Here is a 144,179-nt window from a genome sequence, read left to right as displayed (position 1 = left end):
CGTTCACCTTCACACTCCTGGGCCAGACTACACTCAATCATATGACCCACTGAAGAGATGAGTCTTCAGTAAAGACTTAAAGGTTGAGACCGAGTCTGCGTCTCTCACATGGGTAGGCAGACCATTCCATAAAAATGGAGCTCTATAGAAGAAAGCCCTGCCTCCAGCTGTTTGCTTAGAAATTCTAGGGACAATTAGGAGGCCTGCGTCTTGTGACCGTAGCGCACGTGTAGGTATGTACCGCAGGACCAAATCGGAAAGATAGGTAGGAGCAAGCCCATGTAATGCTTTGTAGGTTAGCAGTAAAACCTTGAAATCAGTCCTTGCCTTAAAACATCTAATGACTCCCCATCCCGCATGAGGGAGCGTAATCATCACCTGACACTAATTAGCATAACGCAACGGACATAAATATTCCTAGAAAATATTCCTATTCATGAAAATCACAAATGAAATATATTGAGACACAGCTTAGCCTTTTGTTAATCACCCTGTCATCTCAGATTTTCAAAATATGCTTTACAGCCAAAGCTAGACAAGCATTTGTGTAAGTTTATCGATAGCCTAGCATAGGATTTTGTCCAGCTAGCAGCAGGTAACTTGGTCACGGAAATCAGAAAAGCAATCAAATTAAATCGTTTACCTTTGATGAGCTTCAGATGTTTTCACTCAGGAGTCTCCCAGTTAGATAGCAAATGTTCCTTTTTTCCCAAAAATATTATTTTTGTAGGCGAAATAGCTCCGTTTGTTCTTCACGTTTGGCTGAGAAATCGCCCGGAAATGCAGTCACGAAAACGGCAAAAAATCTTCCAAATTAGCTCCATAATATCGACAGAAACATGGCAAACGTTGTTTATAGTCAATCCTCAAGGTGTTTTTCAAATATCTATTCGATAATATATCCATCGGGACAATTCGTTTTTCAGTAGGACCGATTGAAGTAATGGCTACCTCTGTATTTTACGCGAGAATCTCTCTGGGAGCATCAGATGACCACTTGCGCAATGTAGCCGCTTACGGTTATTCTTCAACATAAATGCGTAAAACTACGTCACAATGCTGTAGACACCTTCGGGAATACGGAGAAAGAGTAATCTGGTTCATAGCCCGTTCACTGCTCAATAGGGACTCATTGGAACGCAGCGCTTTCAAAACATGAGGCACTACCGGATTGGATTTTTCTCAGGCTTTCGCCTGCAACATCAGTTCTGTTATACTCACAGACAATATTTTTACAGTTTTGGAAACTTTAGAGTGTTTTCTATCCTAAGCTGTCAATTATATGCATATTCTAGCATCTTGTCCTGACACAATATCCCGTTTTTTTCTTCCAAAAATGAAAATACTGCCCTCTAGTCACAACAGGTTTTAATAGAGATCGGCGGGACAGTTGTAAATCATGCAGTGCCTTGTGTCATGATCACATATTTTAGAGAAACAACAAATGTCCGTACATAGTGTCTTATATCAGCTGAAAGCTTAAATTCTTGTTAATATAACTGCACTGTCCAATTTCTAGTAGCTATTACTGCGAAAAAATGCCATGCTATTGTTTGAGGAGAGCTCCTAACAATACACTTTTTTTTCACCGCGATAGGTTTAATTAATTCACCTTTTGCGACAGCATGCCTTTTCCTTCTGGACAAAAATTATAAGAATATTCAGAGTTATGAGTTGTTTTGCAAATGTTGAACATATAATATGGCTACTAATACTGGAAAAGCTAAATCAAAGTCCAAGTATACAAATCTTATGATATTCCTGCAGAAAAATGTAATATGAATGCAAATGTATCGCAGAGCCCTCACTGCTGCTCGATCATCCTATTTTTCCAACTTAATTGAGGAAAATAAGAACAATCCTACATTTATTTTTGATACTTTCGCAAAGCTAACTAAAAAGCAGCATTCCCCAAGAGAGAGTGGCTTTCACTTCAGCAGTAATAAATTCATGATCTTCTTTGAGGAAAAGATCATGATCATTAGAAAGCACATTACGGACTCCTCTTTAAATCTATGTATTCCTCCTAAGCTCAGTTGTCCTGAGTCTGCACAACTCTGCCAGGACCTAGGATCAAGAGAGACACTCAAGTGTTTTAGTACTATATCTCTTGACGCAATGATGAAAATAATCATGGCCTCTAAACCTTCAAGCTGCATACTGGACCCTATTCCAACTAAACTACTGAAAGAGCTGCTTCCTGTGCTTGGCCCTCCTATGTTGAACATAATAAATGGCTCTCTATCCACCGGATTTGTACCAAACTCACTAAAAGTGGCAGTAAAAAAGCCTCTCTTGAAAAAGACAAACCTTGACCCAGAAAATATAAAAAACTATCGGCCTATATCAAATCTTCCATTCCTCTCAAAAAGTTTAGAAAAAGCTGTTGCGCAGCAACTCACTGCCTTCCTGAAGACAATGTATACGAAATGCTTCAGTCTGGTTTTTAGACCCCATCATAGCACCGAGACTGCACTTGTGAAGGTGGTAAATTACCTTTTAATGCCGTCAGACCGAGGCTCTGCATCTGTCCTCGTGCTGCTTTTGATACCATCTTTCACCACATTATTTTGGAGAGATTGGAAGCCCAAATTCTGACCTGGTTTAGATCTTATCTGTCGGAAATATAACAGTTTGTCTCTGTGAATGGTTTGTCCTCTGACAAATCAACTGTAAATTTTGGTGTTCCTCAAGGTTCCGTTTTAGGACCACTATTGTTTTCACTATATATTTTACCTCTTGGGGATGTCATTCGAAAACATAATGTTAACTTTCACTGCTATGCGGATGACACACAGCTGTACATTTCAATTAAACATGGTGAAGCCCCAAAATTGCCCTCGCTAGAAGCCTGTGTTTCAGACATAAGGAAGTGGATGGCTGCAAACTTTCTACTTTTAAACTTGGACAAAACAGAGATGTTTGTTCTAGTTCCAAAGAAACAAAGAGATCTTCTGTTGAATCTGACAATCTTGATGGTTGTACAGTCGTTTCAAATAAAACTGTGAAGGACCTCGGCGTTACTCTGGACCCTGATCTCTCTTTTGACGAACATATCAAGACTGTTTCAAGGGCAGATTTTTTCCATCTATGTAACATTGTTACTTCTAGGTTAGACTACTGCAATGTTCTAATTTCCGGCTACCTGGATAAAGCACTAAATAAACTTCAGTTAGTGCTAAATACGGCTGCTAGAATCCTGACTAGAACCAAAAAATGTGATCATATTACTACAGTGCTAGCCTCCCTACACTAGCTTCCTGTTAACCTCTTAAGTCGACCCCCTACTTTTTCGAACATTCTGTAAAAAATGGTGCAACATTTCAGCGCCCTGCTACTCATGCCAGGAATATAGTATATGCATATGATTAGTATGTGTGGATAGAAAACACTCAGACGGTTATAAAACTGGTTAAATCACGGCTGTGACTATAACAGAACGTGCGTTTCATCGAAAAGTGCAGGAAAATCTGATCACTGAAAATGGGAAAATATATCCATGCGCCACCTCAATCCATTGTTAAACGTGAACCACATTAAATGGGGCCCGAGGTTGCAATACCTACAGCTTCCACACGATGTCAACAGTCTTGTCATTTGCCTACGATTTGTTTCTTGGTCAAACGGACACGAGGCAGCGTATTTCTTCCGGTCTCCGACCGGATATTTTGGTTGAGATTTACCCGGACATTATTTCCAGACGTACAGCTATAGAATATACATCGCCTCGTGATCAATTTGATCGCTTATTAACGTTTACTAATACCTAAAGTTGCATTACAAAAGTATTTCGAAGTGTTTTGTGAAAGTTTATCGTTTAAAAAAATTACGTTACGTTATAAAACACTATTTTTTTCCTTGATCACACAGTCTTCATAGATCGATATCTAGGCTATATATGGACCGATTTAATCGAAAAAAAAGACCCAATAGTGATGTTTATGGGACATCTAGGAGTGCCAACAAAGAAGATGGTCAAAGGTAATGAATGTTTTATATTTTATTTGTGCGTTTTGTGTAGCGCCGACTATGCTAATTATTTTGTTTACGTCCCCTGCGGGTCTTTTGGGGTGTAACATGCTATCAGATAATAGCTTCTCATGCTTTCGCCGAAAAGCATTTTAAAAATCTGACTTGTTGCCTGGATTCACAACGAGTGTAGCTTTAATTCAGTACCCTGCATGTGTATTTTAATGAACGTTTGAGTTTTAATGAGTGCTATTAGCATTTAGCGTAGCACATTTGCATTTCCAGAGGTTAAAGGCTGATATAAATCCATGTGATATTACATTCATAGCTCGTCACATGTTATTGTGATACCCACCTACTGGAGGTGTCAGGTCAGTGAGAATGACAGATTAGCTACAGTTACCCACTTACAACTAGTTGATAGACACTGAAATGTAATGTTCCCTTTCTGTGAATCAGCTGCCATTAAGAATTCAGAAGAAGCACAGAAATCTCCTGTCAGTGCAGCTCTTGATTTTCAAAAAAACAAAAAAAAAACATTTGTAAAAACATTTAAACCATTTAAAAATGGTACAACATTTCCATTGATGGTTGGCACAAATACAATATATTTTAGACCATGCCCCCAAATATGCTAATGAGCCACCAGCACATTGCTCCCACCTACATTTCAAAGTGCAGCAATGATTGTACCTAGTCCTACATTCGTAACCAAGTGCAATGTGGGAATTTAACACATACGCCTGGGAAAAATCCACTTGATCGGCCCTCCAACCGATAATTACTAGTGGGAAATACGTCTATTATCCCTGAGCACCGACTTCTGACATTACCTAATAAGGAAATTACCTCGATAATAGCATTTGGCAGTTAAATGTAACAAAACATTATTTATAAAAAGCTATCTATTAATATGGTTTTTGAACTCTAAACTTTGTTTACAAGCATGATAGTTGTACTTGTTTGACGCAGCTTGTTGGCCAATTGGCGTTTTTCAATTACTTCAAAGCACATGAATGCTCTCAACTGGGTTTTACGACTTCACAAGTGGTAAATTCCCACCTCCCACAATATATATTGAATATATTGGGTCATAAAATGTACCCTTATACTAGATTAGTACAATGTGAGTTCCTACATGTACCTCTGAAGGTACCTTATGTGTACCTTATACCTTTTTATACACGAGGGAATAAATCTGTACTGTAACCATACTCTTATTTGAGATTTTGTGGATATACAGAAACTATACACGCCCCTTTAGATTTGAGTCTGTATGTTGGCAGCAGCCTCTCAATATTAGTGATGGCTGTTTAACAGTCTGATGGCCTTGAGATAAAAGCTGTTTTTCAGTCTCTCACTTCCAGCTTTAATGCACCTGTACTGACCTCACCTTCTGATGATAGCGGGGTGAACAGGCAGTGGCTCGGGAGGTTGTTGTCCTTGATGATCTTTTTGTCCTTCCTGTGACATCGGGTGGTGTAGGTGTCCTGGAGGGCAGGTAGTTTGCCCCCGGTGATGCGTTGTGCAGACCTCACTACCCTCTGGAGAGACTTACGGTTGTGGGATGAGAAGTTTCCGTACCAGGCAGTGATACAGCCCGACAGGATGCTCTCGATTGTGCATCTGTAAAAGTTTGTGAGTGTTTTTGGTGACAAGCCAAATTTCTTCAGCCTCCTGAGGTTGAAGAAGCGCTGCTGCGCCTTCTTCACCACGCTGTCTGTGTGGGTGGACCAATTCAGTTTGTCCGTGATGTGTGATATGAGAAAAATGAAGATGGATCAACAACATTGTAGTTACTCCACAATACTAACCTAAATGAAAGAGTGAAAAGAAGTAAGTCTGTACAGAATAAAAAATATTTCAAAACATGCATTCTGTTTGCAACAAGGCACTTAAGTAATACTGCAAAAAAATGTGGCAAAGAAATAAACTTTTAAGTCCTGAATACAAAGTGTTATATTTGGGGAAAATCCAACACAACACATCACTGAGTAAGCACTCTTCAAATTTTCAAGCACGGTGGTGGCTGCATCATACTATTTTTATAAAACAAAATGGAATACAGCTAAACATAGGCAAAATACAAAAGGAAAACCTGGTTCAGTCTTCTTTCCAATCAGCCTGGTCTAATAGATTAGACATTAGACATAATATAGTACATGTAAATCCGGGACACTCAAATTAGTTTTATATGTTGTTTGATATGGTTACATAAGACAGATGGTTACTTAAAGGAAAAACTCTTTCGGTATTTGTTTCATTAGTCCAAAATCCAAAATCCTATGATGCTGCGTTTTGCCTCATATGTAGCCAAATGCACCATAAGGTGATGATTTTTTAATTTGCTTTAAGGAAAATGCAAAGGTAGAATGTTTAGTCAGGCTGGATGGGTTAGCATATAACGCCAACGTCTAGCAGCCCAGCAGTTGCGAGTTCAAATCCCATCACTGACTAATTAGCAACTTTTCAACTACTTAGAATGTTAGCTAATCATTCCCCTAACCTTAATCATTTAACCTAATTCCTAAATTTAGCCCCTAATTCAGTTAGCTAATGTTAGTTACCTAGCTACCTAGCAAGAATTCATAACATATACTACATTTTGCAAATACGTAATATATTGTATATTTTTCTAATTTGTAACATATTGTACATTTGGCAAATTTGTAACATATAATACGAATTGTAGTGCAAATCAAATCAAATTTTATTTGTCACATACACATGGTTAGCAGATGTTAATGTGAGTGTAGCGAAATGCTTGTGCTTGTAGTTCCGACAATGCAGTAATAACCAACGAGTAATCTAACCTAACAATTCCACAACTACTACCTTATACACACAAGTGTAAAGGGATAAAGAATATGAACATAAAGATATATGAATGAGTGATGGTACAGAACGGCATAGGCAAGATGCAGTAGATGGTATCAAGTACAGTATTTAGATGTGAGATGAGTAATGTAGGGTATGTAAACATTATATTAAGTGGCATAGTTTAAAGTGGCAAGTGATACATGTATTACATAATGATGGCAAGATGCAGTAGATGATATAGAGTACAGTATATACATATGAGATGAATAATGTAGGGTATGTAAACATTATATTAAGTGGCATTGTTTAAAGTGGCTAGTGATACATTTTTTCCATCAATTTCCATAAATTTCCATTATTGAAGTGAGCTGGAGTTGAGTCAGTATGTTGGCAGCAGCCACTCAATGTTAGTGGTGGCTGTTTAACTGTCTGATTGCCTTGAGATAGAAGCTGTTTTTCAGCCTCTCGGTCCCTGTTTTGATGCACCTGTACTGACCTTGCCTTCTGGATGATAGCGGGGTGAACAGGCAGTGGCTCGGGTGGTTGTTGTCCTTAATGATCATAACATATAATACAAAATTGGTGATGAACATCCACAAATTAATACATACCCAATGAAATGTTATCAAATCAAATCAAATTAATTTACATAGCCCTACGTACATCAGCTGATATCTCAAAGTGCTGTACAGGTACCCAGCCTAAAACCCCAAATATCAAGCAATGCAGGTGTAGAAGCACAGTGGCTAGGAAAAACTCCCTAGAAAGGCCAAAACCTAGGAAGAAACCTAGAGAGGAACCAGGCTATGTGGGGTGGCCGTTCCTCTTCTGGCTGTGCCAGGTGGAGATTATAACAGAACATGGCCAAGATGTTCAAATGTTCATAAATGACCCGCATGGTCCAATAATAATAAGGCAGAACAGTTGAAACTGGAGCAGCAGCACGGCCAGGTGGACTGGGGACAGCAAGGAGTCATCATGTCAGGTAGTCCTAAGGCATGGTCCTAGGGCTCAGGTCCTCCGAGAGAGAGAAAGAAAGAGAGAAAGAGAGAATTAGAGAGAACACACTTAAATTCACACAGGACACTGAATAGGACAGGAGAAGTACTCCAGATATAACAAACTGACCCTAGCCCCCCGACACATAAACGACTGCAGCATAAATACTGGAGGCTGAGACAGGAGGGTTTATATCATCTCTAATGATCTCAGAATAATACAAAATGCTATGAGACCAGATTGTTCCAACAGACTGTTGTGTGCAAGACGTGGAAATGTCACACGTGAAATCATGTGGTTTTCCACATGTGAAATCATGTGGTTTTTTGTAAGGATGGGCAGGGTTTGCAACATTTGGGACATGTCTATTGGTTCCATTGCAAGAGGCAAGTTCAATCAGGCACAGCTAAAGTATTTGAAATAGTCCAAATAGTGTTTGAACCCAGGTCTGGACCAAACGCTAGACTATAGCCTGGGGAATAGGACTACTGTTATAATAACAATCTTTAATTTAGATCTCCAGATACTCTACTATGTATGAATAAATGGACCATCTACCATCTATTTAAAGTTGCATGTGTGCTCTGTTCCTCAATAGGGTGTGCATCCAGGGCCCATAGGGCTCTACTGCAAAAGTAGTGCACTATATAGGGAATTGGGTGCCATTTGGGATACAGCCTGTGTTTTTCCTCCCTCAATAGGTCAATCTGTCATCGTACCTCATTATGAAGAAATGCAAACAAACTGTGAGCTTGCTCTGATGTTTGGACCTTTTACACCACAGATTTCAGTGCTCCGTTGCATGCAAAGTGACATAACGGTTGACAGCACATGCTCTTGTGTTATTGTGTGTGTGTGGATGGAGGGGAGAAGATTACACTAACTTTCCATGCTGCTCATCTCCTCTGATGTACTAGGTCGACTTTGCTTTGTTTTAGAAGACAGGTGGTATGGATGGCCTAAACCAAGCCAATTTACAGTACCTAAAGTGCCCACAAAAAAACACAAAGTCGGTGAGATGTACATTATACCTGGAGTGTATCTAATTCTAAAAGGTCTCTACACGCATCTGGCAGTGAGGTGAGTGTTTTAGTGACAACAACAACAAAACACAAACACACACACACTCGCGCACACACACAGACAGCCTACACAGAGGGGTTGGGTTAAATGCGGAAGACACATTTCAGTTGAATGCATTCAGTTCTACAATTGACCTTTTCACAGTAAGGGGACAAGAGTGTTTTAGCGACAACAGAGAACAAACATGGGACAACTACTAACAACCCTGCAACTAATTTAGAGCTGCCAAGGAAACATTGTGCCTTTCATTAAGGTGATTGGCTCATAATCATGCTTCATAATTTTCCTTAGAGTACAAGAGGCAGCGCAGGATTTGGGTAAGGATGCTTAATTCATCTCCACGGGAAGTTAGTTTGGGATGTGAACCCGTAGAACCTCCAGGAGACTCTGAATCAAATAAACTATTCAGATGTCATGCTGAACATGGAAGAAGTGGTGAAACAGCCCGTGGTGAAAGTAAGACCTGGGTTCAAATACAATTTGATATAATTTCAAATATTTTAGTTGGGCTTGATTGAGCTTGTCTGGTAGAATGGAACCAAATTAAAAGTTGCAGAAGTGCAAACCACTGTCCATCAGGCAGGCTAGAAAAAACACAACGTATTTGAAAGACTTCAAATACTATTTGAAAGACTTCAAATACTATTTGAACTCAGGTCTGGTGATGTTGACAACAGAAGGAGTGGTGAAGCCATAGAAATAGAGTTGTAGGGGGAAGCAGTGGTGAGTATAGGCCCGAGACCTCCTTCCTGTCCAAACTTAAATACACAGGAAATGTAGAAAGCACCTGAAGTATCACTGAATCATGTAGCGCTACAGTAATATGACACTTTTATGTTCGCATTGAGGTTGCATCACATCCGGCTGTGATTGGAAGTCTCATAGGGCGACGCACAATTGGCCCAGCGTCGTTCGGGTTTGGCCAGGGTAGGCAGTCATTGTAAATAAGAATTTGTTCTTAACTGACATGCCTAGTTAAATAAAGGTTACATTTATTTATATTTTTAAAAATGTCTATCAGATGCTTGCATTGCATTTTCTTTCCTAACACTGTTTTTATTCGATTAAACTTCCTGACTTTCCAAAAGTTCCCCACTAACCTCAGTCTGGTATTTACACACACTTTTCTATTGTCCTTCTCTTTGGCCTGCTTCCGGTTTCTGTCGCGACTTTTCCCCCCTCCACCAAGTCAGTGTTGAAAAACAGGGGTTGCGTCCCAAATGGCACCCTTTTCCCTATATAGTGCAATTGTTTCAGGCCCTCGTCAAACGTAATGCACTATACAGGGAATAGGGTGCCATTTGGGACATACACAGGAAGTAAATGGTGAGCAGCAGGTTATCCTGTGGGGAGGTAGATAGACAAGAATAATTAGGGGGTTGCATTCCTCCCGGTTCTATAAATACACTCTACGTTTCCTCTCCTCCTGTCTGCGATTCTCATTAAAGCCTTGCTGGAAAATCAGCCGGCTGCCTTCGGGGTGATGGTGGGACTGGGACTGTGTCCCAAATTGCACACTATTACTCTCCTAGGACAGGGCATGCATGTAGGCCTATCAAGTGGCAGGGGAGTATAACCTTCAGTAAGGTACTGTTGTTTTGGTTACTAATGCAGTATTCCTGTCAGTGCGATGGACACCTCCACAATGGAACTCTCCCTAAGAGGGGACAGTAATGATGCAGTAACAGGAAGAAATAGATAAACATAGAACTGACTCCCGGGATCATTACGTTGAATGTATCTGTGAATCCCCTGTGGTTTAACTCACCTTGGTTCGTTCCATTTTCCCTTGTGTAAGCTATCAGCTCAGTTCATATGGGTCTAAATGTGGGGGAGATGTGTGTGTGTGATGTTAGTGTTGGTTAGTCGTGTATAGGCTAAGCGATGCAGAATTATAATTGTGAAAACACTTTCTATTTTATTCTGTTTTATTGTTTTCCTCTCTCAGGAAGATTATGGTTGAGACAGCTTTAAAACACAGATTTCCATTATGTTTTAATAAGTGATTTGATAAATACAGTATATTATTTCCTCTAGACCCATTAGTGAGACACAGGCCTACAGGAAAGACAGCCAACAACAATTCCACTTTATATGTTTCAGTAATTGGTAAAGAGGGAGAGAAGCAATGTAGAATGCCATGTTTTAATAAACTAGAAGTGTTCATGAGTCTACAAATGTGTGTCTGATTGGGGATATATATAACTTTATTGATCCCCAAGGAGATAATTAAGATGTCTTAGGCTTACAAGAGCACAACATGGCGGGTAGAAGCAGGTAGCCTATTGGTTAAGAGAGTTGGGCCAGTAACCAAAAAGTTGCTGGTTTGAATTCCTGAGCTGACTAGGTGAGAAATCTGTCGATGTATCCTTGAGCAAGGCACTTAACCCTAATTGCTCTGGATAAGAGCGTTGCCTAAATTACTAACGTGTAACAAAGTGCATTTTTTTGTATCACGCAAAACTCAGCCAATATCAGTCACATGGACACGGAAGCATGAGACAGCAAATATCATGTGTATCCATATCAAGAAGTCCTGGTGAACTGTAACACGTCACTGAATAGTAGAAGATGGGATGATGATAATGATGAGATGGTGAGAGATGTACACAAAACATTAAGAACGCTTGCTTTTTCCATGATGCAGAATGATCAGGTGAATCCAGGTGAAAGCTATGATCCCTTATTGCTGTCACTTGTTAAATCCATTTGAATCAGTGTAGATGAAGGGGAGGAGACAGGCTAAAGAAGGATGTTTAAGCCTTGAGACAATTGAGACTGAGATTGTGTATGTGTGCCATTCAGAGGGTGAATAGGAAAAACTAAATATTCAAGTACCTTTGAACGGGGTATGGAAGTAGGTGCCAGGCACACTGGTTTGTCAAGAACTGCAATACTGCTGGATTTTACACGCTCAACAGTTTCCTTTGAGCATGAAGAATGGTCAAACACCCAAAGGACATCCAGCCAACTTGACACAACTGTGGGAGGCATTGGAGTCAACATGGGCCAGCATCGCTGTGGAACACTTTTCGACATCTTGTAAAGTCCATGCCCGGACGAATTGAGGCTGTTCTGAGGGAAAAAGGGAGGGGTGCATCTCAATATTAGGAAGGTGTTCCTAATGTTCTGTACACTCAGTGTATAGTAATCCACTTTACTGACTGCTGATAGACGTGGTTCAGTGCTTGCAGCTCTGACGTCAGACAAAAAGAGAAAGAAAGAGAAGAGTGAGGAGAGAAGGAGAAGAGAGAGAGAGAGAGAGGAAAGGCTGAGTTTTATTGATGCTCTACAGGTTCTGTGGTTAGGTTACGTGAGGAGGATGTCGTACAGTCTACACGCAGCTACAGGAAAGAAAGCTTATAGCAGTGTGTCCCAAATGGCATCCTATTTACCATATAGTGCACTACTTTTGACCAGGACCCATAGGACTCTACTACAAAAGTAATGCACTATATAGGTAATAGGATGCCATTTGAGATTTAACCAGTGATTGTTGTTACTCCGCTTCTGGTAATCGTCTCTCCAGCCGAGCTGGGCTGAACTCTATTGAACCTTTTGCTGCTTTGGATATTGAAGTCAAGAATTATAGTAACTGAACTGTATACTGTGCCACCACGTAGGGTGAATTTTTCAATTAAAACTGAAACTCTGTTCCGATATTAAAGCACTTTGGTTTGAGAGTCTCAGATTCCAGAATCTGAGGGTTCTAGTAAAAACAACATTCTTTCCATATCTTACACATAATTCCTAAAGCTCTCGTCCTTTCACACATTATTTCCATTAACAGGCCTGCTTCATTAGCAGACAGTGAACAGCTAAGGTCTCGCTCACCCAGGGTCCAGGGACCACACTGCCTGGTGCCTGCTACACTGCTGGAACCTCTGAAGCTGAGCCCACCTGTTACCGCTGCTACCATGAGGACTCGAGCAGATGCCCCCCGAGGAGGAAATTACATCACACGGTTGTTGTGTCCACCCTGGACAGGCAGCAGTGTTCAAGGGTTTAAAGTGAAGCAACCTGGGTGAGAGAGGAGTCACAGACACAAACAAAAGCACACACACACGCACACATACAGACACACACACGCACCCACCCACACACACATAAACAAATAGACAGACACACAGACAGACAGACATACAGAAAGAGACACACACACGCGCTCAGATGCAGACAGACAGACAGAGACACGCTCAGACACAGAGAAACACACACACACAGACAGACAGACACACCGCCCACACATGCACACTCACACAGCCCCATGGGTGAAAGATTGAGCATGGTAACCAGACCCGGCAGAGTGATCATGCGTCCAGGCCGGGCCGGCGGCGGCCACACAAAATAATATTTTAGACTTCCAATCTCGAGAAATAATTTAAGTGTGTGGACTGGGACCATGCCGGTGGAGGCTATAGTGGTGGCAAGGGACAGAAAGATGTATTCACATTAATGCATAACGTAATGAATAGAATACACTGCTAAAAACAAATAGGCTTGCTTGAATGCTTAAATGGAGTGGGTTCATCAGCCCACGCACGCTAAACCCCACCCGTCCCACCCAAGTATGAATCCATAAATAACTTAGTCGCTTGGAAGATACTCAACTTTCTGGAGAATAAACTTCTCCAACTTGGGGCTCAGTCCTCACAGTCATTGACTCAAAACTTAGCTCACATCCAAGCTTCCCATTTTGAAGAGGTGTAGATTGACTAATACTAATTCTAGTTATAGTTAATTGAATAATGGGTCATCAGAGTGTAGACTTAACCTCTCCGAGCAGAAACAGAATGCATTATTTAATCACCAACCAGTTTGTATTGTGTGGACGTAGGCCAAAGCATGAATGGCAATGGCACCACAACACATCATGACTCCCTCATTAAGTATGACTGCAGCCCACAAGTGTCAACACCAGCCGAGAGAACGGCTGATCGAAATGAAGCAATGACCTCAAAACATCTGCTCTTTACAACAACAGTCAGAGTCAGAGAGCGAAGCCTCGTACTCATCCACTAAAACGTGATATTTAAAAATAAAAATAAATTAAACCTGCGACAAAATCTACACAGCAGTAACCAAGGCAGATAAAGACATTGGTAACAGGGGTTCATTTTGGAGTGATTTCTCTCTCTACATCTTCCCAACCAGCCTCAACACCCCTCACTGCCCTCCACTCCCTGTCCTCTCTCCCATCCACGCCATCAACGCCCTTCCCTCCCCTCTCCACTACCCTCCACTCCACGTCCTCCCCTCTCCACTACCCTCCCTCCCCCTCATCCCCTCTCCACTACCCTCCCTCCCCCACACTCTCTCCACTACCCTCCCTCCCCCTCCACTCCCCGTCCTCCCCTCTCCACTACCCTCCCTCCCCCTCCACTCCCCGTCCTCCCCTCTCCACTACCCTCCCTCCCCCTCCACTCCCCGTCCTCCCCTCTCCACTATCCTCCCTCCCCCTCCACTCCCCGTCCTTCCCTCTCCACTACCCTCCCTCCCCCCACACTCTCTCCACTACCCTCCCTCCCCCTCCACTCCCCGTCCTCCCCTCTCCACTACCCTCCCTCCCCCTCCACTCCCCGTCCTCCCCTCTCCACTACCCTCCCTCCCCTCCACTCCCCGTCCTCCCCTCTCCACTACCCTCCCTCCCCCACACTCTCTCCACTACCCTCCCTCCCCTCCACTCCCCGTCCTCCCCTCTCCACTACCCTCCCTCCCCCTCCACTCCCCGTCCTCCCCTCTCCACTACCCTCCCTCCCCTCCACTCCCCGTCCTCCCCTCTCCACTACCCTCCCTCCCCCTCCACTCCCCGTCCTCCCCTCTCCACTACCCTCCCTCCCCCCACACTCTCTCCACTACCCTCCCTCCCCTCCACTCCCCGTCCTCCCCTCTCCACTACCCTCCCTCCCCCTCAAATCCCCGTCCTCCCCTCTCCACTACCCTCCCTCCCCCTCCACTCCCCGTCCTCCCCTCTCCACTACCCTCCCTCCCCTCCACTCCCCGTCCTCCCCTCTCCACTACCCTCCCTCCCCCTCCACTCCCCGTCCTCCCCTCTCCACTATCCTCCCTCCCCCTCCACTCCCCGTCCTCCCCTTCCACTCCCCCCACACTCTCTCCACTCCCCTCCCCTCCTCCACTCCCCCCTCCCACCCTCTCTCTGATAGTCACACACGTTATAAAAAGCGTGCACTTTTAATATGCGCGTGTGTCCAGCGGATAACGTCATCGCTTTGGGAGAACGGCTCAAGGAGTGTTTCATTATAAACCAGTACCATTAAAAACTTGCTGGCTGGATCTGGCTTTTGGCTTAGACGTCCTTCTGAAGGCTTTTTATGAGACTATTTTTGATCCTAAATCGATGCGGGAGAAAGAAAAGGGGATGGAGGAGACAGCCTGGGGTAGGTAAGGGGTAGTGGCATGACCTCACCAATAAAAGGTAGTGTGGGTGAATGTAGTGGTTGTTTGCACACCATCAGATTTCATATTGCTCAAATGAACGGTTCAGGACTGACTTCAGTATCTGTCTGTCTGGCATACTCAGATGACCAAACCAGGATCACATTCATCATAGTCACCAAACGGAAGAAAACAGACTGAAACAGGGTGTATCTACAAAGACTTGTCCAACAAGAAACAACATTTTTAGTTCTCCACTGTATGCCCTAATGAACATACCGAGGGGATAAGTGGCTGTGTGCGTGCAGGTGCTTCAGGTAATTGTGGGGGGGCAGAAGAAGAAATCACAATCACGCAAGCTGCTGCATGTGGTTTAGTTCTCCTTGCCAATACCTCTCACACTCCCCTTCCCAGACTTTCTCCCAGGGCTATCCAGTCCCCCCACCATCTCCTCTCAACTGTCTGCACCCCTGCGTCCCCTTAACCCTCCGCCCCTCACTCCTGACCGCACACAAATGGTTTGAATAAGAGACCTGCATGACTGGGCCATGGGCTGCAGATGAAATCCCGAAGAGTGATAGTTTACTTAGCCTAAATACCCCCGATTAGACAAAATGAAACATTGTTGTTATGCGGTGGAAACTCAAGGACCTATTGGCCGAGCCTGTTCACCCTGTTCCGGAAAGGCTGTGCTGCAGACTTTTGTCATGCGAAAACTGTAAGATCTGGCATGGTTGGAAATGAAGCCAAATAAAGTCTCCCCTAAAACAAAACAGTGAAACAGAATATGAAAATCATCAAACACAGATTTACAGAGCGAAGGAGGCGGCACACGCGAGTCAGGCTTCCGTAACTACTGAAAAACACATCAGACCACAAACGTTCTGTCCTGCCTTATGGAATGCTTCATGATGTCACATTTTCCCCTTCACACGTACAGCCTCTCCATGACTTCTAGTTCTAGGCTACTACTGTAGGCTCTAGAGCTAGGCTACTACTACTCACAGTCAATACTTCAAGTGTGTCACTGTGCTTATTGCAAAATAGGTAAAGGAAGGGCTGCTCACATTATATGATTCAAGTCAAATTCAATGCAACTTTATTTGTCATCTTGGGAAATTATTTTGGAAATCCATTATGAATATTTCCCACCAACTGAATATTTAGGCTTGAACTCCAAGAGCAGAGGTAAAAATGAACAGGACTCCTGTTCAATGTCACCAGAAGTTAGATCAGTCTGACTGTCTCCCTTAACCATTCTCACCAGTACTACTCAATCATAAGTCAATAAAGAGGTAATTCACTTGTCACACCCTGATCTGGTTCACCTGTCCTTGTGATTGTCTACACCCCCCCCCCCCCAGGTGTCTCTTATTATCCCTGGTGTATATATCCCTGTGTTTCCTGTCCCTCTGTGCCAGTTCGTCTTGTTTGCGAAGTCAACCAGCGATTTTCCTTGCACCTATTTTTCCCCGATCTCTGTTTCTAGTCCTCCTCGTTTCGACCCTTGCTTGTCCTGGCTCCGAGCCCGCCTGCCTCACCACCAGTCTGCCTATCCCCTTGTACTGTTTTGGACTTGGATCTGGTTTCTGATCCCTGCCTGGCCTGACCTCGAGACTGCCTATCTACTGTTTGGACTCTGACCTGGTTTATGAACTCTCGCCTGTCCCCAACCTGCCTTTTCCCACTCCCTTTGTTATAATAAATATCGGAGCTCTACCATCTGCCTCCTGTGTCTGCATTTGGGTCTCGCCTTGTGCCCTTATATTACTGTTCCTATGCCTACTTTAACATGTGCAGAACACACACACACACCGACTGACTGACACACTGTAACAATATAACAAGATTAGACAGAGATCCAGATGAGGAATAAATCAGCAGTGGAGACTCATAAAAAGGAACAGCAGCTAAGAGAGCAGTGAGGCCTGTGCCCCACAGTAGCCATACTACTGGTGAATCCCACACCACAGAAACACTCCTGTTCATTTTTTTTATTTATTTAACCAGTCAAGTCAGGATCCGACCCTTTTTTCAATTTTCTCTTAAAATGACATACCCAAATCTAACTGCATATAACTCAGGCCATGAAGCAAGGATGTGCATATTCTTGGTAGCATTTGAATTTTAGACTGATCCAATGAACCATTGCATTTATATCAAACATGTTCTCTCAAGACTGCCCAAATGTGCCTAATTTGTTTATGAATAACTTGTCATGTTCAAAACTGTGCACTCTCCTCAAACAATAACATGGTATTATTTCACTGTAATAGCTACTGTAAATTGAACAGTGGATTTAGATTAACAAGACTAAGATTTCTGCCAAAATCAGATATGCCCATGTCCTGGGAAATGTTCTTGTTACTTACAACCTCATGCTAAACGCATTAGCCTACGTTAGCTCAACCGTCCCGTGGACACCGATCCCGAAGAAGTTAAGAACAAATTCTAATTTACAATGACGGCCTACCCCAACCAAACGTGGACGACACTGGGCCAAATGTGCACCGCCCTAATGGGCTCCCAATCACGGCCAGAAGTAATGAAGCCTGGATTCAAACCAGGGACTACAGTGACACCTCTTGCACTGAGATGCAGTGCTTTAGACCGCTGCACACCTCGGGAGTACATCCAGCTCTGTAATGCACAGGCTATATGCCATTTTGCAAATACTTATATCCAAAGCCACGTAATATCATGCATGTATACGTTTCACATACAGGTCCCAGGAATCTAATCCACTATCCTGGTGTTGCAAGCACCATACACTCCCAACTGAGCTGCAGAGGACCAACATCAATCCACCTGAATGTGATGACTACTGCCAGTGTGTTTCATGTCTCTCACCACCAAACTAGTCAAGCTACAGTACATACAATATAATTGTATTCAGAGATGGGCAGTATTTCTGTAATATGTAGCTATTTGAAATACGTACTTCAATTCCTTTTTAACATTTTGTCATTTGTATTCTGGCCTGAACAACAATCCAATGTATTTTGTAACAAGATACTTTCATGACCTGTAATTTGTATTTTCAACAGAAAATGCACTTTTCTATGTATGGCTCAGTTGGTAGAGCATGGCATTTGCAACGCCAAGGATGTGAGTTTGATTCCCACAGGGGGCCCGTATAAAAACATTATCAAACTGTATGCTTTCCTACTGTAAGTCACTCTGGATAAGAGTGTCTGCTAAAATGGAACTCATTTATAGCAGTTCACAATTTTGTAGCCCCATTTCACCCTGCATTGGTATAAGATTATGGTGTGATGCAAGCGTCAGCTAAATCTGGGTTTCCCAAACTCGGTCCTGGGGCCTACCCTGGGTGTATGTTTTGCTGTTTTCTCTAGCACTACACAGCTGATTCAAATAATCAAAATGTGGTAATGAGTTGGTTATTTGAATCAGCTGTGTAGTGCTAGGGAAAAATGTGCACTTAGGGGGAGGGGCCGAGGACCGAGTTTAGGAACCCCCGAGTTAAATGACCAAAATGTCAATGGACAAATGAATACCTGCAAATCACGCTGGGTATTATTTGAATGAGCTCCATCCCAGAAACAAGGCCAATAATAATATCCAGTTTGCTTTGCAATTGTTCATTTTTACATTTAGGTTATTTAGCAAATACTTTTTGTCCCAGCACAATTAAGGTAGATAAACATCACTACAACAACAATCTCAGTAACGGTAACTTAAAAGGTTTTAACTTCGATTTTTTGGCAGGGACAAATACAGAATTCTACCCTAAACAACATAACCTTCACTCCAAATAAAATTAAAATAAATGAGAATGACACATATATTAATTTTCACAAAGTTTGCTGCTACAGTGTCTTTAGATATTGTTGTCAGATGTTACTATGGAATACTGACGTATAATTACAATTACAAGGCTTTTATTGACAATTACATGAAGTTGATGCAAAGAGTCAATATTTGCAGATTAAGGTCTGGAGACTGGCTAGGCCACTCCAGGACTTTAATGTGCTTCTTCTTGAGCCACTCCTTTGTTGCCTTGGTCATGTGTTTTGGGTCATTGTAATGCTGGAATACCCATCCACGACCCATTTTCAATGCACTGGCTGAGGGAAGGAGACCCAAGATTTGACGGTACATGGCCCCGTCTATCGTCCCTTTGATGTGGTGAAGTTGTCCTGTCCCCTTAGCAGAAAAACACCCCCAAAGCATAATGTTTCCACCTCCATGTTTGACAGTGGGGATGGTGTTCTTAAATCATAGGCAGCATTCCTCCTCCTCCAAACACGGCGAGGTGAGTTGTTGCCAAAGAGCTCCATTTTGGTCTCATCTGACCACAACACTTTCACCCAGTTGTCCTCTGAATCATTCAGATGTTCATTGGCAAACTTCAGACGATCATGTATATGTGCTTTCTTGAGCAGGGGGACCTTGCGGGCGCTGCAGGATTTCAGTCCTTCACGGCGTAGTGTGTTACCAATTTTTTTCTTGGTGACTATGGTCCCAGCTGCCTTGAGATCATTGACAAGATCCTCCCGTGTAGTTCTGGGCTGATTCCTCACCGTTCTCATGATCATTGCAACTCCACGAGGTGAGATCTTGCATGGAGCCCCAGGCCGAGGGAGATTGACAGTTCTCTTGTGTTTCTTTCATTTGCGAATAATCGTGGAATACCTGGAATGCTTCCTACACCCAAGGATTATTATTCACAAACTATACAGCAAATGCTATGGGAAACAAACAGAAACCTGAAAACACCATCCAACCTAGAATTGAGTCAGTAATGCTTAGTCTGGACCAATTTTTTACTTTCAAAATCTAAGAAAAAGACATTACAATGATATCTTTTACTTTATAAGGACTGGATGCTAAGGCTACCAAGCTTACTAGGACAAAGAGATACAACTTCAATTAGCACTGCCGTGTGAAGCAAGAGGTGTTGAAGCCCTTGAGCACAACAAACAGCAGGCTAGCCCACCCAAACCCAGAGGCCGTGAAACCCCCTTTGCAGTTCAGAGACTGGCATTTTCTACAAGTAATCTGCCTCCAGAAATAAAAGCTTCTCCCAAGTGGGTGTGACACCTACTCCCGTTGCCTGCTGTTTGGATTCCACCTGGCGATCTGTTGACCGTCTGCCCTGGTTGTCTAACCCCCCTTCCACTCTCCCGAGCTTTTACCCGCCTCCAGCACACACGCACTGTTGGGGCGAATGACTCTGAACTTACAGTGGCTAGCCCCAAGTCGTTATATATTTTATTTTGTTCTTGTGCATTTTGATATTTCGATATTTGCCTCATGACTCCTGCATGCTTTGTTGACTACAAACTTTCTTTACCCAACTGTGGGACACACTCGGCACTCTGACTCTCTATTGGTTACACCAACTTTTGGCCTCCCATCCCATTCTAACCACCTCTCGCCGGCTTTGTATTCATGTTACCTGATGAAATTGCTGTACAATATGATCTTGTTGCCATCTGATGCACATTCAGATGTCATAAATCAGTGAGTCCTATGCCGTGCCTTAGTTGTATTACTGTTGATGATATCTGGAAATGTGCATGTACACCCTGGCCCATCTACAGTTGATAGCCCCAATTCTGACTTGTGCTCTGATATCTACTTCACTGATTTCTGCTCTCCTAAAAGCCTGGGTTTTCTGCACGTTAACACTAGAAGCTTATTACCTAAAATGCATAAATTTAAATGTTTTTGGTTCACAGCTCCAATCCAGATGTGTTGTTCATTACTGAGACATGGTTAAGGAAGAGTGTTTTGAATACTGACATTAACCTTTCTGGTTATAACCTTTTTCGGAAAGATAGATCTTCCAAAGGTGTGGGACTGGCAATATTTACCAGGGATCACCTTCAGTGCTCGGTTGTCTACACCAAGTCTGTCCCCAAACAATTTTATTTGCTGGTTTTAAGTATTAAACTTTCAAAAAGCTCTTTGTTGACTGTTGATGGGTGCTATCGTCCTCCATCACCACCGGCCTGTACACTACCTGCCCTGCCCTAAGCTCTCTCCTGGCCCCTGACACTAAGTCTGAATTTGTCCTGCTAGGTGACCTAAACTGGGATATGCTTAAACCACCTGAACAAGTCCTAAAGCAATGGGACTCCCTACATCTTTCTCAGATTATTACCAATCCCACAAGATATGACTCCAAACACCCAGAAAAGGCAACTCTTCTTCATGTTTTCCTCACAAATAATCCTGATAGGTGTCAGTCTGCTGTTTTCTGTACTGACCTTAGTGATCACTGTTTTACAGCCTATGTTCGTAATGGCTGCTCAGTGAAACGACCTGTCCTGATTTGTCATAGACGCTTGCTAAAAAACTTTAATGAGCAAGCCTTCCTTCTTGAACTGGCCTCTGTAAAATGGTATAGAATCAGCTTGATCCCTTCTGTCGAAGACAGAAGAATTGCATTTGGCGAAAGGCTCGGCAGACGCATACTCATGCTGACTGGCTCTCATTCAGGCAAATTAGAAATAAGTGCACTCAGGCTATCCAGAAGGACATAGTTAGTTACTTTAAGGAGCATTTCTCTCTTTGCGGGTCTAACCCCAAGAAGTTCTGGAAAACGGTTAAAGACCTGGAAAATAAATCCTCCTCCTCACAGCTGCACATGTCCCTTAATGTTGATGATGTGGTTGTTACTGACAAGAAGCACATGGCTGAGATCCTATTTGACTCATCCATGCCTCCTTGCCCGTCCAACATTTCCTCATCTCCCACCCATTCTAATGTGACTATCCCCGATGCTTCTAACCTCTTTTTGCCCTGCCCCGCTACAAAGTTTCTCCCTGCAGGCAGTCACTGATTCCGAGCTGCTAATGTGCTCCTGAAACTTTCTTCTTTAAGGTTGCTGCCCCTATCATCGCCAAGTCTATCTCCGACGTTTTTAACCTGTCTCTCCTTTCTGGGTAGGTTCCCATTGCTTGGAAGGCAGCCACAGTTCGTCCTTTATTTAAAGGGGGAGATCAAGCTTATCCTAACTGTTATAGGCCTATTTGGAAAAACTTGTCAATAATCAACTAACTGGCTTTCTTGACGTCTAAAGTATACTCTCTGGTATGCAATCTGGTTTCCGCTCAGGTTATGAATGTGTCACTGCAACCTTAAAGGTCCTCAATGATGTCACCATTGCCCTCGATTCTAAGCAATATTGTGCTGCTATTTTTATTGACTTGGTCAAAGGTTTTGACACGGTAGACCATTCCATTCCATTCCTGTAGGCCGGCTAAGGAGTATTGGTGTCTCAGAGGGGTCTTTGGCCTGGTTTGCTAACTACCACTCTCAAAGAGTGCAGTGTAAAAAGTCTGAAAATTTGCTGTCTCAGCCACTGCCTGTCACCAAGGGAGTACCCCAAGTCTCAATCCTAGGCCCCATGCTCTTCTCATTTTACATCAACAACATAGCTCAGGCAGTAGGAAGCTCTCTCATCCATTTATATGCAGATGATACAGTGTTATACTCAGCTGACTCCTCCCCGGATTTTTGTTAAATGCTCTACAATAAAGCTTTCTTATTGTCCAACATGCTTTCTCTACCCTTAACCTTGTTCTGATCACCTCCAAAACAAAGGTCACGTGGTTTGGTAAGAAGAATGCCTCTCTCCCCACAGGTGTGATTACTACCTCTGAGGGTTTAGAGCTTGAGGTCATACAATTACTTGGGAATATGGCTAGACGGTACACTGTCCTTCTCTCAGCACATGTCAAACCTGCAGGCTAAAGTTAAATCTAGACTTGATTTCCTCTATCGTAAATCTCCTCTTTCACCACAGCTGCCAAACTAATCCTGATTCAGATGACCATCCTACCCATGCTAGATTACGGCGACATCATTTATAGATCGGCAGGTAAGGGTGCTCTCAAGCGGTGAGATATTCTTTACCATTCGGCCATCAGATTTGCCACCAATGCTCCTTATAGGACACATCACTGCACTCTATATACCTCTGTAAACCCATCGCAAGACCTACTGGTTGATGCTTATTTATAAAACCCTCTTAGGCCTCACTCCCTCCTATTTGAGATATCTACTGCAGCCCTCATCCTCCACATACAGCACCCGTTTTGCCAGTCACATTCTGTTAAAGGTCCACAGAACATACACATCCCTGTGTCGCTTCTCTTTTCAGTTCGCTGCAACTAGCGACTGGAACGAGCTGCAACAAACACTCAAACTGGACAGTTTTATCTCAATCTCTTCATTCAAAGACTCAATCATGGACACTCTTACTGACAGTCGTGGCTGCTTTGCGTGATGCATTGTTGTCTCTACCTTCTTGCCCTTTGTGCTGTTGTCTGTGCCCAATAATGTTTGTACCATGTTGTGTTTCTACCATGTTGTTGTCATGTTGTGTTGCTGACATGCTGTGTTGTCATTTGTTGCTGCCTTGCTGTGTTGTCGTCTTAGGTCTCTCTTTATCTGGTGTGGTGTTGTCTCTCTTGTCGTGATGTGTGTTTTGTACTTATATATATATATATATAGAGAGAGATTATTATTTTTTATCCCAGCCCTCGTCCCCACAGGAGGTCTTCTGCCTTTTGGTAGGCCGTCATTGTAAATAAATATTTGTTCTTAACTGACTTGCCTCGTTAAATAAAGGTGAAATTTAAAATTTTAAAATAAAGGATGTTGTATTTGTAACAAGATACACTTTGATGTATATTTGACCCATCTCTGATAGTATGTAGCTATGTGATCAACAATTAAGCCTTGTTTACACTGCAGAAAACAATGCTCAAATCAGTTTTGTTTTTCAAATCCATGTTGGATTATTGACTGTCCAAACAGCAAGTTACAAGTGACCAAATCAGATGTGTGTGTGTGTTCAGACAGCAGTCATTTGCTGGCATGGCCATGCTAGTTGTCATAGTAACAACAGGTGAGTGCGCAGTGGTGTAGGCTGATTGGTTGTGGTTATTGTGCTTCCTATCACTTTTGTCACAAGCTAAGGTCAGCAATGCCTGCCGCGGACGTTTCCCAGTTGTTTTGAATGTTCAAAATCATAGTGTAAGAAATACTTTCAAGCCTCAAAGGATAAGATGATCCTATTTTCAAAACGAGTCCTTTCTGGCTAACCACAACAGCCAACTAGCTACTGTATGTAGCTGTTTAGGTTTCTAGCACATTCACTAATTTGTTTATAAACAATTAACAAGCTAGTTAGCTGCCACCTGTTATTGTCTACCTGTCAACTGAGTAGCAGGCAACAAGATATGCCAAATAACAGTCTAAAAACCACTTGAGTGAAATAAAAAAAACACTTAAGGGTGACTTGTGTTCAAACACAAGTCAACTGGCCAATAAACATATTTGTATCTGATTTCAAGCCACCTACGAAGCTGGTTTGAAATGTGGCTTCAAATATCCGACATGTGATTTTTGGCTGTTCAGACTGCAGGAGAAAGTACAGATTCGAATTGGATATGCCCCAAAAATTGGATTTGAGTCACTTCAAACTGCCAATGTGAACAAGGCTTTAGTGCTCCTGCTCCTATCCCAAAGTGATTTGGCTCCAGGTTACCATCAGAAGACCCTGTCCGTCCCTCCGTCTGAACAGCTGCACATTGCTCAGACAAGAACCCATTTTCTCCCCAATCAAGGTGATTGGAGCTCCATTTCCAGTCTGTCTGTCCTTTGAACTCGGGATGCCATGGCCTGAGGGTGTGGGAGGAGGGGGTTATGGGGGGATCGGGGTGGTGCTTGGCAGGCACTTACTATGTTATACAAATGCTTGCTTGCACGGATATGGCAGCAAAGCACCCCACTCCCAAGATCTACACCACACCACTGCATCTCATCCATGGTTGTGATGTTGATGCACACCTGCACACGTCTTCAAAACCTGGAAAGGCTCAATTGCACGACAGGCCTTTTTGTTCATTAACTACCCTTATTCCAAGCTCCTCACACACACACACACACAAAATGGTTTAAAATAGTACCAGATTGGAGTTACCTGGCTTGTAATTATAGATTAACCCTTATTGGTGCTCTATAGAACCCTTTTTTGAAGGTTCCATAAAGAACCATGCTCATTAGGTTCCAAATGAAAAAAGGTTCTATTTAGCACCAAAAAAGGATTCCGCTGTGGTTATAACCCTTTTTGGGCCAATATAGAACCCTTTTCTTTGGTTCTTTATAACACCTTTATGAAGAATTGTTCTATAAACAACCTTTCATAATTTACTTTTTACTGTGTCAGCCATATTATATTGTAAAAATTATATAGGTGTTATTTTTGTGTTGTATAAGTGTTATTATCAATTTGGTTCCACATTGAACAGAGGCATTATTGTGCCTTCTTCACGACTGTGTTGGTGTGTTTGGACCATGTTAACTCCTTAGTGATGTGGACACCGGGGAACTTGAAGCTCTTTACTCGCTCCACTACAGCCCCATCGATGTGGAAGTGGGTGTGCTCGGCCCTCTGTTTACTATAGTCCATGATCAGATTATTGGTCTTGATGACATTGAGGGAGAGGTTGTTGTCCTGGCACCACACTGCCGACACTGTAATTGGGCCTAAATCAAGGCAGTGCAGTTGCAGCTTTCCTGAAGTCTCCCAGAGGTGTGTTGATTGTTAACCTAACGTAGCAGGCATAAAAGAAACTACTGAGCAGTGTTTCTTTATTTCTGGTCCTGATTAGGGGGAAAAAAAACTGTTGGGGGAGGTTCTCTTCTGCACTGTTCAACAAATCCATTAAATGTGGAGGAGTTAAGATGGAGTGTTGCCATATTAATGTCCAAAAGCGGAAGTTGTGTCACAGGCTCACTTTCCATTTCCCCTGAAAACCAGATGCCATCCGACCCCACAGTGGGCGGTTGACTGTTGACTTCAACAGGGGGTGTGTAGAGAGAGGTGACGTGCTGACTGGCTGGGTGCGTGTGTATGTGCTGTATGTGTGTGTGTGTACGAAACCGCCGGTGCCCCTCAGGCACCCTCGGGTGGAAGAGCAGCATTCTCACGCTAAGGTGATGCTAACCGTACTACTCATTATCATACCTCTTACATTGATCACTTCCAGGGGATCCCAGAATCCAGACATTGGATGAAAGTGCAGGGCAGTTCCCTCTCATTGACTTTATGTTTCTGACCTGTGGAAAAGAGAAGATTGCTGGAAAACTCAAGTCTGTTGCCATTGCATTTGTCCACAGTCACACAAAAAATAACGGAGGTTTTAATCAGGCAACATAATCAAACCATATACACACACAAACAAACACAGATATACATACACACACACTTAAATATAATTGATTCTCTGGTCTCAATCACAAGCCATACTAAGTGTTTCAGTGGAGCCCACATCGATGGTCATTTTCACAAGTGGCAATATTGACACATAAGATACACACATGAAGCACAATGGACTTTTCCATTACAGTGTTAAAGCAGACTATGCATTTTAGCCTTTCCACAACCAGTTGCCTACATTACCATCCTGTTTCTAAACATATAAAGACAGATGGTGGGCTCTGGACAGCCCAGCTCCACCTGTGGATGATCCTGAGGTATTCCCAGAAGACCCACCAATGAGCAGCAGATAATGGTTGCACCCCACATACCACCCTATTTCCTATATACTGCACTTATTTTGTACAGGGCCCATTTAGGGAATAGGGTGCCATTTGGGATGAAGCTAATGTGTCAGTACAGACTGCAGAGGCACACACAAAACATAGGTTGTATTCACTATGGTGTTGCTGCCCTCTGCTGGTATGTATACATTTCAGCTCTTCAAAGGTGCCTAATCAAATCAAACAAATGGGACCCTATTCACTACATAGTGCACTACTTTTGACCAGAGCCCTATGGGCCTGGCACTTCCGCCCTGGATACCCTAACCCCTATTTTGCTAAACAAGTAGAAATCAGGAGGGAGGCAATGAGATAGAGCACCCATTGAAATATAAATCTATATATAACTAAGTAGCCATGTGCTTTGTTGCACTTACACATGTGTAAGACCCTAGAAGTGTCATCGCCTGTACTTTAGGTAGCCCTTACTGCACATTTATACACTTTTTATGTCAAATGAACATGTTTCAAAAAGTATTAATAATACCAACAATCTTTTGACAAACAATCAAAGTTGATTCGGTCTACACATTTCAACATCGGTTTGGTGTTTGTAGCTCAAGAGCAGGTGCGAATCTAGCTCTGGTCAGGGGCTTCATTGCAGCTAACGTTAGTGAGCTTGCTAACGCTAAACCTTTGTTCATCAACGCTGAAACTCTTGACTGGTTTAGTGGCTTGATTTAATATTATTTTGTTACTCACCAGCACCACTTGTAATTTCTCCTGCATGCGCATCCAACGCTAATGACGTATACTATTTCACATTTGAAACAAAGAGATTGGATTGGTTGAAATCGGGAACGTCATGAATCGGGGAATATTAGAAGAAGGAAAAAATGGTAGAAAATCACATTTGGAATCTTCAGCTGAGGACAGAGGAACAAGCTGGATGAAGCACTCAGGGCTCCCGAGTGGCACAGTGGTCTGAGCCACTGCATCTCAGTGCTAGAGGTGTCACTACAGAACCTGTTGATTTTATTTTATTTTATTTCACCTTTATTTAACCAGGTAGGCAAGTTGAGAACAATTTCTCATTTACTGCGACCTTTATTGCGACCTGGCCAAGATAAAGCAAAGCAGTTCGACACACAACTACAGAGTTACACATGGAGTAAAACAAACATACAGTCAATAATACAATAGAAAAATAAGTCCATATACAATGTGAGCAAAATGAGGCGAGATAAGGGAGGTAAAGGCAAAAAAAGAAGGCCATGGTGGTGAAGTGAATACAATATCGAAAGTAAAACACTTGAATGGTAGATTTGCAGTGTAAGAATGTGCAAAGTAGAAATAATGGGGTGCAAAGGAGCAAAATAAATAAATACAGTAGGGGAAGAGGTAGTTGTTTGGGCTAAATTATAGATGGACTATGTACAGGTGCAGTAATCTGTGAGCTGTTCTGACAGCTGGTGCTTAAATCTAGTGAGGAAGATAAGTGTATCCAGTTTCAGAGATTTTTGTAGTTCGTTCCAGTCATTGGCAGCAGAGAACTGGAAGGAGAGGCGGCCAAATAGGAATTGGTTTTGGGGGTGACCAGAGAGATATACCTGCTGGAGCGCGTGCTACAGGTGGGTGCTGCTATGGTGACCAGCGAGCTGAGATAAGGGGGGACTTTACCTAGCAGGGTCTTGTAGATGACCTGGAGCCAGTGGGTTTGGCAACGAGTATGAAGTGAGGGTCAGCCAACTGTTTCGATTCCAGTCTGTATCACAACTGGCTATGATTGGGTTTCCCATAGGGCGGCACACAATTGGCCCAGCATCGTCCGGTTTAGGGTTTGGCTGGGTTAGGCCGTCATTGTAAATAAAAATGCGTTCTTAACTGACATGCCTAGTTAAATAAAAAAATTAAGTGGTGTTGGAAGATGTTGATATCCCTCTGTAGGTGGGTGGTGTGCTTTGACAGGTGATTGTTAATTTACTTTACGGCCTCGAGCTAAGAATTTCACTCGAGAAGAGATAACAAATAAATCAGATTGTAAAACAGCTTTTCTTTTTAGTCATCATATGGCTAACGGCAACATACTTTCTGAATGTGATACTACTGGCCAACTTAGAAAGAAAACACAATATAGCTAGCTAGTTAATAGCTAAACTTCCAGCAGCCTTTTCTAGCCTAGGCCCATCTGTTTTCTAGCTAGCTAACTAAGTTTTGTCTAGCTAGCTAGCACCTTCCTTACAAACAATTCTATATTAAACTGATTGTCTTGTAGATGGAAAGAACAGGCTGTTGTGGCCTCCCAACTGGTCAATGCATTGGCCAACCTGAGTCACCTGGGCCTGTAGCTAACTGACTGGGCATTCCTAACTTACTGTTCCTAACTCTGGTAAGGTTGGGGCCTGGGTCGATGTACAGAGGCCTCCTCAGCTGCTCCTTCAAGTAGGTGAACGTGCTTTCAACTCTCCTTATCTCTGTTACTTGCTTTACTTGTTTGCAATCTTTTCTCCTCATTTTCTCCCTCTGCTCCTTGAAGTTTATTTGTGTGATGATTGTGTTCCAATGTATAGGATGTGTAGAGGATGTATAGGATGTTTAGTCATTACGCAGACGCTCTTATCCAGAGCGACTTACAGGTAGTGCATTCATCTTAAGGTAGCTGGGTGAGATGACCACCCGTTTTAATATTAAAGTGGAATAATGTTGTCTTCCTCAGATTCTCCTTGGTACATACCTAAATTAATACTTTGATGAGACGGCCCCCAAGTAGATGATGAAGTACTTGCAGGCAGTTGTCCTTCCCCAGCCAGTCAATCATGTAGAGGATTACCAAGCTTCCACTGCCCTATAACTACCTGAACCCTGCTGAGATGGAGAATAGTGTGACCATATGAGATCTATGGTTCCACAGAGAATGTTTATCACAATGTACCCAGGTTGCACCCAGAGCTATGCAATTAATAATAGTAGTAATAATAATAGCAATAATAGTAATAGTAATAATAATAATAATAGTAGTAATAATATTAATAATAATAGTAATACTAATAATAGTAGAAGTTGTAATAATAGCAATAATGACCTTTTTGGAGAGATAAGGCATCTAAATTGACACAATTTTGCCATCTTGCCATGGCTTCAGTAATACCTATGACCATGTTTTCTTGCCCTTCCTCTCATGCTGAAATGAAGGAGAGAAGTAGAAGGTTCTCAACCAAAGTGAGACAAGGTGCAACCAAAAACTCATGACTGTTTTTTTATGACACACACTTCTGCAAATGTTTGTCTGATTCAATGACCACAATAAGCAGTGTCTATCCTCAGTAATTGTTTTATTAAATGTATGTAAAGTTGTCTCCGGTTGGAGCAGCATAAAATCTGTATTTTAATGGAAAATAAATTCAATAAAGCTTTATTGTTATGAGAAAATAAGAAACACCAGACAACATCCACAGAAAGAGCTGGATGAAAACAAGAAAGGCATATGGCTCTGGTAAAAAGTAATGGACTAAATAGTTTGGGAAACAGCCATAAATCTACATCCTTTTGATAGTAACCCCATAATGTACTGTACATGGGCAGATAAAATATATATATACTCTAGGAATTACACAGAAGATGGGAAGGATGTGAATGTGGCTTGATATTGATAATACGCAGGAGTGAAAATGTAAGACGGTGAAAAGAGATGTTATCGTTGGTGGTGTGTGACAGAGAGAGAAAGAGAAAGGACACCCCTCCTAGCCCAGCCAGAGACAGAAAACACTATCCCCCTTTTGTCCGAGATAGGAGGACTAGACTAGACAGGGGGTGGATGCTTAAACTTTCCACCTCTTTGAACAACCAAGTATTTCTCGATGCTTAGAACATGTGCGCGTTACGCAGCATCTGAAAATTAACAATGCGTTTATGAGATTCACTAAATAAAGGATTTAAAATACAGAAACTTCAGATTTATGAAGGAGTTTAATAGAAAATTACAATGAATAACTCTGTGCAGAACCAAACTGTTGCGAACTGGAGAACGGAATCAGTTATAATTTCTCTGGTCTTCTCGCTCATCTTCTTCATCGGTACCTTGGGGAACGGATTGGTCCTCACTGTCCTCCTCTGGAACGGACAGATGAACACCAAAACAACAAACCTATTTATTCTGAACCTCGGCGTGGCAGACGTGTGCTTTATAGTGTTCTGCGTACCTTTTCAAGCCACTATCTACACTATGGATGAATGGGTATTTGGACCGGTCTTGTGCAAAGTCGTACACTTTATCATCTACCTTACCATGTATGCCAGCATCTTTACGCTCACCGCTGTGTCGTTGGACAGGTGCGTTTCACTTACCGTTAACAACTGTTTTATATGTTTTATATATTGTCAATATACATTTTTGCTGAAAAATATATATAAATATTTATATTTAAAATCATTAAACTCCAACTATATATATATAGTTGAAATGGGTTATGATAGTTGAAATGGGTCGTATGTTGTGAAAGATAACATTTTAAGTAGTTTAATGATTTTATTGTTGTATTGTCAATATACATTTTTGCTGAAAAACACTTACCCCATTTATATACAGTACTGTCATGGTATGAAGATGGTCTATAGGCAAATAGCCTACAGGGTGAAAGTGAGAAAGGGTGCATGTTAATCATTCTGGATAATTTTGTTCAGGGACACTCTCTGACCAATTAAAACATTTGAAAGAACACTCTGAGTTCCTTAAAATTATGAAAAAAATTGGAGGTGTTGGCTCCACACAGCCAAAGATTATATTGACAAGCTGCTCTAAGGATGGAAATACATGTCCATAAAAAGATGGAAGGCAGACGAGAGGATGCGAGATCAGGTGGGAACATTGTAGCCAATGAGCGGGCAGATACGCGTGTGAGCAACAGGCACAACTCCGATATAACATATACAAGTTGCCGAAATGCAACGTCTTCCACTTAGTCAAAAGTTTGGAAAAAAGTTTCTTTATTTTACTATTTTCTACATTGTATAATTACAGTGAAGACATCAAAACGATGAAATAACACATATGGAATCATGTAGTAACCAAAAAAGTGTTCAACAAATCAAAATACACTACCGTGTAAAATAACATCAAATTGGTCAGAAATACAGTGTAGACATTGTTAATTTTGTAAATGACTATTGTAGCTGGAAACGGCTGTTTTTTATTGAATATCTATATAGGTGCGCAGAGGCCTATTATCAGCAACCATCACACCTGCGTTCCAATGGCACGTTGTTTTAGCTAATCCAAGTTTAGCATTTTTAAAGGCTAATTGATCATTAGAAAATCATTTTGCAATTATGTTAGCACAGCTGAAAACTGTTGTCCTGATTAAAGAAGCAATAAAAATGGCCTTCTTTAGACTAGTTGGGTATCTGGAGCATCAGCATTTGTGGGTTCAAAATGGCTAAAAACAAAGAACTCTCTTATGAAACTCATCAGTCTATTCTTGTTCTGAGAAATGAAAGCTATTACATGTGAGAAATTGCCAAGAAACTGAAGATCTCGAACAATGCTGTGTACCACTCCTACCACTCACTAACATATTGTGCCATTGGAACACAGGAGTGATAATTGCTGATAATGGGCCTATGTACGCCTATGTAGATATTCCATTATAAATAGCTGTTTCCAGCTACAATAGTCATTTACAACATTATCAATGTCTACACTGTATTTCTGATCAATTTGATGTTATTTTAATAGATAAAAAATGTGCTTTTCTTTAAAAAACAAGGACATTTCTATGTGACTCCAAACTTTTGAACCGTAGTGTATATTTTATATTCTAGATTCTTCAAAGTAGCCACCCTTTGCCTTGATAACAGCTTTGCAAAAACTTTGCATTCTCTCAACCAGCTTAACCTGGAATGCTTTTCCAACAGTGTTGAAAGAGTTCTCACATATGCTGAGCACTTGTTGGCTGCTTTTCCTTCACTACGCGGTCCAACTCATCCCAAACCATGGGTTGAAATCGGGTGATTGTGGAGGCCAAGTCATCTGATGCAGCACTCCATCAATCTCCTTCTTGGTCAAATAGCCTTTACACAGCCTGGAGATGTTATTGTCCTGTTGAAAAATAAATGATTGTCCCACTAAACGCAAAACAGATGGGATGGCATATCACTGCAGAATGCTGTGGTAGCCATGCTGGTTAAGTGTGCCTTTGAATTCTAAGTATATCACTGACAATGTCACCAGAAAAGCACCCCCACACCACAAAACCTCCTCCTCCATGCTTCACGGTGGGAACCACACATGGAGAGATCATCCGTTCACCTACTCTGTGTCTCACAAAGACACGGCGGTTTGAACCAAAAATCTCAAATTTGGACTCATCAGACCGAAGGACAGTTTACACATGTCTAATGTCTATTGCTTGTGCTTCTTGGCCCAGCAAGTCTCTTCTTATTATTGGTGTCCTTTGGTAGTGGTTTCTTTGAATCAATTCGACCATGAAGGCCTGATTCACGCAGTCCCCTCTGAACAGTTGATGTTGAGATGTGTCTGTTACTTTAACTCTGTGAAGCATTTATTTGGGCTGCAATTTCTGAGGCTTGTAACTCTAAGTAACTTATCAGAGGTAACTCTGGGTCTTCCTTTCCTGTGGTGGACCTCATGAGAGCCAGTTTCAACATAGAGCTTGATGGTTTTTGCGACTGCACTTAAAGAATCTTTCAAAGTTCTTAATGTTCCGTATTGCCTGACCTTCATGTCTCTTAAGGATCTGACCCCCCTTTTTTTGCCTAAATGTCATACCCAAATCTAATTGCCTGTTGCTCAGGACTTGAAGCAAGGATATGCATATTCTGATACCATCTGAAAGGAAACACTTTGAAGTTTGTGGAAATGTGAAATTAATGAGAATATGAAACATTAGGTCTGGTAAAAGATATACAAACAATAAAACATGTTTTCAAAAAACAATTGTTCCGTCATCTTTGAAATGCAAGAGAAAGGCCATAATAAAATATTGCATTTTAGGCGCAATTTAGATTTTGGCCACTAGGTTTTAGATTAACTGTCTTCAAAGTAATGACTCGGGACGTCGGGTTTGATATGAAAGCTTCTTTTAGTAATAATACTTGTTCACGTTACAATTAACAACTTTAGATTCTACAGAGCAATGCAAACAAGATGCTAGTGAAAAAGTCAGCTTAATCACTTTGCACCTGCACGTAACTGGCGCATTATCTCTCTCATTCCTGTCGCAAGGCATTCTGGAACTTGCAGTCAAAAGCGTAATTCAATACTAACCAATACAATTACATGTGTAAATAACTGTAAAGAAATATCTTTAGATACAGCTCAATTAATTAACTTAAACATTAACTCTGTAACACATTAAAGTTACAACACTAGGTGACAGAGGTGTCTGTGCAACGTTTCAGATTGATCCAGTGAAGCGTTGCAATACTAGACAATATTTTTTTATCAAGTCCGCCCAAATGTGCCGAATTGGTCAATTGATACAGTTCAAGTACATAACTATAGAGAACATATACAAATGATATGGTAATACAAAATGTAAGTTTACACACTCCCAGGAATGTCATACATGAGGGATCATTAGCTTATTGACTAACTTTCACACATCTAGATGGCCGGGCGGGGTGGGTGTGGAGCCAGAGACAGCAGGGGTTCAAACTGTGGAGCCCAGTTCCTACATTTGAATATTAAGATGGATTTTCTCAAACAAACTATGCTACATTTTATCTCTGGGACCCTCAGGATGACAAAGCAGAGCAAGATTACTGAATGTAAGTACATTATTTCACTTCAGAGGTGAATGTAACCAGTTGCCGGGAGTTTCTGGTTGTTGTGCACTCTCAAACAATAGCATGGTATGTTTTCACTGTAATAGCTACTGTAAATTGGACAGTGCAGTTCGATTAACAATAATGTAATCTTTCTGCCTATATAAGACATGTCTATGTCCTGGAAAGTTTGATGTTACTTACAACGCCATGCTAATCACATTAGCGCACGTTAGCTCAACCATCCCGGTATAGGGACACCGATCCCGTAGAGGTTTTAAGTAATGATGGACTGTCATTTCGCTTTCCTTATTTGAGCTGTTCTTGCCATAATATGGACTTGGTCTTTAACCAAATAGGGCTATCTTCTGTATACAACCCTTACCTAATCACTACACAAACGATTGTCTCAAATGCATTAAGAAGGAATGAAATTCCGCAAATTAAATGTTTTCTTGAAATGCATTTCAGGTGACTATTCTCTCGTGGTTGAGAGAATGCCAAGAGTGTGCAAAGCTGTCATCGAGGCAAAGTATGGCTACTTTGAAGAATCTCAAATATAACACTTTTTTGGTTACTACATGATTCCATATGTGTTATTTCATAGTTTTGATGTCTTCACTCATATTCTACAATGTAGAAAATTGTGAAAATAAAGGAAAACCCTTGAATGAGTAAGTGTGGTACTGTATATCACTGCATTGGTTACAACCTGACCATTAGGAAACTTCGAGCATCAGTTGTTCTGGACGGCTGTGTGATAACGCTCTCGGTAGCTGATGTGCGCAAGACCTTTAAACAGGTCAACGTTCACAAAGCCGCGGGGCCAGGCGGATTACCAGGGCGTGTACTCCAAGCATGCGCGAATAAACTGGCAAGTGTCTTCACTGACATTTTAATTCTCTCCCTGACCAAGACTGTACTACCTGCATGTTTTTTGCAGACCACCAAGGAAGCGAAGGTAACCTGCCTAAATTATTATCGCCCCGTAGCACTCATGTCGGTAGCCATGAAGTGCTTTGAAAGGCTGGTCATGGCTCACATCAACAGCATCCTCCCGGATACCCTAGACCCACACTGCCCTCTCCCACCTAGACAAAAGGAACACCTATGAAAGAATGCTGTTCAAAAAACATCATAGTGCCCACATACCTCATCTCTAAGCAAAGGGCCCTGGGCCTAAACACCTCCCTCTGCTACTGGATCCTGGACTTATTGATGGGCCACCCCCAGGTGGTAAGGGTAAGCAACAACATGTCTGCTACGCTGATCATCAACACTGGGGCCCCTCAGCCGTGTGTGCTTAGTCCCCTCTTGTACTCCCTGTTCACCCACTACTGCATGGCCACTCCAACACCATCATTAAGTATGATGACACAACAGTGATATGCCTGATCACTGACAACGATGAGACAGCCGGTATCGGAGCAAAAGGCTCCTTAACAGCTTCTACCACCAATCCATAAGACTGCTGAACAATTAATAAAATGGCCACCATATTATTTACATTGACACCCCCTCCATTTGTTTTTTACACTGCTGCTACTTCCTGTTTATTATCTATGCACAATCACGTCACCCCTACCTACATGTAAAAATTACCTTGACTAACCTGTACCCCTGCACATTGACTCGGTACTAGTACCCCCTGTATATAGAGCCTCATTAGTGTTATTTTATTGTGTTACTTTTTTATTGTTTTTTACTTTAGTTTATTTGGTAAATATTTCCTTAACTCTTTCTTGAACTGCGCTGTTGGTTAAGGGCTTGTAAGTAAGCATTTCATGGTAAGGTCTACACATGTATTCGGCGCAGGTGACAAATAAAGATTGCTTTGATTAGATAAGCCTCAAATCAGCAATTTTTTGTTGACCAAATTCAATACTCTCTCGTTGATCTCCATACAAAAATACCGCACTTTGTGGTCTTGTTTTGGTGGACAGATTTCGGGCAGAGTAAACCCTTTCTTCCTCTCCAATACAGTCTAACGTCAGTGTTTAGGGTACAATCAGGGCAGGGCAAAGACCTTTTGAGGGGCAGGTGCTCAAAGTGAAAAGAAATAGGGATTATAAAGGTCATTGTGTGACATCACAAAATCTCAAATTTGAATACACCAATGGTAACACCTTATTCTTATTGGGGTGGCCGGTAGCCTAGTGGTTACAGCATTGGGCCAGTAACCAAAAGATTGCTAGATTGAATCCCTGAGCTGACAAGGTAAAAATAATATGTTGTTCTGCCCCTGAACAAGGCAATTAACCCACTGTTCCTAGGCTGTCATTTTAAATAAGAATTTGTTCTTAACTGACTTGCCTAGTTTAATAAAGGTAAAAAAAAATATCTTGTCTAATTAAAATATATACCACAGAAGTCGTGTTCAGAGGGGTGTGGTTTACATAACTAGGTAATGTCAAAACTTTACTGCAGCGTGTCAGCAAATATAATTTGAGATTCAAGGCAAAGATACTTATAGATTTCCGCTTTCATTTGTGTCTGGTGCTAGCTAGTAATTGAGCGGATTCAATTATGCTGACCCGAGGGAAACCGGGCAAAGGCCTGTTAATGTGATCTGGTGAAAACGTGGAGGGAGAAGCATGAGTGCCCTTCTCAAATCATGACAGTAATCTATACAGAGTCATTTTTGTCAACAAGGCAGCAGGGTGCATCATTCAGAAACATACATCTCTTTTCCATAATATCTATTTTTAAATGTTCTCACTTGTTTTCATTGGGATGGCAGATAAAGCTCAAAAGCAATCCCTGTTGCATGTGAAAACACAGAATCCTACTCATTACTCCACATGCTCCTTTTTTCATTTAACTAGGCAAGTCAGTTAAGAACAAATTGCTATTTTACAATGACGGCCTACGCTGGCCAAACCCGGACAACACTGGGCCAATTGTGAGCCACCCTATGGGACTCCTGATCACAGCCAATTGACATACAGCCCAGGATCAAATCAGGGTCTGTAGTGACGCCTCTAGCACTGAGATGCATTGCTGTAGACTGCTGCGCCACTCAGGATCCCTCCTATGTCACTTTGCTTTGAGCTGACTTTGCGTGGGCTTCGAAAGGGGCACTGGATCAGGCTTCGGAGGCAGCCCGGACCCAAAAGGAATGCAATCAACTTTCACCTGGTGCACAACACGCCTACAAGATTAATCGAACCCCCCCACTGGCTAGCTAGGTCTTCAGACAGCATGGAACAAAATGGGAGGAAGGGTTACCCAAAACTCTTACGCAGTTGTCAAGTCATTACATCAAGAGACATGCCAAAACAGAAAATCAACACAGATGTCTTGACATCATTGATACTCATGATACTAAATATGAATATCAGACAGTCAATATACTATATATTCAATCAAAAGTTTAAGCAGAAATTGTCCAAGGTGAACTAGCTTGTCAGTGCTGACAGTTCCATTTGGGCTAGTTAGCAAAATTATACAGCTAAAATGTTGTCTATATTAATGCTGTTAACCAAACAGTTGGATAAGCAAATAACTTTTGAAACCATGATGTAATGTATGACATGATTGGATGTTGCATGCATATCAATGCTGTTTGAGTTGCTTTGTGTATCAGTGTAACAGTATTGCTTCTGTTCCTCTCCTCACCCCACTGCACACATAGACAACAGCAACCCTCGAAGCATCGTTACCCATCGCTCCTCAAAAGCCGCAGCCCTTGCAGAGCAAGGAGAACAACTACTTCAATGTCTCAGAGCGAGTGACGTCACCAATTGAAACGCTATTAGCGCGCACCCCACTAACTAGCTAGCCATTTCACATCGGTTACATCCGCAAATTTGCTTGAGATAATATCACTACAACACTGCTCACTGAGTCCATGGTGCTTGACATAGGCATTTTCAAAGAACCGTCAGTCAAAGTCAGCTCCCCACCCACTTATCCTAATAGCTCCCCGCCCCACGTAGTCTGCCTTTTTAAACTTCCTGGTAGTTTGACGTGAATAAAACTGACATTTTTCTCTTTTTTTTTGCATTTTTATTGTGAAAGATTATTATGGGAGATGTTTTAGTCACGCTAAAGCAGTGGTTCTTAACCTGGGTTCGATCGAACCCCAGGGGTTCGGTGAGTCAGTCTCAGGGGTTCGGCGGAGGTCAAGACAAACATCCGATTCATATGATTCGTGATGACACGCTCCGCTTGGCCATCATTGGCTGCAGGTGATCACGCTACATCGCTTGGCCTATCTGTGCTGCAGGGAATTTGGTGCACTCAGTTTGTGACTGTGGTGATGGTACGTCTTGTGATTTCTTTCTTAATATTTTAATCCCTTCATACTTACTATGTCGAGCAAAAAAAGAAAGTGGTCGGACGAATATGTAAAATATGGATTTACATGTATAACCGAACGTGATGGGAGTCAGTGTCCTAACTGCATGATTTGCAATGCCAAGTTGAGCAATTCTAGTCTAGCACCAGCAAAACTAAGAGAACACTTCCTTAAGCTGCATGGAGATGGAAAATACAAGAACACAACGCTCGCTGAATTCAAGGTGAAGAGAGCCAGATTCGATGAAAAGGCTACTCTGCCTGTTCTCGGCTTTGTACCCATCAACAATCCGATCCTCACAGCATCGTACGAAGTTTCTTACCTGATCGCAAACCAGGGCAAACCACACACCATTGGTGAAACTCATAAAACCAGCTGTGTTGAAGATGGCGAATATCATGCTGGGAAAAGAGGCCGAAGTTAAGTTATCCCAAATTCCTCTTTCAAATGACACCATCAGCGACAGAATAGAGGACATGAGCAAAGACATCTTGGCTCAAGTAGTTGCAGATCTGATTTCAAGCCCGGCAAAATTCAGCCTTCAACTCGACGAGACCACAGACGTTTCCAATCTAAGCCAGCTTGCTGTATTCGTGCACTACGTGAAAGACGACGTGATAAAGGAATAATTTTTATTTTGTAAGCCTCTTACAACAACAACTAAGGCAGCCGATGTGAAGAAACTTGTGGATGACTTCTTCAAAGACAACAATCATTCATGGGATATGGTTTCTGCAGTTTGTCGGACGGAGCTCCAGTCATGCTGGGAAGAAAGTCTGGTTTTGGTGCGCTAGTGAAAGCCGATGCACCACACATCATTGTTACGCATTGTATTCTGCACAGGCATGCGTTGGCAACAAAAACCTTGCTTCCAAAACTGGCAGAAGTATTAAAAATTGTAGTGGAATGCGTGAACTATGTGCGAACTAGTGCTCTGCAGTGAGCTGTGTAAAGAAATGGGCTCTGAATTCGAGGTACTTCTGTACTATTCTAACGTTAGGTGGTTATCCCGGGGACAGGTGCTGAATCGTGTTTTTGCCGTGCGTGTGGAATTAGCCCTGTTTTTGCAAGAGCACCAACATTGTCATGCAGATTGCTTCAAAAATTCTGAGTTCATTCTCATTTTAGCGTACATGGCTGATATCTTCGCAGCTCTCAATCATCTCAATCAAAAGATGCAGGGCGGTGGAGTCAACATCATTGAAGCGGAGGAAAACCTGAAGGCTTTTCAAAAAAAGCTACCGTTATGGAAATGACGAACAGAGAACAATAACTTCGCAAACTTTCCCCTGCTGGACGACTGTGTAAGTAAGATCGAAGATGTATCTGGAATCGGAGACATTTCTGTACCCGCTGAACTGAAGCAAGCAATTGCCACGCACTTGGATGAACTTGCAAAGTCTCTCGACGGATACTTCCCTACAAGAGAGTCATATCCAGCATGGGTGAGACAGCCGTTCACGTTTAGTGTTGAGACAACAGATGTCAATGATGAATACCTCGATGAAATCATTGAAATTCAGCAGAGCCAGGTTCAACAGCAACTCTTCAGAACAACAACGCTTTCAACGTTTTGGTGTCAAATGGTAACGTACCCTGTTATTGCTAAGAAACCTCTGGAGATGTTCATACCGTTTGTTACAACATATCTTTGCGAGCAATCCTTTTCGAGGATGCTGGACATAAAAACGAAGAAAAGGAACAGACTTTGTTGCGAAAATGACATGAGAGTGGCACTTGCCAAGGTGAAGCCGCGCATTTCTGAACTGGTCTCTGAAAGGCAACAGCAGAAGTCACACTGATTTGCAGTAAATATTCATTATTATGTTTTTGTTTTTGTGTGAAAATGATCATCTGTGTGAAAATGTTTTGATGATTTTGTTCTTTGAACACAGTGATGTTGATGCACGGTTCATTTTGTGCACCAGTCAAATATATACCTATGTTTTGAATTAGATTTTTTTTTCCAATTAAGAAGGGTTCGGTGAATGCGCATATGAAACTGTTGGGGTTCAGTACCTCCAACAAGGTTAAGAACCACTGCGCTAAAGGCTATTCTATATGGGAATCAGAATGACTGTTTGGGACCTTTAAAATATGTTTCTTTCCATTTGTCAAATGGCAGATGCACAGAGCAGAATTTGTCTGCTGGAATTAATTTGTGTGTGGACGAACCTGCACAGAGCAATCAGATGAAAACATTGTGACTGGTTGTTTTTATGCCACATTAAAAGGTAATACATTTTTCTTAAGTTAATTTACATGTGTTCTACTAGGCCTACACATCTTATGAAATTAAAAGGGATTCTATATGTAATTCTAAGATTAGGCCCATAGTGCACACAAGCACAAAAAAAAACAGTGGTTCTCAATAGTAACAAATAGGGGTTATTTGGCTTGTAACCATAGCAGAAACCTTTTTGTTGTTACATAGAACCCTTTTTTGAAGGTTCTACAAATAACCATGCACATAATGTTTTAAAAGGAACCTGTATGGTGCTATAAAGAACCATTTTCTAAGGTCTGCCTCATGCAACGCGACACATCCCCTTTGCATAGAATTGATCAGGCTGTTGATTGTGGCCTGTGGAATGTTGTCCCCCTCTTCAATGGCTATGCGAAGTTGCTGGATATTGGTGGGAACTGGAACACACTGTCGTACACGTCGATCCAGAGCATCCCAAGCGTGCTTAATGGCTGAAATATCATGGAGGCCATGAAAGAATGGGACATTTTCAGCTTCCAGGAATTGTGTACAGATCCTTGCAACATAGGTCCGTACATTATCATGCTGAAACATAAGGTGATGGCGGCGGATGAATGGAAAGACAACGGGCCTTAGGTTCTCGTCATGGTATCTATGTGTACTGAAATTGCCATCGATAAAATGCAATTGTGTACGTTGTCCGTAGCTTATGCCTCCCAACATTGAAATCAGAAAACCACTTGGCCACACAACGCCAAACGTCTGCCCGGTACTGTTGAAACCCGGGATTCATTCGTGAAGAGCACACTTCTCCAGTGTGCCAGCAGCAATTGCAAGTGATAATTTGCCCACTGAAGTCCGTTACAACGTCGGATTGCAGTCAGGTCAAGACCCTGGGGAGGATGACGAACACACAGATGAGCTTCCGTGAGACGGTTTCTGACAGTTGTGCATAAATTCTTCGGTTGTGCAATCCCACATTTTCAGCAGCTGTCCGTGTGGCTGGTCTCAGATGATCTCGCAAGTAAAGAAGCCAGACCACATAGTTACACATGTTCTGCGGTTGTGAGGCCGGTTGGACGTAGTGTCAAATTCTCTCAAATTATTTTGGGAGGCGGCTTTTGGTAGAGAAATTAACATTAAATTCTCTGTCAAAAGCTCTGGTGGACATTCCTGCAGTCAGCATGCCAATTGCACACTCCCTCAAAACTTGAGACATCTGTGACATTGTGTTGTGTGACAAAACTGCATATTTTAAAGTGGCCTTTCATTGTCCAGAGCACAGGGTGTACCTGTGTAATGATCATGCTGTTTAATCAGATTCTTGATATGCCGCACCTGTCACGTGGATGGATTATCTTGGCAAAGGAGAAATGCTCACTAACAAAGATGTAAACAAATTTGTTCATAAAACTTGAGAGAAATAAACTTAATGCGCATCTAAAAAATTGGGGGATCTTTTATTTTAGCTCATTTAATATAATTATATAACACGACATATTAAAGAAACTGGAATTAACACTCTCACTCACGGTTGCACAAAAAGACCTGGGTGCAAACCATGCCCTAAAATATTGTAATGCACCGCCCCTACATTTGAATGATCACTAAAAGAGCAAAGAACCATTTTGAGAACTGGGTTCTCATCCTTCTCTAAGAAGCCTTGAGGAAACCTCATTTGTTGTCTGTGTAGGAGGTCCCGTTGTCTGTGTAGGAGGTTGCCGTGTCTGAATCCTGGCTCAGGAAGGCCACCAAAAATTCAGAGATTTCCATACCCAACTATAACATCTTCCGTCAAGATAGAACTGCCAAAGGGGGAGGAGTCGCAGTCTACTGCAGAGATAGCCTGCAAAGTAATGTCATACTTTCCAGGTCCATACCCAAACAGTTCGAACTACTAATTTTGAATATTACTCTCTCCAGAAATAAGTCTCTCACTGTTGCCGCCTGCTACCGACCCCCCTCAGCCCCCAGGTCTGCCCTGGACACCATTTGGGAATTGATCGCCCCCCATCTAGCTTCAGAGTTTGTTCTGTTAGGTGACCTAAACTGGGATATGCTTAACACCCCGGCAGTCCTACAATCTAAGCTAGATGCCCTCAATCTCACACAAATCATCAAGGAACCCACCAGGTACAACCCTAACTCTGTAAACAAGGGCACCCTCATAGACGTCATCCTGACCAACTGGCCCTCCAAATACACCTCCGCTGTCTTCAACCAGGATCTCAGCGATCACTGCCTCATTGCCTGTATCCGCTACGGAGCCGCAGTCAAATGACCACCCCTCATCACTGTCAAACGCTCCCTAAAACACTTCTGTGAGCAGGCCTTTCTAATCGACCTGGCCCGGGTATCCTGGAAGGACATTGACCTCATCCCGTCAGTTGAGGATGCCTGGTCATTCTTTAAAAGTAACTTCCTCACCATTTTAGATAAGCATGCTCCATTCAAAAAATGCAGAACTAAGAACAGATATAGCCCTTGGTTCACTCCAGACCTGACTGCCCTCGACCAGCACAAAAACATCCTGTGGCGGACTGCAATAGCATCGAATAGTCCCCGCGATATGCAACTGTTCAGGGAAGTCAGGAACCAATACACGCAGTCAAATCAAATCAAATCAAATCAAAGTCAGTCAGGAAAGCTAAGGCCAGCTTCTTCAGGCAGAAGTTTGCATCCTGTAGCTCCAACTCCAAAAGGTTCTGGGACACTGTGAAGTCCATGGAGAACAAGAGCACCTCCTCCCAGCTGCCCACTGCACTGAGGCTAGGTAACACGGTCACCACCGATAAATCCATGATTATCGAAAACTTCAATAAGCATTTCTCAACGGCTGGCCATGCCTTCCGCCTGGCTACTCCAACCTCGGCCAACAGCTCCGCCCCCCCGCAGCTCCTCGCCCAAGCCTCTCCAGGTTCTCCTTTACCCAAATCCAGATAGCAGATGTTCTGAAAGAGCTGCAAAACCTGGACCCGTACAAATCAGCTGGGCTTGACAATCTGGACCCTCTATTTCTGAAACTATCCGCCGCCATTGTCGCAACCCCTATTACCAGCCTGTTCAACCTCTCTTTCATATCGTCTGAGATCCCCAAGGATTGGAGAGCTGCCGCAGTCATCCCCCTCTTCAAAGGGGGAGACACCCTGGACCCAAACTGTTACAGACCTATATCCATCCTGCCCTGCCTATCTAAGGTCTTCAAAAGCCAAGTCAACAAACAGGTCACTGACCATCTCGAATCCCACCGTACCTTCTCCGCTGTGCAATCTGGTTTCCGAGCCGGTCACGGGTGCACCTCAGCCACACTCAAGGTACTAAACGATATCATAACCGCCATCGATAAAAGACAGTACTGTGCAGCCGTCTTCATCAACCTTGCCAAGGCTTTCGACTCTGTCAATCACCATATTCTTATCGGCAGACTCAGTAGCCTCGGTTTTTCGGATGACTGCCTTGCCTGGTTTACCAATTACTTTGCAGACAGAGTTCAGTGTGTCAAATCGGAGGGCATGCTGTCCGGTCCTCTGGCAGTCTCTATGGGGGTGCCACAGGGTTCAATTCTCGGGCCGACTCTTTTCTCTGTATATATCAATGATGTTGCTCTTGCTGCGGGCGATTCCCTAATCCACCTCTACGCAGGCGACACCATTCTATATACTTTCGGCCCGTCATTGGACACTGTGCTGTCTAACCTCCAAACGAGCTTCAATGCCATACAACACTCCTTCCGTGGCCTCCAACTGCTCTTAAACGCTAGTAAAACCAAATGCATGCTTTTCAACCGATCGCTGCCTGCACTCGCATGCCCGACTAGCATCACCACCCTGGATGGTTCCGACCTTGAATATGTGGACATCTATAAGTACCTAGGTGTCTGGCTAGACTGCAAACTCTCCTTCCAGACTCATATCAAACATCTCCAATCGAAAATCAAATCAAGAGTCGGCTTTCTATTCCGCAACAAAGCCTCCTTCACTCACGCCGCCAAGCTTACCCTAGTAAAACTGACTATCCTACCGATCCTCGACTTCGGCGATGTCATCTACAAAATGGCTTCCAACACTCTACTCAGCAAACTGGATGCAGTCTATCACAGTGCCATCCGTTTTGTCACTAAAGCACCTTATACCACCCACCACTGCGACTTGTATGCTCTAGTCGGCTGGCCCTCGCTACATATTCGTCGCCAGACCCACTGGCTCCAGGTCATCTACAAGTCCATGCTAGGTAAAGCTCCGCCTTATCTCAGTTCACTGGTCACGATGGCAACACCCATCCGTAGCACGCGCTCCAGCAGGTGTATCTCACTGATCATCCCTAAAGCCAACACCTCATTTGGCCGCCTTTCGTTCCAGTACTCTGCTGCCTGTGACTGGAACGAACTGCAAAAATCGCTGAAGTTGGAGACTTTTATCTCCCTCACCAACTTCAAACATCAGCTATCTGAGCAGCTAACCGATCGCTGCAGCTGTACATAGTCTATTGGTAAATAGCCCACCCATTTTCACCTACCTCATTCCCATACTGTTTTTATTTATTTACTTTTCTGCTCTTTTGCACACCAATATCTCTACCTGTACATGACCATCTGATCATTTATCACTCCAGTGTTAATCTGCAAAATTGTAATTATTCGCCTACCTCCTCATGCCTTTTGCACACATTGTATATAGACTCCCCCTTTTTTTTCTACTGTGTTATTGACTTGTTAATTGTTTACTCCATGTGTAACTCTGTGTTGTCTGTTCACACTGCTATGCTTTATCTTGGCCAGGTCGCAGTTGCAAATGAGAACTTGTTCTCAACTAGCCTACCTGGTTAAATAAAGGTGAAATAAAAATATATTTAAAAAAAAACATCTACTTTCAACCCTGCTTATAACATTTCTACAGCTAGGCGCTGGTAACTTCTGCTTGTGCAGCAACAGGCAGACGACTGCAGTGCACGCTCGCGTGGAGGCAGAGTAGCGGGGAGAGGTGATTTTCCAAGATTCAAAATGAGAAATTAGCAAGTTTGATGGACAATTCTTTACCGGACAGGATAAAATAAAAAAATGCATTCATAAGAAAATGCTACCAATCTGACAGGGCACTTTTTTCTTATAGGAGGACATACCTGGGTATTATATTATGTATCACTAAGTCCTGTCTGTCCAACTATCTGAGTCCACCTCTTCTTCCTATTGTTGACCCCCAAGGTATCTGGCCATCCGCTACCCTCTCCGTTCCAGGGAGATGAGGACCCATCGTAACGCCCTGACGTCCATCTGTGTGGTGTGGGGTTTGTCCCTGGTCTTCTCTGGCCCGTACCTGAGCTACTACCGACAGATGGACCTGGACGGCACCGTGGTTTGCATCCCCGCCTGGCAGTTCCAGGACAGGCGCCTTATGGACGTCTGCACCTTCTTCTTCGGCTACCTCATCCCTGTCCTCATCCTCAGCCTGACCTACGCCAGAACCATCCGCTACCTGTGGACCACAGTGGACCCCATGAAGGACATGTCTGAGTCCAGGAGAGCAAAGAGGAAAGTCACCAAGATGATTATTATCGTAGCGGTGCTCTTCTGCCTCTGCTGGCTTCCCCATCACCTGGTTATACTGTGTATGTGGTTTGGTCATTTTCCGCTAAACCACACCACCTATATACTCCGTATTCTCTCTCACCTGGTGGCCTATGCTAACTCCTGCCTCAACCCTATAGTGTATGCCTTGGTGTCCAAACACTTCCGGAAGGGATTCCGGAAGGTCTTTGACTGTGTGTTGAGTAAGAGGGTGGTGAACCAGGTGCATGTGTTTCAGGCTGCGCATGTGGTCAGCACGGTGGAGGTGGGGTCCAGTGAGACGTCCAATCAGAGCCTGGGGTCACAGCGTGGAGATAGTGTCGGACTGACCACATCTGGGGCCCTGGGCAAGAAGAATTTGGAGGCCCCGCTCATGGCAGTGGAGAGATTTTCTTTTTAAGCTAACTTCCTGCAATTCCAACCTGGACTCAGGGGTAGACATAACATAGTAAATCTGTCTCCCTTAATATAGCATGATATGTTAAGATTCGTATGGAATTTATTAATTTGTGGATGTCCATTACCCATTTTGTATGATATATTACGAATTGCAATTCGTATGATATGTCACAAATTAAACACTTTTGTGGCTAATGTTAGCTAGGTGACTAGTTGGCTAATTTAAGCTAGGCTAGGGGTTAGGGGTTAGGGGAAGGGTTAGCTAATGTACTAAGTAGTTGCAAATTAATAAATAGTTGCCCATGATGTGAACACTCAACGTTTGCATTGCTAGATGTTTGTGTTATATGCCCACCCATCATCCCGACCAACTTCCCACCTTTTGTTTTTAGCTTAGTAACCTTATGTCTTATTTAACCATACCAAATGTAACACATCATACTAATTAGAGTGTCACAGATTTACTTCTACTATGTTATGTCTAGTCTTTGAGGCCAGGCTAACAATTCTAAACATTTTTCCAAAGGGCAGAGAGAAAAATATGCTGTTTATAGCAAATTTCCTGCAATTCTACACTTTTTGCCATGGGGCGGAGGGAAAATGTTGCCGTTTTAAATTCGATTTCCTACTATTCCACAAATTTTGCTATGGGGCTGAGAGATGATTTTTGAGTTTTAAAGCATATTTCTTCCTATTCTATACAGTACATTTTGTCATTGGGCTGAGAGAAAATGTTCCCGATTTAAAGCTAATTTCTCTTACACCTTATGTTATCTGATCAGGGCAGGCTCTAGCCTTTTGGGGGCACTAAGTAAGTTTTGATTGGAGAATAATAATAATAATAATAATAATAATAATAAATAAGACACTGTCCATGAAACAAACTGTCAGTGAACAGTCACCTGCTGAGGATTATGCTACTGAACCACAAAATGTTTGCAATACTAAATTCAACATGTAAATACTTAAGGGACAGTTCAAAATTGACAAACATTTTCACCTTGTACTGTAAAAATACACACCCTCCTCCCTCATAGAATTAACTTAAAACAATGTTTACGACCACACCATAAAGAACAACAACATGGATATCAACTTTTCCACTTTAGTGTGCTTTTGTGGCACAGTCGATGCCATCCAGAGCTGCGGCCCAAAAGGTTGAGGGTTTGCTGACCATCATAGATGAGCTAACTCTCCCTGCCTGTTTCAATAGAACTGCACTATGATCAAAGCTGGCTGCAGACAATTATCAGCTAGGTGAAAATCACATTTTACATTTTGATGCTATATTCATAAATATATCAAATATATGCAACTAATTTTCCATCAACAGATTCTAAGCCACTGTTTGCATAGTTTGGATGCTAGAAAAATATTTTGGTGAACGTGCGCAGGTAGACTACAGGAGGTTTTAATGTAGCCTAATCAGATTAAAACATTGTGACTGGTTGTGTTTATGCCACACATAAAATGACATACATTTTAAAAGTGAAATAACAAATATTTTGTCCATATTGAAGCATTAGGTGCGCAAGTAATAGGATGGTAAGCAGAGTTAAGCTTTTCTGAATAACTGGGCCTGCTGGGAGCATATTATTATAAAACAACTAATCGAAATGGAATTAAATATGCCATTTACAGAATATAGTAGAATTGTGTGCACACTTGAATTTTTTTTTGCAATTAATTATTCATTTCAATGTGGTGTTGTAGGCTAGTCTAGGTAGCCTTGTGCATCAACAAGAAGAATTGAAGAAGAAAATCATCCTTAGAATGGAATCAAAATTTAATTGGAATTTAGACTGCCTGAATTGGAATTGAATTGGAAAATAAAAACATTGGAATGGAATTTGAATAAAACATTCTAATTGTGCAAATTCCATTTACTGGATTTAATGCATTTAGCATTGAAATTGAATGCAGATGTTGTTTTAAATCAAATAATTATAAGTATTACTGTTTATAAATATTTTTTTATTTTGGTCCAATTAAAGTGATAGTTCAGCCAAATGACATATTGGTTTCTTTACCCTTAAGCAGTCTATGAACTATGTCATTTTGTTGATGCATTTTATATGGAGGCAGAATTTGAATTCTACTAATATATTGTTTACTCAATTATTGCATCTACAACATATACATCTATAACATATGCCATTTAGCAGAAACCTTTATGAGAAGCAACTTACAGTGAAGTACGCATACATGTTCTACCTAAGGGTGTTCCCGGGTATTGGGAATACCCTTAGGTGTTTGTCCCCATGTGCAGTTGCAAACCGTAGTCTGGCTTTTTTATGGCTGTTTTGGAGCAGTGGCTTCTTCCTTGCTGAGCGGCCTTTCAGGTTATGTCGATATTGAATTCGTTTTACTGTTTTTGAAAGTCTACTATAATCTACTATAATCTGTTAGTGGTTCGATTTTTTTGCACCCGTTATTGAGATGGTGGAACCAGTTAATATGGTTTGGGTTGTTTGGAAACAATATGTTCCCAACCTTGTCAAAATGTATAAAGTTGGTGATGCAGTATTCTAAACTTGACAATTCGCTAGATTTCAGTGGGAATTAAACATCACCCTGAAGATCATCGAAATTTTATGAAATCTGTTGTATAAACAATACAGTTGGAGTCAGACGTTTACATACACCTTAGACAAATAAGTTTAAACTCAGTTTATCACAATTCTTGACATTGAATCTTTGTAAAAATTCCCTGTCTTAGGTCAGTTAGGAACAAGACTTTATGAATGATTGATTTCAGCTTTTATTTCTTTCATCATATTCCCAGTGGGCCAGAAGTTTACATACACTCAATTAGTATTTGGTAGCATTGCCTTTAAATTGTTCAACTTGGATCAAATGTTTCGGGTAGCCTTCCACAAGCTTCCCACAATAAGTTGGGTGAATTTTGGCCATTCCTCCTGACAGAGCTGGTGTAACTGAGTCAGGTTTGTAGGCCTCCTTGCTCACACATGCTTTTTCAGTTCTGCCCACAAATGTTCTATAGGATTGAGGTCAGGGCTTTGTGATGGCCACTCCAATACCTTGACCTTGTTATCCTTGAGCCATTTTGCCACAACTTTGGAAGTATGCTTGGGGTCATTGTCCCTTTGGAAGACCCATTTGCGACCAAGCTTTAACTTCCTGACAGATCTCTTGAGATGTTGCTTCAATATATCCACATAATTTTCCTCCCTCATAATACCATCTATTTTGTGAAGTGCACCAGTCCCTCCTGCAGCAAAGCACCCCCACAACATGATGCTGCCACACCTGTGCTTCATGGTTGGGATGGTGTTCTTCGACTTGCAAGCCTCCCCCTTCTTGCTCCAAACACAATAATGGTCATTATGGCCAAACAGTTCTATTTTTGTTTCATCAGACCAGAGGACATTTCTCCAAAAAGTACAATCTTTGTCCCCATGTGCAGTTACAAACTGTAGTCTGGCTTTTTTATGTCTGTTTTGGAGCAGTGGCTTCTTCCTTGCTGAGTGGCCTTTCAGGTTATGTCGATATTGAACTTGTTTTACTGTACATATAGATACTTTTGTACCTGATTCCTACAGCATCTACACAATGTCCTTTACTGCTGTTCTGGGATTCATTGGCCCTTTTCGCACCAAAGTACGTTCATCTCTAGAGGACAGAACACGTCTCCTTCCTGAGCGGTATGATGGTTGCGTCGTCCCATGTTATTTTTACTTGCGTACTATTGTTTGGTACAGATGAACATGGTACCTTCAGGCATTTGGAAATTTCTCCCAAGGATGAACAGGCTTGTGGAGGTCAACATTTTTTTTTCTGAGGTCTTGGTTGATTTATTTTGATTTTCCCATGATATCAAGCAAAAAGGCACTGAGTATGAAGGTAGGCCTTGAAATACATCCACAGGTACACCTCCAATTGACTCAAATGATGTCAATTAGCCTATCAGAAGCTTTTAAAGCCAAGACATGATTTTCTGGAATGTTCCAAGCTGATTAAAGGCACAGTCAACTTAGTGTATGTAAACTTCTGACCCACTGGAATTGTAATACAGTGAATGATAAGTGAAATTATCTGTCTGTAAACAATTGTTGGACAATATACTTGTGTCATGCACAAAGTAGATGCCCTAACTGACTTGCCAAAACTATAGTTTGTTAACAAGATATTTGTGGAGTTGTTGAAAAACGAGTTTTGATGACTCCAACCTAAGTGTATGTAAACTTCCGACTTCAACTGTACATCATTTTTCTGTGCAAAGGAGTGAACAGGCAATCAACAATGGACAGTCTGGTATTTTAACAACATTTTGATACACAAAAATGTGAACTCTTAATCAACCGCAACCTGCATTTAGAATAACTGCAAGCATTTGGAGCAGGGAGACTACCTACTGTACATCTTTTAAACTGGAACAACCATCTCAGTTACGGGTGCAATAAGTCCAACTACTAACATATTTAATTAGCTTGGTAATAAGATAATTCTGGGAAATTTGATGGGCATGGTTTTGACTAAGTGTTTTACTACAGAGTAAAAATGACACAATCACACTCAACTCTGGTTATTAACACCAACAGGTTATTTTACAAACTGAGTGTTAATTTAACTCCTGAATAAATAAACATCTCATTAATTTTATGGAGAGTGGAGTTCCACTGTACTTTTAGTATTTTTCTTTATTTAGACAGATACATAGCATGAAAGAAGGAGATGGGAATAACATACATATGTAACATTTACAAATGTTGTCAAGTGCTTAAATGCATAGTTCGAAAGAACATTCATGATAGAAATGAGAGGATCGTCCAGAGCCGTGGGCGTGTGGGCAACACTCCCAGCAACACACTAATGTGTGCTTCCCCACCGGAGACCAAGGTTCAATTGAAGGATATGTTACATAAAGGGGTTTGTTTGAATATAAAAAAATGTATGATCTTTTTTTTTAGGTGTTTCCCAATCTCATTAAATCTCACATTTTTTGTTTGTTGAGCATTGGGCTTTGTTCCACAGTGTGCCAAACAAATTGGGGGAAAAACTGTATAATGTAATATTGAATAATACAGTAGCCACTACCGAATGGAATAGAGTATTTACCATTTTCGGCATTATTTAATGCTGTTCCTTTTAAACAGCTTTAACTTATCAATGATATTCACTAATTGGATGGGCTATATTTAGGACAATGTTTTACATCTTTATGGTTGTATGTTTAAATTTGAAAAGCATCTTATTGTGTTATTTAATATATTTAGCATGTTAAGCTTCCTGAAACTTTTCAGAATTAAGGGGACATTTTGAGGTTTACCAGGAATATTTCCTCTTAGTTCGTGAAGGGGTTAATTGATGTCATTTATAGGGAGAGGGAATTGAATTTGACCCCAACCCTGCTGGAGTTTTGACTTTAATTGACAGAATTTATAGGGAGAGATAATTGCATTGGAATTTAATTTGTGGAATTGACCCCAATCCTGCAACCCTCCCCTAATTTGGACCCACACTCCAGTAAGTTTCTAACTGTCCCTAAATTCAAAATTGCACCTTGAGAATTGTACTATTCAAACTCTCAACCGTAAGTTGAAAGCCCAACTGTTTTCCTAGAGCTCGAGGCCCCAGGACACGTGCCATGCGTCCCCCATCAGTAATCAGGCCCTAATTGGAAGGCCCAGAGCTAAGGATAAGCTCTGGGCCAAGACAAGGAATGACAATAGTACCAAGAGAAAGAGCCTACTGAACAATGGCTAAATTAACTTCAGTGTGACAAACTCTTGAACACACACTCGCACCTGTGTGGTTGAATAAAAATAGCATTGGGCAAACTCTGACCTAAACATTGGCGCATGTCGTAAGCATGTGGTCTCTGTAGCTGCAGACAGTCACTACAACGTAGCAAGGTGTACGTACACTGATTACATTCTACACATACTCTGTCATTGACTTATGAGGATAGTTGGCTGGTGTCTCCTGAAGTATCTTCTTGGAAACTACACTTATTCAGTTTCACTTGTAAATATCTGTTACTGTCTGTAGTTATTTGTTTTGCATGTGTGATTTCAACTAGCTCTCAACTAGCTCTCACAGTCTCATATCAGAATTAGATGTTCATCCATGTTTCTTAAAAATGTCAAAGTTGTTGCAAACGTGTTTAAGGTTAAGTTTAGAAATTAACTCCACATTTTTAAGGTGAGGGTTAAGTTTAGGCATTAACTCTGAAATCTTAAGGTTTGGCATTAACTCTGAATGCTTATGGTAAGGGTTAAGGTTTGGGATAGGGTTAAAAAAACTCTCAAAAGCAACTTTGTATTGCTGGATTTGAACTCACAACCTTTGGAATCAGAGGCTGATGTTCCCATCCACCATCCCTGTCCACAATGCCCTAGCAAAACTCAAATCTACTTGAAGGTAACAGCGCCCACTGTTGCCCCTAGTGGCTGGTTTCCACGTCATCCCCCGACATCCTCAGATATGGATGGACGTTGAATACTGACTTGTATCAAGGGTGACCTGGTTGGTATGTATTGTGTTGCTGCAAAATGAATTGCCTCATTGAGGACTTAAAGTTTTCAGTTTCTGAATCTGAAACACAGCACCACTGGCCTGAATGGAATTTACTGTAGAAACAAGGACCCAGAGATCACAAGTTTTGACACACACATACACACTGTTAAGATTCTGTCTTGTAATATAAACATATAAGGGCTCAATTCAACCCTTATAGTGGAAGATCCTCTGTATAGGGCGATTTGAATTTAAAGTCCCACTCCAGCTATTTTTGTACTTCTCCTGTTAAAAAACGATATTCCAGGTATAAATACATATTTTGAGCAAAATTGTGTTTATCACTTTTGTGATAAGGTCGGAATCATGCCCTAAACCTTTGAAGTTATGTTTGGTTTTAATTTGGACCATATTTCACATCCCATCCTGTACAGAGAGGCACAAGAGGATCTTAACTTAATGTAAGCAAATGTGGGTGTCTTTGAACTTCAGTTCTAACCCAACCATTATGCAATGTGCATGCCAACAAAATGTACTCTTACTCCTGTTTTTACTTGTAGTAGGCATAGTACCTTCTGGTCTGCCTTGAGAGCTCTCACGTCACTTTGGAAGTTACTAAAGTAATACATTGTGTGAGCCAAACCAAGATGTACTCTTAAATTACCGCTGTATGTACTTCTAGTAGTACTCACTGATCCGCCATGACAGCTCTCATACATGTCTCTGTACGAGACCAAGCTGTTGCCTACCTGTTGCCTGCTGTCAGGGGCCATTAAAACGATGAGCTGGGTGATCTTGTGCTGTCAGTGGAAAAAAGTGTGTTGCACGCTCATCTGTGGTGCTTCAGCGTTGTGTAGGTGAGTGTGACAGTGCCATTGTAACAGCTTGTGTCACAGAGTCGTGTGGTGGGGTTTTCTCTATCATGGTTGCTGCATATTTAAAGTAATGTCCTCTGTTGTTCAAAATCATTGTGCACTGTATGAAAATACCACTTTAATTGAAATATATCTGTTTGATATGCATTGAATAGTATCATGCTTGCCGTGTGTCGTGTTTTACACTGCATCTCAACTGTTTTGAAAATAAATGAATGTGGTTGTTCAATAACCCAGGTTGTGAATTAATATGTTTGACAGAGTTTCACAGCACAGCAGGATTAACAGGTATTTTATGAATGCAGGCATAGCAAGCATTTTATTCCTGTTACATAGATCCATAACTTTACTAAAAACATGTAACAGTTTAGGATGCGTGAGATATTTATATTTTCACTAATGAATGGCTCATCAGTCCATTGGGACTTCCTTTATATCCCTCCGTCACCATGAATATTATCTTGAGCAAGTGAGTCTCTCTATACATCACATAGTGACCCTACAATTTACAAAAAAATTGGGCCCAAGTTATTCAGCACAAATGCAGACAAAAATGTATGAGCACTGCAAAATCAAATCAAATCAATTGTTATTTAAATCAAATCCAATTTCAATTGCAGATGTTAATACGAGTGGAGAGAAATGCTTGTGCTTCTAGTTCCGACTGTGCAGTAATATCTAACAAGTAATCTAATTTCACAACAACTACCTTATACACACAAGTGTAAAGGAATGAATAAGAATATGTACATAAAAATACATGGATGAGCGATGGCGGAACGGCATAGGCAAGATGCAGTAGATGGTATAGAGTACAGAATATACATATGAGATGAGTCATGTAGGGTATGTAAACATTATATAAAGTGGCATTGTTTAAAGTGCCTAGTGATACATTTATTACATCCCATTTTTAATTATTAAAGTAGCTAGAGATTTGAGTCAGTATGTTGGCAGCAGTCACTCAATGTTAGTGATGGCTGTTAACAGTCTGATGGCCTTGAGATAGAAGCTGTTTTTCAGTCTCCCGGTACAAGCTTTGATGCACCTGTACTGACCTCGCCTTCTGCAAGCGGGGTGAACAGGCAGTGGCTCGGGTGGTTGTTGTCCTTGATTATCTTATTGGCCTTCCTGTGACATCGGGAGGTGTAGGTGTCCTGGAGGGCAGGTAGTCTGCCCCCATAGTGAAGTGTTGTGCAGACCTCACTACCCTCTGGAGAGACTTACGGTTGTGGGCGGAGCAGTTGCCGTATCAGGCAGTGATACAGCTCGACAGGATGCTCTCGATTGTGTATCTGTAAAAGTGTTTTTGGTGACAAGCCAAATTTCTTCAGCCTCCTGAGGTTGAAGAGGCGCTGCTGCGCCTTCTTCACCAAGCTGTCTGTGTGGGTGGACCATTTCAGTTTTTCCATGATGTGTACGCAGAGGAACTTAAAACTTTCCACCTTCTTCACTACTGTCCCGTCGATGTGGATAGGGGGCTGCTCCCTCTGCTGTTTCCTGAAGTCCCCGATAACCTCCTTTGTTTTGTTGACATTGAGTGTGAGGTTATTTTCCTGATACCACACTCTGAGGGCCCTCACCTCCTCCCTGTAGGCCGTCTCATCGTTGTTGGTAATCAAGCCTAACACTGTAATGTCGTCTGCAAACTTGATGATTGAGTTGGAGGCGTGCATGGCCACGCAGTCATGGGTAAACAGGGAGTACAGGAGAGAGCTGAGCACGCACCCTTGTTGGGCCCCAGTGTTGAGGATCAGCGGGGTGGAGATGTTGTTTCCTACCCTCACCACCTGGGGGCCGCCCGTCAGGTAGTCCAGGACCCAGTTGCACAGGGCGGGGTCAAGACCCAGGGTCTCAAGCTTAATGAAGAGTTTGGAGGGTACTATGGTGTTAAATGCGGAGCTGTAGTCGATGAACAGCATTCTTACATAGGTATTCCTCTTGTCCAGATGGGTTAGGGCAGTGTGCAGTGTGATTGCGATTGCGCCGTCTGTGGACCTATTGGGGTGGTAAGCAAATTGGAGTGGGTCTAGGGTGTCAGGTAGGGTGGAGGTTGTATGGTCCTTGACTAGTCTCTCAAAGCACTTCATGATGACGGAAGTGAGTCATTTAGCTAATAGTCATTTAGCTCAGTTACCTTAGCTTTCTTGGAAACAGAAACAATGGTGGCCCTCCTGAAGCATGTGGGAACAGCAGACTGGGATAAGGATTGATTGAATATGTCCATAAACACACCAGCCAGCTGGTCTGCGCATGCTCTGAGGACGTGGCTAGGGATGCCGTCTAGGCCGGCAGCCTTGCGAGGGTTAACACGTTTAAATGTTTTACTCACGTTGGCTGCAGTGAAGGAGAGCTACCAGGTTTTGGTACTGTATTGTTCTCAAAGCAAGCGAATAAGTTGTTTAGTTTGTCTGGGAGCAAGACATCGTGCTCCGCAACGGGGCTGGTTTTCTTTTTGTAGTCCGTGATTGACTGTAGACCCTGCCACATACCTCTCGTGTCTGAGCCGTTGAATTGCGACTCTACTTTGTCTCTATACTGAAGCTTAGCTTGTTTGATTGCCTTGCGGAGGGAATAGCTACACTGTTTGTATTCGGTCATGTTTCCGGTTGCCTTGCCCTGATTAAAAGCAGTGGTTCGCACTTTCAGTTTTGCGCGAATGCTGCCATCAATCCACGGTTTCTGGCTGGGGAAGGTTTCAATAGTCGCTGTGGGTACAACATCACCGATGCACTTGCCAATAAACTCGATCACCGAATCAGCGTATTCATCAATGTTATTATCCGACACTATGCGGAACATATCCCAGTCCACGTGATCGAAGCAATCTTGAAGCATGGAATCCGATTGGTCGGACCAGCGTTGAACAGACCTGAGCACGGGCGTTTCCTGTTTTAGTTTCTGTCTATAGGCTGGGAGAAACAAAATGGAGTAGTGGTCAGATTTTCCAAAAGGAGGGCGGGGGAGGGCTTTGTATGCGTCGAGGAAGTTAGAATAACAATGATCCAGAGTTTTGCCAGCCCGGGTCGCGCATTCGATATGCTGATAACATTTAGGGAGCCTTGTTTTCAGATTAGCCTTGTTAAAATCCCCAGCTACAATAAATGCAGCCTCAGGATATGTGGTTTCCAGTTTACATAGAGTTCAATGAAGTTCTTTCAGGGCCATCGATGTGTCTCCTTGGGGGGGATATACACGACTGTGATTATAATCGAAGAGAATTCTCTCGGTAGATAATGCGGTCGGCATTTGATTGTAAGGAATTCTAGGTCAGGTGAACAAAAGAACTTGAGTTCCTGTATGTTGTTATGATCACACTACGTCTCGTTAATCATAAGTCATACACCCTCGCCCTTCTTTTTACCAGAGAGATGTTTGTTTCTGTCGGCGCAATGCATGAAGAAACCAGGTGGCTGTACCGACTCTGATAACATATCCCGAGTGAGCCATGTTTCCATGAAACAAAGAATGTTACAATCTCTGATGTCTCTCTGGAAGGCAACCCTTGCTCGGATTTCGTCTACCTTGTTGTCAAGAGACTGGACATTGGCGAGTAGTATACTCGGGAGCGGTACGCGGTGTGCCCGTCTACGGAGCCTGACCAGAAGACCTCTCCGTCTGCCCCTTCTGCGGCGCCATTGTTTTGGGTCGCTGGGATTCGCTGGGATCCGATCCATTGTCCTGGGTGGTGGAACAAACAGAGGATCCGCTTCGGGAAAGTCGTATTCCTGTTCGTAATGTTGGTAAGTTGATGTTGCTCTTATATTCAATAGTTCCTCCCGGCTGTATGTAATAAAACTTAAGATTTCCTGGAGTAACAACGTAAGAAATAATACATAAAAAAACAAAATTGTTTCCTAGGAACGCAAAGCAAGGCAGATTGTCAGAATTGTGCTGAAGGTGTTCTAAAGGAGGATACTTGGCTATATATATATTTCTCCTGATGAGCTGTGTGTGAGGGAAGAAGAGTATAAACAAGAATGCTGTTACCAGAGGGGAATCAAAAAAGGTGATATCAACCATATTGAACAGAGGCCTACAAAATACTCAGTAATGTCTATATTTATTCATATAGATAGTATCCTTTGACATCCTTCAAAGCGATACAAATGCCGTATTTACACAGGCAGCCCAATTCTGATCATTTGCAACTAATTGGTCTTTTGACTAATCAGATTCAATATTTTGTAATTAATTGGGAAAAATATCAGAATTGGGCTGTCTATGTAAACGCAGCCATGGTCTCACACATATGCCGCCATACAGTGCCTTTGGAAAGTATTCAGAGCCATTGACTTTTTCCACATTTTGTTACGTTACGGCCTTATTCTAAAATGGATTAAAAAAACATTTTTAAATCCTCAGCAATCTACACACAATACTTCAGAATGACAAAGCAAAAACAGGCTTTTAAGAAAAAAAATGTGCTACTTTATTAAAAATAAAAACCAGATATACATTTTGTACATGAGTATTCAGACCCTTTGCTATGAGACACCCAAATTTTCTCAGGTCCTGTTTCCATTGATCATCCTTGATATGTTTCTACAACTTGATTGAAATCCACCTGTGGTAAATTCAATTGATTGGACATGATTTGGAAGGCACACACCTGTCTATATAAGATCCCACAGCTGACAGTGCATGTCAGAGTAAAAACAAAGCCATGAGGTCGAAGGAATTGTCCATAGAGCACAGAGACAGGATTGTGTTGAGACACAAATCTTAAGATGGGTACCAAAACATTTATGCAGCATTGAATGTCCCCAAGAACACAGTGGCCTCCATCATTCTTAAACAGAAGAAGTTTAGAACCACCAATACTCTTCCTGGAGCTGGCTGCCCAGCCAAACTGAGAAATTGGGGGTGGGATACCCAATGGCCACTCTGACAGAGCTCCAGAGTTCCTCTGTGGGAGAACCTTCCAGAAGGACAACCATCTCTGCAGCACTCCACCAATCAGGCCTTTATGGTAGAGTGGCCAGACGGAAGCCACTCCTCCTGAGTATGCCAATAGGCACCTAAAGACTCTCAGACCATGAGAAACAAGATCCTCTGGTCACATGAAACCAAGATTGAACTCTTTGGCCTGAATGCCAAGCATCAAGTCTTGAGGAAACCTGGCACCATCCCTACGGTGAAGCATGGTGGTGGCAGCATCATGCTGTGGTGATGTTTTTCTGTGGTAGGGACTGGGAGACTAGTTAAGATTGAGGGAAAGATGAACGGATCAAAGTACAGAGAGATCCTTGATGAAAACCTGCTCCAGAGGGCTCAGGACCTCAGACTGGGACAAAGGTCCACCTTCCAACAGGGCAACAACCCTGAGCACAAAGCCAAGACAATGTAGGAGTGGCTTTGGGAAAAGTCTCTGAATGTCTTTCAGTGACCCAGCCAGTGCCCAGACTTGAACCCGAACAAACATCTCTGGAGAGACCTGAAAATAGCTGTGTAGCGACGCTCCCAATCCAACCTCACAGAGCTTAAGAGGATTTGCAGAGAATAATGGGAGAAACTCCCCAAATACAGGTGTGCTAAGCTCATACCCACGAAGACTAATCGCTGCCAAAGGTTCGGGAACAAATTACTTAGTAAGGGTATGAATACTTATGTAAATGTGATATTTCAGTTTTTATTTTTTAAATATGTGCAAAACTGTCTAATAACCTGTTTTTGCTTTGTCATTATGAGGCATTGTGTGTAGATTGATGAGGGGAAAAAATATTTAATACATTTTAGAATAAGGCTGTAACATTACAAAATGTGGAACAAGTGAAGTGGTCTGAATACTTTCCGAATTAACTGTATATTAGCTCTGATCATAACACATTAATCACAATGTCAGACAGCACTGGGGCGGCAGGGTAGCCTAGTGGTTAGAGCGTTGGACTGGTAACCGGAAGGTTGCAAGTTCAAATCCCTGAGCTGACATGGTACAAATCTGTCGTTCTGCCCCTGAACAGGCAGTTAACCCACTGTTCCTAGGCCGTCATTGAAAATAAGAATTTGTTCTTAACTGACTTGCCTAGTAAAATAAAGGTAAAATAAATAAATAAATAAAGGTAAAATAAATAAATAAAAACTGACAGACCCATAGAGGACAAAAACTGACAGACCCATAGAGGACAAACTTTGTGGTGAAAGACCCATACGGTTCACAATGGTGCACTTTAATGTCTCCCTCCCTGCAGGAATATTGGATGTAAATAAAATCATTACGCACAATTAGACTGCATGGATCAGTCGCGTAAAATAATAATCCCTTTGCACAAAGACTTTGTACTCTGGACAATGTAACTGCTTAGTCTTTCTCTGTGCCAATCTGATTATAGAATAATTGGGAGAGAAAACAGAGGACCAGAAGAATACAGAGACAAATCACTGTGACTGTACTCCTGTTATGTCATACACATTGTCCTCGGCGTCCTCTGCAACAATGGAAATATGACCTCCTTAATATGGTTATAATTAAAGGTACAATCAGCAATATTGCCCCATCCCTCTGCTTTACAGCCAACCAAGTGGCACAGCTGCCATTTGGCTGCACTGTAAAAAGTGGGACGGCACTGTTGTTCATCTAAGTGTTTTCTGATTAGTATGATCCAAAATTACGCTTTGGTTCATTCAACCTATTCTATTCAATTTGTCTGAAATTAAATAACGAATTTGACAGATACAGTACATTCAATTTTTTTACTGAATGAAAGCTTTTAAATTGCTTTCAATACCTCATGCACATTCACATTGCATAGCGGGGGGTGCAATGTAGCTGCGGCAGCGTATCTATCAGAAGAGTTGGAGGCGTGGACTATTGGGAGCTGGATTTCAGTTTATTTTTGGCTACCAGTGACAGTGGATGTCATATTCCAGGTAATGTGGTCAGTTTTTTGCATTACCTGTTCACTGCCAGCACTGAATCTTAAATTATATCTGTGTAAGTATTGGGATATTAAAGAGCAAGGAATAGTGACCATTAATTAGATGGTCACTATTTAGTTACAATGTTGTAACCAGTTGTATTTAGGCCTAAATTCAATCAGATCAAACGCTAACCGGTGATAGACACCCGCATAGCCGATGTTTTGGCCGTGTCTCATGTACTGTAGCCTCGTACGAACCATCCTGATCTTGCGAGCTTACATTCTGTTTCTCTATACAGATACAGACTGGCCACGACCATATTCAAACCATTTGAGCCCCGCCCTCTCCCTCCACCGTATGGCCGGACTAATCACCATCCTATGATAATCTGAGGGCGTGGTTTAGTTCATGGTGACAACGAGAAGGGCATATCAATGACATGACCGCTCTTGAGGAGGTTGGTTGCTACAGAAGCAGTTATAGCAGAACTGGAGGGCATAACTTCATTTAATGAATAGCAAATAACTGCATTGAAGGCTTTTCTCAGGGCGACTGGATTCGGCAAGAGCTTGATTTACCAGCTAGCTCCGCTGGGATGGATCGAGAACCCAATTCTCACTGTTGTGTCGCTGTTGGACGCCTTCATGGAGGACCGGACTGGCTGCAAAGCTGGGGATCAATCAAATCAAATTGTATTTGTCACATGTTGGAGTTGTGCTTGGCCACGCAGTCATCGGTGAACAGGGAGTACAGGAGGGGTCTAAGCATGCACCCTTGAGGGGCCCCAGTGTTGAGGATCAGACCCTTACCACCTGGGGAGGGCCCATTAGGAAGTACAAGGATCCAGTTGCAGAGGGAGATGTTTAGTCCCAGGGTCCTTAGCTTAATGATGAGCTTTGTGGGCACTATGGAGTTGAACGCTGAGCTGTAGTCAATGAACAGCATTCTCACATACAGTGAGGGAAAAAAGTATTTGATCCCCTGCTGATTTTGTACGTTTGCCCACTGACAAAGAAATTATCCCTCTATAATTTTAATGGTAGGTTTATTTGAATAGTGTGAGACAGAACAACAACAACAAAATCCACAAAAACGCATGTCAAAAATGTTATAAATTGATTTCCATTTTATTGAGGGAAATACGTATTTGACTAGTCTGCAAAACATGACTTAGTACTTGGTGGCAAAAACCCTTGTTGGCAATCACAGAGGTCAGATGTTTCTTGTAGTTGGCCACCAGGTTTGCACACATCTCAGGAGGGATTCTGGCTTCCCTTGACACTTGTTTTGGGTGAGCCAGGACCATTCACAGTTGACCTCACTTATTTGAGCTCAACCCCGTTTAGCAATTATTTTAGATTATTTTTATCGAGGAACGCCAAATGCTCGCTCGCTTCCCTTGCTATTGAATTCAGTGCTATGGGCGGCAACAATGCCATACACTTTTAGGCCAGACAGCATCAGATACATGGGCTACATATACACTGACTGTACAAAACATTAGGAACACCTGCTCTTTTCATGACATAGACTGACCAGGTGAAAGCTATGATCCCTTATTGATGTCACCTGTTAAATCTACTTCAATCAGTGTAGATGAAGGGAAGGGGACAGGTTAAAGAAGGATTTGTAAGCCTTGAGACAATTGAGACATGATTGTGTGTGCCATTCAGAGTGTGAATGTGCAAGACAAAATATTTAAGTGCAATTGAACATGGTATGGTTGTTAGGCTCACCGATTTGAATGTGTCAAAAATTGCAATGCTGCTGGATATTTTAAAGCTCAACAGTTTCCCATGTGTATCAAGAATGGTCCACCACCCAAAGGACAAAGAGCCAGCTTGACACAACTGTGGGAAGCATTGGAGTCAACTTGGCCAGTATCCCTGTGGTACACTTTTGACACCTTGTAGAGTCCATGCCCTGACGAATTGAGGCTGTTCTGAGGGCAAAAGGAGGTGCAACTCAATATAATATTTAGGAAGGTGTTCCTAAATGGTTTGTGCACTGAGAGTACTGAGCCAGAGGGTCGTTGTTTCGCTCTGATGCTTTCTCCGGTGAGAGACATTCAGCCTCTTGTAAACTGAAGAAATATTTTGAAACAGAGAGATGATAGCTAAATTATTTTAGATGTTTTTTTCTTTTTTTCTTGGTACATTTTTGGGGGAAGCCTGGCTTCCCTTGGCACCCACTAATACGCGCCACTGCTTGAGATCATTGTCACGATCACTGATCATTGTCATGAAGCCACACCTACCCCACTCATGTTAGATGTTCAGATTGGGAAATTTAGGATATAAAGAAATAATTGCACTCAAATTGAAAAATCATTTGAATAAATAAGGAGGACTTCTATCATCGTATCAATGACATTCCAGTGTTCAAACATGGGATTTCTGTTAATGCGACTCCGTGCAGCCAATGCCAATGTCCGCCACATTGAATACTAATGCTAGTCATTGCTAGCTTGCCTTAGTGGCTGTCACTGGTATATTAAAATCACAATTCATTATTAAATGAATTACGGTGAATGATTAATTAATTAATTACTGTTAATTATTTGTATTACTATTAATATCACACATTAGGTTTACTACACTTTTTCAGAAATAAAATGCAAGCACCACTATAAGGTTTTTTCCAGCACCCCACAACATTGCTACACTAAAATATATATTAGTTCCTTGAATAAAACACACAAATCCACTTAATCACTTCTTGAATGAATTTCAGTAGAGCATGAGAAAGCAAGTAATAGTATTTGCATTTAGGCTAAGCAGGGCCTGAAACTAAAGTAACCCCCATGGAAGCTAGTCCTGGGCCAAGCTTGGTGACTCTTGCCAGTACTCTGCCTAAATCTTCTGAAAACACTTTCTTGAAATTTCAAATGTGGCGTTTACCTGCTTACATGGGTTGAATGGGGGGTATACATGTATGTCAATCTCTCCTGGCTCAAAGTAGAGAGATTGACTGCATCCCAACTTGTCTTTGTGAGAGGTATTGACATGTTGAGTAGCTGTCTGTTCAAACGACCAGCACACAGCTCAGACATCCATGCAAACCCATGCATACCCGACAAGACATGCCACCAGGGGTCTCTTCACAATCCCTGAGTCTAAAAGAGAGGCTAGAAAACACACAGTACTACATAAAGCCATGACTACATGGAAGTCTATTCCACATTAAGTAACTCAAGGAAGCAGTAAAATCAGATTTAAATCAGATAAAACTACACCTTATGGAACAACATGGACAGTGAAGACACACACACACAGGCATACATACACACGCATAAGCACACACACGCAATCTACAGACACGTATATTATAATGATGTAGTGGTGTAATAATATGTTGAATGATGTACTGTTGTTTGTGTGTGTGTGTGTGTGTGTGTGTGTGTGTGTGTGTGAGAGTGTGTTTGATGTAATTGCCTTGATCTTGTTCGGACCACAGGAAGAGTAGCTGCTGCCTTGGAAGGAACTTATGGTAATACATAATACATACAAAAAATATCTCAGACAGAGGAATATGAACGAGCCTAAAAATAAGGGTTCCTCAAGGGTTCTTTGGGAAGGGTGATGGTTCTATGTGGAACCATAATGACTAAAATAACAATTTGAGCTCTTCAAGGGTTATTTGCCATTCACAAAAGGGTTCTTTGCTCTTTTAGTGATATTTCTAGATAGCTAGCTAGCTATTCATGGGTTTTTGTTACATTTAATACACAGTTCTCTTCTATTCTCTTCTATAATGTGTGTGTACAATTAGCACTGTATACATAGAGTGAATGTGTATTTAGTGGTTAAAAAGTAGCCTGCTAAAAGTAGCTAGCTAGAAGGGCGAAATGGCAGACTAGATAACGCCAAGTGCTGAGCTATAGAACATTAGCTGTTAGCAATTAGCATGTGGCCATTAGATACAAATGTAATAAAAAGTAAACTTCTAAAATAGATATCATTAGCGTGTTGTTCATATGTACATGTGTAAATTCACTTAATATGAGCCATGATTTGTAAAATAGATATACATACACTACCATTGAAAAGTTTGGGATCACATAGAAATGTCCTTGTTTTGGAAAGAACATTGAAAAAATTGTCCATTAAAATAACATCAAATTGATGAGAAATACAGTGTCGACATTGGTAGTGTTGTATTGTGGCTGGAAACGGCTGATTTTTAATGGAATATCTACATAAGCGTACAGAGGCCCATTATCAGCAACCATCACTCCTGTGTTCCAATGGCAAATTGTGTTTGCTAATCCAAGTTTATAATTTTAAAAGGCTAATTGATCATTAGAAACCCCTTTTGCGGGGGAGCACATGATGCCGCGGAGCTGAGCAGACGTTGACAAACCGAGCTCTTCAAAGTTATTCTATTTTTACCTAAATAACAATGTTGAAACAATATTCTAACATCGGCTGATAAATTGTCAAGTACTTACCTTCCCAAAGAGCCATGGACCTCCGACCGAGAGGCAAGAAGGATGACCAAAACGTTGTTGATTCCCAAGATAACGATAACGCTACAGCTAGCAAGATTAGCATTAGCCCTCATAACTCAGACAACAGTTCCAGACTGTTGCTCTCAGCAGCCTCTTGCGAGCCTGCCGACATGCTGGCTACTCTCCTCCGGGAAATTCAGGATGGTAACAGAGGTCTTTCTATGAAAATTGATAAGAAATCGGCTGAACTCCATTCTTCCATTGACGACCTGAAATCCTCCATGAATGATCTCCTTTTGAGAATGACTGAGGCAGAGTTGCGCATTAGCACAGTTGAAGATACCATCGCTCGACATGACCAGGTCTTGATACAACTGCAAAAGGACAATGCCTACCTCAAAAACAAGGTAGATCAGATGGAGAACCAGAGTAGACGTAGTAATATCCGTGTGGTGGCATTGAAAGAGGACAGCGAGGGCCGTGACCTGGTCCGTTTCTTGACTCAATGGATCCCGGAGGTCCTAGGCATAATCAACTTCACCAAGCCGCTGGAAATCGAATGCGCCCAAAGAACATCAGCGCCGAAACCCCGGCCAGATGAGCCCCCACGAGCCGTCCTGATCAGGTTCTTCCGTTTCCAAGACAGAGAGAAGATACTGCAACTCGCAAGAGCCAAAGGGGACATCACCATCGATGGAAAGAGGGTCAGCCTTTCCCAGATATGAGCGCGGATCTCGCCAGACTTCGCAAGCATTTCAGACCTGCCGCCAATGCACTGAAGGAGAAGAACATCACCGGCTACCTCATCCACCCTGCGCGGATGAAAGTTCAGTACAAAGGCCGAAGCCATCTCTTCAAGTGCACACTATTCTCAAAGAACTGAGCAACGTCTGAGCCAGGACGGTCTCTCTGGGGGATAAAATGCAGTTAGTTTTTTTTCTCTTACTGAACTGCTGGTATCTCCCGGTCACTATAATTGATTTGTACATATTCAACTAACCGTATCTTTCCGGGGTGAGTTCTATTACATTTACAGGAGAGTATATTTTGGTTTAGTCCATATCCACTGGGCGAAGCAATAAGTGGGTTTAGGCCCACTGCTTTCCCCCTCATTTATGTTAATCTTCCGAAAAGAGACTCAAGCAGCCCTTACCGTGGGCAGTAAATATTCAGCCATAAATATCTATTCACAACGTTTGTTTTCAACTTAGAGAGCTTGCAGGTTTTAGTTTACACCAAGGTTTAGCTAGTAAGAGCAAGATGGAAAGCGAGCAGCAACGTATCTCTACAAGTGTATTCATGTTTGATTGTTGGGATTGTTGTTTTAGTCTGACAATCGTCTGACTTCCTTTTTTCTATGTTTATTGTTTCCTTCCTAAAGAGACACACAGGTCACTTTTGTGCTCAAACCAAAGTTGAAACATTTCCTAATTATCTGCATATGATAGATTTCCATTCAGTTACAAATTTGAAACCCAACCTATGCTTAATCCACTAAAATATTTCACATTCAACATAAAGATCTTAACAGCCCGATTAAAAGGAAAAGAGTCTATACATACCTTAAGAAATTAAAGGCTGACATTGTGTTTTTACAAGAAACACATCTACAGCCAGTGAACACAAGAAATTGAAGAGGGAATGGGTAGGACACGTTTTTGCATCCTCTTTTAACTCCAAAGCAAGAGGAACTGCAATTTTGATAAGTAGACACATCCCCTTCTGCATCAACAACACCATCTCTGATCCCTTTGGCAGGTTTGTTTTGGTGCAGGGGCATATGTTTTCAGAGTCTTGGACCCTATTGAATATTTATGCTCCTAACTTCAATGACCATATGTTTATTCCGAATGTCTTCCTTCAGGTCGCTCAAGCACCACCAGGATGGCAACTGGTTGGAGGAGATGTTAATTTTCGCTTAGATACAGTTCTTGATAGGTCTTCTGATAAACCCTCACTTCTTACCAAAGCCGGCAAGCTCACCATGTCATTCATGAAAGATCTCAATTTACTAGACATCTGGAGACAGTTGCACCCACAGGATAGGGACTACTCTTTTTTATTCACACCCACACAAGACACACACACGCATAGATAACTTTTTACTTTCGACAGAACTGTTTCATAGAGTGTTAGATGTCGAGTATCTCCCCAGATTGCTTAGTGACCATTCTCCTCTGGTATTATCAATCTCCATTCCTACCAAGGTAAATGGAGCATATAGATGGAGACTAAATTCTACACTCCTAAAGCAACCTGAATTTTGTGCATTCATCAAAGAGAAGATCTATATTTTTACTTTGACAAACAAACCCTCTGCTCCTGACAGCTTCATTCTTTGGGACACATTGAAGGCCTATCTGAGGGGACAGATTATTTCCTATACTAAAGGGCTGAAGAGAAAACACGGTGCGGAACTGAGTGCCCTTGAATCTGAAATCTCAGAGCTGGAGAAAACTTACCAAAGAGGCCCGACTAAAGATCTATACAAAATTTTGGTAAATAAAAAACTTAAATATAATATTCTGAACACATATCAAGCTGAGAGGGCCATCACTAAATCAAAACAGTGTTATTACGAGCTTGGAGAGAAAGCTCACAAAGTATTGGCATGACAACTGAAAGCAGAGGAAAGTAAGAGGACAATTAATCCCATAGAAACTCTTACTAATGAGATATCTTTCGACCCTACTGAAATTAATAATACTTTTAAGAAATACTATGAATACCTCTACACTTCCCAATCAAGCGATGATCTATCAGAGATCGACTCCTTTCTCTCCTCTCTCAACCTCTCATGCCTGTCAGGGAGTGCCCGAGTGAACACTTCTCAGTTCCTGAATTGTTGGAGGCCATTAAATCCTTACCTTCTAATAAATCTCCTGGGGAGGATGGCTTCCCTCCAGAGTTCTATAAAGCATTTAGGGAGCTGTTGGTCCCCTACCTTATGGAGGTACTTAAAAAAGCCAGAGAAGACAACTGCTTTCCAGAGCCCATCTCACAAGCAGTGATTACTGTCATCCACAATAAAGGGAAAAACCCGCTAAAGTGCGCCTCCTATAGACCAATCTCTCTCCTTAACACAGATTGTAAACTGGTCACCAAGATGCTATCTAAGAGACTGGAGTCATGTCTTCCCCTGTTGGTCAACCCAGATCAGACTGGCTTCATAATTAATAGATTGTCCTCCAATAATCTCAGAAGGTTCTTTGATATAATTCACCTTGCTAACAAAAACAAAATACCTAGTGTGTCAGTCTCCCTCTACGCTGAAAAGGCCTTTGATAGGGTTGAATGGCCGTACCTCTTTCGCGTCTTGGAAAAGTTTGGTTTAGGCACAGTGTTTGTAAATGTGATAAAATCACTCTACAAATCTCCTAAAACTAGGATTGCTACCAATGGGATTACTTCCTCCTCTTTCCCTCTTTATAGGGGGAACAGACAAGGTTGCCCAATTAGCCCCCGCCTCTTTGCCCTCGCCCTCGAACCGTTGGCTGAGGCTATTAGAACGTGCCCTGACATACATGGCTTTGAGGTGGACCCCCATACCCATAAATTATCACTCTTTGCGGATGTCCTTATCTTATTTCTAACAAACCCAGAACAAACTCTCTCTCACTTGCAGATCCTACTACAGTGTTATAGTTCTTTCTCTGGATATAAGGTCAATTTTGATAAAAGCGAAATCTTACCGTTGTCTGTCTTTGACCATCATACCATCAAGCACAAGTTTCCTTTTAGATGGTCGCCTATGGGCTTCACATATTTGGGCATAATGGTGGATGGTAATCTGAAAAACCTCTATAAACTCAATCTGGCCAGTTTGTTGCAAAAGGTGGAGGTTGACCTTTGTAAATGGATGGACTTACCTCTCACTCTACTGGGTAGAATCAATGTAATTAAAATGAATGTCCTGCCCAGATTTCTATATCTGTTTCAATCTCTCCCTATCCCTGTTCCCGCAGCATTTTTTTCCTTTCTCGACAAACTGACCAGACGGTTTATCTGGCACGGCAAAACCCCTAGGGTTGGCCTGGATAAACTGACCCTTGATTACAGTCAAGGGGGCTTAAACCTCCCCAATTTTAGAATGTACTACTGGGCTGCACAGTCTAGGTTTCTGGCTCAGAGGTTTGACAATGGTCCCTCTCCCTCATGGTTGAACATTGAAAAGCTTGAGGTAAATGATGACACTGGGGCAGAATTGTTTTACAAATGGGACAGAAAATCTATAAAAACCATCACATCATACATTCTGTCCTGGCTTGGTGCAAACTGAATGAGCTGTTTGGACGAGAGGGATTCCTTTCCCCTAAAACCCCTTTATAGAACAATAGATTGATCCCTATGTTTTTCCAGAATAGTAACTTTAAACCATGGTCTGATAAGGGGATCACTCTTCTGGAACATTGTTACGAGGAGGGAGTTCTTATATATTTTGATCAGCTGAAACAGAAATACCACTTGCCTAACAGGGACTTCTTTAGCTACCTACAACTACGAAACGTTATTAGGGTGACTCTCAAGGGACAATATCTTTTCACTTTTGTTTTGAATGTTCTTAATTGGAAATTGCAAAAATAAAATATATATATTTTTTAAAGAAACCCCTTTTGCAATTATGTTAGCACAGCTAAAAACTGTTGTGCTGATTAAAGAAGTTGAGTATCTGGAGCATCAGTATTTTGTGGGTTCGATTACAGGCTCAAAATGGCAAGAAACAAATAGCTTTCTTCTGAAACTCGTCAGTCTATTCTTGTTCTGAGAAATTAAGGCTATTCCATGTTAGAAATTGCCAAGAAACTGAAGATCTTGTACAAGGCCCATTCCTCCTGACAGAGCTGGTGTAACTGAGTCAGGTTTGTAGGCCTCCTTGTTCGCACACGCTTTTTCAGTTCTGCCCTCAAATGTTCTATGGGATTGAGGTCAGGGCTTTGTGATGGCCAATCCAATACCTTACTTTGTTGTCCTTAAGCCATTTCGCCACAACTTTGGAAGTATGCTTGGGGTCATTGTCCATTTGGAAGACCAATTTGCGACCAAGCTTTAACTTCCTGACAGATGTCTTGAGATGTTGCTTCAATATATCCACATCATTTTCCTGCCTCATGATGCCATCTATTTTGTGAAGTGCACCAGTCCCTCCTGCAGCAAAACACCCACACAACATGATGCTGCCACCCACGTGCTTCATGGTTGGGATGGTGTTCTTCGACTTGCAAGCCTCCCCCTTTTTCCTCCAAACATAATGATGGTCATTATGGCAGTTCTATTTTTGTTTCATCAGACCAGAGGACATTTCTCCAAAAAATAAAATTTTTGTGCTCATGTGCAGTTACAAATGATAGTCTGGCTTTTTTATGTCTGTTTTGGAGCAGTGGCTTCTTCCTTGCTGAGTGGCCTTTCAGGTTATGTCGATATAGGACTTGTTTTACTGTGGATATAGATACTTTTTCCCTCCAGCATCTTCTGTTTATAATAGAAAAATAAAAATAAAAACATCTGAGACGCCATCTTGTTTTCATTAATTTACAAACAAAGTTAGCTAGCTTAGCTTGGCTACAATCATATAAATTGGAAAATGTCACACATTTTTCACTCGGTCAAAACACTTAAATTATACATAAAAAGGACCAGAAAAGTTTAGATATACATGTTGTCTATAGATTTTGAAAACGAATCAATGCTTATAAATGTTACAAAGCTGAAAACAGGATAAATAAGGAGACACAGAGTGTTGGCTGTTCACTGGGCTTCTCTTCCAACACATGAAGAAGTAGAGGCATGCACCTGCAGCCGTTGAGAGTTTACGTGACATGCACAGTCTGGAAATGTCTATAAACTTTTTAATGCATAATCAGGAATTTCCTATCCCAGAAATATCCGTATCACACAAGTGTTCTTGGATGCGCAGGAGTGCGCAGGAATCCACACACTCACATGGGAAAATCCTACTCAGGACCTTGTGAGTATAGCAGTTCGAATTTCACCCAGAAACTGCTTTCATGCAGTGAGATGTTTATCTACAAATCTACTTTTAAAAGTTTGGAAGGTTATAACCAGAAGTATTTAACTTGACTTGAGTCTGCCTGGAGTCTGAAGAATAAGGGGTCACCAAAGTTCCTTTCTTTCTGTATGTTCACTTTGTGAAGCTTCACCCTTCTTATTCACACAGTTTAGTAGTCTTCCTGAGTTCACCAATTAAAGCCTTGTTGATTCCGTTTCTCAGCATGGTAATGTAGTTACCAGTATGACAGGAATGACCTTCTCCAGAATCCATCAACAAGCTGAGTCATTGTCACTTGTTTCCAGGAGTTACAATGAGGAATAAGACTTTTTGTCTAATAGAAGAGTCTCAAAAAAAGTACCAGTAATTGTGTTTATGGAGTGTTTACTTCCAGGAGCAGGGCTGGTGTTACCTTTGATTATAAGTTGAGACCTTTGACTTATTGTTGGGACAGATTCCGGCTCGACTTCTGCTCTTTCACGTGTTTTTGTTGTTGTTGTCATTGTTGTCTCAAGATTTTCCTCATTGCGTACATTTCATCTGATTGAAGACACTTTCAGAAAAGTACTGCTGTTGCAAGTATCAAGCCGTACCCAATTTAGTCGTCAATAGGGTGCCATTGCGTAATGAATAATGATGTGAGTTGATCAGCGTGTTTAGAGTTTTTGCATGCATGAGCTTACATCTTTACAGCATGTGTGTGTTGTGAGCATGGATGTTGTTCAGCTCTCTCCAGTAGCCTGCTGATGTGTTCAAAGAAGGTGAAGAGACCTAATAATGGTACATTGAGTTAGGAATGATTCTGATAACACAATAAGGCATAATGGAGAGTTGTGTTGTTGTAGAACAATTGCATGATAAAGACAGGACATCCTGCTGAGACTCATTATACCCAGGTCTCTCCATTCTCCATCATAGAGGGGGGTAGTGAACTGAGGGTTCTGACTATGTCCAAATCGCACCCTATTCCCTAGTGCACTACTTTTGACCAGAGCCTTATGGGCCCTTTGTAGGTAATAGGGCGCCATGTAGGATTCAGCCTTTGTTTCAGACAGGGGTAGTGAATGGAGTGTTGTGCCTCAGAAGGGAATTAACGGAGGGTTCTACCTACCTTCAGTGTCAGGCCCCCCTTGGCCTGATTATCCTAATAGGGTCTGATAGAGGAGCCGTGATCAGGGCCCATATTCGCAAAATAATCTCAGAGTAGTAGTGCCCTCTGTAAAATGGGTCAGATGAGGCACACTTTAGTCTCTGAATTAGAGAGCCCTAAATAACGTTGAACATAAATATTTTCCAGACGTTGACATCGTGCATTTCAGGCGCTGATTGAAAGGCTAGAAGACGTCTTATCCAGACATCAAAAATACGTTTTTTCCGGACATTGAAAATATGTCTTATACGGACGTCGAAAATGCGTCTTAAATGTCTGTTGAAAATACATATTTTCCGGACATCGAAGAGATGTCTTATACAGAAGTTGAAAATACCTCGTCAAATATTTGTATTTTTCGGTCATTGATTTAATGGACAAAATTCAACTGCACATACATTCTCAATAAAGTAAATATTATATCACAATAATAATTTTTCAAGTCTCTTAATATAGGAAAGAGGAGCCAAATGAAGAGTGCAACAGAATATTTATAATTGCTCCCATCTGTCACATGCACTTGTTAGATTTCTCATAAGCTTTAAAACTGGAATTAACCAACAGACTACTTTAACTACAATAATAATCTTAGTAAAGATTACAGATTTTTTTATTATCTTGCTATGACTGTATATGTTGTTATTTTGTCTGCGTTGGTTGAATGCACTGATTGTCAGTCGATATGGATAAGAGTGGCTGCTGTATGACCAAAATGTAAATGTCGGAAAAAAACACTTGCAAAGCATGCTGGGTAAACAAGTTCAAAGTTCATCATTTTTTGGGGTCAAATCAAGGCCAAAGACCAAATCAGAACCAAATATAGACGTCTATGATTGGTTCAGATTTGGTCCAGTCCGAAATGAAGGCACCAAAAAATAATAATAATAAAGACAGCCGGTCCGGACAGGACCAAATGCCTAGTGGGAGAACAATGACAAGAACACCCAAAATAGGTTGAGTCCTTTATGCTGTGCCGCCACCTCTACATTTCTACACTATATATACACAAATGTATGTGGACACTCCTTCAAATTAGTGAATTTGGCTATTTCATGCACACCCATTGCTGACAGGTGTTTAAAATCAGGCACACCACCATGCAATCTCCATAGACAAACATTGGCAGTAGAATGGCCTTACTGAAGAGCTCAGTGACTTTCAATGTGGTACCGCCATAGGATGCCACCTTTCCAACAAGTCAGTTCGTCAAATTTCTGCCCTGATAGAGCTGCCCCGGTCAACTGTAAGTGCTTTTATTGTGAAGTGGAAACGTCTAGGAGTAACAGTGGCTCAGCCGATGTGGTAGGCCCCACAATCTCACAGAGCGGGACCACCGAATGCTGAAGCACTTATTGCGCAAAAATATCTATACTTGGTTGCAACACTCACTACCAAGTTCCAAACTGCCTCTATAAGCAACTTCAGCACAACAACTGTTTGTCTGGAGCTTCATGAAACGTGTTTCCATGGCATAGCAGCCACACACAAACCTAAGATCACCATGCACAATGCCAAGCATTGACTGGAGGGGTGTAAAGCTCGCCACCATTGGACTCTGGAGCAGTGCAAACGCCTTCTCTGGAATGATGAATCTGACGGACAGATCTGGGTTTGATGCCAGGAGAACGCTACCTGCCCGAATGCATAGTGCCAACTGTAAAGGTTGGTGGAGGAGGAATAATTGTCTGGAGCTGCTTTCATGGTTTGTGCTAGGCCCCTTAGTTCCAGTGAAGGGAAATCTTAACGCTGCAGCATACAATGACATTCTAGACAATTCTGTGCTTCCAACTTTGTAGCAACAGCTTGGGGAAGGCCTTTAGGATAAATTGGAGTGCTGACTGTGAGCCAGGCCTAAACGCCCAACATCAGTGCCCGACCTCACTAATACTCTTGTAGCTTAAATGGAAGCAAGTCCCTGCAGCAATGTTCCAACATCTAGATGAAAGCCTTCCCATAAGACTGGAGACTGTCATAGCAGCAAAGGGGGTTCCAACTCCATATTAATGCCCATGCTTTTGGAATTAGATGTTTGACGAGCAGGGGTCCACATACTTTTTGTCATGTAGTGTACATCTGTGCTTTCTGTAAAAAGAAGAGTCAGAAGAACTTGGTGTGAAATGCACCTTTAACAAAAATCTAATCACTGAAACATTCTGTTGTTGGCACCTTAGAAAACCTATAATTAATCACAAATGTGGGGATAGAGAGATAGAATCTCTATACTTCTGCACAGTATTAGTTTCCAAGGCAACTTCTAATGAAATGCTTCAATCAGTGCATCATTTTTTTAGGATTTTTAGAACAAGATGCTCCCTTTCTAAATGGAAAACTCTTCAATCAAGACCCAATTTAAAAACACATCCATGCTCTGGTTGGCTTCAATATGTAAAACAATGTCAAATATAAATGTGGGACATCAAGTGCATAGCTGTTATTTACAGTGCATTCGGAATGTAGTCAGACACCTTGACTTAAAAATATATATATATGTTACAACCTTATTCTAAAATTGATTAAATTGTTTTTTTCCCCCTCATCAATCTACACATAATGACAAAGCAAAAACTGATTTTTAGAAACTTTAGCAAATGTATTAAAAATATAAAACTTGAATAAAAGATTTATATAAGTATTCAGACACTTTACTCCGTACGTTTTTGGCACACTTTTGGCAGCGATTACAGCCTCGAGTCTTCTTGGGTATGACTCTATAAGCTTGGCACACCTGTATTCGGGACGTTTCACCATTCTTCTCTGCAGATTCTCTCAAGCTCTGTCAGGTTGGATGGGGAGCGTTACTGCACAGCTATTGTCAGGTCTCTCCAAAGATGTTAGATCGGGTTCAAGTCCGGGCTCTGGCTGGGCCACTCAAAGACATTCAGAGACTTGTCCCAAAGCCACTCCTGCGTTGTCTTGGCTGTGTGCTTAGGATCGTTGTCCTGTTGGAAGGTAAACCTTCGCCCCAGTCTGAGGTCCCGAGCACTCCTGAGCATGTTTTCATCAAGGATCTCTCTGTACTTTAATGAATCTTTCCCTCAATCCTGACTAGACTCCCAGTCCCTGAAAAACATCCCCACAGCATGATGCTGCCACCAACATGCTTCACCGTAGGGACGGTGCCAGGTTTCCTCCAGACGTGACGCTTGGCATTCAGGCCCAAGTGTTCAATCTTGGTTTCATCAGACCAGAGAATATTGTTTCTCATGGTCTGAGAGGCCTTTTGGTGCCTTTTGCAAACTCCAAGAGTGCTGTCATGTGCCTTTTACTGAGAAGTGACTTCCATCTGGTCACTCTACCATAAAGGCCTGATTGGTGAAGTGCTGCAGAGATGGTTGTCCTTCTGGAAAGTTCTCCCATCTCCACAGAGGAACTCTGGAGCTCTGTCAGAGTGACCATCGGGCTCTTGGTCACCTCCCTGATCAGAGCCCTTCTCCCCCAATTGCTCCATTTGGCCATGTGGCCAGCTCTAAGAAGAGTCTTGGTTGTTCCAAACTTCTTCCATTTAAGAATGATGGAGGCCACTGTGTTCTTGGGGACATTCAATGCTGCAGACATTTTTTGGTACCTTTCCCCAGATCTGTGTCTCGTAGGTCTACGGACAATTCCTTCGACCTAATGGCATGTTTTTTTCTTTAACATGCACTGTCATGTGTGTGACCTTATATAGACAGGTGTGTGCCTTTCCAAATCATGTCCAATTAATCGAATTTACCACAGGTGGACTCCAATCAAGGTGTAAATAGGGGTATGGTAGTAGCTGCCAGGCACATAGGATGCACCTGAGCTCAATTTCGAGTCTCATAGCAAAGGGTCTGAATACGTATGTATGTAAATAAGGTTTTTCACTTCATTTAATACATTTGCAAAAATGTAAAAAAAAAAGTTTTTGCTTTGTCATTATGAGGTACTGTATGGTGTGTAGATTGATGAGGATTTTTTTTCATACATTTTACAATAAGGCTGGAAAAAGTCAAGGGGTCTGAATTAGAGGTCGGCCGATTATGATTTTTCAACGCCGATACCGATACCGATTATTGGAGGACCGAAAAAAGCCGATACCGATTGATCGGACGATTTTTATATATATATTTTGTAATAATGACAATTACAACAATACTGAATGAACACTTACTTTAACTTAATATATTACATCAATAAAATCAATTTAGGCTCAAATAAATGATGAAACATGTTCAATTTGGTATAAATAATGCAAAAACAAAGTGTTGGAGAAGAAAGTAAAAGTGCAATATGTGCCATGTAATAAAGCTAACGTTTAAGTTCCTTGCTCAGAACATATGAAAGCTGGTGGTTCCTTTTAACATGAGTCTTCAATATTCCCAGGTAAGAAGTTTTAGGTTGTAGTTATTATGACTATTTCTTTCTATACCATTTTCATTTCATATACCTTTGACTATTGGATGTTCTAATAGGTACTTTAGTATTGACAGCCTAATCTCGGGAGTTGATAGGCTTGAAGTAATGAACAGCGCAATGCTTGAAGCACAGCGAAGAGCTGCTGGCAAATGCAGGAAAGTGCTGATTGAATGAATGCTTTCGAGCCTGCTGCTGCCTACCACCGCTCAGTCAGACTGCTCTATCAAATCATAGACATAATTATAATATAATAACACACAGAAATACGAGCCATAGGTCATTAATATGGTCAAATTCGGAAACTATAATTTCGAAAACAAAACGTTTATTCTTTCAGTGAAATACGGAACCGTTCCGTATTTTATCTAACAGGTGGCATCCATAAGTCTAAATATTGCTGCACAACCTTCAATGTTATGTTATAATTATGTAAAATTCTGGCAAATTAATTACGGCCTTTGTTAGGAAGAAATGGTCTTCACACAGTTCGCAACGAGCCAGGCAGCCCAAACTGCTGCATATACCCCGACTGCTTGCACAAAACGCAAGAGAAGTGACAAAATTTCCCTAGTTAAAAGAAATTCATGTTAGCAGGCAATATTAACTAAATATGCAGGTTTAAAAATATATACTTGTGTATTGATTTTAAGAAAGGCATTGATGTTTACTGCACCTGTACATAGCCCACCTATAATTTAGCCCAAACAACTACCTCTTTCCCAACTGTATTTAATTAATTTATTTATTTTGCTCCTTTGCACCCCATTATTTTTATTTCTACTTTGCACATTCTTCCATTGCAAAACTACCATTCCAGTGTTTTACTTGCTATATTGTATTTACTTTGCCACCATGGCCTTTTTTGCCTTTACCTCCCTTCTCACCTCATTTGCTCACATTGTATATAGACTTGTTTATACTGTATTATTGACTGTATGTTTGTTTTACTCCATGTGTAACTCTGTGTCGTTGTATCTGTCGAACTGCTTTGCTTTATCTTGGCCAGGTCGCAATTGTAAATGAGAACTTGTTCTCAACTTGCCTACCTGGTTAAATAAAGGTGAAATAAATAAATTATGGTTAGGTACACATTGGTGCAACAACAGTGCTTTTTTCACGAATGCGCTTGTTAAATCACCCGTTTGGCGAAGAAGGCTGTGATTCAACGATAAATCAACAGGCACCGCATCGATTATATGCAACACAGGACAAGCTAGATAAACTAGTAATATCATCAACCATGTGTAGTTAACCAGTGATTATGTTAAGATTGATTGTTTTTTATAAGATAAGTTTAATTCTAGCTAGCACCTTACCTTGGCTCCTTGCTGCACTCGCATAACAGCTAGTCAGCCTGCCACGTAGTCTCCTCGTGGGGTGCAATGTAATCAGCCATAATCGGTGCCCAAAAATGCTGATTACGATTGTTATGAAAACTTGAAATCGACCTTAATTAATCAGCCATTCCGAATAATCGGTCGACCTCTAGTCTGAATACTTTCCGAATGCACTGTATATCCAACCTGTTCTATCGTTCATTAGGGAATCTATTAGACATTGACCTCTTGAACTGACCATTGATATTGCCTACTCTGCTGTCACAAACTCCCCTCTAGAACTGACATTAAAAAAATTAAAACAATAACTTTTCCCACTAGCACTGACTTTGCTGATAAATACTTTGCTGGGGGAGAATGTACTTGATACGATTGTGTTGTGATCTCTTACCAAGCTATTTTAAGATGAATGCACTAATTGTATGTTGCTCTGGATATATGACTAAAACGTAAATAGAAACACTTGCAAACAATGCTGGGTATTAGTATTAATGTAGAGGAGCTGAATAATAAGGCCAAGTTTCCAGCAATAATCCTACTCCTATACCTTCCTGTTGCATCTACCTTTCAGACAATAATCCTACTCCTCAACCTTCCTATTGCATCTACCTTTCAGACAATAATCCTACTCCTCTACCTTCCTACTGCTTCTACTTTTCCAGCAATAATCCTACTACTCTACCTTCCGATTGCTTTGACCTTTCAAACAATAATCCTACTCCTCAGCCTTCCTATTGCTTTGACCTTTCAAACAATAATCCTACTCAACTTTCCAGCAATAATCCTACTCCTCAACCTTCCTATTGCATCTACCTTTCAAACAATAATCCTACTCAACCTTCCAACAATAATCCTACTCCTCAACCTTCCAATTGCATCTATCTCTCCAATGCCCATCTCCAAGTTCTACAATTGATGTGTCGACTCAATCCAAACATTAGCTATCTCTCGACATTATTAGCATTTTGATGATTTCAGGATTTGGTGTGGTCGGAGAGTAGTATCTTATAAAATGTACAGATCCGACCACGCAATCCTTGTCATGCATTATTGCTGTATTCATCCAATCTGAACATATATTCTAGATTAAGCTAATACCTTGAAACAAATGGTTTCAAAGATTAAACTAATAGTTTCACCAGAATAACCATAATTTGGAATAAATGACAACAATAAGTGACAACTGGTAATTCTATTCTATTCACATCTGATACCTTTTCAATTAGATTAGTTATTAGTACACAACACACTGACTGGACAATTATATGTAGCTACTGTGCTGTTATGTAATTGCATTACCCACCACCAACAAAACAATAACAACATCATCGCAAATCACAGACTTTGCTTTATTAGATTCAGATGCTCATTGATTGGAGAACAAGAAAATTACATATAAATACTTTACTATATAAAAAAGAGCATAAAGTATGAGACACCCATAGGGCAATGGGTGTCTCAGGGGAGGCAGGAGCTCTGGGGTTTATTCAGTAAAACTTTCCAAATGTTGCAGATGTAAATAGAATGAATAGAGATGACACAATTCCCTATTTTATCTGACAGACAATCATATCTGTTCTACACAATGCATTTCTATGTGAACGTTACATCCTCCTGAACAGGCCCAAGTCATAGGGGACCCAGGAGGTTGAGCTGAGTGTTATGAGGGTTGGGGGTATGGTTACTTTGCGGGTGTGGTCAATGGGCGTGGCTTAGGCTGAGGTATCAAAAAGCCTCTCGATCATCTCCTCCACCTGCTCTGGACGATACTTGTGGTATTTCTCAGGATTTTTGGTGAACGAAATGTTGGCGTATCTGTGAAGGAATTCAACATTCATGAGTAACAATGTTTTGTGTAAACTTACAGCCGTCCTTCTTAACTGAGCTACGGAGAGAAAGGAAACCCTTTTAGCGAGGTTCTGACTAACAGAAGACGAACCCAGAAAATAAATACATTTCCTACAAGTTACAATGGTTACCATCCTTTACAATATGTGAGAGAGAGGAGGAATAACACAGATGTCACAGTAGTGGTGGTGCTTAAGACTCACCTCTGTAGGAAGGCCCTGTAGGCCTCGGATACCACTCTCCTCTGGGCGTGGCGGATGGCGTCTCTCTGCTCCTTGTCTGGGATGGCCCACACCTTCTGGATCTTACACAGCTCCTCCAGACCGTCGTTGAATCCCTACAGATAGCAAGGGATCAGTCCATAAGGATACGTTTAAACCATACGTTCATGGAGCTTGAGATTAAATTGAAGGTATTTTAACTGATATGTTGGCACATTTAAAAAGTATCCAATTCATCACTCTTGAATCCTCAGTATATCATTGGTAGGGATTGAATGTGTTTTGTGTTACCTGTATGCTGTTGGTTATCTTACCTTAAACTTGTCTTTGATCACCTGACGCTCTTTGTCTTTCAGCTGGTTAGAGGGAACATATGAAAGGCCATTTACTTCACATGTACAGATAAAATAGCAAATGTGCACAGCAAGCTAAGCATCGCAAACAAGGCTGTATGCTTTGTATACACACCGAGTGTACATCCTTCCTTGCATTGAGTTGTCTTCAAAACAGCCTCAATTCTTCGGGGCATGGATTCTACAAGGTGTTGAAAGCATTCCACAGGAATGCTGGCCCATGTTGACTCTAATGCTTCCCAGAGATGTGTCAAGTTGGCTGGATGTCCTTTGGGTGGTGGACCATTCTTGATACACATGGGGAAACTGTTGAGCGTGGAAAAACCCAGCAGAGTTGCAGTTCTTGTAACAAACCGGTGTGCCTGGCAGCTACTACCATACCCCTCTGACTGGCACACATACACAATCCATGTCTCAATTGTTTTAAGGCTTATAAATCCTTCTTTAGCCTCTATCCTCCCCTTCATCTACACTGATCGAAGTGGATTTAACAAGTGACATCAATAAGGGCAATCATAGCTTTCACCTGGATTCAGTCTATCGTGGAAAGAGCAGCTGTTCATGTTTTGTACACTCAGTGTACATACGCATATCAAGTAAACAGTCACACCTTGGTTCCTGGTTGGAAGGCAGGCATGTTCCGGTCCGTAATATGCTCTGTGACCTTGTACCAGCTAAAGAAAAGCAAGACAAACAACAGAATAGTATGTTATGTAAGATCACAGGAGATAGTTTACGTAGTGCAGGGACTAGCTAGTGACTCAGGAACATGCTGTAGCTACATCTAAATGAGAGTGTACCCAGATGCCCTTCAGCCCATTATGTATTTACCTGCGCTGGTATATCTGTTTCTGCTGTTCTATCAGCTCTCTGTATGAACTCTCAGCCTTCTTCTGAGTCACTGTCACTAACTGGATCAGCTCAGACCTGAGGGAGGGACCGACACACGGACACACAGGGTAATATGGTTAAAATAAAATGTGACTTTGACTAAGTATATTCTTGCTTTATGGTATATCAATTCTTTGCCTGAGCATCTGCATTAGAAAAGGTGTTTGGCGCCGTGGCAATGCGTTTGTTGGTTAGTGTTTACTGTAGGCTATATATATATATGTTTGAGTAGCTGATATCAATAGGGTTACTAGTAGTTTCGAAAGATATCAATGGAAATGGTTTGTGTGTGAGGTCGTGCAGGCACGTTGGTGGGATAATAAGGGGATATCGGGGCCTACTTCTCCAGGGACTTGAGGATGTAGTTGTAGTTGTTGTGGAGGAAGATGGCACTCAGAGCAGAGTCCTCGTACACCTTGGATTTACTGAGAAGATTCAGCTGCAAGTTCCCCAACACTTTACCTGAGAGAGAAGCAAACCAGATTCAGAATCAGAGCCAAGGACACTTGTAAACTGTGCTTGGTTGGTTCCAACTGCACATTTGAATCATCTAGTTATATAAGATATATAGGATCAACTTTATTGTCATTGAGGGGACGTTTGTGTTGGAGAAAAGTTATATAATGTGACCAAAACAATTCAAAGGTCTGTCCTTTATATAGCTACTGTACAAATGGATTACATACAGCGTGTATCTTTACTTAAAGGTAGACTCAGCGAGATGACGTAGATGCAATGTAAACAGCAGCAGTTCATTTCCGCAACAACTAAGAGCGTTGAAGGGTGAAGGTTAAACTTCTCCCCTGTTTTGGTCCTGTAGCAACCACCCTGTAACAGCGTGAAGCGAACCTTTGCACATGCTCAGATACTCTGTGTGACAGCAAAATCTTGCATCGCGTTAATCGCAATATCAGCAGTGCTGCTCGTGGCAACATTAAAACGCCAAGTCTACCTTTAATTAAGCTCTTGATTTTCTTTATAACAACAACGTTTTAACATACACATCTTCACTTCCTAAACTTACATATGTAGGTGCTGAGAAGTCTCCTACTGAACTCAGAGCTGCTGGCTGACGAACTGGTCTCTGCAGATTGTAAAACAGTGTTAACATATCTATAACCGCTGAGTTACATAATCCACTGCGTCACTGCTAATCCCTCAACTGGGATATAATATCATATCATCTTTCAGTTATCATCTCCCATGATCTCTTTTGGGATTTGAATTATAGTCATTTTTATTCCTGTTCGAATAACTTAATTCATTAGAGGCGAAAGCTTAATTACAATTTAAATGTAAAATATATGGGAGAGTGTGACTGGCTGGAAAAACGCAATTTCCATAACACTGTAAGCACCTCAGTAGCATGATCCATGTTCCACAGTCTTTACAATCATATAAGGATGCAATACTACTACCCATACATACTATCGATGTATTTCTGTTAATGGGTTATGTGTAACATTACTCATCCATTAACTAAATCCCAAACAACATGTTGATAAAAACCTGAGACCATTCATAAAGTCAGAAACGTATTAATGGCTCTGTCCTTCCCTACTCCTCTGGTAGTGAAGCACCTGTCTTGTGTTGGCTTACCTCGGGGGTCTAAAGGGATATTGTACGTGTCCCCCAGTACTTTAGGGCAGAGGCAAGGCAAAAAAGAGAGAGACAGAAAAGATGAGAGAAGCAAAGTGCAAAAGGTTAGAAAAGATATGTTAGTGCAGAGTAAGCAAAGTACTGTTAACAGCCAGACAGCGATAGGTAGAGAGTATGGTGGTTTATGGGTAAGGGGCATGGGGTGAGTGTATAGGGTCACGGTACTGGGATGCAGGAGGGGCAGGAGGGACTAACCCGAACAGTGGGGGCCCCTTTTCATCCTTATTGCTAGTATGATTGGTCTTGTTATGACGGTCCATATCTAACCCTCTCAAAGGGTTCAAATGCTGATATGTGTGGTCATTGATGTTAGAAATGGTCACCCAGATAGTCCCTAGAAAGGGAACAGCCTGTCCATAGTACAGTATATGGAGTGTCTAGGGGCTCCCTCTAGAGGCAGAGAAAGGCGGTGCAGCAGCGATGGTGAGGAAGAGGTGAAGAAGAGATGAGTTCAAGTCAGCAACACATTAGAGGAAGTTATAGACACAGACAGAGGAAGAAGGGCCAGAAAGAACTCTGGAGGAGAGAAATGCTGATGTGACGTAACTGGAGATAAGGAGGATGTTTAGTTTCTATTACAAACATCAGTTGTTGGATACATGGGACTTCTCAGACAAAGATGGGATGGTCTACTACTACCGTTTCAGAACAGACAAACAATGGACAGACAGAAGCTGGTGGACACTAACAGCAGACCCGGAGTCCGTCCCAAATGGCACCCTATTCCCTATATAGTGCGCTACGTTTGAACAGAGCCATATGGGCCCTGGTCAAAAGCAGTGGACCTTATAGAGAATAGGATGCCTGGACAGGACAGTCCACTCAGCCCTCCCTACCTTGAGAGGCCAACATAGCTCCGGCTGTCTCCTGGAAGTCCAGCAGCTGCTGAAGGAACAGGATGGCCTGGGGAAGAGAGAGAGAGACCAGGGTGAGGAATAATGTAAGGGATGACGGTATGTGACATGGAGAGGCTAACAGCAACATATGCCACTATATAAACTCCAGACTGTATGTCAGGATGGAGGGTGCTGGTTTACATTGCTGGTGAGCTCATGGACAGTTCCATCCTTAGGCATGTTGTACTCCTTGTCAGGGTCATTCTGTCATAGAAAAGAGACACAAATTTGTCTTCAATATTTTTTCGCTCTTACAAGAACACTAGGAGATGCTGGTCCTAATAAAATCTCCATACATATTATACTGTAAATAGTTTAGGAATAGTTTGTTAATGGGTTCAAGCTGTGTATAGTATGGTTGAAAGAGCTAAGGAGTGATCGGTGGAGGGTAGTTGCTCTTACCTTGATGCTGTCTGCAAACTCCTCCAGAGCTTTGGCTCCGATAGTCTCCATGGACGTGATGAGGGTAGGCAGCTTGTTCTTGGTACTGGCAGCTGTGCCCTGTAGATACATACCATGAAGGGAAAAGGGAAATTAGATCATAATACAATTGAATTCAAAAAGCTTTTTGTTGTCCAACGTAAAATTGGCTTTGGCATTACATTTCAGATGGTTTATTGTTAATTCATACATCTGCTTAAGTGAAGCCTGCAGGTTACATTACCTGGAGCGTGGAGTCAAAGTCTGGCTTGGTCTGTTTAAGGTGCCTGAGGATGGGGAAGATGGTGAGGACAGCAGAGTAGTCGTGTCTCATGATGGCCCGCCGTGCTGCCGCCACTATGTTGTCACCCTCCAGCATCAGGTTGTCCAGGGCTTCCTAAGACACAAGAGATCAGACAGAGAATCAGGAGGAGTCAGCTTCACTGTACATTATATCAGAGAGCCAATATCAGAGCCGGTACTTCACGCCTCTGTCAACATTCCTATTTTACTACTTTTTATTACTTATTTCTTTACCATTTTGATAACGTGTATTGTACTGTTGAGGAGAGCTTGCAAGTAAGTATTTCACCGTTCCATTTACACCCTGTATCCTGTGAATAAGGCCAATAAACTTTGATTTGACAACATTCTCTTTGAAAACAATCTTGTTATTTGCAGACACAGTAAATTCAGGAGACCATAGATCATGTTATATTAGTCTTCTTCTGGGTAAGAAATGCCTATTGTTCACCTGTCTTTGGTTGAGACCTGACCATACAGTGAGCTATGATATTACTGTCCTCATCTGACATGAAAAAAAGAGGCAACCGAAACGATAAAGGCCTGTGGCTTGCCTGTCTAAGGCCTGACCTGTATGAGGGAGTCATAAAGGCCTGTGACTTGCCTGTCTAAGGCCTGACCTGTATGAGGGAGTCATAAAGGCCTGTGGCTTGCCTGTCTAAGGCCTGACCTGTATGAGGGAGTCATAAAGGCCTGTGGCTTGCCTGTCTAAGGCCTGACCTGTATGAGGGAGTCATAAAGGCCTGTGGCTTGCCTGTCTAAGGCCTGACCTGTATGAGGGAGTCATAAAGGCCTGTGGCTTGCCTGTCTAAGGCCTGACCTGTATGAGGGAGTCATAAAGGCCTGTGGCTTGCCTGTCTGAAGCCCGACCTGTATGAGGGAGTCATAAAGGCCTGTGGCTTGCCTGTCTGAGGCCTGACCTGTATGAGGGAGTCATAAAGGCCTGTGGCTTGCCTGTCTAAGGCCTGACCTGTATGAGGGAGTCATAAAGGCCTGTGGCTTGCCTGTCTGAAGCCTGACCTGTATGAGGGAGTCATAAAGGCCCGTGGCTTGCCTGTCTGAAGCCTGACCTGTATGAGGGAGTCATAAAGGCCTGTGGCTTGCCTGTCTAAGGCCTGACCTGTATGAGGGAGTCATAAAGGCCTGTGGCTTGCCTGTCTGAAGCCCGACCTGTATGAGGGAGTCATAAAGGCCTGTGGCTTGCCTGTCTAAGGCCCGACCTGTATGAGGGAGTCATAAAGGCCTGTGGCTTGCCTGTCTGAAGCCCGACCTGTATGAGGGAGTCATAAAGGCCTGTGGCTTGCCTGTCTGAGGCCTGACCTGTATGAGGGAGTCATAAAGGCCTGTGGCTTGCCTGTCTGAGGCCTGACCTGTATGAGGGAGTCATAAAGGCCTGTGGCTTGCCTGTCTGAGGCCTGACCTGTATGAGGGAGTCATAAAGGCCTGTGGTTTGGCTGACTGAGGACTGACCTGTATGAGGGAGTCAAAGGTCTTCTTCTGGTGGTGTTCAGGGATGATCTCTGTGAGCAGGATGTATTCACTCTGGGCCAGCTTCACAAAGGCACTGATGCAGTGGATGTAAGAGTCGATCTCTATGTCCAAGACATCATCCTTCCCTGAGGGGCACATGGTGAGGTCAGTTAGGGGACAGGATGGAGATGAGACTTGGTGGACCAGAGGCATTGGGCAGGTTTCAATAATACTAACAATCCTGACTGAGAATTATGACTGTGTAGATATGTATTTACAGCATGCTTACTTGATGTGCTACTTCCATGAATGGTGTTTTTTCCCCCAAGGGAGATAAATATTGGGCATGTATTTGTTCAAAATTATATTCACTGTATTTCAAAAGCAAAATGGAGAATGCCAGTAGGGGAGAATTTACTTCACATTGATATAATGACATTACCTGACCAGTATATAAGCTGAAAGGAACCACTGACTACTATTTGATGAGGTTTTTTAAACAACAGCAGCTAACTTTTTAACTGTCAGCACATATCCACTGGCTTCCATAGCTGTCAATGGATGTGTGCTGAACCTGGTATCACATCCCACGGGCTTGAATACTGGTGGGTGTCTTGTTCCCCATATGGACATTTTGGAGCAAACTTCCCCCTTACTCACCTGCTGCTGCCCCATGCTTGTCGGTCAGGGCGTCTGACTGGTGTTTGACCCGCTGGTCATGATCGTGACCTGATGGGTGGGGGGAGGGGGGGTATAGTCATGGAACCAGGCTCACTCCTGGGGCCTATAGGCCAAGTGGTAAGCCTGGGACTCGCCTAGAAACATATACTGACCACCAAGCACCCAGCGGGGAAAGCAGAGAACACCCTTGTTGGGGGGCAGGGGGAGGTCAGGGGGACCAGTGGGTTTGTGAGTTTGTTTGACCTGTGTCTGAGATAGTTAGTGGATGTTATAGCTTTTACAGGAACCAGATTTACATGACTTTGAAAGCCAGAAGTCACACCAGTTTAGACCTGCTGCAGTTCTAACACGTGTTGCAAGTAAACTTCTATTACCAAATACTACATTTCAATGTGGTATATTTCAGGCTAGTTAAAAAGGAGTTATGACATTCACCTTACACTGAAGATGAAACATTTGAATTACAACTATATTTTGTAATCATTAAACAACATAGCTTTTAAATTATTTGCAGCGTCTAACAGCCAGTGACTCTATAGAGGTTCATGTGTGTCTGTTGTTTAACAAAAACAACAAGTTTAACCTGGACAAGAGCAACAGACCAGTAACCCCAGTACACTGGCATAGTGATAGAAAGAGAAAGACACCGAAGAGAAGACAACAAAGCCAGGGTGCGTTACCTTCCAAAGGAGTGAGGTTAGAGCCCCCCTTTTTCCCATCCAGACCATGCTGAGAGTACTGTTTGAGAAGGTTCTGAGCCTTGCGAATGGTCCCTGCTCCCACAGAGTGACACACAGACACAATCCAGGGGTCCACAGAGAAGAAAAGAAGATAGAGAAACGAAGTAGGAACGGGGGAAGAGAGATGAGAGGAAGAGAGCTAGGAAGTGTGATGAAGATACACCAACACCACATCCCTTCACCACCACCAATCATGAGTGAGAAGAGATGGGGGGCAATGGGAACCGTGGCCTAGCACCGCTACTACACAACACAGAAATACAACTACAAGGTAGAACTACAGCACAGCTAGATAAACACACTATGACGGGGTGCGCCGAAGCACACTCCACCAGCAAGGTAACAAAAAGAAAATGGAAAGGTTAGGTTCATTATACAAACACAAACAAAACAGCCATCAGAATTAACAATACATTCATTTCAGCATTGTTATTATGGACATTCACTCACACTACTACTGTTATAACATTAACGTAGCATTGGTAGGTAAAATTGTTACATGGTTATATGTTTTACATCTTATAGACGTATAGATTCATACAAAAGCCTGAGTTAATGCAAACAAATAGAGAGCAAGTAAAACAGTACACGATTACGACTTGGGTTTGTGTGTTAGTAAGCAATTGATGCATTATTAGTAATACCAATGAAGTGGGAGACAGAATAGAAATAATGATGCAAAAATAGATCTACGTAGAAATGTCTGAAACAATCCTCATTCCTCAACCTATGCTTTGCCTATGATGTTTTCAATTCTAGCAACATAAGCTATTACTGAGGAATTTTTTTGATCAATTATAATAGAATTGAATATAAGCCATGTAGCAAATGCATTGTTATAGCATAGGAGCATTTAGTTATCGGATGTTGCAGGCCATGTAGTTGAATTACTTCTAAATCAAGCGGTATAAATATGTCCATGTTCTGCAATTGGCTGATTTTGATGGAGAAAATGTTAGCTTTCAGGTCAGTCAATATAAACCATCTATAAACTACCTTAAAATACTTTATAACTTTTTATATTGGTTGCAGAGCAGTCACAATACAGACAAAACCCCAAACACTCCTGGCAAACACCAAAGAAACCACAAAACTGAGAGTTCAAAATAAAGACATGCAAGATGCTTCTGTCAAGTCTGCCTCTTCCTCCTGTATCCAACTACATCAAGAAACCCCACTGGAGGTGACCAACTAACCTAAGTGACAAAAACAACAAACTATCAATCACGCTGAATAGGGGAGTGGTAGCATAACTGTTTCCACATCAGATGGCATGATTCTACTTCACGGTGTTCTGGTCACTGACTACGGCACCCTCGTTTGTGGTGAAATGTGGCGTCCAGTTAACAGAAGCAAGAGATGGTAACGAGACGATAGAGAGACACACTAAAGCTTTTCTCTTTACCTGGGATGTAGACTGTCATCACCATCATCACAATACACATGAGGATTATAAAACAAGAGGAAAGCAGAGGGGTTAGTCGGGGTCATGACAAGGAGAGAGAAGGCAAAATCACAGGAACATATAGTCTACGTCCCAAATGGCACCCTATTCCTTACATACAGTAGCGCACTACTTTTGACCAGGGACCTATGGACCCTGGTCAAAAGCAGTGTACTATATAGGGAATAGGGTTCCATTTGGGATGTAATCATAGAAGGGGTGGTGAGGGACACTGTCGTCCATTAATAAGGCTGATGATGCTAGAGAAGCTCGGTAGTCGTGACGACAATGATGAATCATGCTCTCAGTGATTTGGAGGACACTTGAAACAGAATAGAATTACGCAAGAGGGGGAACTACAACCAATCATCTGATTCAGAATGTTCAGACCAGAGGGACATTCTTAAGTGTGTGAGCTGTCTAAAATTGTATTACAGTGTATGATAAGATTATTTTGATATCTACACTGAGTGTACAAACATTAGGAACACATTCCTAATATTGAGTTGCACCTTCTTTTGCCCTCAGAAGAGCCTCAATTCGTTGTGGCATGGACTCTACAATGTGTCAAAAGCGTTCCACAGGGATGCACAGGGATGTTGACTCCAATGCTTCCCACAGTTGTGTCAAGTTGGCTAGATGACCTTTGGGTGGTGGACCATTCTTTATGTACACGGGAAACTGTTAAAGAAGAGAAAAACCCAGCAATGCTGCAGTTGTTGACACACTCAAACCGGTACGCCTGGAACCTACTTCCATACACTGTTCAAAAGGCACTTCAATCTTTTGTCTTGCCCATTCACCCTCTGAATGGCACACACACATTCCATGTCTCAATTGTCTCAAGGTTTACAACTCCTTATTTCACCTGTCTCCCCTCCCCCATCTACACTTACTACAGTGGATTTAACAGGTGACATCAATAAGGGACAATAGCTTTCACCTGGATTCACCTGGTCAGTCTGTCATGGAAAAAGCAGTTGTTCATAATGTTTTGTACACTCAGAGTGTATATTCCTGTTTGTGGTGACTGTGATGAAGTAATGCATTCTGTAAACTTGTGGTAGATATGAACCTGTTTGTGGTGGGTATGATTTTAGCATACGGATGAGAGTGATAGTGACACTATAGCTATAGTTGAATCATCATGGAGGCACAGCAGAGTGTAATGTTACCGGGCCGCAGCAGGGCACTGACCTGGTCTCTTGGGTGCCTTCTTAGTGGGAGTGTCCTTGCGTTTGGTCTGAACGGCTGGTGAGTAGAGGATGCCAGAAGAAGCAGAACTCTTCCGGAAGTGGTCTTTCAAACCCTTGATGGAGCGGTCCAACTGATTGGAGCGGATCTGGAAGTAAACGTTCATAAAGTCTGCAGAGCAGAGAGGAGATGTGGTCAAGAGGAGAGGACAACTATCATACATAAATATGGTTATGAAATCTACATCTGTGTTAAGAGCAGGTTTTGAGTACAACTGTTGAACATAATCATGAAGTCTGCAGAGGTAGAGAAGAAGTGGTCAAAACTGGACGATAACCACCATAAAACCCATAATTATGGAATTGACAAGGGTGTGGTAGGTTCTGAGTACACCAATGCAAGGAAAAGGTTTTCAACTTATCATGTAGTGTGCTGAACGGGATCCTTGGGACGTCCTAACTCTGACCTCACCCCATTGAAGTTGAAAACGGTTAGGGTTAAGTTAGGGGTATGGTTAGGTTTATGGTAGGGGTGTCCCAAGGATCCCGGATAGCACTAACCATGAGAGAAGGGGCAGCTAGTCTGTTTCTGCCACTTACGGTTCCTGAGGGTGAGATGGGTTGATGCTGTTAGGGATCTCATCTGACCCTATCCACCGTCCTGCTACTGCTCTTCCTGCTGGCTGACTGAATCCTCATCCTCCTCATTGACACTGGCTTCATCTGAGTGACCTGTACTGCAATCTCCTATTGCCCTGTTATCTCTCCTCAACACGTAATCCACATAACATCTATATAATAGTATTAAGTCTACACGTAATGGAGCAGGATGAGAGTTTCAAGTTCCTTGGTGTCCACATCACCAACAAACTGACATTGAGCAAGCACACCAAGACAGTCCTGAAGAGGGCACGACAAAACCTATTCCCACTCAGGAGACTGAAAAGATTTGTCATGGGTCCCCAGATACTCAATAGGTTCTACAGCTGCACCATTGAGAGGATCCTGATTGGTTGCATCACTGCCTGGTATGGCAACTGCTCAGCCTCCGACCGCAAGGCACTACAGAGGGTCATGCATAAGTCCCAGTACATCACTGGGGCCAAGCTTCCTGCCACCCAGGACCTCTATACCAGGCGGTGTCAGAGGAAGGCCCTAGAAATTGTCAAAGACTCCAGCCACCCTAGTCATAGTCTGTTCTCTCTGCTACTGCACGGCAAGCGGTAACGGAGCACCAAGTCTAGGTCCAAGAGGCTTCTAAACAGCTTCTACCCCAAAGCCATAAGACTCCTGAATAATCAAATCAAATGGTTACCCAGACTATTTACATCCCCCCCCCCCCACATGACTCTGTACCGGTAACCTTTGTATATAGCCTCGCTATTGTTATTTTACTGCTGCTCTTTAATTATTTGTTACTTTAATTTCTTGTTTTTTGGGGGATATTTTTCTTAAAACTGCATTACTGGTTTAGGGCTTGTAAGTAAGCATTTCACTGTAAGGTCACCAGTTGTATTCGGCCCATGTGACCAATGACATTTGATTTGATTTATGTACTATAAAATAGAATCAGCATCCTTTGAAAAGAAACCGATGACACCTTCAAACATGAAATGGACATCAATGGAAGAGTGAGTGCATTTCATGTACAGTACAAGTACACTGGTTGAGTCCATACTCCAAGGGACTATGCTAAAGGAGAAATGACTGGGGACAGAGATCAGTGACAATGTATAAAGTGTGGGTGATCTACCCTGGTTGCGTCCGTACTCCACCAGCCAGCCAGAGATACAGATGATATCCTGTAGCACGGCCTCAGGGAGGTGTTCTAGAGTCACCTCCTCCTGAACCTCCAGCTCCTCATCTACAGTGATGGCATCCAGGATCAATATGGGAGGAACAGGCTTACTGTAGCGGGTCAGCAGTCCACGGAACTCAGCCTCCAGTAGCTCCTTACCCTTCTCAAATCGTGCTTTCTGTAGATAGCAAAAAGTACAGCGAAGTAAGTATTTAATGTTGAGAATGTATTGTTATTGATAACAGGATGTGAGGAAGGAGATTAGAGGGAGTGAGAGAGAGCGACAGAGACAGGGGATGAGAGAGAGAGGGGGGAATGAAAGAGAGAATGAAGAGAGAAAGAGAGAGAGCAAGAAAACAAGAGTGAGTGAGAGAGACCGATATTTGAGTACTGTACCACTGTATTGAGCTCAGGGCTATCTGGGTTGTTGTCCTGAAAGTACTCAACAGCTTTCTGGATCTTGGCAATGCAGGCCAGGTACTCATCTAGTCTACCCGTTGGCCTGGAACATAGAAACATAGCACCAGGTATCAGCTTTGGTCTGTTATCCCAAGTTAAGACATTTTGCCTGGACTGTTCGCTCGTAGTTAAAAGCTAGTAGTTAACAGCACTGCTTACAGTACTCTCTACTCCAACACAGGAAGCAATAGGACAGTGCTGAATAAAATATGATGACTGTCATATCATGGAAGATTAAATCCAAGGATAACAGGATAATAGTTAAGTAGAGCGCGATAATGCAAAAATAGCCTTACGCCGACTTTTGGGTCAAAACGTTACACTCAATAAAACTGCGTGAACATTTCATTTATTTTAATTTTATTTATCTAAATAGACGCCAGTCTCTCTGTCTGTCTGTCTGTCTGTCTGCCCTGTCTGACTCTCACCCCTCTCTGATGATCTTGTCGGTGTCCTTGGCTACATGGTAATAACTGATGACATGGTCCATGCAGGACAGGGTCTTATCCACATTCTCCTGAAGCCTCTGTAGGTTCTCTGTCTGCTTGTGTACTGGGATGATGGAGTTCTCCAGCTGCATCAAACGACTCTCAAACGATGACAAGATGGACACCTGCATGGGAGCAGTGGTGGGTTGCAGAAAGAGTCAGCAGTAAAATATCAGTTTATGTGGAATTACTAGGCCCAGGTTTCAAGTGTACAGTACAGATTATGAGAATGTCAAAAAATAGTTGTCTGGAAAGGAACCATTGACTTTTGTATTCACCAACTATATGAAATATATTTCTATGAGTATTGAGTGGGAAAAGAGTGTCAACCTGCAACATACCATCCCTTTAGTCAGCTGATCACTCTTCTCCATATTCTCTCGGATGAAGGACAGGGTTTCCTGTTCCTGTTACTCATAGAGGGAATGAACGAATTATGACAACAGCGGCACGAGATGCAGGATAGTGACAGGGATGTCTACAATACAGCATAGCTTGGTTCTGTTGGAACATCTGCTTATCAACCATTCCTAGTGTAACGTTAAAGGTCTGAGAACGCTGATCAAAGAAAAACGCCTCTGTGTGGCTGTGTTACGACAGGTCAAGTCGGGTATGACTGTGCAGTGTACACTTGTAAACTCATTTGAACAAATTACACTTATAACATGCATAGAGAGGACAACATGTAGTAGCCAAAGTCAAATGTCGCTTTGCTAGTAAATAATGCTAGCTATCTAACGTTAGCTAGCTAGAGATTTCTCCCATTTCCTTCCCTTCCCATTTCCTGAAACCGACCTGCTTTAGTTTCTCCTCTATCTCTCTCTTCCTCGCGGACGCATCCTCGGTCGGAATCATCCTGGGTGTTTTTGGCAAACGTAGATACAGAAGAAAGGCCACCAATATTGAAAATATAATAGCAAAAGCTATTCAACAAAATAATAACAATGACCCCCAGATTCTCATCAGCTGGGGCGGGGCAATCAAAACGAGTTCGCTTCCGTATCCGTCTTCTTCCATCAGTCATGAACAGTGGCCATCTTTGTTGTGGCAGAAAACGTTGCAATAATGTTCCACAAGGTGACGCTGTCGATCCTAACATTTATTGCGCACTGAAAATAACATGACCAACGCACCACTGATGTAAGTAGGCTTATGAGTTACTTTAAAATACTGATTCAATTATGCCACATAATTTAATTTAATGAAAATACCTTCCCATCAAGTTCCCATGAGTAAAACTATGAAACAGAGGGGTGTAATCAAATCATTTTTTTTCTTCACATGTGCCGAATACAACAGGTGTAAACTTTACCCATGAAATGTTTGTTACAAACTAACAATGCAGTTAAGAAAAAAGAGTCGAGAAAATATTTTCTAAATAAAATAAATAAAAAATAAAATAAATAAGTAACACAATAAAATAACAATAATACAGGGGGTACCGGTACCGAGTCAATGTGCGGGGCACAAGTTAGTCGAGGTCAGGGGGTACCGGTACCGAGTCAATGTGCGGGGCACAAGTTAGTCGAGGTCATTTGTATTTGTAGGTAGGTGTAAAGTGACTATGCATATATAATAAACATCGAGTAGCATCAGTGTAAAAACAAAGGGTTCCTGTGTGTACTCTTTGACCCCACACATCAAATTAAAATGAAAGATTTTAGATTCCTAAAAGTTTAGTAATGCACGAAGTCATGAAGTAAATCCAGAAAAACTCAAAAACACACAGCTCATTTTGGAAATGTTATAAATGTATTTCCGCAAAAATATGCCTCACTTTTTTTTATATACATAAATATACTATTTACACATGAACTTGATCTTCTATATTGCTTTACAACCATCAGTTTTATACAGGCAACATGTTTGTATAATACAAGTCAGAAACAACATTTCACTGTATTGTATAAAGTCTAGGGATAATATGTAAAACAACAAATAAAACAGATAAGGCTTTGAGTCAGTATAGCTACAGTGGAAAAGCACAGGCTTATCTAGAAATGATCATTTTTCTCACTTTAAATGGTATCATAATGTGAAAACTCTTCAAAGGTAAGCAATGTCACAAAATGTTTCTATTTTGCATTAGTTTCTAGTAAAACTCTAGGTATGTTGTAGCATTCAAAATAATGCAAACATAAGTTAAAATCTGAGAGCAGTCACCCTTCTCTATGACTCTTCTTGTTTAGTCATTGCCTGTCAGAGAGAAAACACACAAAACAAAAACACAACATTAGATACGCACACAAAATCCTGATTTAAATAAATACAGAGAGTTCTTGTCCATTTCAGTAAGGCCGACACGTTGCATCCCAATTCTCCATCCGTCTCCCGAAGTATGTCAGGGAGCCTTCAAGTGCACACTTCTGGAAATGGATGGAGAATCAGGACTTTTATTTATTTATTTATTTTATTTCACCTTTATATAACCAGGTAAGCTAGTTGAGAACAAGTTCTCATTTGCAACTGCGACCTGGCCAAGATAAAGGAAAACAGTTCGACACATACAACAACACAGAGTTACACATGGAATAAACAAACATACAATCAATAATACAGTAGAAAAATCTATATACAGTATGTGCAAATGAGGTAGGAGAAGAGAGGTAAGGCAATAAATAGGCCATGGTGGCGAAGTAATTACATTATAGCAATTAAACACTGGAATGGTAGGATGTGCAGAAAATGAATGTGCAAGTAGAGATACTGGGGTGCAAAGGAGCAAAATAAATAAATAAATAAATACTGTATGGGGATGAGGTAGATTGGATGGGCTAATTTACAGATGAGCTATGTACAGGTGCAGTGATCTGTGAGCTGCTCTAACAGCTGGTGCTTAAAGCTAGTGAGGGAGGTAAGAGTCTCCAGCTTTAGGGATTTTTGCAGTTTGTTTCAGTCATTGGCAGCAGAGAACTGTAAGGAGAGGAGGTAGCCAAAGGAAGAATTGGCTTTGGGGGTGACCAGTGAGATATACCTGCTGGAGCGCGTGCTACGGGTGGGTGATGCTATGGTCACCAGTGAGCTGAGATAAGGCGGGGCTTTACCTAGCAGAGACTTGTTGATGACCTGGAGCCAGTTGGTTTGGTGACGAGTATGAAGCGAGGGCCAGCCAACGAGAGCGTACAGGTCGTAGTGGTGGGTAGTATATGGCGCCTTGGTGACAAAACCAATTTATTGAGTAGAGTGTTGGAGGCTGTTTTGTAAATGACATCGCCGAAGTCGAGGATCGGTAGGATGGTCAGTTTTACGAGGGTATGTTTGGCAGCATGAGTGAAGGATGCTTTGTTGTGAAATAGGAAGGGCCAGAGGTATACAGAATGTTGTCGTCTGCGTAGAGGTGAATCAAAGAATCACCAGCAGCAAGAGCGACATCATTGATGTATACAGAGAAGAGAGTCGGCCCTAGAATTGAACCCTGTGGCACCCCCATAGAGACTGCCAGAGGTCCGGACAACAGGTCCTCCGATTTGACATACTAAACTCTATCAGAGAAGTAGTTGGTGAACCGGGCAAGGCAGTCATTTCAGAAACCAAGGCTGTTGAGTCTGCCAATAAGAATGTTGTGATTCGAGAGTCGAAAGCCTTAGCCAGGTCGATGAATACGGGTGCATAGTAATGTCTCTTATCGATGGCGGTTATGATATCGTTTAGGACCCTGAACGTGGCTCAGGTGCACCCATGACCAGCTCTGAAACCAGATTGCATAGCGGAGAAGGTACGGTAGGTTTCAAAATGGTCGGTAATCTGTTTGTTAACTTGGCTTTCGAAGACCTTAGAAAGGCAGGGTAGAATAGATATAGGTCTGTAGCAGTTTGGGTCAGTTTGGGTCTAGAGTGTCTCCCCCTTGAAGAGGGGGATGACCATGGCAGCTTTCCAATCTATGGGAATCTCAGATAATACGAAAGAGAGTTTGAACAGGCTAGTAATAGGGGTTGCAACAATTTCGGCAGATATTTTTATAATTTCTGCTTGAAAAAGCTAGCCTTAGCTTTCCTAACTACCTGTGTATATTTGTTCCTAACTTCCCTGAAAAGTTGCATATCACGGGGGCTGTTCGATGCTAATGCAGAACGCCACAGGATGTTTTTGTGCTGGTCAAGGGCAGTCAGGTCTGGAGAGAACCAAGGACTATATCTGTTCCTGGTTCTCCATTTTTTGAATGGAGCATGTTTATTTCAGATGGTGAGGAAGGCACTTTTAAAGAACAACCAGGCATCTTCTACTGACGGGAAGAGGTCAATATCCTTCCAGGATACCCGGGCCAGGTCGATTAGAAAGGCCTGCTCGCTGAAGTGTTTTAGGGAGCGTTTGACAGTGATGAGGGGTGGTCGTTTGGCCGCAGACCCATTACGGATGCAGGCAATGAGGCAGTGATCGCTGAGATCTTGGTTGAAAACAGCGGAGGTGTATTTGGAGGGCAAGTTGGTTAGGATGATATCTATGAGGGTGCCCGTGTTAACGGATTCTGGGTTGTACCTGGTGGGTTCATTGATAATTTGTGTGAGATCTAGCTTAGATTGTAGGATGGCCAGGGTGTTAAGCATGTCACAGTTGTCAGACTATGCATTCAAAAAGTTACCCGTCCAAAATAGTTAGTAGCCATGTTCTTCAAACTGGTCCTACCACCCATTTTACAGCGAACATATCTGTACAGGTTAGCCCCCTGTAGCACCACGCCCATGATGACCATGGCCTGGGTGGAGGAGAGAGGTGCGAGATTATAAGAACTGGTCATTTATGGCTGACATCGGAGCAACATCCTCATAGTGCGAGAACACTGGCAAGGCTAAAAAATAACTAGCCCACTTCATTTTGAAAGAGACGATGGTGCTGATGAGTAATGTGAGCAGTGATGCCTTACACAGTATGTCTGACAATGAAGCAATCTCCACAAATTGAGAGAGCACTGGCAAAGCTAAGAACTAACACTTAACTCAGCTGTGTTGACACCCATGTGATATTCACTTTAAAATATAATGGACTAGATTTGACTAACCAGCCATTTGATCTTGAAGGAGAAGAGTGTGCTGAAGACAAAGTAGACCCAGATGACTGGACACATGACCAGGCCCAACCAGAAGATCCTCGACTTGGATCTGACACCAGCTGCTTCGAATTCCCCCAAGGCTGATAGGAAAGAGAGGACATTCTCACATCTGTGGATGACAACTAGCTTGTTGACCAAGTAAGTATTTGGCAATACAAAGTGCTGGTTAAATTCTAGGATTGAGGGTTATAATGCTTTGAGTGTATCCAAAGAAAGTACACCTCAAGATTGGGAGAGACCACATGTATATACAGTAATAGGCTTTGTTATGACATCACAATCCAGAGTTGATACAGGTTCTATGGAACTAGGTTTTACCCCTACAGAAGAAGGTAATTCAGTGGACGGCAGTTAGTTACTATCTGCCCCGAAAAGATTGGGATGTGTGTGACCTACCTTTCTGGACTCAAACAACCCAGTGGCTTTTTCTATCATCCATCCACCTTGTTCCACCACCTCAGGCCCACCATCAACCACCCAGTGATGTTCTGAAATATGGTAGAGGAGTCAATACATCATTAGGCTACTTAGTTAAACAAAAGAGACAGAGGGTTGACAATATTTACACATGTTATATTGATATTTTATTGGTCTTCTATTGTGGTTCTATTGGAGTTATATTACTATTCTATTCTATTAGTATTCTATTGCTGTTTTGTTCTACAGTATTACTGTTTATGGCCTACCTTAACTGTCCAGAAGTCAGCTGACGGTGACCATACAGACAATGAAGCTACTGCTGAGGAGCTCACAGAGTAGGTACATCAAGATAGCACTCTGAGGAACAGGTGGAGACCTGTAAAATATGATATTTAATTTTACTAGGCAAGTCAGTTAAGAACAAATTCTTATTTTCAATGACGGCCTAGGAACAGTGGGTTAACTGCCTGTTCAGAACGACAGATTTGTACCTTGTCAGCTCGGGGATTCGAACTTGCAACCTTTTGGTTACTAGTCCAACACTCTAACCACTAGGCTACCCTGCCGCCCCATATGAATGGGACTGTGGCTTGTATTCAGGGCTGAAAGCCATTGAGTTATACTGTTTTCTGGCTGAGCCACAGTGCAATGCTGAATCAAATTTCTTGATTTTAGTCGTCTTTGACTACCCTACTCTGCATCAAACAGGGAGACGTCATCATTATCATTGTCATCCTACAAACATAGGGAAGAAAACATTAATGGAAACATTCAGAAAACATGTAATCTATGTACATGTACTTACCTAGAGTGCCTGTGCTGTTACTAATTACTACAGGTGATCATCTGTACTTGCACTTGACCCATGGCATCTGACAAACATTGTTCTTTTACCCGCATCCCTGCCTCATTGTGCTAATATATTACAATTACTGCTTTAATCTGCATAGCTCATCCACTGATATTACAGTAACATCTGTTAGCCAGCTAGCTCGCTAGACATCCAACCTTTGTAAAAACAAAAAGTGTACTTTTTCTCCCCAATTGGTAGTTACAGTCCTGTTCCATCGCTGCAACTCCCATACAGACTCAAGAGAGGCGAAGGTCGAGAGCCATGCGTCCTCTGAAACACAACACAACCCAGCCAAGCCACACTGCTTCTTGACACAACGCCCACTCAACCCAGAAGCCAGCCACACCAATGTGTCAGAGGAAACACCAGACACCTGGCGACTGTGTCAGCGTGCATTGCGTCCGGCCCGCCACATGAGTCACCAGTGCGCGATGGAACAGGAACGTCCCTGCCGGTCAAACCCTCCCCTAACCGGGACGATGCTGGGCCAATTGTGCGCTACCCCATGGATCTCCATGGCGCGGCCAGCTGCGACAGAGACTGGACTTGAACCAGGTTCTCTAGTGGCACAGCGTTAAAGTGCCTTAGACCACTGCGCCATTCGGGAGGCCCATTCGGGAGGCTAGAACGCACACTGCACCCGGCACGCCACAGGAGTTGCTAGTGTGCGATGAGACAAGGATATCCCTACCGGCCAAACGCTCCCTAACCCGGACTACGCTAGGCCAATTGTGCGTTGCCCCATTGACCTCCCGGTCGCGGCCGGCTGCGACAGAGCCTGGGCGCGAACCCAGAGTCTCTGGTGGCACAGCTACTCATTGTGGATTTTGACATTATCAATCATAGTCTGTTGCTGGAAAAATGTATGTGTTATGGCTTTACACCCCCTGCTATATTGTGGATAAAGAGCTAACTGTGGACCCTGTGCAACTGGGTCCTGGACTTCCTGATGGACTGCCCCCAGGTGGTGAAGGTAGGAAACAACACCTCCACTTCCCTGATCCCCAAGACAGGGCCCCCACAAGGGTGCGTTCTCAGCACCCTCCTGTGCTCCCTGTTCACCCAGGACTGTGTGGCCACGCACGCCTCCAACTCAATCATCAAGTTTGCAGACGACACAACAATAGTAGGACTGATTACCAACAATGACGAGACAGCCTTCAGGGAGGAAGTGAGGGCCCTGGGAGTGTGGTGCCAGAAAAATATCCTCTCATTCAACATCAACAAAACAAAGGAGCTGATCGCGGACTTTAGAAAACAGCAGCAGGAGCACCCCCCTATCCACATCGATGGGGCCGCAGTGGAGAAGGTGGAAAGCTTCAAGTTCCTCGGTGTACACATCACTGACAAACTGAAATGTCCACCCACACAGACAGAGTGGTGAAGAATGTACAACAGTACCTCTTCAACCTCAGGAGGCTGAAGAAATTTGGATTGGCACCTAAAACACTCACAAAGTTTTGCAGATGCACAATTGAGAGCATCCTGTCGGGCTATATCACTGCCTGGTATGGCAACTGCACCGCCCGCAACCCCAGGGCTCTCCAGAGGGTGGTGCGGTCTGCCCAACGCATCACCGGCGGCAAACTACCTGCCCTCAAGGACACCTACAGCACCCGATGTCACAGGAAGGCCAAAAGATAATCAAGGACAACAACCCCCCAAGCCACTGCCTGTTCACCCTGCTATCATCCAGAAGAAGGTGAGGTAAGTACAGGTGCATCAAAGCTGGGACCAAGAGTCTGAAAAACAGCTTCTATCTCAAGGCCACCAGACTGTTAAATAGCCATCACTAGCACCTTAAAGTGTTAGTGTATAGTCTAACACAGGCCTGTAATTTTCATCATAGCTACACTCCAACTATGACAGACAAAATGAGAAAGAAAATCCAGAAAATCACATTGTAGGATTTTTAATGAATTTATTTGCAAATTATGGTGGAAAATAAGTATTTTACAGTTGTAAAATGTAGTCTGGCTTTTTTATTGCGGTTTTGGAGCAGTTGCAGGTTATGTCGATATAGGACTCGTTTAACTGTGGATATAGATACTTTTGTACATGTTTCCTCCAGCATCTTCACAAGGTCCTTTGTTGTTGTTCTGGGATTGATTTGCACTTTTCGCACCAAAGTACGTTCATCTCTAGGAGACAGAACTCGTCTCCTTCCTGAGCGGTATGACGACTGCGTGGTCCCATGGTGTGTATACTTGTGTAATATTGTTTGTACAGATGAACGTGGTACCTCCAAGGATGAACCAGACTTGTGGAGGCCTACAATATTTTTTTCTGAGTTCTTGGCTGATTTCTTTTGATTTTCCCATGATGTCAAGCAAAGAGGCACTGATTTTGAAGGTAGGCCTTGAAATGCATCCACAGGTACACCTCCAAAATGACTCAAATGATGTCAATTAGCCAATCAAAAGCTTTTAAAGCCTTGACATCATTTTCGGGAATTTCCCACGCTGTTTAAAAGCCACAGTCAACTTAGTTTGACCCACTGACATTGTGATACTGTGAATTATATGTGAAATAATCTGCCTGTAAACAATTGTTGGAAAAATGTCTTGTGTTTTGCACAAAGTAGATGTCCTAACCAACTTGCCAAAACTATAGTTTTTAACAAGACATTTGTGGAGTGCTTGAAAAACGAGTTTCAATGACTCCAACCTAAGTGTATGTAAACTTCCGACTTCAACTGTATAAATACTGAGATCATGTGACAGATCATGTGACACTTAGATTGCACAGAGGTGGACTTTATTTAACTAATTATGTGACTTCTGAAGGTAATTGGTTGCACCATATCTTAGGGTGAATAGCAAAGGGGTGAATACATATGCACGCAGCACTTTTCCATTTTTTCTTTTTAATAATATTTTTTAATTTTACTTCACCAATTTTGACTATTTTGTGTATGTTCATTATATAAAACCCAAATAAAAATGAATTTAAATTACAGGATGTAATGCAACAAAATAGGAAAAACACCAAGGGGAATGAATTATTAGAATTATTAGATTATTTTGCAAGGCACTGTAAACATGTGTATGTGACCAATAACATTTGATTTGATTTGAAGACACCTTTTATTTGTATACAGTGGTATCTGTCAAACACAGTACATTGCAAAGTCACAGTACATAGTGAACAGCAAAAGCAGTCCCAAAGTTTACCGAAAAAGTCCACCATTTAAACAGAGTCAATGGTATCACAACTCCTTAGCATTATATTTAAACAAAAAAACTGAAATAAAGTCACCCATCACATTAGAAGTAACCTAAACATTGCCATTATACCAAAATTACCCATGCATAATAACACAGCAAGAATAAGACAAAACAATATATATATAAAGTGAGGTCCAAAATTGACACCCTTGATAAAGATGAGCAAGAATGACTATAAAATAAACAATTCAAATACTGAACTATACTGTATGCTCCCCCCAAAAACCATACCCTCAAGACATAACCTCTGTTATTGTTAGTGGTGAGAGGTTAGCATGTCTTGGTGGTACGATCTTTGGACCTCTGTAACTTTCTCACTCATCATTATTCACGATTAATTCAGGAATATCCATAATCATGGTAGCATCCACATATTTAATTCTTATTTATAAGAAAAGTGACAAAATAATGGCCACAAAATAATCTGAAACACAATCCAAATGAACTGCAAATGCATCCAACAAGCTTGTAGTCACAAGCTTGATGTAGTCATTGCGTGATAGAATTAGTAGAAAATTATACAATTCCCCCAAAAATGTAGCGTACAATATAGCTCAGTATTTGAATAAATTATTTTATAGAGTAATTATTGCTCATCTTTATCAAGGGTGTCAATAATTTCAGACCACACTGTGTATATACAGTGCCTTGCAAAAGTATTCGGCCCCCTTGAACTTTGCGACCTTTTGCCACATTTCAGGCTTCAAACATAAAGATATAAAACTGTATTTTTTTGTGAAGAATCAACAACAAGTGGGACACAATCATGAAGTGGAACGACATTTATTGGATATTTCAAACTTTTTTAACAAATCAAAAACTGAAAAATTGGGCGTGCAAAATTATTCAGCCCCCTTAAGTTAATACTTTGTAGCGCCACCTTTTGCTTTTGCCCTCATACCACTCAGGAAGGAGACGCATTCTGTCTCCTAGAGATGAACGTACTTTGGCGCAAAAAGTGCAAATCAATCCTAGAACAACAGCAAAGGACCTTGTGAAGATGCTGGAGGAAACAGATACAAAAGTATCTATATCCACAGTAAAAACGAGTCCTATATCGACATAACCTAAAAGGCCGCTCAGCAAGGAAGAAGCCACTGCTCCAAAACAGACATAAAAAAGCCAGACTACAGTTTGCAACTGCACATGGGGACAAAGATCATAGTTTTTGGAGAAATGTCCTCTGGTCTGGTGAAACAAAAATAGAACTGTTTGGCCATAATGATCATCATTATGTTTGGAGGAAAAAGGGGGAGGCTTGCAAGCCGAAGAACGCCATCCCAATTGTGAAGCACGGGGGTGGCAGCATCATGTTGTGTGGGTGCTTTGCTGCAGGAGGGACTGGTTCACTTCACAAAATAGATTGAATCATGAGAGAGGAAATTATGGAGATATATTGAAGCAATATCTCAAGACATCAGTCAGGAAGTTAAAGCGTGGAGTAGCCATCACAAAGTCCTGACCTCAAGCCTATAGAACATTTGTGGGCAGAACTGAAAAAACGTGTGCGAGCAAGGGGGTCTACATACCTGACTCAGTTACACCAGCTCTGTCAGGAGTAATGGGCCAGAATTCATCCAACATATTGTGGGAAGTTCGTGGAAGGCTATCCTGAAACGTTTGACCCAAGTTAAACAATTTAAAGGCAATGCTACCAAATACTAATGGAATGCACTTCTGACCCACTGGGAATGTGATGATTTTGTATTTTCTACATTGTATAATAATAGTGAGGACATCAAAACTAAATAACACATATAGAATCATTTAGTAACCAAAGAAGTTTTAAACAAATAAAAATATATTTCATATTTTATATTCTTCAATGTAGCCACCCCTTGCCTTTGACAACTTTGCATGCTCTTGGCATTCTCTCAGCCAGCTTCACCTGGAATGCTTTTACAACAGTCTTCAAGGAGTTCCCACATATGCTGAGCACTTTGTTGTTAGTGTGCCTTGAATTCTAAATGAATTACTGACAGTGTCACAAGCAAATTACCCACAAACCATCACACCTCCTCCGCCATGCTTCATGGTGGGAACCACACATGCTGAGATCATCCGTTCACCTACTCTGCATCTCACAAAGACACAGCGGTTGGAACTAAAAATAAAAAATGTGTACTCCTCAAACCAAAAGACAGATTTTCACGAGTTTAAAGTCCATTGCTCATGTTTTTTGGCCCAAGCAATTCTCTTCTTCTTATTGGTGACCTTAAGTAGTTGTTTCTTTGCAGGAATTTGACCATGAATGCCTGATTCACACAGTCTCCTCTGAACAGTTGATGTTGAGATGTGTCTGTTACTTTAACTCTGTGAAGCGTTTATTTGGGCTACAATTTCTGAGGCTGGTAAATTTAATGAACTCCTCCTCTGCAGCAGAGGTAACTCTGGGTCTTCCTTTCCTGTGGCGGTCCTCATGAGAGCCAGTTTCATCATAGTACTTGATGGTTTTTGCGATTGCACTTGAAGAAACACTCAAAGTTCTTGAAATGTTCTATATTGACTGACCTTCATGTCTTAAAGTATTGATGGACTGTTGTTTCTCTTTGCTTATTTCAGCTGTTCTTGCCATAATATGGACTTGGTCTTTTACCAAATAGGGCTATCTTCTGTTTACCACCTCTACCTTGTCACAACACAACTGACTGGCTCAAACGTATTAAGAAGGAAAGCAATTCCACAAATGAATTTATAAAAAGGCACACCTATTAATTTACATGCATTCCAGGTGACTACCTCATGAAGCTGGTTGAGAGAATGCCAAGAGTGTGCAAAGCTGTCATCAAGGCTGTCACGACTTCCGCCGAAGTCGGCTCCTCTTCTTGTTCTGGCGGTGTTCGGCGATCGACATCACCGGCTTTCTAGCCATCACTGTTCCATTTTTCATATATCCATTTGTCTTGTCTTGTTTCCATACACACCTGGTTTTCATTTCCCCAATCAATCTACTTGTATTTAACCCTCTGTGTCCCATCATGTTTTGTGCGTAATTGTTTCATGTTATGTGGTGTTAGTTTACGCGCTTTACTTTATGTTCCGTTTTTTGAGCATGTTATGTACTATTTATGTAGTGCTCTCGTTTTTGGAACTTTAATAAAGGTGTGCCTGTTCATTATACTCTGCTCTCCTGCACCTGACTTTGACTCCAATACACCATTGACAAAGGCAAATGGTATTTAGAAAATAAATTAAAAATCTAGTGTCACCTTATTGGGATATACAGTGCAGTCGGAAAGTATTCAGACCCCTTAACTTTTTCCACATTGTGTAACGTTACAGCCTTATTCTGAAATGGATTAAATAAAAAATTCCCCTCATCAATCTACACACAATAGCCCATAATGACAAAGTGGAAAACAGGTTTTGGAAATCTTTGCAAATGTATTAAAAATAAAAACAGAAATATTTACATAAGTATATGCACAAGTATGGGGCCGGCTGTTGCACTTCCTTTTCCATTTCTTCTTGCATTCTGAAGCTTTTTAGGGTTGACAGGGGAAATTTACCACTGACAAATGAATTATTGATCAACAACAGAAGATACTGTGAAACGTCTGGGGGGTGCAACATCAGTGTTTGGTGGTGAGTTAGGAGGAGTGGGGCTTTTCAGTGTGAGCGACTCCCCAGGTCCAACAAGCTCTATCACGTTCTCCTTCTTCGACAGCCAGAAGGCTGGGTAGAGAGGCTCCAGAAAGTCAGCCTTGTATTTGTGAATGAGGGTCATGCCGACAGCATTATCCACCCCATAGAAGGCCAGTAGGCCACAGCTGAATTCCACATAGACCCCAATACGTGTGAACTTCTCCACTTTCAGAGGCGTTTCCACATCACTGTGCCAGGCAGAGAAGCTGCGGCCGTTCCATTGTAGACACCATGAGAAGTCATTGCCGGTAATGCAGCTGTTGTTCTTTGGGCCCTTGCGATCGATGCTCTTGTAGGTGAGTCCGACGTACGTGCCCTCACCGCTCACGTCCACCTCGAAGTAGTGTCGACCAACATAGAAGCTCTCTGTGGCCAGTACCTGGCGCCAGTTCTCAAAGCGCTCCGGGGCATCGGGGTACGGGTGTTGCCAGGGTGTGGTGTTGGTCACCTTCCTGTTTTCCTCAGTCAGACGCAGGAACTTATGAGCCGTGTCTGCGTCAAAACTCACAGGCGCGGCATCTGCACAGCGTGAGAGAGAATAACAACAACATAACAGTAATGAGAAAGAATTGCAAAACAGGATCAACAACTTAGGCAAGGCTAACTTTACACATCCAAAACAACAATACTGCAATAATACATGAGCGTTCAAGTGATTTGAAGGATTGTTTTGCTTCTGTAAGGACCTGAATGGTATAGAAGAGACTTACACTTTAGGAAGTCATCCCGCGTCTTTGGGTCTGGCACAGTCATGTTCTGTTTGGCTGCGATTGTTTCATGGACTGTGGTTTTTATCCCCATCCTGTCTGAAGAGTAGAGAGAGAGAAAAATAACATGTTTTAATGTAAAAAATCACATGGCCAACTTCACTTTTTAACTCCCAGGCATGAATTTTTGCATTTGAATGTAGCTATTTTTTCTGCAAGTACAAATATGACATTGTGCATGAAAGAACACATAGTCACTGTAATACTAATCTCCTTCAGGCAACATTTTTTGTCCTTGATGTCTCAAATGTGGTGACTCACACAGCTCACAGCTGGGCTTCACTCTAGTGACAGACAGTCCAAGATTAGACGCTCTCAACTGTTTTTATCTTTCTGAGACTTCAGTCAACCTGTTGTTACCAGAGCACTACACCTACTGTATGACACACTGTCTGAAGGATTGATCAGGTCTGCAGAGAAGTATGAACACATATGATCTCGCTGGCTATCTGGAGCACAAAGCTGAAGTGTTATTCTTTCTCTTGTAACACTGTCACTTCCTGTTTACTTACTCCTTTCTGTATGACCAGGGTGAGGGATGCCGTGGTGTGTTGACCACAGGAGGTTTGTGGTACCTTAATTTGGGAGAACGTGCTCGTAGTAATGACTGGTGCAGAATCAGTGGAATAGTAGCAAATACATCAAACACATGGTTTCCAGGTTTTTGATGCCATTCCATTCACTCAGTTCCGGACATTATTATGAGCCGTTCTCCCCTCAGCAGCCTCCTGTGGTGCTGACCCTTCCCAGCAAATAAACATAGATCGGGACTTGCTGAGGCTTGCCGCCAGCCGCTATGGCAGTTTTTTCCTTTGCTCGCCAAACGGTGACTGCACTCACCATTTTTGCAGGTCTCTTTGAGTGTCTCTATGTAATTGGACAGCAGCTTCTCACACAGCTCCTGTGTGGAGGTAACAATTACTCTGCTGAAGTAGTTGAGCCGGTCCATAAGGCCGATGTAGAACCCAGGTAGGGTAATGTCAGGGCTGTCCTTCTTCCACTTAGAGTACTCCTGTAAAACACACAACACAGCTTCGATCACTATTTTGGACCTCGTTGGCAAATAACGATGAACTGTCATTAATGTCGCCATGTCCATACTTGTACATCAAGCTGCCTTGCACTACAGAAACAGGAGATAGGTGCATGCCCCTATGGGCCATTCTGGGTTGTCCAAAGCTTACTTATTTACTTAACGTTAATGGCAGCCTTGAAAAAAGAATGATGAAGCATGGCTTGGGTCCAACTTTAGGTTAGTTCTACCTTAGTCATGCTTCATGATAAAGCTAATACGTAAGATAGCAGCGCTTACGCAGCACATACAGTGGGGAAAAAAAGTATTTAGTCAGCCACCAATTGTGCAAGTTCTCCCACTTAAAAAGATGAGAGAGGCCTGTAACTTTCATCATAGGTACACTTCAACTATGACAGACAAAATTAGAAAAAAAATCCAGAAAATCACATTGTAGGATTTGTAATGAATTTATTTGCAAATTATGGTGGAAAATAATTATTTGGTCAATAACAAAAGTTTCTCAATACTTTGTTATATACCCTTTGTTGGCAATGACAGAGGTCAAACGTTTTCTGTAAGTCTTCACAAGGTTTTCACACACTGTTGCTGGTATTTTGGCCCATTCCTCCATGCAGATCTCCTCTAGAGCAGTGATGTTTTGGGGCTGTTGCTGGGCAACACAGACTTTCAACTACCTCCAAAGATCTTCTATGGGGTTGAGATCTGGAGACTGGCTAGGCCACTCCAGGACCTTGAAATGCTTCTTACGAAGCCACTCCTTCATTGCCCGGGCGGTGTGTTTGGGATCATTGTCATGCTGAAAGACCCAGCCACGTTTCATCTTCAATGCCCTTGCTGATGGAAGGAGGTTTTCACTCAAAATCTCACAATACATGGCCCCATTCATTCTTTTCTTTACACGGATCAGTCGTCCTGGTCCCTTTGCAGAAAAACAGCCCCAAAGCATGATGTTTCCACCCCCATGCTTCACAGTAGGTATGGTGTTCTTTGGATGCAACTCAGAATTCTTTGTCCTCCAAACACGACGAGTTGAGTTTTTACCAAAAAGTTATATTTTGGTTTCATCTGACCATATGACATTCTCCCAATCTTCTTCTGGATCATCCAAATGCTCTCTAGCAAACTTCAGACGGGCCTGGACATGTACTGGCTTAAGCAGGGGGACACGTCTGGCACTGCAGGATTTGAGTCCCTGGTGGCGTAGTGTGTTACTGATGGTAGGCTTTGTTACTTTGGTCCCAGCTCTCTGCAGGTCATTCACTAGGTCCCCCGTGTGGTTCTGGGATTTTTGCTCACCGTTCTTGTGATCATTTTGACCCCACGGGGTGAGATCTTGCGTGGAGCCCCAGATCAAGGGAGATTATCAGTGGTCTTGTATGTCTTCCATTTCCTAATAATTGCTCCCACTGTTGATTTATTCAAGCCAAGCTGCTTACCTATTGCAGATTCAGTCTTCCCAGCCTGGTGCAGGTCTGCAATTTTGTTTCTGGTGTCCTTTGACAGCTCTTTGGTCTTGGCCATAGTGGAGTTTGGAGTGTGACTGTTTGAGGTTGTGGACAGGTGTCTTTTATACTGATAACAAGTTCAAACAGGTGCCATTAATACAGGTAACGAGTGGAGGACAGAGGAGCCTCTTAAAGAAGAAGTTACAGGTTTGTGAGAGCCAGAAATCTTGCTTGCTTGTAGGTGACCAAATACTTATTTTCCACAATAATTTGCAAATAAATTCATAAAAAATCCTACAATGTGATTTTCTGGATATTTTTTCTCATTTTGTCTGTCATAGTTGAAGTGTACCTATGATGAAAATTACAGGCCTCTCTCATCTTTTTAAGTGGGAGAACTTGCACAATTGGTGGCTGACTAAATACTTTTTTGCCCCACTGTACGACAGTTCAAGTTTGTGAATGACTACTGAGTCATTTGGCATTGTCACCACAACAATCTCAGAATCCACCAGACCAGAGAAAACCACCTTACCTGTAGGAAGTCCACCTGAGTCATGTTTCATGATTAAAGTGAATACGTATGATAGCAGCGCTGTGGCTTGAGTTAAGGTTCATGAATAACACTGCTGAGTCACAGCACTCCATCACCACAACCTTCTCAGTGTTCATGATTAACCCCCAAAGAGCTCTTGGCCCCTGCAAGTAATTGTATGTGCAGCCACTACTTCAAAGCCAATCTCATGAGAACCATGAATGAGTGAATAACACTACCGACTCCCTTGGCACTACCTCCATGTCAGTCTCCACCATAAACCATCATAAATCACCAGGCCATGTGAGAACCACCTTACTTGTAGGAAGTCCACGTTGTTCTTGTTCTTCGAGAGCTTTTTCAACTGCTCTTGTGTCTTCTTCAGCTCAGTGCACTTCTGCTCCAGGTGTACCTTGATCCCCTCGGTCTGTCTGAGAGCTTGCTTGTCCTCTCCCTCCAGGATCTCTGTCACCTTTAAGTTTAGGTTCAGGTTTAGGTTTATTTGAAAATCTTGTTTCATATAAAAAAACATACATAAAATATGATGTCATACTATATATTTTTATAAAGCAGGTAAAAAGAATAGATCAGCCTACATATATGCACATTGCATACAATATAGACATATCACTTAATCAATATACAGGGTTACCTCTCTCTTGGCCCGCTCCACCGCAGCCTGCAGCTTCATAAACTGGCTGTCAATCACCTCACGGACCTCCGTCACTGAATTCTAGATGGGGATATGCCAAAGGTGTTTTCGGGTCAGTTTCACAATTGTGTATGTATTATCAGGTATATGGACATAGGGGATAAGGTGACGGCTGATTAGTGTTAGATAGATAGAGATAATAGATTCAATCATAGCCACGGGAAGTACGGGCACCCCCTGAAAAATCAGAATAATATATATATATATATATATATATATATATATAGTACCAATCAAAAGTTTGGACACACCTACTCCTTCAAGGGTTTTTCTTTATTGGTATTACTTTTCTGTGTTGTAGAATTTCTGTGCTGTTTCACCCTCTTGCCAAGAGTGGTGGTGTTGGTCCATGACAAGTCCTCAGTGATGTGGACACAGAGGAACTGTGACTCGCTCTACTGCAGTCCCATTGATGGGGGTTCGGGGCATGTTCCCTCCTCTGCTTCCTGAAGTCAACAATCAACTCCTTTGTTTAGCTGATGTTGAGGGAGAGGTTGATGTCATGACACCACAATGCCAGTTCACTTACCTCCTCCCTATACAGTAGTCTGACTCGTCATTGTTGGTTATCAGGCCTACAACCATGGTGTCATCAGCAAACTTGATGATGGAGTTGGTGTCGTGCAAAGCCATGCAGTCGTGGGTGAACAGAGAGTACAGCAGAGGACTGAGGACACACCCCTGGGGGCCCCTGTGTTAAGAGTCAGTGTGGAGGAGGTGTTCTTGCCAATCCTTACAGCCTGTGGTCTTCCCGTCAGGAAGTCCAGGAACCGGTTGCAGAGGGTGGTGTCCAGACTCAGAGCTCTATGCTTGGTGTCGAGGTTGGAGGGCACAGTGTTGAATTCTGAACTGTAGTCAAGGAACAGTATTCTCACATAGGTATTCCTCTTGTCCAGATGTGTTATGGTCGTGTATCTGTGAATCTGTTGGAGTGCTATGCAAATTGGAGTGGGTCTAGTGTACCTAGCTTGCTGGCCTTGATGTGGGCCACACAAACCAGTAGATTCCATTTCCTACACATGGGCAAACTTGTTGGGGTGGGTGGATCCTATAACTGGGGACTTATAGATCAGAGGTTTCAATAGTGTTTACTGCCTGTGAAGACAGCCTGTGAGAAATTGTGACATGGCTCTGTTTTTGTGTCACTGACTGTGTGGGTTACCTGGAATCTGCAAACACGTCGATGAAGCAATGCTACATAGCACTTTGTTGACAAGACAACAGTCAAATCTATCAGCAGGATTGTCAGGGGTCGTCATAGTCTTAGCCTTTGACATCATCCTTTAAACAGGTAACAAGGACACTGCAGCATACTATACCTCAAAGGAAACCGTGTTGAGTTGGAGTTGGTTGATGGCATTCTCTGCTGCCGCCACTGTCTTCACCATCTCTGTTTGTTTATCTCGTAATTCCCTCTGGTAGGAAAGGGAGAGGAAGACAAAGAGAGGAAAATTCAGTGACTGCACACATAGCCACAGCAGTGTTATCACCCTGCAAATATGTCCAATTGTTATGTGACTCTTATCAGCACCTCACAATCCTTTCAAGTTGCACCCACCACTCGCCATTATACGATCTGTTTGTCATGTTATGTAAATAAGTGGCAAGAGAAATTATGAAGAACGACAACAGCTTTTAATTTCATCTGTTTTCTTTATTTACTTTCAACATCAGAAAACATTCCAAAATGTGTCATTCAAGAGTCTTTACTCATGAGAAGAAGAAAAAAATGTAAAACATGGTGAAATATACTTTGTGATGTTACTGAAGATTGTACCATTGGCCTCAGACTCGGAGGCCTAACACAGCATAATAATACTTACTGTGTTTGACCTCTGAGACGCAGAGGCCTATAGTCTGCCCTGTAGATAATCTTGGCATTCTGCATTCTGCAATACTGGATTTGTGACTTTTCTGACACCACTACACTATGGCGGCCCACAGAGACCAGACAGGATAATTGCCACACAGCCCATCTGCGGTCCAATGGAGTAAGGCTCTGGGGTATGCAGTGGACTACCACCATTTGGATTATGCCCCCAACCTGGGACCTGTGGGAGCCCCACACCTGACGACAGGACTTATATGGCCCCTCTCCTTTATATGGCCCCTCTCCAGATTGCAGGACTCAGACGTCGATCGGCTGTTGCAGGAGTTGGGGGCATAGGATGCTTCTTCTCCAAACTGTGGAGGCGGGAAGCCATGATGCATTTTCCACCTGCCGTACTCTTGCAGGAGTTCCTGCTACACTACCACCCTGAATTGTTGGACTTGTCGCCGTCCCTGAGACACAAGTGGGCGGCCGCAATCTTGGGGTGACAGCCCGCAGAGAGACTGGTGACAGCCCGCAGAGAGACTTGCAGCCACCCAGGTTCTGCATTGCAGAGCAGCATGCTCTTCCACCCCTCCCAGCTCTAGAGGTGACCTTGCAGTTCTCCTTCCAGCTTGTAGTCCAGTGGTCACCTGTGCAGGAGCAAGCTCAGCCAGCACCAGTACCAGGTCCTCTACCATGGCCGCTGTTGGCAGCACCAAGGCCAGTCCAGCGACCCCCAGGACTACAGACAGTCCAGACACCTGGGCTGGATCATCGGCCCCCGGGACTACAGCCAGTCCTTTCGTTCTTGGTGCTCCAGCCAATACTGCAGCCGACGAGAGATACTGCACTCCAACTGCTGCCACAACCAGAAACCCAGCCTGTCCCTGATCTAGGGGCCATCCAGCAGCACCTGACTTGCCTGCTGCAACCTACGATGACCGGCCACACCACTGTCACCAGCTACTGACAGCAAAGCCCCACCAGACCCAGCCACAGCTCTGGGTCCCATTGGGATGTCCAGGATACCCCTGCCCAGCATGCACCACCTGACCCAGCTCCAGTCCTGGTCAGACCGCCGCTTGTCTTTCTGGACGTACCACCACTGAGTCCTCACCCTACCTTAACCTTGGGTCTACCACCAGGGCCTGCTCCAGACCATCCTTCAGTTCCTGCACCTCCACCGTGCCTGGGTGTGTAACTTCTGTGAGGCTGTCTTATAACCAGGGTGGTGTCAGTGGGTCCCTGATCAGGAAAACATGTAGAACAGGTCGCTCTCTTTCACCAATCTTAATAATTCAGTTCACAAACTCCCTCACGACGCCAGGACAGCGGAGTCAATCACCACCTTCCGGAGACACCTGAAACCCCACCTCTTTAAGGAATACCTAGGATAGGATAAAGTAATCCTTCTCCCCCTCCCCCCTTAAAAGACCTAGATGCACTATTGTAAAGTGGCTGTTCCACTGGATGTCATAAGGTGAAAGCACCAATTTGTAAGTCGCTCTGGATAAGAGCGTCTGCTAAATGACTTAAATGTAAATGTAAATTTGACCAATTTATCGAAACATTTACTATGCTGCTGCGTCACATTAAGAATGTGTTTTCCTCTCTGTTTCTCTACTATCAGATTGTTATTTTTTGAAAGAAATTAAGCTTCCAGACATTTACAAACATGTACCTACAATTGCTTACAGCCATGAGAAGTATTGTGAGATTTCTAGACAACTTACAGAGGCAATTATTAGGCCATTATGTCACGCCCTGACCTTAGAGAGCCATTTTATTTCTCTATTTGGTTAGGTCAGGGTGTGATGTGGGGTGGGCATTCTATGTTTTGTTTTCTATGTTTCTTTATTTTTATGTTTTGGCCGGGTATGGTTCTCAATCAGGGACAGCTGTCTATCGTTGTCTCTGATTGGGAATCATACTTAGGTAGCTCTTTTTCACTCCTTTCAGCGTGGGTAGTTAGCCCTGATAAGCTTCACGGTTGTTTTGTTATTTCTTGTTTTTTTTTGGCGACATTTTATATAAATAAAAGAAAATGTACGCTCACCACGCTGCACCTTGGTCTCCTTCCAACAACGTCCATGATAGAACTACCCACCACCAAGGGACCAAGCAGCGTGGCCAGGAGGAGCAGGGATCCTGGGCCCGGGAGAAGAGAGAATGGAGGACATCTTGGACATGGGAGGAGGTTATGGCAGGGGACAAGACCCTGCCATGGAAACAGGCTGAAGTAGCGAGGGAGGAATGACTTCGCTACCAGGACACACGGCAATGGAGCAGGCATGAGAGGCAGCCCCCCCAAAATATTTTTTGGGGGGGCACACGGGGAGTTTGGCTGAGTCAGGTTGGAGACCTGCGCTTACCGTGGCGAGCGTCGTACTGGTCAGGCACCATGTTATGCGGTGGAGCGCACGGTGTCTCCAGTTCACTGCCCGGTGCGCTACCGTCCAGCTCCCCGAATCGGCCGGGCTAGAGTGGGCATCCAGCTAGGTCAGGGGGTGCCGGCTCAGCGCATCTGGCCGCCAGTACGTCTCTACGGCCCAGGATATCCTGCGCCGGCTCTGCGCACTGTGTCTCCGGTGTGTCTGCACAGCCCAGTGCGTCCTGTGCCTGCGCCCCGCACGTGCCAAAGTAACCATCCAGCCAGGACGGGTTGTGCAGGCTCTACGCTTGAGACCTCCAGTGCGCCTCCACGGCCCAGTGTATCCTGTGCCCGCTCCCAGAACCAGGCCTCCTGTATGTCTTCCCAGCCTGGTGAGTCCTGTGCCTGCTCCCAGAGCCAGGCCTCCCATGTGTCTCTCCAGCCCAGTGATGATCCATGGCAAGAAGCCTCCAGTGATGATCCATGGCAAGAAGCTTCCAGTGATGATCCATGGCACGAAGCCTCCAGTGATGATCCATGGCACGAAGCCTCCAGTGATGATCCATGGCACGAAGCCTCCAGTGATGATCCATGGCAAGAAGCCTCCAGTGATGATCCATGGCAAGAAGCCTCCAGTGATGATCCATGGCAAGAAGCCTCCAGTGATGATCCATGGCACGAAGCCTCCAGTGAGGAGTCATGGCACAAAGCCTCCAACGACAGCCTCCAGTCCGGAGCCTCCAGTGACGGCCTCCAGTCCAGAGCCTTCAGCGACGTCCTTCAGTCTGGAGTCCGGGGCCCTGTTTCTTTATTATTATTTCTTAATACAATGTTAGAGTTTACATAATTGGCCATTAATGGATGTTGCATTTTACTTTATGGGTTAGTTATGTATGCTTCTTCTAACCAATTGCTTTTCACTATAAAATAATATGATTAGGCTATATCTTTACAATAAAAACCCTTAATCTTCAAGAATAGGACTTGGAAATATGGAAATATAGATTAGCCAAAATTGTTTTCTTAAATGAAACTATTTTTTTTACAGTATGAAACACAATACCACGGAGGAGTTTAGATGGGAACTCCCTCAAACTTTTATTCCATAGGCTGGGATCCGCACTATGCAGCTGTTGCAAGAGCACATTTTTCACTGGCCACATAAACAATGATTGATAGGCAGCTCAAGCTTTTTCACAAATTATATTGAGCAATAAAAGCCCCACTCGTGATCTTCTTAAATTAAACTTGTTTTTGAGAGTATTAAGCACAACACGGGAGGAGTTTAGATGGGAACTCCCTCAAACGTTTATTTCCATAGGCTGTCATCAACTATGCAGCTGTTGCAAGAGCACATATTTTCACTGGTCGCAAAAACAATGATTGATAGGCAGCTTAAGCTTCTTCAATTTAACCATTATTGGGTTAAAATACACATATACGTTTGTGAACAGCCATCCACAACAACCACACTCCGTAAAACGCAAATAGCTACATGAGAGAGCAGCAGTGTGATTCACATCAACGCGCTATGTAGATATCAATAATACGTGATATCCGTATCGCCCGCAAGCTACACCATTGCTGTCGTCCTTACCCCCAAGCTTTTATTTAAGTTGGATAATTGTGGGATGCCGGCAGTAGTCACCTTATTAGAAGACATAGCTTGGACTGTAGCCTACAAAAGCATATTCCTGCTCTTTTATTATTTGTATTACTTTTCCCGCCATCTATCAAACGCATTTGTTGTGTCATCATAGTGGTCTCTGATTTGTGGTCAGACTTGCTACGGTGGAACAAACTTAAACTTGCATCACTGAACATAATAAATTGCTCTCTATCCACCGGATGTGTACCTCTCCCATCTCCCATTCCTCTCTATTTTTTGGGGGAAAAGCTGTTGCGCACCAAATCCCTGTCTTCCCGAAGACAAATAATGTATACAAAATGCTTGTCTGGTTTTAGACCACATCATAGCACTGAGACTGCACTCGTGAAGGTGGTAAATTACATTGTAATGGCATCAGACCAAGGCTCTGCATCTGTCCTGTGCTCTTAGACCTTGGTGCTGCTTTGACACCATCGATCATCATATTCTTTTGGAGAGATTAGAAACCCTCATTGGTCTACACCATGGGTTCTTAAACTTTTTCAGCATGTGACCCAAATTAGAAATTCTGTGCTTTCCTGGGACCCAAGTTTAGGAAAATATTCAACTATGTGTAAATATCAGTACATTATATTGCCCTTGTGTCTAGAAAAATGCAATTTAGACAAAAACAAATAACAATGAAATGCCCATAAATATTTGTTTTATTAAAAACACTCTTACATACCTGTCTAGGTTGGTACTGTTGCTGTTAAAATACAATAAATTATTTCATTCTAAACTGGAATAAACAGATTGATCACATCACACAGATGTATAACAGAACACACACACAGGCTTTTTGATCCTACAATCCTAAGTAACAGTACATATCAATTATCACATGTACATATTACTGTAGACATTATTGTTGATAGAAAGTCTAGGTTGGAACTGTTGCTGTTAAAATACAACACATATATTTTATTCTGAACTGGAATAAAATGATTGATCACATCACACAGATGTAGACCAGAAACACACACATACACACAGTCCTAACAAGAGGTTTTTGACAATGCAATAGTTACGCCCTGACCATAGTAAGCTGTTTATTCTCTATGTTGGTTGGGGCGTGATAGTGACTAGGGTGGGTCATCTAGGATTCTTGTATGTCTATGTTGGCCTGATATGGTTCCCAATCAGAGACAGCTGTTTATCGTTGTCTCTGATTGGGGATCATATTTAGGTAGCCATTGCCTAATTTGTGTTTGTGGGATCTTGTCTACGGATAGTTGCCTGTGTGCACCAGTAGCTTCACAGTTTGTTTGTGCTTGTTTGTTTTGCTGAGTTTCTGTATATTAAACATATGTGGAACTCTACTCACGCTGCGCCTTGGTCTACTCATTACGATTAGCGTGACAGCAATAATAAGGTCATGTTCAGCATTGACACTGTTTCTGTACTTGAGAACTGGATCAGAACATTTACTGCTTTCTCAGTCAGGCAGGAGACCACGTCCTGCTGTAGATGAGCAAACCAGAGCTGTGAGTGTTTGCCTCAAAAAGTATCTTGCTTCAATCAGTTTATTCCAGTTCAGAATAAGAATTATTACTTGTATTTTAACATCAACAGTTCCAACCTAGACTTGTTTTAACAATAATTTATACAGTAAAATGTACAGTAGGCCTGAATTTTTCACCTTTCATCTGTACTGTTTCCTAGTGTTTTATCAGTAGCTAGCTAGCTTGCTTTGGCTAACGTTAGCTATTAGCCAAACTTAACATTACAAGGCCAACTTTACAAGGCCAGGGGATTGTTTGAAAGAGAATCTCACATCTACTACAAGAGATAGTACTCCCTTATTTCTGCTCATCATCGCCTGTTATAAAGTGACAACAATGCTTTGCTAGTTCACTTTTCCACTTTCGAAGCACTGTTTCCTGAAGCATTCTGCCCTGTTCTGAAAGAGCTCCCTGGCTTTAACGTCATGTTGTGGATGTTTGGTCAGGACATGTCATTTTATTCATTTTTTAATTTTGAGAGACTCATTACTAAGTACTTCCCACACAAAACACATTGTGGGTGCTCCTCGTTATTTCTCAAAGTGTGTTTGAAAGAGACAAAGTCATCACTGTATTTGCGTTTCATGACGATTGAGCTCAGTCAGAACTTGTGGCTAGCATGAGTCCATTTCATGACAGTGGTGGGTGATGTGGAGTGGGAATGACAAGTCAGTGGCGCATCGTCTGCTGCTGAACAACAGCACTGCAGCTTGTGGATCGCAGAGTGATCTTCAAGAAAAAAGATCCGGGAAAACCACGAAGCACACGGGCATCACCCTCTATCTCTCCCAATCCCGCAGCTACCAAATTGAGCATTAATTAAATAACTATACATTTACGTTGCGACCCATACTTTAAGGAACGCTGGTCTACACGGACAAGTTCTTGCCTGATTTAGTTCTTATCTGTTGGAAAGATATAAGTTAGTCTCTGTGGATGGTTTGTTCTCTGACAAATCAATTGTAAGTTTCGGTGTTTCTTAAGGTTCTGTTTTTGGACCACTATTGTTTTCACTATGTATTCTGCCTCTTGGTGATGTCATTCGGAAAGACAATGTCAACTTTCACTACTATGCGGACGACACACAGCTGTACATTTCAATAAAACATGGTGAAGCCCCAAAATTGCCTACCCTGGAAGCCTGTGTTTCAGACACAAGGAAGTGGATGGCGGCAAATGTTTTACTTTTAAACTTGGACCAAACTGATATGATAGTTCCCAAGAAACAAAGATATCTGCAATTGGATCTGACAATTCATCTTGATGGTTGTACAGTCAAATTAAATAAAACTGAAGTACCTCGGCGTTACTCTGGACCCTGATCTCTCTTTTGATGAACATATCACAAATACTTCAAGGACAGCTTTTTTCCATCTTCATAATATTGCATAAATCAAACTTTTTGTCAAAAAATTATGCAGAAAAGCTAATCCATGCTTTGTCACTTATAGATTAGACTATTGCAGTGCTCTACTCTCCGGCTACACAGATAAAGCACTAAATAAACTTCCGTTAGTACTAAACACGGCTGCTAGAATCCTGACTAGAACCAAAAAATGTGATCATATTACACCAGTGCTAGCCTCTCTCCTGTTAAGGCTAGGGCTGATTTCAAGGTTATACTGCTAACCTACAAATAATTACTTGGGCTTGCTCCTACCTATCTCTCTGACTTAGTCCTGCCGTACATACCTACACGTACGCTATGGTCACAAGATGCAGGCCTCCTTATTGTCCCTAGAATTTCAAAGCAAACAGCTGTAGGCAGGGCTTTCTCCTATAGAGCTCCATTTTTGAGCAAAGATCTGCCTATCCATGTGAGAGACGTAGACTCGGTCTCGACCTTTAAGTCATTACTGAAGACTCATCTCTTCAGTAGGTCCTATGATTGAGTGTAGTCTGGCCCAGGGGTGCAAAGGTGAACGGCAAGGCACTGGAGCGACAAACTGCCCTTGCTGTCTCTGCCTGGCCGGCTTCCCTTTCTCCACTGGGATTATCTGCCTCTGACCCTATTACGGGGGTTGAGTCACTGGCTTACTAGTGCTCTTCCATGTCGTCCCTAGGAGGGTTGAGTTACATACGTGATCTTCCTGTCCAGTTTTGAGCCCCCTCATGTGGTGGAAGAGATCTAGCTTGTCTCGGACATGCTGTTTTTGACTCTCTATCTCTGTTCCTCACCTGCTCTCTCGACCTCTGAATGCTCGGCCATGAAAAGCCAACTGGCATTTATTCCTGAGGTACTGACATGATACACCCTGTACAACCACTGTGATTATTATTTGACCCTGCTGGTCGTCAATGAACGTTTGAACATCTTGAAGAACAATCTGGCCTTAAATGGCCATGTACTCTTATAATCTCCACCCAGCACAGCCAGAGGAGGACAGACCACCCCTTCGGAGCCTGGTTCCTCTCTAGGTTTCTTCCTAGGTTCCTGCATTTCGAGTTTTTCCTAGCCACCGTACTTCTACATCTGCATTGCTTGCTATTTGGGGTTTTAGGTTGGGTTTCTGTATAGCACTTTGTGACATCTGCTAATGTAAATGGGGCTTTATAAATACATTTAATTCAGAAAACAGTGAAAGTAATCCTAGAAGTAAACGTCTATTTTTCAAAAGTATCTAATCTGAGTGAAATATTTTTGCTGGTATAGGTATGTCTATTGGTATGTTATCCTCCTCCCTTACCCAATATTTTAGTTCTCAATGTTTATTATATGATTTTATTGGCAAAGCAGAATAAAAAAATCTAAATATGAGGTAAACTCCCAGCAGAGCCCCAAGTCCAATGGGTATATCTTCTGGCGTGTTAATGTGTTGATGTTCTCAGAATCCATAGCCAGAATGATTTTGCAGTGCATGGTGATGAAACAGGTTTCCTGTTGTATTCATCAGAGGTGTAGGGAGGGTGAAGACTGTGAATCCAAAAAATAGTAATAATACAGACGATTAACAAAACATGCACATGGTGGTTTTTGTGGTGAATGTGAATGATAAACTATTTTGATAATGGTTTTCATACACATACCATGTCCATAATGTAGATGCCTATGGAATATTAATTGAAGAGGTAAGGGAGGAGGATGGTAAATGTGATCTGCATAACATACCAATACCAATTGACATACCTTTGCATGCCTCCTCATAAGTATACCTGCAGACACAGGCACAACAGTGTGCAGTTCATCTGCACGCAATACAGCTAGCCTCCAACATATTCTTATAGCCTATATATTCTGACCTCTTTGTTGATTGATATCCATTGAATTGTGTCCATTTTCTGTTTTAGAAAGATTGGCACACATATGAAAAGATAAATGGTATCATCATAAACATGATCAATTTAGATCATACAAGGGACAAACCTTACCTTAAATTGAGAAGATTTAAAGTGCCTCAGTTAAATGCCTGCATCTGCTGTCCTTTCAAATCGAAATGTTTCAGTTGGGCAGTTACATTCCTGCAAGAACCCCCACCAACTAAGGAGGTTCCGTGATGAACCCCCACCTCCTATGTGGTTCTTGGAAGAACCTTTTGTGGGCCATTTACAGTGTCAAGAACCCTAAGGTTCTTCAAAGAACTTTGAGGATCTTAGTTGAACCCTTGTCGAAACCTAAATTTTTACAGCTATTTTTTTTTGTTTTTGTAATCCGTTAATCCCCAACCTTTGCTGTGGATGAGATGTGTGATCATTATGAGCACCCTATTGAAAGGCAACACTTTGAAAACCTCCCAGTCAGCCAGTGTGTGACTTTCAATGTTGCATTTCCACATTCTAGCATGGTGCCAGATCTGATTGTGCTGTCTTGCCAACTACCTATGGTCCTTGTCATGGATGGAGTTAGCAAAACAGCACAAACATAACTGGGACCAGGTTACTCAACATCTGCACTTGTGTCTTTCCCTCTCCCTTCCCCTCAGTAGATTCCTGTTCAGGTCTGAACATGCTCTCATTGCTCTGAAAATACCCATACCTTGTTCTCAAGACAGGAACAGCAAAGCCACTCGACCTCTTTGGGTTTAAACCATTTGTAGATGATGTGTAAATTTGAATTATGTCAAAGACGGGGCCATCGTTCAGTCCAGAATGTCGACACCTTCTCCTGAAGGGAATTCTATTGTCCTATATTGTCTCGTAATTTGGCACAGAGACGCATATCTCACGTCACAAAACATTACTTACAGCTATTCATCTGTTGTGTCTTGTTATGTTGCGAGACAACAGTTAGAACCCTTGAAGGGAAACTGAGTCAAATCATGTCTCAAATGTTACTGAAATATCTTGTTTTGATGTTCCCTGAGCCAGCATTAAACAGTAACTCAACAAAGATCATTAGATACATCTAGATAAATGGCACACACTGTTGTATAATGTTATGGATCAGCACACACAGAAGACTCTGCCTCCTGTTCAATCCCACCCTTATTCCATGATGTAATTCCTCAAAAGAGGTATTTGCTCAGGATGACACAAGAAGAACATGAGGAATGAGCTGTTGACGAAGAGGAGCTTTCCCCCCTCAGTCATACTTTGAGTTTAGTTCAGAATATGAGCTTATTGCAGCTGCATGTAAATTACCAAGGATTCAGCTAGTAATTGAGTTGTTGCTTGACTATTGTCAAATATTGACTTCTTGGATTGTCATACATTCATATGTTTACTTAAGGAATGGCATTATAACTCTCTGTGCAAATAACAGGTGTGAGCTACACTATAAAGCCCAACGTGCTGTCATTACTCAGAACTTTTGAGGAAAACCATTGCACATACTATGCATTATCTGAGTACAGTTAAAGTGATTTTGTATTTTTACTCAAACAGATAGTTACTGTTTTGATTTGATTTTGAGTAACGCACCCACTTGCAGGTAGGGTTGCAAAATTCCCAGGTTTTCCAGAAATCCTGGTTAGAAATTTGCTGGAAAAGGAAGCAGAAAATATTGGAATTTTGTAAAAGTCACAGGGATTTTGCAACCCTACTTCCATGCCTGATGTGGCCTGAGGTATGAACTGGGGTACAATTATGCACTTATAACTAAAGGGTACCACTACAGTGACGACCAACCAGTGCTCCCTCACATTGGCTAACCGGACTATCTGCATTGTGTCCCGCCACCCACCACCCGCTGTTCATCATATATGCATAGTCACTTTAACCATATCTACATGTACATACTACCTCAATCAGCCTAACTAACCGGTGTCTGTATGTAGCCTCGCTACTTTTATAGCCTCGCTACTGTATATAGCCTGTCGTTTCACTGTTACATTTCTTTACCTACCTATTTATTGTTCACCTAATACCTTTTTTGCACTATTGGTTAGAGCCTGTAAGTAAGCATTTCACTGTAAGGTCTACACCTGTTGTATTTGGCGCAAGTGACAAATAAACTTTGATTTGAAGTGTTTGTACCCCTTTAGGAACAAATCTAAACCTTTTTGCCTGAGTGTAATATAATGGCCTTAAACACATGGTTTACAGGCCACATCAGGCATGCAAGTCACATTATGCTAGCTTGCAAGGTGATGTGTAATTCCTATTTGAATCCAGCTTTTGTGGTGAAATTGTCTGTGGCATGTAAACCAGGAGATTCAGGCTGCAGTATTAGGGTAAAACTAGGCCCTCAAAATAAGGCAATATGAAATATGTATCCTATTGGCTTAAATATATACATTTGAATGATTAATATATATTTGCTTTGGATCTCACTTGGTGAAGGCTATAGGACAAAAACATGTATGACTGCAACAACCATGTCTCTGTCATTAATCAATACAGCCATGGGTAGTAACTCTACAATCCAAGAAAAAGGCAAGACAACCTGGGAAATATACAATTAAAGCTTTACACTAAGCAATGTGTTAATTTAACACTGAAAAGTGTAGACCCGTATAGACATTGGAACAGTTACATTTAACACTCTCAGTGTTGATTTAACACGGGATAATTTGCTGTGTTGTACCAGCAGGGGTTGAAGCTCTCTCTGTGACCGAATGCACTAAGAATGTCAGTCAATATATTATTTTGGTCAGATTTTCCATTCTGTTTTCTTGATTTGCTGTCTCCGTGTGGTGTTTTTGTTTGAGTGCTAAACTGTATATGTTAGTCCAGAGTTTCCAGAATGTACTACTGTACTGTGAAACTTGGACAATAATCACACAGTGATATAGGACAACCTTTTATATGGGAATATCCCTGTAATTGAATTAAAAGTAATCCTGTCGTCTTTGCAGTCGATATGAAAAGTCAACTTTATTAAAAAAGCAGTGTGTCCTTACAGTGACTATAGACTGAGACCAAAACAACATAGTGGGACTCCATCATTCTCCATGTCCTGGCTGACAGAAGTGCTAACATGACCTACAACCAGTCAGACCCTACTATATATAGCCTAGCTGTTGTCAAATGTGTGAAGGCTCTAGTTGATACAAGTTCATTATTACTTTAAATAAGAGCAGCTGCCTTTGATGCAAGCCAAATTCATTATGGCATAAGACTTGGGTAAGAACATGTGGACTGATGAAGGACATCTTCTTTATATACTTTTTATGGACAAATTATGAAGTTTGCCATATCATTAAGGATACTAATACAAGCTCAGTGCAGGCTACCATGACAATAGCCAATGTATTACTACACGTGCTCATGCTGGTGAAATGTTCCTGGATGTTTTAGACTTCCACACCTGTTGTAAGGCTTTGGATGAGTTTGTGAACAAAACATCCTGTTTAGAGAAGTGAGTTTTTATTCCACTCTAAACTGAGAATAAGAGAGGGTGAAAGATTGCATGCAGAAGAGAAAGTGCAATACCTCTATGGTTCTGCGTGCCTCTAACACAGGAACAGTGTTATGTCCCCTATGGTCTTCTGTCACACAGTCCTGACAGACACACACAGCATCAGAACAGCAGAACAGCTCCAGGGACCATTTGTGAATCTCACAGGTCCGTCTCTCGATGTCCCTCAGCGGCTCCACCAGACGGTGGTTCTGGAACTTGGGGTTCTCCAAGTGGGGCCTGAGGTGGACCTCGCAGTAGGACACAAGACAGGTGTGGCACGACTTTAGGGCCATGCACGGGCTCGTCTCCATACATGAGTCACACACAACATCGAGTCCCAACGACTCTACTTTCACCTCTTCCTTGACCTCTTCTTCCTTTGCGTTCTCTTCTTTTGTTTTCTCTTTTGATTTCTTGTTCACCCCATCCTCATTCACTTCCTCTGCAGGCTGTGGAGGGTCACTCTCTTTCTCTTTCCTTTTCTCTTCCTCTGTTTTTTTAGGGTCCTCTGCTTCCTTCAGGTCTTCCTTTATCATTGTTTCCTCTGCGGTCTTTGAATCCTGGGCTTCTATGTCCTTTTCATATTTTTCTTTGGTTTTGATCACCGGTGGAGACTCAGTCACCATTCCATTCAACGTTCCATTCTGTTCCACAGGTGCAGTTTCAGGCTTGCCAGAGCTCTGTAGACACTCAGGACAGCCTTTACCTTTCTTCCCCAAGCAGGAGGCACAGACTGAGTGGCCACAGGTAGTGAGCTTATCCTTATTGAGAGCACTGGAACACACAGTGCAGCAGAGTTTCTGGTCTGGTTTGGATTTTGACTCGTTTTCTGTGTCTGCCATGTCTCTCTCTACAGTAGTTTCCTCTGCTCTCTTACTCTCTCTGAGACGAACTTCCTCAGCCGCTCCTGTTCTGCATCTGCCTCTGGCTAACCCGAGTCAGTTTCTTCCTGGATCCCTCTGGAGTCTCCCAAGCCACACCTCAACTATGTGAATTCTATAGTAAGTAGGGTAGTATTCTATAGTAAACTGGTGTATTTTTTTCATGTGGGAGCCCTCCCCTTTTACTTCCTTGTGTGTCAGATCACAGAGAAAAAGAAGCAACATGGGTGGAACTCATGTTACAGATTGTACACAGAGGTGTAGTACTGCTCTCGTCTGTGTGTAATGGTTTTAATGCTGGAGTTGATCATGACTTGATAATTGACGATAACACTATCAGATGATTATACAAAGGTGTCTCAAGCCTTTAATTATTAATTGATTCCCCATATTTTCTGAAAACTAGGGTATCCTACAAGAGGAATAGGCTTGTCCTTCATATTTCCAAGCGGTTGGTCAATTTCAGAATTCTGAAATGCAGGGAAGTTCAATTCAAAGGCAAGTATTGATTGAATCTTTGAGATTTAATAGAGGCCAGGGCCCGTATCCACAAAGTGTCTCAGAGTAGAAAAATTGGTCGTAAGTGCTGAGAATAGAGACAATTTACTCCTACTCTTATGTGCAAAAAATTAAAGCTATGCACGAAGCCTCTTTAGTCATAAACGTCACACCTAGTCGGCAGATATTATGGAGACCTCAAGGCCTGTCCTAAGCAGTTACCAGCAGGTGTCTTGACAATAGAAAAAGGCAGTGAGTCAGTGGTTCCTGCACCATAGACAGGCAATTGGTTTAGAGTTGTTAAAAGAATGTTTTGATATTTCTACATTACCAACCCATAAATTATAGACCTATATGAGACAAAATATTTTGTGCGTTTGACAATGATTTCACATTAGGCCAAATTCACATGATATGCCTAAATACTTATAACAACAAGGCTAATAAATAATTTTATTTTTATTATTTAATTAACCTACATCATGTTATTTCAAGTTATCCCTTCTGAGTGCAAAATCATGTTGTTCAAAAATATGCCTAAGCTTATAAGTTAGGCAATTGATACGGCCTATGATAACTTGGATCGTTTTCAGTACAAATGATAGACCTTTCAAACGTTTATGCAACATTAAAAGGCAAGTAACTTGATGCCTACTGTGCCAAATTTTTAACGTTGTTGAACGGGAGTGACGAGCGTGTTGATACAATGGTAATATTATCAAAATTCAGCTTTTAACCACCATCATTGAGTGGTGAGTGGCGTAAGTTGAGCCATTCAGCATCACTCCGTCAAGGGACATATAGTGTTCTTTCTAACAAAGATATCTACATATATTTACAGATGTTGTGTATCCCTGGAAATGTATCAGCACTCATGTAAACATTACAGTTTTTAAAATATAGCTTGTCCAAAAATAGTGGGGTCTTGGCACAACTTAACCCATGTATGGGGTAAGTTGAGCAGCGGGACAGGCTAAGTTAACCCGGCTACCAATTTCTGTACTGAATTAAATATTATACTACCTTTTTTAAAACAATGTCTATCTTTATTTCCATAACACAATCACTTTTTTGTGTTTTAATCATTTTAAACATATTTTAACACAGACTTACAGTAACACCAAACAAACATTTTGTACTTTTTTAAACACTTTAAACATAGGCCAGGCCCTGTTTTTACCTCATATCCCAGCAATAATGCCTTGCATTGCACCTGGGAAGAAAACAATTTGTTCAACTTGCCATTGGCTCAATGATTGATTTCAAATTTGATTTCTTTCATCACATTCCCAGTGGGTCAGAAGTTTACATACACTCAATTAGTATTTGGTAGCATTGCCTTTAAATTGTTTAACTTGGGTCAAATGTTTCTGATAGCCTTCCACAAGCTTCCCATAATAAGTTGGGTGAATTTGGCTCATTCCTCCTGACAGAGCTGGCGTAACTGAATCAGGTTTGTAGTTCTGCCCACAAATGTTCTATAGGATTGAGGTCAGGGCTTTGTGATGGCCACTCCAATACATTGACTTTGTTGTCCTTAAGCCATTTTGCCACAACTTTAGAAGTATGCTTGGGGTCATTGTCTATTTGGAAGACCCATTTGCGACCAAGCTTTAACTTCCTGACTGATGTCTTGAGATGTTGCTTCAATATATCCACATAATTTTCTTCATTCATGATGCCATCTATTTTGTGAAGTGCACCAGTCCCTCCTGCAGAAAAGCACCCCCAAAACATGATGCTGCCACCCCCGTGCTTCACAGCTGGGATTGTGTTCTTCGGCTTGCAAGCATCCCCCTTTTTCCTCCAAACATAACGATGATCATTATGGCCAAACAGATCTATTTTTGTTTCATCAGACCAGAGGACTTTTCTCCAAAAATTACCATTTTTGTCCCCATGTGCAGTTGCAAACCGTAGTCTGGCTTTTTTTTATGGCAGTTTTGGAGCAGTGGCTTCTTCATTGCTGAGCGGCCTAACAGGTTATGTTAGCATCTTCACAAGGTCCTTCACAAGGTTGTTCCACTTTTCGCACCAAAATACGTTCATCTCTAGGAGACAGAACATGTCTCCTTCCTGAGCGGTATGACGGCTCCGTGGTCCCATGGTGTTTATACTTGCATACTATTGTTTTTACAGATGAACATGGTACCTTCAGGTATTTGAAAATTGCTCCCAAGGATGGTCTTGGCTGATTTCTTTAGATTTTCCCATGATGTCAAGCAAAGAGGCACTGAGTTTGAAGGTAGGCCTTGGAATACATCCACAGGTACACCTTCCAGATGTTGTGAATCCCTGGAACTAATCAGAATTCATGTACAGTACATTCAGAAAGTATTCAGTCCCCTTGACTTTTTCCACATTTTGTAACTTTACAGCCTTATTCTAAAATTGATTAATGTGTTTTTTCCTCATCAATCTACCCCATACCACATAAAAACAAAACAAAAACAGTTATTTTTAGATTTTTTTTGCCAATGTATAATTTTAAAAACCCTGGAAATATTACATTTTCATAAGTATTCAGACCTTTTACTCAGTACTTTGTTGAAGCATCTTTGGCAGCGATTACATCCTTGTCCTCTTGGGTATGACACTACAAGCTTGACACACCTGTATTAAGGGTGGGTTTCTCCCATTCTTCTCTGCAGATCTTCACTATTTTCAGGTCTCTCCAGAGATGTTTGGTCGGTTCAAGTCCGGGCTCTAGCTGGACCAATCAAGGACATTCAGAGACTTAACCTGAAGCCACTCCTGCGTTGTGTGCTTGTCCTGTTGGAAGACGAACCTTCGCCCCAGTTTGAGGTCCTGAGCGCTCTGGAGCAGGTTTTCATCAAGGACCTCTCCGTACTTTGCTCTGTTCATCTTTCCTTCGATCCTGACTAGTCTCAGTCCCTGCCGCTGAATAACATATCCACAGCATGATGCCGCCACCACCGTGCTTCACCGTAGAGATGGTGCCAGGTTTCCTCCAAACGTGACATTTGGCATTCATCCCAAAGAGTTAAATCTTGGTTTTATCAGACCAGAGAATCTTGTTCCTCATGATCAGGGACTTTAGGTGCCTTTTGGCAAACTCCAAGCGGGCTGTCATGTGCCTTTTACTGAGGACTGGCTTCCGTCTGCCCACTTTACCATAAAGGCCTGATTGGTGGAATGCTGCAGAGATGGTTGCCCTTCTGGAAGGTTCTCCCATCTCCACAGAAGAACTATGGAGCTCTGTCACCTCCTTGACCAAGGCCCTTCTCCCTCGATTAATCAGTTTGGCTGGGCAGCCAGCACTAGGAAGAGTCTTGGTGGTTCCAAACTTATTCCATTTAAGAATGATGGAGGCTACTGTGTTCTTCGGGGACCTTCAATGCTGCAGAATTTTTTTTGGTACCCTTCCACAAATCCGTGCCTCGACACAATGTCTCAGAGCTCTACGCACAATTCCTTCGACCTCATGGCTTGGTTTTAGCACTGTCAACTGTGGGCCCTTATATAGACAAGTGTGTACCTTTCCAAATCATGTCCAATTAATTGAATGTACCACAGGTGGACTCTAATCAAGTCGTAGAAACATCTCAAGGATGATCAATGGCAACAGGATGCACCTGAGCTCAATTTCGAATCTCACAGCAAAGTGCCTGAATACTTATGTAAATAAGGGATTTCTGTTTTTTACTTTTAATACATTTGCAAACATTTAAAAAAACAGTTTCGCTTTGCCATTATGGGCTATTGTGTGTAGATTGAGGGACATTTCTATTTAATCCATTTTAGAATAAGGCTGTAACGTTAAAAAAATGTGGTAAAAGTCAAGGGATCTGAATGCTTCCGAATGCACTTTCAACGTAGCAGTTTAGAAACATAGCTTGTCCATAGAAAGTGGTCCCTTGGCACAACTTACACTGGGTATGGGGTAAGTTGCACATAGGGACAGGGTAAGTTGAGCAGACTTGGGGTAAGTGGGTGATGGTGCTGGTAGGTCAAAGTTTAATTCATGGAATGTGGGTGTGGTATATTGTATCTCTTAAAGTTATGCCTACATTCAGATCGCTCTGTTCAAATCACTTACCCTTCCATTTGTTGACCACCTGTCTGGGACAGGGATGATGTTTTGATGTGCCAATTCGTAGGCAAGTTCCCTGCATTTAAGGCTATTACGCCTATGAAACTGGTCTAGATATAGATTCTTGATATATTTAGAAAGCTCAGACTATGACTCCAGCCACCCTAGTCATAGACTGTTCTCTCTGCTACGTACGGCAAGTGGTACTGGAGCACCAAGTCTAGGTCAAAAAGGATTCTTAACAGCTTCTACCCCTAAGCCATAAGACTCCTGAACAGCTAATCAAATGGCTATGGATTATTTGCACCCCCCCCACGACCCCCTTTTTTATGCTGCTGCTACTCTGTTTATTATCCATGCATAGTCACTTTACCTCTACCTGCACATATTACCTCGACTAACCTGTGCCCCCGCACATTGACTCTATACTGGTACCCCTGTATATGGCCTCGGTACTGTTATTTTATTGTTGCTTCTTAATTATTTGTTTTTCTTTTTTCTTCAATTTATTATGTTTTACTTCAGTTTATTTTTGTAAATACTTTCTTAACACTTGTTTTTCTTGGGCTTGTAAGTAAGCATTTCACTGTAAGGTACCTGTTGTATTCGGCATTTGATGTCATCAGATAAGAACTTGTGCGCCTCTGCTACTCTATAATTTCCTCTCTTTAGCACAGGTACCCCAGCTAGCATGTGTTTCTTGGAGAGATCATGGTTGTCCTATGGTTATTTTGCATACAACCTTCCCACAACATTCTGGGAATGGTACAAGATACCCAGCTAGCACATAACATTCTGAGAACCATATGTTTCTTAGGTGGGAATTTCAGTATGTAAGTAAAATGTTTTCTACGGGATTTCTCATGGTTCTATGTAAAGTCATGTTCTCAGAACATTAAGACAACTTTCCATGAAAACCACAAGAAAACATTACTAATGTTCTAAGAATGTGATTTAAAAACATACACATTCCATTCTTAGTGTCAACAACTTTATCAATCCTCTATCTTGTGTGTTCAGGTATGTTGGCCATGTCTAAGCAAATTAATTTCCATGTGTCCTATCTGTGCTTGAATGTTTAACCGACGCTAGCAGTGTTTTTAAGTCTTATTGAAACATGTACAAGGAAACGCTATTTAATTTCCTTCAAACAACCTATAATTTTCAGGGATTTATAGTAAAACGTTCTCAGAACCTCCCTGCAACCTACAAAGGAACTTTCCCAGAACAGGCTACATTTTCACTTCTGATCTCAGAAAAAAAACATTTTAGTTTTACTGGTCAGGAAATGTATGGCTTCATTACCAGATCAATGGGAAACCAAAAATGTATTGTTCCACAACTTCCAATGAACCAAAAATGCTAGCTGGGACATGTATATTGACAAAAAAGAAAACAAACCTCTTCATTGTCATTATTTTTTTATCCCTTACTACTTCTCGAATGTACTTCTATGTTTATATACACGCTGCATGATGATATCTGCTCTGGAACAAGAAAATGCATTATTTTTAGTAAACACATTGCAAAAATACTATGCATATTATGCATTAAACTGACAAAATAACAATTTGTATGGTGGCCATTGGCTAAACTTACCCCATGGCCATTGGCTCAACTTACTCCAATGTGAACATCTTTACTATACTAGCCCACACCGCTACAAGGATGAACTTTCATGCTAGGTTTAGGACCTCATATTGTAGCTTATAGAGACCCCAACGGATATATAAAACAATCTACTTTGGTTTAGATACACGCATAATAAAACCTGTAACACAATACATTAATCTGACTTTGTGAAAATCCATTTTTTGGACTTAACTTGCTTACCAGACTGACTCCATGAAATGATGATCTCTTCCTAAATATTTGGTCACATGATTCATTTTGTGTTCCCTAGAAACAACTAACCATTGGGTCAATATACCCCACTATTCCCTACCGGTATTTAGCATTTCTAATCTAAGCCCCATGTGGTATTTACTTGCAATAAAAACTGGTATTTTATGTAACTACAATGTCTCAGCTGGTAGGCTAGAACTTGTTTTGCCTTGTAATTTCTTTAAAAGTAAACATGGCACACTTGAATGGACATTATTACATTATTTATTTCATATAGAATGTAATTAGTGCAAACAAGGATGTGTTTTTGAATTAAAGACACTGCAAAATATATATATATTTTTACCTTTATTTTACTAGGCAAGTCAGTTAAGAACAAATTCTTATTTTCAATGACTGCCTAGGAACAGTGGGTTAACTGCCTATTCAGGGGCAGAACGACAGATTTTGTACCTTGTCAGCTCGGGGATTTGAACTTGCAACCTTTCAGTTACTAGTTCAATGCTCTAACCACTAGGCTACCCTGCTAATTGGCACTCACAACTCAACTACATCTGTCTATGGTAAAAAGAGGTCAATTCAGAGGTCTTGACTAATCTCCTTATAGTCAGTTAAAGCAGCATTTAGGTTACATCCTAAATGGCAACCTATTCCCTATATCGTGCACTACTTTTGACCAGAGCCTTATTGGCTATAGAGTGGTGAGTAGGGTGCCATTTGTGACGCAATCTCAGTCATTTCGTTTATTCAAGTCACAGCTCTTGGCAGAGTAATCATCAAACACAAACTATCTGTCTATAATTATATGAAGTTCGAAAGAAATCTGTGTACAATTAATTCCATTCCCCACCCCCAAGAACCCCCCCCCCCCCCCCCAAAGCACCAACAACCAAGATAATGAACAAAAGAGAAAAAAGAAAAAGACTGCAAACAACAATGCAAAAAAAAGAATTAAACAAACCCATTTAAAACAAAGGACATCAAGGACAACTAAAATCATAACAGCAAGGCCAACTGTATATGTTTGTGTGCATGTCTGGTACTATTACATGTATGTGTGTGTTCTTGTATGTGTTTATTTGAATGAGTGTGTGTGTGTATATGCATGTGTACAAACACCTGCACGACATCAGTCTCAGACAAACCGTCATTAGTTGTAAAAACACTGCCCCTCAGTGTCATTCAATATTTTTCATGCGGAAGATTTACCTGACACACAAAGGTCACGACAGGGTTTATAGAAACAGGAAATGTCCATACAATTTCATAAATGTCAACAGACAGTTTTGTTCGACATGGTGGGATCTTTTTGTCTGTAAAATGAATTATGTTAGAAATGGCCATGGAAACGCCTTTATGCTGAAAATATTGATTTAATAACCATCATATCGAGGTAAACTTGGAGTCACGCGATATGGGCCTTCCACCACATTGTGGAAAAGCATTAAGTTTATAGGCAGATAAAATAAGTAATGATGAACTTCACATGGTGGTTAAGTGCACGGTGATCATGCAAATGTCCAATTCGCTAAATATCGAGGGAAGGCTATTATTTGAATGCTCGTGACATGATGATCTGTTCTTGGCTGCCAATTATTAAATTAAATTACATTCTATCCATATCTCATCACAGAACCTCCTATCCAGTTTATCAGTGGTCTTGTCTAGAGAGCCTTTTTTTATCCGCAACTAGTCTGTTTGATGGAAACACTCCTCTGGTGGTAAACCTAGTTTATGTTTTATTGCTATGTTAGATCATAAACTGGCCAGTTGGTAGAGTATGGCGCTTGCAACGGGTTCGATTCCCACGGGGCACCAGTATGAAAATGTATGCACTCACGCGCGCATTGTTTTGCGGGTAATATTTAATGAAGCTGCCAGTTGATGACTTGTGAGGCTTCTGTTTCTCAAACTAGACACTAATGTACTTGTCCTCTTGCTTAGTTGTGCACCAGGGCCCCCACACCTCTTTTTATTCTGGTTAGAGACAGTTTGCGCTGTTCTGTGAAGGGAGTAGTACACAGCGTTGTACGAGATCTTCAGTTTCTTGGCAGTTTCTCGCATGGAAGGTCTTTGTTTCTGGCCATTTTGAGCCTGTAATAAAACCCACAAATGCTGATGCTCCAGATACTCAACTAGTCTAAAGAAGGCCAGTTTTATTGCTTCTTTAGTCAGGCCAACAGTTTTCAGCGATGATAACATAATTGCAAAAGGGTTTTCTAATGATCCTTTTAAAATGATCAAATTGGAATAGCTAACTGTTAAAAGATTTTATGAAGGTTTAAGATACATGATTAAATAATTCTACCTGGAAACTTAACCATTAGGGATCAGAGGTTATGTAGCATGAACAATGAGTAATTACAAATAATAAACACAGCTCCATCTAGGTTGGAGGGGGGAAGAGAGGAATGTATGTATGCGTGTGCCTAATGAAAATAAAGCGGATCCTTAACCTATGTTTGAACCGACCCAGCTATAACTCTGGGGAGATAGGATAGGGAGAGCCCCTCCAAGTTTCCCGTATCTGAGGGGGACTGGAACTGTCAGCTGAGTGGTAATAAACTGTGGTGAGACTTCAGGAGAAAAAGAGAGAATCCAAATGTTAGTGTGTATGTATGTGTGTAGGTTAGAATGTTATAAAAGGAAAGTCTTTGTGTATGCATGAGAGAGCTTTCGCAAATAAACTTGGATTTGATCAATTGTGAGCTGGGAATTCTGTCTCATTTCAACCAGAACTTTACAAACTCTGGGTTTCAGACCAATTAAGATGATTGAAATTAATGAACATTGATTACAAAATTACATATCACTAACACAATGTGCCATTGGAACGCAGGAGTTATGGTTGCTGATAATGGACCTCTGTACACCTATGTAGATATTCCATTACAAAATCTGCCATTTCCAGCTACAATAGTCATTTACAACATCTACACTCTATTTCTGATCAATTTGATGTTATTTTAATGGACACTTTCAAAAACAAGGACATTTCTAAGTGACCTCAAACTTTTGAATGGTAGTGTATGTATACCATAAAGTGCCTTATTATTGTTCCCAATGGGCACAGACATCAATTAGTCTATTCTACTTAGGTTCCACATAATTTCATTAAAATGACATGTAAACAACATTGATTCAACCGGTATGTGCGCAGTGGGTTGTTTAACTACACATTGTCTTGAGTAAAGATCATTGGTATAGCCTATCATGTTATAGTGTTAGCTCGTGCAGATACATTTACAATGTAATTGTTTTTTACGACAGAAATAATTTAATATTGGAGTGTATATATATATATTGCTATGTTAATGTCAGTGAGTTGGAGTTTGTGCACTTAAAGAATGATCCTCCTAGATACAGTGGTAGCAGTCTCTTAATTCAGTGACTGCACATAGCAGCATGGGTTAGTAGATGGTATATTCCCTGTTTCCTGTCCTCTGCCTCATCCTCGACCTCTCTGCTCCATCACTGCACCCCCACCAGCTCCGTGATGGGTGGGGCGAAAACCATGAGCTCCTGGTACTTGTGAAAGAAGAGCTGCAGACGGGAGAGGTAGCTATCCTCCTGGTAGGGGAGCTCCTTCTCCTTCAGATACTGGGACACGATGGGCTTTACCTGAGAGGAGAGGAAGGAGGAAAGGGTTCATATTAATCAATAACATTGATTTTATAAAGCCATTTTCAACATCAACAGTTCTCACACAGATCCACATAATTTAGAGGTGAAAGTGAATGTCATTTTCTTGAAAGAAGCTTCTGTAACCAGGTTTCCATCCAACCTTTTTATGCAAGTAAAGTATATGTCAGAAACTTTCCGAAGGTTGACAAAACAAAATAATTTAGACAAGGTGGGATGTTTTTGTTTCGGTAAAATTAATTATGTGAAAAATGTCAGTGGAAATGCTTTTATGCTCAAATATTGATATAATAACCATAATATTGAAGTAAACTTGGAGTCACGCAATGACATGTTGTCTAAAGAAGGTCTACTTCCGGGTTGGAGCGAGTGGTCTACTTCCGGGTTGGAGCGAGTGGTCGCATCCGCACTTCGGTCCGCAGGCTAGTATAACTTTTCATTACATTTCATTACATTTCATTATAGTACAACGGTTTGATTTGTCTAATCTTAGCAATTTCTTCTTAGCTAGCTACATAGCCGTCATTGTATCAAAGATAATTGCGTAATTATCGTATTTCGTCGTCCTAACCTAGTCTACACTGCTATCTGCCCAGCAGCTAGCCAGCTAGCAAACGTCCACCGTTTACCGAATAGCAGCACTGTAGAAACTTTTACACTCAACTGAACGACTTGATTAGTGTAGTGTTAGCTAGCTACATAGTTGTCTTTGCTGTCTTCGTATCCAAGATAATTGTGTAGTTTAGAGTGTGCAGTTTTAGAGTGATTATCTTAATTTACCGAGGTTAGCTAGCCAGCTATTTGTCGTCCTTAACGTAGGAGACACTGCTAGCTAGCCAACAGCTAGCCAACGTCTACCGAATAGAACTTCCGCACTCAACAACCCGGTCCGCTTCGCTCCACAGGTAGTATCACATTTTCATTTCATTTCATTACAGTACAACGGTTTGATTTGTTTGATCGTAGCTAGCTACATAGTTAGCTACATAGCCGTCTTTTGTATCAAAGATAATTGTGTAGTCTAGAGCGATTTTCTAGGTTAGCTAGCCAGCTATTGTCGTTCTTTTAACGCAACGTAACGTAATCAACACTGCTAGCTAGCCAGCTAGCCCCGAATAGCAGCACTGTAAAAACTATTACACTCAACGGAACGACTTGATTAGTGTAGTGTCAACAACGCAGCCACTGCCAGCTAGCCTACAAAGTCAACAACGCAGCCACTGCCAGCTAGCCTACTTCAGCAGTACTGTATCATTTTAATCATTTTAGTCAATAAGATTCTTGCTACGTAAGCTTAACTTTCTGAACATTCGAGACGTGTAGTCCACTTGTCATTCCAATCTCCTTTGCATTAGCGTAGCCTCTTCTGTAGCCTGTCAACTATGTGTCTGTCTATCCCTGTTCTCTCCTCTCTGCACAGACCATACAAACGCTCCACACCGCGTGGCCGCGGCCACCCTAATCTGGTGGTCCCAGCGCGCACGACCCACGTGGAGTTCCAGGTCTCCGGTAGCCTCTGGAACTGCCGATCTGCGGCCAACAAGGCAGAGTTCATCTCAGCCTATGCCTCCCTCCAGTCCCTCGACTTCTTGGCACTGACGGAAACATGGATCACCACAGATAACACTGCTACTCCTACTGCTCTCTCTTCGTCCGCCCACGTGTTCTCGCACACCCCGAGAGCTTCTGGTCAGCGGGGTGGTGGCACCGGGATCCTCATCTCTCCCAAGTGGTCATTCTCTCTTTCTCCCCTTACCCATCTGTCTATCGCCTCCTTTGAATTCCATGCTGTCACAGTTACCAGCCCTTTCAAGCTTAACATCCTTATCATTTATCGCCCTCCAGGTTCCCTCGGAGAGTTCATCAATGAGCTTGATGCCTTGATAAGCTCCTTTCCTGAGGACGGCTCACCTCTCACAGTTCTGGGCGACTTTAACCTCCCCACGTCTACCTTTGACTCATTCCTCTCTGCCTCCTTCTTTCCACTCCTCTCCTCTTTTGACCTCACCCTCTCACCTTCCCCCCCCCCTACTCACAAGGCAGGCAATACGCTCAACCTCATCTTTACTAGATGCTGTTCTTCCACTAACCTCATTGCAACTCCCCTCCAAGTCTCTGACCACTACCTTGTATCCTTTTCCCTCTCGCTCTCATCCAACACTTCCCACACTGCCCCTACTCGGATGGTATCGCGCCGTCCCAACCTTCGCTCTCTCTCCCCCGCTACTCTCTCCTCTTCCATCCTATCATCTCTTCCCTCTGCTCAAACCTTCTCCAACCTATCTCCTGATTCTGCCTCCACAACCCTCCTCTCCTCCATTTTTGCATCCTTTGACTCTCTATGTCCCCTATCCTCCAGGCCGGCTCAGTCCTCCCCTCCCGCTCCGTGGCTCGACGACTCATTGCGAGCTCACAGAACAGGGCTCCGGGCAGCCGAGCGGAAATGGAGGAAAACTCGCCTCCCTGCGGACCTGGCATCCTTTCACTCCCTCCTCTCTACATTTTCCTCCTCTGTCTCTGCTGCTAAAGCCACTTTCTACCACTCTAAATTCCAAGCATCTGCCTCTAACCCTAGGAAGCTCTTTGCCACCTTCTCCTCCCTCCTGAATCCTCCTCCCCCCCCCCTCCTCCCTCTCTGCAGATGACTTCGTCAACCATTTTGAAATGAAGGTCGACGACATCCGATCCTCGTTTGCTAAGTCAAACGACACCGCTGGTTCTGCTCACACTGCCCTACCCTGTGCTCTGACCTCTTTCTCCCTCTCTCTCCAGATGAAATCTCGCGTCTTGTGACGGCCGGCCGCCCAACAACCTGCCCGCTTGACCCTATCCCCTCCTCTCTTCTCCAGACCATTTCCGGAGACCTTCTCCCTTACCTCACCTCGCTCATCAACTCATCCCTGACCGCTGGCTACGTCCCTTCCGTCTTCAAGAGAGCGAGAGTTGCACCCCTTCTGAAAAAACCTACACTCGATCCCTCCGATGTCAACAACTACAGACCAGTATCCCTTCTTTCTTTTCTTTCCAAAACTCTTGAACGTGCCGTCCTTGGCCAGCTCTCCCGCTATCTCTCTCAGAATGACCTTCTTGATCCAAATCAGTCAGGTTTCAAGACTAGTCATTCAACTGAGACTGCTCTTCTCTGTATCACGGAGGCGCTCCGCACTGCTAAAGCTAACTCTCTCTCCTCTGCTCTCATCCTTCTAGACCTATCGGCTGCCTTCGATACTGTGAACCATCAGATCCTCCTCTCCACCCTCTCCGAGTTGGGCATCTCCGGCACGGCCCACGCTTGAATTACGTCCTACCTGACAGGTCGCTCCTACCAGGTGGCGTGGCGAGAATCTGTCTCCTCACCACGTGCTCTCACCACTGGTGTCCCCCAGGGCTCTGTTCTAGGCCCTCTCCTATTCTCGCTATACACCAAGTCACTTGGCTCTGTCATAACCTCACATGGTCTCTCCTATCATTGCTATGCAGACGACACACAATTAATCTTCTCCTTTCCCCCTTCTGATGACCAGGTGGCGAATCGCATCTCTGCATGTCTGGCAGACATATCAGTGTGGATGACGGATCACCACCTCAAGCTGAACCTCGGCAAGACGGAGCTGCTCTTCCTCCCGGGGAAGGACTGCCCGTTCCATGATCTCGCCATCACGGTTGACAACTCCATTGTGTCCTCCTCCCAGAGCGCTAAGAACCTTGGCGTGATCCTGGACAACACCCTGTCGTTCTCAAATAACATCAAGGCGGTGGCCCGTTCCTGTAGGTTCATGCTCTACAACATCCGCAGAGTACGACCCTGCCTCACACAGGAAGCGGCGCAGGTCCTAATCCAGGCACTTGTCATCTCCCGTCTGGATTACTGCAACTCGCTGTTGGCTGGGCTCCCTGCCTGTGCCATTAAACCCCTACAACTCATCCAGAACGCCGCAGCCCGTCTGGTGTTCAACCTTCCCAAGTTCTCTCACGTCACCCCGCTCCTCCACTCTCTCCACTGGCTTCCAGTTGAAGCTCGCATCCGCTACAAGACCATGGTGCTTGCCTACGGAGCTGTGAGGGGAACGGCACCTCAGTACCTCCAGGCTCTGATCAGGCCCTACACCCAAACAAGGGCACTGCGTTCATCCACCTCTGGCCTGCTCGCCTCCCTACCACTGAGGAAGTACAGTTCCCGCTCAGCCCAGTCAAAACTGTTCGTGCTCTGGCCCCCCAATGGTGGAACAAACTCCCTCACGACGCCAGGACAGCGGAGTCAATCACCACCTTCCGGAGACACCTGAAACCCCACCTCTTTAAGGAATACCTAGGATAGGATAAAGTAATCCTTCTCACCCCCCTTAAAAGATTTAGATGCACTATTGTAAAGTGGCTGTTCCACTGGATGTCATAAGGTGAATGCACCAATTTGTAAGTCGCTCTGGATAAGAGCGTCTGCTAAATGACTTAAATGTAAATGTTAAATGTTGTGTGGTCCTCACACTACGACTCATAGCATACAGTTTATTAGGCTACAGACTGAACAATGAACCCAAGCAAACGTCCAAAGTTGTGGCAAAATGGCTTTAGGAGAACAAAGTCAAGGTATTGGAGTGGCCATCACAAAACCCTGATCTCAATCCTATAGAACATTTGTGGGCAGAACTGAAAAAGTGTGTGCGAGCAAGGAGGCCTACAGACCTGACTCAGTTACACCAGCTCTGTCAGGAGGAATGGGCCAAAATTCACCCAACTTATTGTGGGAAGCTTGTGGAAGGCTACCAAAAATGTATGACCCAAGTGAAACAATTTAAAGATAATGCTACCAAGTACTAATTGAGTGTATGTAAACTTCTGACCCACTGGGAATGTGATGAAAGAAATCAAATCTGAAATAAATCATTCTCTCTATTATTCTGACATTTCCCATTCTTAAAATAAATTGGTGATCCTAACTTACCTAAGACAGGAAATTTTTACGAGGATTAAATGTCAGGAATTGTGAAACTGAGTTTAAAAGTATTTGTCTAAGGTGTATGTAAACTTCCGATTTCAACTGTATACAGTGGGGAGAACAAGTATTTGACACACTGCCGATTTTGCAGGTTTCCCTACATACAAATCATGTAGAGGTCTGTAATTTTGATCATAGGTACACTTCAACTGTGAGAGAAGGAATCTAAAACAAAAATCAAGAAAATCACATTGTATGATTTTAAAGTAATTAATTAGCATTTTATTGCATGGCATAAGTATTTGATCACCTACCAACCAGTAAGAATTCCAGCTCTCACAGACCTGTTAGTTTTTCTTTAAGAAGCCCTCCTGTTCTCCACTCATTACCTGTATTAACTGCACCTGTTTGAACTCGTTACCTGTATAAAAGACACCTGTCCACACACTCAATCCATCAGACTCCAACCTCTCCACAATGGCCAAGACCAGAGAGCTGTGTAAGGACATCAGGGTTAAAATTGTAGACCTGCACAAGGCTGGGATGGGCTACAGGACAATAGGCAAGCAGCTTGGTGAGAAGGGAACAAGTGTTTTTAGCGCAATTATTAGAAAATGGAAGAAGTTCAAGATGACGGTCAATCACCCTCGGTGAGTAGGAAAACCTGCAAAATCGGCAGTGTGTCAAATACTTCTTCTCCCCACTGTATATACACTACCGTTTAAAAGTTTTACAACACTTACTCATTCAAGGGTTTTTCTTCATTTTTATATTTTCTAAATTGTAGAATAATAATGAAGACATCAGAGCTATGAATTAACACATATCGAATCATGTAGTGACCAAAGAAGTGTTAAACAAAGCTAAATATATTTTATATTTGAGATTCTTTAAATAGCCACCCTTTGCCTTGATAACAGCTTTGCACACTCTTGGCATTCTCTCAACCAGCTTCACCTGGGATGCTTTTCCAACAGTCTTGAAGGAGTTCCCACATATGCTGAGCACTTGTTGGCTGCTTTTCCTTCACTCTGTGTCCGACTCATCCCAAACCATCTCAATTCGGTTGAGCGATAGTGGAGGCCTGGTCATCTGATGCAGCACTCCATCCATTCTTGTTCAAATAGTACTTACACAGCCTGGAGGTGTGTTGGGTCATTGTCCTGTTAAAAAAACAAATTATAGTCCTACTAAGCCCAAACCAGAAGGGATGGCGTATCACTGCAGAATGCTGTGGTAGCCGTGCTGGTTTAAGTGTGCCTTGAATTGTAAATGAACCACAGACAGTGTCACCAAGAAAGCACCCCCACACCATAACACCTCCTCCTCCATGTTTTACGGTGGGAACTACACATACAGAGCTCATCTGTTCACCCACGTATTTGTGAGACACGGTGGTTAGAACCAAAAATCTCCAATTTGGACTCCAGACCAAAGGACAAATTTCCACCGGTCTAATGTCCATTGCTTGTGTTTTTTGGCCCAAGCAAGTCTCTTCTTCTTATTGGTGTCCTTTAGTAGTGGTTTCTTTGCAGCAATTCAACCATGAAGGCCTGATTCGCACAGTTTCATCTGAACAGTTGATGTTGAGATGTGTATGTTACTTGAACTCTGTGAAGCATTTATTTGGGCTGCAATTTCTGAGGCTGGTAACTCTAACTTTTCAAATCAATCTTTATTTGTCACATGCACCGAATTCAACAAGTGACCGCTCCACTACAGCCCCGTTGATGTTAATGAGGGCCTATTCGGCCCGTCTTTTCCTGTAGTCCACAATCAGCTCCTCTGTCTTGCTCACATTGAGGGAGAGGTTGTTGTCCTTGGCCCGTCAGGAAGTCCAGCATCCAGTTTCAGAGGGAGGTGTTTAGTCCCAGGGTCCTTAGCTTAGTAATGAGCTTCGTGGGCACTATGGTGTTGAACGCTGAGCTGTAGTCAATGAACAGCATTCTCACATAGGTGTTCCTTTTGTGTACCTATGATGAAAATTACAGGCCTCTCTCATCTTTTTAAGTGGGAGAACTTGCACAATTGGTGGCTGACTAAATACTTTTTTGCCCCACTGTACATGCTAAAATCGCCACTGTGCTGCACCCCCTGAAAAAAAAAAGTTTCTAGATTTTTTCACAAAAGTAGTGCACTGGGCATTTCATAGTCCTATGTTAGTAGACCTATATAGCCGTCTGCAACTGGGGGAAAACATTTTTTCCAGCACCCCCACCCCAAACTACTTAATGCGGCTATGTCACTGTCAGCTGGATACTGTAAAAAAAAGTTCCAATCTAATGAAACATGTGTTACATAAAATAGACTTTTAGCCGATATACTGTTATCCTATGAAGTGGACGTTATGTTGCACACACACTCGTCTTTCTCTCTCATTTTAGTAGATATAATTTGCCATAATTATCTGATCACACGATGCAACGAGAATACAGTCAGAGGGAAGATGGATAATGTTGATTGGCAGGTGAAATTATGTCCAATGGGGTTGCAGTGGCAGGCGGGATTAGGTTGGCTCCTTTCCTCCTTGCTTGGCAGAGGTTTCATAAAAGGTACAATTGTGAACCCGCGACCCAAATGTATCACAATCAATTGGACTTCCGGAACTTACACTAAACAAAAATATAAATGCAACATGTAAAGTGTTAGTCCCATGTTTCATACGCTGAAATAAAAGATCCCCAACATTTTCTATACGTAGAACATTTTGGCACAAATTTGTTTACATCCCTGTTAGTGAGCATTTCTACTTTGTCAAGATAATCCATCCATAATCCACCTGACATGTGGGGCATATCAAGAAGATGATTAAACAGCATGATCATTACACAGGTGCATCTTGTGCTGGGGGCAAATAAAGGCCACTCTAAAATGTGCAATTTTGTCACATAACACAATGCCACAGATGTCTCAAGTTTTGAGGGAGAGTGCAATTGGCATGCTGACTGCAGGAATGTGGGCACGTGGTTTACTGATGTCACTGTTGTGAACAGAGTGCCCCATTGTGGGGTTATGGTATGGCCAGGCATCAGTTATGACAACAAACACAATTGCATTTTATCTATGGCAATTTAAATGCA

The 144,179-nt window shown here is 42.3% G+C and overlaps 4 protein-coding genes, 1 long non-coding RNA gene and 1 pseudogene across 15 annotated transcripts in view; 1 reads left to right on the top strand and 5 right to left on the bottom strand.

Moving 5' to 3' along the window:
• Nucleotides 1–10,602, bottom strand: part of LOC135565545 (uncharacterized) — an 11,657-nt gene extending 1,055 nt beyond the window's left edge. The window contains exons 1-3 of one of the 2 annotated variants that reach the window (XR_010461661.1): nt 9,972–10,602; nt 8,673–8,771; nt 5,363–7,807 (exon numbers count right to left, since the gene is read on the bottom strand). This is a non-coding gene — a long non-coding RNA (uncharacterized LOC135565545). Of the gene's footprint in view, nt 1–5,362; nt 8,772–9,971 lie in introns of both variants that reach the window. The other variant, XR_010461660.1, reaches the window with a different exon arrangement.
• Nucleotides 10,603–30,772: 20,170 nt separating this feature from the next.
• On the top strand, nt 30,773–47,041 carry LOC115113838 (galanin receptor 2a). Its single transcript, XM_029641821.2, has 2 exons — nt 30,773–31,119; nt 46,279–47,041. Exons 1-2 carry the CDS (start codon nt 30,773–30,775, stop codon nt 47,039–47,041), a joined length of 1,110 nt encoding a protein of 369 aa, XP_029497681.2.
• Nucleotides 47,042–79,905: 32,864 nt separating this feature from the next.
• Nucleotides 79,906–94,436, bottom strand: exoc7 (exocyst complex component 7). 10 transcript variants are annotated; one of them, XM_029640089.1, is made up of 21 exons: nt 94,237–94,433; nt 93,783–93,848; nt 93,382–93,566; nt 92,891–92,996; nt 92,450–92,672; nt 90,701–90,868; nt 89,465–89,476; nt 88,000–88,092; nt 87,299–87,367; nt 86,639–86,784; nt 85,110–85,262; nt 84,848–84,946; nt 84,587–84,649; nt 84,386–84,452; nt 82,915–82,974; nt 82,232–82,352; nt 81,831–81,926; nt 81,610–81,673; nt 80,961–81,002; nt 80,629–80,762; nt 79,906–80,392 (listed from the first exon to the last, which is right to left on the bottom strand). In XM_029640089.1, exons 1-21 carry the CDS (start codon nt 94,294–94,296, stop codon nt 80,290–80,292), a joined length of 2,130 nt encoding a protein of 709 aa, XP_029495949.1. In that variant the 5' UTR covers nt 94,297–94,433; the 3' UTR covers nt 79,906–80,289. The 10 variants fall into 10 exon arrangements, with proteins under 10 accessions (XP_029495949.1, XP_029495952.1, XP_029495954.1 ...); XM_065012676.1 differs by lacking the exon at nt 79,906–80,392 and adding an exon at nt 81,115–81,286 and having other exon boundaries at nt 80,673–80,762; nt 94,237–94,436; XM_029640092.2 differs by lacking the exon at nt 87,299–87,367.
• Nucleotides 94,437–95,610: 1,174 nt separating this feature from the next.
• On the bottom strand, nt 95,611–99,775 carry LOC115113836 (Golgi apparatus membrane protein TVP23 homolog B-like; annotated as a pseudogene).
• Nucleotides 99,776–101,705: 1,930 nt separating this feature from the next.
• On the bottom strand, nt 101,706–126,197 carry LOC115112653 (tripartite motif-containing protein 16-like protein). Its single transcript, XM_029639681.2, has 7 exons — nt 125,276–126,197; nt 112,448–112,543; nt 111,069–111,149; nt 110,736–110,888; nt 108,241–108,412; nt 107,344–107,439; nt 101,706–107,152 (listed from the first exon to the last, which is right to left on the bottom strand). Exons 1-7 carry the CDS (start codon nt 126,083–126,085, stop codon nt 106,512–106,514), a joined length of 2,049 nt encoding a protein of 682 aa, XP_029495541.2. The 5' UTR covers nt 126,086–126,197; the 3' UTR covers nt 101,706–106,511.
• A 9,267-nt stretch (nt 126,198–135,464) lies between these two features.
• The window catches only part of LOC115112969 (fatty acid desaturase 6-like), a 26,567-nt gene continuing 17,852 nt past the window's right edge, over nt 135,465–144,179 (bottom strand). The window contains exon 6 of the mRNA XM_065012675.1: nt 135,465–136,142. Coding sequence (XP_064868747.1) covers nt 135,993–136,142 — 150 coding nt within the window. The 3' untranslated portion in view covers nt 135,465–135,992. The remainder of the gene's footprint in view (nt 136,143–144,179) is intronic.

The sequence above is a fragment of the Oncorhynchus nerka genome, linkage group LG28 (genome assembly GCF_034236695.1).
Source record: "Oncorhynchus nerka isolate Pitt River linkage group LG28, Oner_Uvic_2.0, whole genome shotgun sequence".
Taxonomy (NCBI): Eukaryota; Metazoa; Chordata; class Actinopteri; order Salmoniformes; family Salmonidae; genus Oncorhynchus; species Oncorhynchus nerka.
The sequence above is the reverse complement of the archived record's forward strand: the minus strand, read 5'-3'. Positions and strand labels throughout refer to the sequence as shown.

What these genes read in the sequence shown, in the direction of transcription:
- LOC115113838 (XM_029641821.2), top strand. Translation starts at nt 30,773, where the DNA reads ATGAATAACTCTGTGCAGAACCAAACTGTTGCGAACTGGAGAACGGAA. An exon ending in ACCGCTGTGTCGTTGGACAG is followed by an intron (nt 31,120 to 46,278) that starts GTGCGTTTCACT and finishes TTGACCCCCAAG; the next exon opens with GTATCTGGCCATCCGCTACC.
- exoc7 (XM_029640089.1), bottom strand. Translation starts at nt 94,296, where the DNA reads ATGATTCCGACCGAGGATGCGTCCGCGAGGAAGAGAGAGATAGAGGAG. An exon ending in AGTTTGCAGACAGCATCAAG is followed by an intron (nt 84,650 to 84,847) that starts GTAAGAGCAACT and finishes TTTCTATGACAG; the next exon opens with AATGACCCTGACAAGGAGTA. An exon ending in ACTTCTCAGCACCTACATAT is followed by an intron (nt 82,353 to 82,914) that starts GTAAGTTTAGGA and finishes CTTCTCTCTCAG; the next exon opens with GTAAAGTGTTGGGGAACTTG.
- LOC115112653 (XM_029639681.2), bottom strand. Translation starts at nt 126,085, where the DNA reads ATGGCAGACACAGAAAACGAGTCAAAATCCAAACCAGACCAGAAACTC. An exon ending in AGGCACGCAGAACCATAGAG is followed by an intron (nt 112,544 to 125,275) that starts GTATTGCACTTT and finishes CTTTCCTACCAG; the next exon opens with AGGGAATTACGAGATAAACA. An exon ending in TCAACACGGTTTCCTTTGAG is followed by an intron (nt 111,150 to 112,447) that starts GTATAGTATGCT and finishes ATCCCCATCTAG; the next exon opens with AATTCAGTGACGGAGGTCCG.